The following is a 144,179-nucleotide window of genomic DNA, read 5'->3' on the forward strand; positions in this document are numbered from 1 at the left end:
ATGTTCTAGAAGAGGCCTTGGCCTGCAGTCCCCACCAAGAAGCTCCACTTTGGGTTTTCTTTGCAGGACTAGAGATCTTTATGTGGCTGCTTTGATGTGGCCATTTTGAAGCTGAGGACGTTTTGACACACTGTTTTGGTGCTGTGGAAATTTTCTGACTTTAAAAAAAAGACTAGCCATTGAACTTTTAACTTTGGAGCAAATGGTCACACACCACAAAGTTGGGCAAAGCTACAAAGGTTGGTGTAGAGAGCATGAGGTCCTTGTGCTCATAGATAGATACCAGAGAAACAAGGAATGTTAGGCACAGATGCTTGTCCCTTTGAAGGAAGGAGATGTTTGCCTGTTTTCCACTAGGAAAGCTGGGGATAAATGTAATTTATAACCTGGTGGTCTTTGTGATATGTAGGGCCAGGCCTCACCCGAATTCCCCTATTACATTTGTTTATCCTAGACTGTTCCTTCCTAGACCTCGAGCATTGCTTCTTAGTCAATACAACCTATTCCTGTGGGAGAGAAACTTGTTCTTTATAAAAGCCTAGGTGATCTTTGTGTTATCTTAGGGACAGACTAGTCTGACGTCCACGGGTTATTAGTTTTTACATCTGTTATTCTTTCTAGACCCTTATCTTGAGCATTGTTTCTGAGTCAACAGAACCCACCTTATGGAAGACGCTATATGTACTTTATAAAGAGTTTTAATATACACATGCCTTAGTTTTATTGTATGTATAATATTAATTATCATCAGCAAACTTCCCCAAAATTGTGCTATGCTTAAATATGGGTAAAATAGACTGTTCATAGTCAGACTCTAGAAGTTTGAGCCAACACCAGCTAATTAACTCATATTGAATCAGATTTTCTTCTTGCCTTACACAGATTGTTTTTCTACCAGTACTGATGCTTGCAGATATCTCTACAGGTTGTCACCACGGACAAAAGTGGAGGCCGTGGTGTTGTAGATAAGGGGTGTGTAGTTTTTATTTATAGAAGTAAGTAAGTATCTAATGGTGTTACTCTTCATTTTTAAAAGCTCCTGAGTTTTAAAAGCCTGGCAAGTAATTTCAAGGTAAACTATAAGTAATAAAGGCGGTATGATGTTGGCAAAAGAACAGAAATGTAGATCCAGGGAACAGAAACAGAGAACTTGGACTTACCGAAATAGAGCCCACTTGTCTCTGACAAAGGATTAGAGGTGATACCTGAGAAAATAAGGTCTTTCAGCACTTGGTGCTAATTAATCAAATATTCATACCCACAGTGAGTCCAGAAATGGCAATTGGACATTTCTCAAAAGTTAAAATAGAGCATAAATATAAATGTAAAATGCAAAACCACAAAAGTCATTTGACAACACAGAAGCAAAGCCCATGGCCTTGTGACTGGGACGACCCTGTAGATAGAACACCAAAGGTACTGTGCAAGAGAGAAATCACTGAGAAATCAGATCTCATTAAAATAAAAAGAAACAGACACAGCTGGACAGTGGTGGTGCTTGCCTTTAATCCCAGCACTTAGGAGGCAGAGGCAGGATGATCTCGATGAGTTCGAGGCCATCCTGGTCTACACAGAGAAACCCTGTACTGAAAAACCAACCAATCAAACAAACAAACAAATTAAAAAAAAAAAACCCTGGGCATTACTGGGAACCTAAGCAGCTTTGTGAACTTCCCAAAGTTTGACAATGATCGAAGCTAAATTAAAATGGCGGAGGTGAAGGAATATATTTCACACAGCCAGCCAAACATCCTTCAAAGCTAAAAACAAGATAAAACTACTAATCTTAAGAAGATAATCGCTATGAGGAATGAAAAGTTAACAGAATAAACAAGGTTTTTGTAAATATGCAGAAGGAACTTGTAAACTTTTTCAAAAGGCTTTTCTTTTAAATCTGTGCAGAAAGAGCCACTACACCGTGAAAAATGAACTGGTTAATCCTGACCAAGCAGCAGGGCAGTTGGGTGGGAAGACTGTGCCTATGACAGGGAAAGACATGCCAGGATTTTCTGAGGCTTTGGCAAATCTTGTCTATGAACTAAAAATTATTAAAATAATTATTTACCACCCCAGATATCACTGCACCGTTAGCTTCCTCATTGTGAATGTTCCCAGCTTCCCTTGCAGGGAGAGGCAAGCCCCTGAATACACACATGCCTCCACGTAGTCCAGTGAAGGGACAGCTGCAGCCTCGGCTGCCAGTGGCATCCACGGTGATCTTGCCTTTGGGTAGCCACAAAGAGCTATAATTTACCTACTTGCTTCTAGTGTCTGCAGTGAAACCTGGGGGTTGTGTTTTTATTTTCTGTTGCTTCAGACACAGCTGCCAGTGATCTACTGAAAGTGGAACAAACTCAGTACTGGGTGTGGTGGGCCATACCAGTAATCCCTGGGAAGGCGGAGGAAAGAGAATAGTCAGTTTAAGGTCATCGTTTGCTGTATAGCGAGACCCTGTCTCAAAAATTGAAAGGAAAGAAGGAAGGAAATAAAGGGAAGACAAGAGAAGAAATACGATGATATCTGTTACATAATTCTCTTTGCCTTTCCACATAATTGGCTTTGAATAAGATCATATCCCAAGGTAGCCGATCTCATATCCTGAAGTAGTTTCTCTGGCTCTTTTCCCTCTCTGTACCCTATGTTGGTCTTTCTCATCCCTCTGTTGGGAGCAGTTACTTCATTTTTCGCATTGGTCAGAATTTCGTGTGATTGAGGTCTTAAAAATGTAACCTCTTTGGGAGTGGTTTAAATTTAAATGTGCTTGTGGCTACTGAGGTAGATCATATAGGTCTATCTGACCTGTTTGCAGACACTAATGTGCCCACCTTAGCAACAGTCTCAAAAAGGTTAGAGTGCCAGTCAACCATCGCTTTTCTCTCTGGGACAGAGAAGCTGAAGAGAGCTCCTCTTTCTCCCAAAATCAAAATCCCTTATCAAATAGCTAGTGTTCTGTGTTAGTAGTAGTATTCAGTCAGTTGAACTCTTAACCTTTCTGTGTCTGATGACTTACTAGACATTTCCAACACTCCCAGGGCTTCCAACACCTCAGCTAGGCCACATCCAATGCTGAGAGCACCACTGTCTGCTAACCAACTTCCCTTCATGCCCATGTCCCCTGTACTAAAGGTACTAAAGGTTGCAGCCTCCTAGCAATCTTGCTGTCTCTGATGAAGCACTTAACCATTCCCTGGGTCATTTAGCTACATGTTTCCAGTCCCTTCAGACTACAGATCCCACTGTTGATGTTCATGTGTATATGTGGTTACTGCCTCTGTCTTTGATCATTGCCTCCAGCCTGGCTTCCCAACAAGAGTCTAGGCAGAGTGGCTAAACACTCATTCTCTCTCTCTCTCTCTCTCTCTCTCTCTCTCTCTCTCTCTCTCTCTCTCTCTCTCTCTCTCCTGCTAACCAAATAGCATGAGGAATTTGAAGAGTCTGGGCATTCTAGGAATGCTTGCTGGTAGTGAAAGCCAGCCCTGGCTCTTTTTGGGGAAAGAGGGGCTCTCTTCAGTCTCTCTGTCCCAGAGAGAAAAGCCCTGGTTGGCTGGCACTTTAACCCTATTGAGGCTGTTGCTAAGGTGGGCACATTAGTGTCTGCAAGCAGATCAGATAGACCTATATGGTCTACCTAAGTGATCACATGCACATTTAAATTTAAACCAGCTGCGATTATATATTTTTAATTTTTAATTTATTTATATTTGGCTTTTCTAGACAGAGTTTCTCTGTATAGCCCTGGCAGTTCTGTAACTCTTTAACTCTGTAGATCAGGCTGACCTTCAACTCCGAGGTCTATCTGCCTCTGACTCCTGAGTGCGGGAATTATAGGCTTGCACTACCACACCTGGCTTAAAGAACTCTAGTTTCAGAGTTATTTCTTGCAACTCTATGAGGTTGCATGCTGGACAGTGTAGCTCAGGGATGTGTCTACTGCTGCCAACGCACTCATAGCTCTCTTCTCAATTCCTACGACTTGCACCTTGTTCCTTCTGTTTTCCCTAATATATACAGAAAATGCCTAAATTCCTGGCATGTAATTCTGGGGCACAACCATAGCCAAAGGTCTACCTGATCCCTGTCCACTATGACCAGTGGGGACTGACAGGTCTTTCACACTCCTAGCAGTTAGAACTTGGGACTCTGTGCTACACTGAGCACAGCTTTGCCACCAAAGTGCTGCAGTATAACTGCTTTTTACAGATCAGGCAAACACCTTAATCAGTGGAAGGGAGACAGACAACATTGTTCTTCCAAAGACCCCGTGTGCTTCTGTGGTATGGTTTTCCCAATATGTACAAATACTAAACAAGGAAGAGAGCCAGACTGTTGATGCACCCAGAGAGCAGAGAACTGAAGCGGAGTTTTCTTTTCTGCCAAAGACAATTCTAGAACATGGTTTATGAGATGGAGCAAAAGGGCATCAAATGAGTCCATTGGCTTCAGCAGCAAGGCCAGCATCAGTTTCTGTTATAGCTACTGGGACTTGTAGACTATAATTCTGGGTTCTAGTTATTCACTAGAGACCATCGGTTATTGGTACAACAGCTGGCCTGGTGTCTGAGGACAGTGTCCTGCTTTCTAGAGCCCATCTTAGGCAGGGTGAAAGGGAGATCACCAGCCTCCTACTGTCACCCAGTTCTGAATCCTAAAGGCCAATGCAGAAGTCCAGCAAAGATGGTGGAAGGATGGATCTTTTCTGGCAAGGGATGAACCAAACTTGACAACTAAAAAGGCATCTCAGTGTCCCTGGGCTCCTTTGAGAATCCAGAAGCTCTCTCTGGAACATCATTGCCTTTTCCTGATTACCCAGCCTCTTCAATACGCCCTAGGAGAGGATTCTTGTGAGTGAGACTAGGACCTTTTCAGATTTGCTTTCTCCTAGACCATGAGGCCCATGTGGAGGAAGGGATCTGACTGCAGGGATGACTTTTATTCCTCACTGTTTTCATCCTCTTCCTTCTTTGAACCAGTTCTTCTGGCTTTCTGATGCACTTGTACTGGTTCCTTGGAATACTCTAACTGGTAAAGAGACAGGTCTCAGAGAAGGAAGTTTAACAGTTCTAGTCTCTCCCTCCAGAAGACTTTCCAAGCACAAGGCAAATACAGAAAGTTCACTGCTATCTCTGCCTAAAGGTGGCCACCTGGAGCACGCTCTTCCTGCTGTTCCTTCCTTTCCTGTCAGTAATGGACACAGTGTTGGGCACTGTCAGAGCCTGGTAGTATCATTAGACACTACTTATGCACATGAATGACAGAAGGGAATTTCTTGGCTTACTCACGCCATGGTTCTCTGGAGGCTGGTGAATCAATTACATCTTTCATTCTTACTACTCACGTCTTTCAGCCTTTTGAATGTTTATTAGCCTTTTACCACTGAGATAGAATTTTAAACAAATCATGGATCCCTTTGTTCTGTACTAGGAGGGGGTGATTGCTGGACTGTATGTCTCGGAGTAACACTGCACTTAGTCCACAGGATGCTAAACACATCAAGAGGAAATTAGTCTTCTAGAGTGAGCTGTGATTTGTATATTTTAAATATAAAAGGGGAGTTTTAAAAAATGATGACAACAGGGAATCTTCACTATAACCATGGCCCTTTAAGAAAATATCACCTGTGAGTTTTATATAAAAAATATAACATTTGCATGTTGAGACCTTTCAAAACTTCATTGAAAAACCTGTGATTCATAAAGACACTTTAGCTGTCAATGTTAATGTATGTGTAAAACCTTCCTGCATTTAACGTGTCTCTGGTCCTTCATAATCTGTTCCAAGCTGCCTATCACACACACACAGCTTTCTGAGATAACAACATCTGCAGAGTGCTCTGCCATGTCATAGGCATCTGTACTATCCATTGTCTGTGGCAGCCATGGGTGCATGTGTCTAGTGTCACTGAGGAAGTGCTCCCCATTATGGTTTCCATTTCAGTGGGAACATTTGGCCAGCAGCTATAGAACTGGGCAACACAGGTCTCTCAAGGCCTCAAAGGACACATCTCGATGAACAGTATAGAGGTAGTACCTCACAGTCACCTGTTCTTATAAACGTGTGCCTCGGACCGGGACGCCCCATGTCTCATGCTCCTGTAAGTATCAGGGGTCTAGGAAGACAGTCTGCTCTTAGACTCTGTGCTCATTGTCCACACTGAAGATGGTTTCTCTGAATCCTGGTGGTCTTCAGCTTTGCGTTTCTGGCTGCAAATGATTGATGTGTGTTACTAGAATTTGCAGCAGGTGGCTCCCCACCCTTCTGGGGTTACTCCACCAGTGACAACACAGGCAGAGGTGGCCTGGCTTCCTTTTTGGTGTGTTTTGGCGGATAGCTGCCTGCTCAGAACCCACAGAAGCATACTCATTCCAGCAGCTGCAGTGGTCTTCTCCCCACAGACCCAGGCTCTGCACTTCCCCTCCTGGTGAGTAGACCCTTCCCCTCCTCTATTCTCTAGACGTCACCTGTGAACTTGACTATCTGCTGCCACCAAGGCATCTACATCCCATTGAGTGCACTCATCTGTTTAGATGTCCTGTGTACCGTGCCCTTTTCTAGAAAGTTCCAGTATGGCTCAGGTTTCTTATAAGGTGAGTGATGAGGCTCCCTCCCGACCCCCAGTGAAGGTCAGGTTCAAGGTCATCATTTGTAATTTTGTACCTTAAAGGGAGGAGAAACAGTGTTGGGACAGGTAGCAAGGGGGTTTCCAAAAGTCTGAGAGGGGTGACAACCTTGGGTCTGAGGTACTGCCCACGGAAAGGACTTACATAGCAGAGAAAACTTGGGAACCAAAAGCTTGACAGGAGTGTAGGAGACTATGGCTCCGTAGACAATGAAGTGCTCAGTTGTTTAACTCCATGTTATAACTCTTTGCTCAGTACATGATGAAGTGTAGCCCAGGAAAGACTGACTAAAACATACATATAAAATTATGTGTAGTGTGATTCCCATCCCACTGAGTGCCTGTTCACATGTGTGCTATTAAGAGAAAGTAAGAAGATATGGCTCAGAAATTTAACAATAGCTAAACTGGAAAGTGGTACTTGATTTTGCAGTTTTTCTTCATATAATATATATATATATATGTAATATATATATATATATATATATTGTGTGTGTGTGTGTGTTTGAGGTTTTGGATCATTTTGTGTATTGTGAAAATATTCCTTGTTGATCAGAAAAGAAGCCAAGTTATTTTAAATGACCTATCCAGAGAAAATTGGTGTGTCCTTTATTTTACAACATATCCACCTTCTTTCATTCTAAAAAATTTTTTTTAAAGATGTACTATACTTTCAATTATGCACATGCACATGTGAGATCAGGTGCTTGAAGTATTGGTGACTGGTTGTGAGCCTTCTATCGTAGCTGGAATTCATACTTAGGTTCTCTGCAAGACAAGTATTGAATCTGCTCTTAACTGCTGAGCCATCTCTCGACCTCCACCCTCTCATTCCTCAGTTCTTAATTAGTCTGCTCCACGGCCAGCCAGTAGGTCAGGGTAGCAGTTGCTGAGTTGGACCTGCAGGCAACTACTGTCAAGGGAATCTGTCTCTTTATTCTCTTTGCCAAACAATCCAAAATAATGGTCACTCCAGCACCTGGAGTTTCAGAGCCCTCTTCTTCCAATTTCTGTCCATTCTTGTCTCTACTCTAGGCTCATGCTCACAGGTCCCAGGGAAGTGAGCTCCTGACTATAGGTCCTATGGTAGATGACTCAGAGTCCCAGATCCAATGTAGAATGAAAAAAAAAAGCATAGCTGTACACACACACACACACACACACACACACACACACACACACACACACACACATGATTTCAACTCATGAGTAGCAAGTAGGACAAAGGTCAAGTATAGACCTGGGTTCACAGCTTCTGTTCACAGTGTGAGCTACTATGATTAGTAATAGCACTGACTGTGATGTGGGCAGTGGCAAGCCATCTTCACCTGATTTTTCTGTTAGTTCCTTAAGGGAGACAGAATAGGAAAATACTGGCAGAGGAAGGATAGTTTTAGACTGACCTACCTCATAGGCATTTTCCACTTCTGTAGAACCAGCACCTTTCCTCTGTCTCCTGGACACTATGCTTTCGGGTTTCATGTCTTAGCTGCTGTGGTTTTCCTACCACAGAGCAATGTTCCCTCATTTCATTCCATGATTCTATGCCCTTCAAGCCTCCAGGATCAGCAAGAATCACTTTCTCAGTGAAGCCCTCCTAGATATTTCCTGGTGCTAAAACCAGGATTCACTTTTCCTCATTCCCATAACCTCTCAGGACATTGCTTTTGTGTAATTTCCAACCCTAACCTCCCCGCTGAGCTTGCAAGCAGCTTCTTGAGGGTGTGAATTCTCACACATATTGCTTACACCCACTGGTATCCAGCACACCTGGCCACTGGCTACGAGATGAAGGCGATCTCAGCTCTCACAAAGCTATATTCTGAACAGAGCATTTGCATAGCCTGCTGCTTGATTATCCATCCAGCCCTGGGATCAAGAAGGATTGTCCTCATTTCCCACTTGAGAAATCCGGGCTCTGAGAGGAACGTCTCTTGTTGTCCAGCCTCACTGACAGATAGGATTAATCGAAGGCACAGGAGCTATGGTATCTGGTCCAGTGCTCTCCGGGTAGTTCAGTCCACCATGTAGATTCAGCTGTCAGGGTGTCCACAAAGAGGCCATAAGGAGAATGAAGAGGTCAGTGCTGAATTGAAGCCTGCTCGCTCCCAGGAGTTGCATGGTTCCTTCCCTCTCTGTGTGTTTTGTTGTATGTGGGCTTTTCTAGTTCTGCTTTTCTCCCCCTCCCCCGCCCCATTCCTCCTCAAGATAAGAAGAAAATGAAAGCCGGCTCTGTGACCGGCTGTGTATTAGAACATTAGACCAGCGTCCAGACAAAGATTAAAGAGGAATCAATGTAAAGTCCAAGGCTGCCTGTCATTCATGCACTACTTCAGGGAGGAGTGTGGTGTTTGTTTTCCCCCTTTGGTTCTCTCCAAATTTCCTGTGTGCAAGAAGTAAACTTACAATGGAAGACAGAGTCACGTTTTGAGAAGCTAGTGCTGACTTTCCACCACAGCTGGAGCAGGTTTTATAAGTAGATGTGTTGAACAGAAACTCTTGGCTGTTACCTCTTTTCCTTCTTTCTCTTTCCCTTTAAAAAAAACTGACGAGTTATTTTTATTATAACTCTTACAATTTCACACACTTGGTAAACATTCTGGTGCATTACAAAATTTTTAAGAAAAAGATCAAGCCTCATTTTTCACTGTTGATCATGGGTTAGGCTTTTTCCAGGACAGCTTCTGTTCCAAGAATGGTACAAGTTCTTATATATATTTTAAAGATCACAAAGCACAGTCTCGTACAATTTACATTTTAATCTAATTTTAGTGGCCTTGTTTTTGTGAGCTTGAAGCATCGCTTCCTTTTAGTTGGCTCTGTGTGTTTTGGAGTGGGCTTATTATAATGTGACTAGCGGCTGTATATTTAGGTTGTTTCTGCAAGAAAATGCTGCCGCATTGACAGAACAGAGCATCTGCTGAGCAGAGGTGTCCTGCTCTACAAAGTTTGGTACTGTTTTCACCCTCACAAAAGGCTAATAAGTACCAACAGCTACACTGTACTACGAAGGTTTCTTCATTCTTCTACCTGTTGCTGTCTTCACCCTAAAATTTGCTGTAACCAAAACCACCTTCCTTTTCTGGCTTCTTTCTTTTGAAAAAAAAAAAAGTATCAGGTGTCATGTGATCTTTGTTCAACCTCTTCATTCAAGGAAAAGTCAGGTGACAAAAGCCACCAGTACTAGAATTATATGGAATGATTCATGACTCATGTTTCCAGGTCAGTCTCTGATTCCCAAAGCCGTAGGCTTAGTTAGGGGTACTTTTCATTTTACTACATTTAGGAAAGCAATTTTTATCCTCAAAAGGTGGCTTTTTGTTGTTTTAAAAAAACAAAATCCCCAGCCATCTGATTTTACCAAATGAAGATTCAGGAGCCAGATGCTGTGCTCACTAGCTCAGAGGCAGAGAAAGCACCCAGCTGACCTTCCTACTCTACCGACTACTCAGAAGGAAAAAAATTGTTCTCCTCCCAGGCTGTCTTAAATACTGTTCAACTCGAAGACCCCCCTTTCTGTTTACTTATGTTCACTCCCTGTCAGCTGGTTGTTTGCCCACTCTTGACCTATGGTTAACTTTCTTTAGCTCTTGGATTAGATGGTGCCTGCCAGGACCACACCTCAAGCACTCGTTTACAGTAAACAGCTCTAGCAGCAAAGCCTCGGCCACAATTAGAGACAGATTCTTAGTTCACGATCTGGGGGTTCACAACGTATCAAATATCCTGCAACAGCTTTTCGTTTTGTAGATTGAATTCCTATCTTAAGATTGGCTTAGTGACATCTGAAATGTGGCTAAATAGCAATCTATCACCTCCAAAACAGCCAAGGACCCCAGAATAGGTTAGAAGTGCAACTCGGGGAGAATTTGTGATTCCCAAACTTAGGAAGAAAGGAGAGGAGTATAATTTTTTTTCTGAAAAAAATGCATGTCTCATTTCTATTCATCCAGAAGAATTTCAAAGTAATTATAAACAGAAATTGGAGCCATGATACCAGACACCCAGAAGGAATGTTTAAATGATACGGACCAGCTTTTTTTAGAGGCCATGCAGCCAGTTTATTTAGGTGGCAAAGAATACTTAATAAAACAAAATGCCATAATTTGATGAAAAGAAAAAGAAAAAACAGATGTGCATATATGTATAGAAACAAAGCTGGGAAGGAAAATAAGTTGATATCAGTTTATTGGAGACATAAATGTTTGGGTAGTTTGCTTTTTTTTCTCTCTCTCAACTTTTGTATATTTACCAAATATTTAAAAATTTAAAAGATTTATATTTTGGTGGGTTTGTATTTGTGTCTGTGTGGAAGGGTGTACACGTGTGCAGATTCCTATGGAATTCAGAGGTATTGGCCCCGCCTGAAGGGATGTAAGTTCTGGGACCCAAACTCAAGTCCTCTGTAAGAGTGGTATATACTCTTAACCACTAACTATTTCTCTAGTTCCATAGAAACATGTTTTTAAAAGAAAAGTAAAAAATAAAAACAATTGTTTAAATAAAATATAAAGATTTCCCCAGCTACCACCAAATATGGTAAAATCAATGAGGTTGTGGCCCAAGCTGAGCCCCACACTGGCTCAGATTCTGACCCACTCCAGGCTTTCCTCTGTCTTAGGGTCAATATCTAAGGCATTTTTTTTCTATGCTTTTTATAACTTTCATCCAGAAGACACAGAGCGCTCTCTCTCTCTCTCTCTCTCTCTCTCTCTCTCTCTCTCTCTCTCTCTCTCTCTCTCTGTTTATCTTCAGTATATATATCCATTTACCTATGTAATCGAATTTTCTTTTTAGACAGGGTTTTGCTATGTAGGCCAGCCTGCCCTGGAACTCCCAATCTAGTCCTTTCCCCAAGTGCTGGGATTACAGTGCTATATCACCACACCAGCCCTCTATTCTACTTTAAAACTGTGAATTGGTGTGGCGCCCCTCATTTCCAAAGCATAGCACAAGGCAGGCACTTAGGTGCTTGGGAGATCTGCTATAGGAAAGGCAGGAAAGGAAGTTCAGTCAGTTTGTTGTGGGCTTGCTGATAATGTGGATGATTGGTTGCTGGGCAGAACGGGGGTGGAGGAGAGAAACAGAAGGACAGAGAGAGGCAGAGAGCCACAGAGAGAGACAGAGACAGAGAAAGACAAAGAGAGAGAGAACCTTATTTTACTCTTTGGCAACTTCTTTAAGTCCTAGTAACAATAGCCACAAATATGCAGAATGAAAAATGTGTTCTTATACTCCTACCTATCCCTGTGAAACCATCACAACCATAGTCTCCTTCCTCCTACTCACACTTTCCCCCTCACACTTTCCCCTTCATCCTGACTGACATCTTGCTCTCCTCCACAGTCTCTTTCCATGAAATCTCTGATCTGCCTTTGCCACTGGAGGCTGGTCTGCATTATCTTGAGTTTATGTAAGTGAAAGCAAACAGTATATATACTTTTAGATTTGCCTCCCTTACTCAGCGTAAAACTATTTTGAGACCAATCTGAGCTCCTGTGTAAGGTGGTCATACGTTTCTTCTCCTGTCATGTGAATGTTCTGGCAACTTTTTCATTCATTACTAAATCTGCAGTTTGGCTGTCACCAAAAAGGCTGGTGAGAAGACTCATGTGCAAGTTGCTGTGCAATATATGGCTTCATTTTTTCTTAGGTAATTACTTGGGAATAGGATAGTTGGTTGTATGGTAAACCTGTTTGCCTTTTTTGGAAAACTGCTATACTGTTCTCCAGTGGGCTGGGAGATGTCTCAGTTGTTAAAGTACTTGCTGTGTAAGCATGAGGGCACATTTGGATCCCCAGCACCAATAGAAGCCAAATATAGTGGTGATGTCTATAACCCCAGCTCTGAAGAGGCAAACAAACAAACAAAAAACAAAAAAGCAAAGCAAAGAGAAAAGGTAGGGGCTGGAGACATGGCTCGGCAGTTAAACGTATAGGTGGTTGCTCTTTCAGAGGTCTGGGTTCAATTCCAAAACCAGGGGATCTGATGCCCTCTTCTGGCCTCTTCTGGCACTAGGCACATGTCTGGTGCAGTCCTACAAACAGGCCCCCATATGCATGAGAGAAGACACTTGCTGTTGATCTCTGGCCTTCCCAGGCACAGATGTTCACACACATACACACACACACACACACACACACACACACACACACACACGCACGCACACACACATGTGCAGGGGCCCAATCTGACAAACTGTTTTCTAGAATGGTTGTATTTCATGTGTGTCATGAAGTCCACAGTTCTTTGAGACAGGCAGAGTGGAGAGGAAAGCCACAGAAAAGGAAGCAGAAGAACATACTGGATTCATGGATCAAGTCTTCTAGCACTAAGATGTGTAGTGCTGACTGAGGGTTGGGGTGGACACACTGGCCAGGCACAGAGCCCTCCTCAAAGGAGTCCAACTCTGGGTTTCTCTCCCAAGCTGGGTGCCCTTCTTCAGGGAGCCCTGACTTAGTATTGCTAGCTTATGCTTAGGAAATAGGAAATATAATAAAGTGGGGGTTGAGAGAGAAGGAGACATTCTCAGATGTTGTAGAAGTTGAACCAGGAAGAAATGAACTACATAGTAAGGATGGGCTTAGAGGCCTGTGGTTCATTATTCACAGATGCAAGTTGTGTTAGATACTTAAGTTAAAAGAAATTAAGCACTAAATGCTGTGTCTATTATAGTAAAGAAGTAAGCAGTAACTCTGGAACTGTTACTTTCATCCTACATTCTCAATAATATTCTGATATGCTGTTATCGTCTGAAAAGGGACATGCATCCTAATGTTTTCTTGTGACTTTTATCCCAAACACAAAGTTTAATGTTGAATCTCCACCTTTGGTGTTTGGTTCCCAGAATGCATCTGTAAATCTTACTTCTTCCTGATTTTTGCCCTTTCTTTCTAGAAGCCGACTGGCGTCTGACCCACCATGACACCCACAGAATTCACAGTGAGTATAGCCATGACCGAAGGTGCCCCAGAACACGTACTCTCACTCCCTGGCCCTCCTTGCATGGGGATATGGGAAGGGATTTACTGTGGGGATGGATTTTCCCTGTGGTGCTTCAGGGTAAGAGCTTTGTCAGCAGTGCCCATCACTATACGGGATGTTTCTGGCTATATCCACTCTTTGTAAACAGTCAGCATTGGGAGAGGCACGCTGTGAAAACAGAAAATTTTAAAATTTAAGTTTTATTGATAGCAGAGGAGTTTTGTGCTCTTTGACTAGGATAGGTTTTGTCTCTGTTTTCTGACACTCACACAAAAGTGAGAACCCATTTGATTTGTTAATAAAAGCCCTGTGGTGGACAAATACTTGCCTTTCTCTCATAACCACACAGCTCTTTCAAAAGCTGATAGTGGCATTTTTCTGAGAGGCTAAGAACTGAATTAAGTTTTGCAGTTCAAATCATTGTCTGGATTCTTTTTTTATTTTAACACAAAATGTAATTTAGTGTAGGATGGATTAATTTTAGAAGCAAATCTAAGCACCTTACAATATTCATTTTGCTTCTATAAAAGGGAAAATATGTTTTATGTATAGATAATGGAAACTAAGTCACCTCAGAAGAGTGAACAGTTTTTCCCTCAAAGTACCTTGTAGGTTTCTAAGACCTACAGACTGTGGTAGCTAAATTAGATTGTCAATAAAATTATTTATGATGCTCTAATACGTCCTTAGCATTGTCTGGGAATATTTATATGGTTGTGCACACTATTAATTTGATTGTAGTAAGAGGAGGAGGCAACCTTGATTTTATCTGCAGTAGAATTTGACCCTTGGCCTCTGAGGCTGAGAGACCAATGCTGTGCAGTCTCCTTCTGAGATGTCTCATCTCTTGGTTTCTCATTTGTGATTTTGGAAAATAGCTAAACATGAAAAGGCAGCCTAAATAAAAGGTGTGCCTCCCAACAGTGATGACCTTCCATGGTCACAGAAGTCCTGATGGACCACAGAAGCCAGGTGGATCTCAGTGAGACAGGATTCCCACACTGAGTGTAAACTGGTTATGACATATCTGAACCTACCTCTCTGAGGACATTACCACTCAGGTGCTGCATATGCTGTTACTGACCAGCAAAGTGAGACTGGGAGAGGTGAAACAAATCAGAGAACAAATGAAGGATGTAGGTATTTTAATTATCAAACCATCTTTCCAGCAGACACTGGGGCCTGTAATCCTAGCCCAACAAAAAGCCTAAGTCTGTGTCTTCCTCTTCAGGCGTGCTGAGACCTAGGATGTTTGTCATTCCTCTTCGAATTCTAGCCTCCTGCAGAAGGCATTCAGCTTTCTCTGTGTTTGTGCAGGGACCCACCTTTCCTATCTTATTCAAACTCGTGGGTCCTCCAGGGCACCCACATGCTCCTCTTGCTTCTCACCAGAGACCAGACCACAGCTTGAACTGACCCTTCTCTTATGTACTTTTCCTCATCCTTCCTTCTTTCCCTTGACCCCTTACTCAAATTGCCATTAAAATCTGCTTCTGTCCTGGGATAACTGCATTTGTGAATGTGTGTACCCTGGAGAAATGTCCTCCCCCACGGCTTGTGTGGAGGACTTTGCTATTTGCTTCCAAGCCTTGGGATAATTTAAGAGTCCATTGAAGCTATTGTGAAAATACTAAAAACAAGCAAACAAAAAATAAGAAAACTAAAACAAATAAAACCCCCAAACCCCTGAATGACAAAACTCTCTACAAAGTTAAACTTCACCTCTATATAAACTGCTAATTATCTTTGCTCATCTTCATTGTTTAATTGACGTCCCTCCAAAATGCTATCTTCCCACCTGTATGTCTTCCGCCATCCTGGTTTTGGTCTAGGTGCTCTCATAGTCTAATTCCATCTACTTTCTCAAGTCTACTCAGGCCCCTCATCTGACCGCTTGGCTTTCCTAGGGAGCGGAGACTTTTCACCTGGCTCCATGTCCAGTGTTGACAGGACTTTGCTGGCACAAGAGATGGTTCCTTCTGATGCTGGGCTTTCAGATGATTGCATGGATAGAGAGGAGTCTTAAATTAAGAATTTGTATCTCAGACCTGGGGACCAATATATTTAAAACAGAGAGAGGAGCTTTGTTCAGCTTTTCACAATAATGATCTCTTAAGAGCCATCCCAGGATGCCCATGATGCCTCCTGCTATTTAAGTAGGTTGAATTTAGTGGTATGAGCTTCAGAATTATGGAGGCATTACCCTCCTACTATGCACTACTTTTTATCAGCTCATTCAGTATGTTCTGGTATCTATCTAATAAGAATCACACATACATGTGTGCATGTGTGTGCATGCACACATACAGAGATAATACTCTATACTCAAATAAAGGAAACATTGCTAAGGAAAAATTTAAAGGAAATTTCAAGAGCCTTTTATTGTGCCAATATGCAATTAAAATGAAAAAAGTTTTATGGAACACTTTCCAGAGATCAAACTGCTTGGGACTTGGGACTTTCAAAGATGAAAATGCAATATGCAGTTCTTCAGTATTTAACAACTGGAGGGTTTGGGAAAGGCTGGTTGGCCATCAGAAGCATATGGGAATTATATAGCACAGCTAACAAAAACTGGTGGAATTGTATTATTCAATACCAATATGTATGTACATAAACTAACCAATTACCCTTACATATTTACTAATATTAACTACTTAAAGCAAAACAAAACAAAACTCTCACAGAAAGTGTCTAGTTCAAATACAGACAGACAACTTGAAAAATTATTGCACTTGTCTCAAGGGGAAAAAATACTATTAGATTGTCCTCTCACAAAAGAAATGCAGAGAGTGTGCCTTAGGGTAAGACACCTGTGACTAAGAGTCTCTGTGAAATTATAAAGTCTAATGGAAGTCCCAAAGAGAAGATAGTAGGAGGTGAGCTCATGTTGGCATGGGATGGAGGCTTCAACAATGCCACAGTTACCTTGTTCTGGACCTGGCACCCTCCTACACCTGCTATCTACCTGTCCAGGTTTCATCTATCCCTTTCTCCTCTAGCAGTGGTAACCACAAGAAGTACAATAGCACATTGCCCACAAGAAGTACAGTGACATATTAGCATATATGTGTAGATATGGTTATGCATGTGTGTTTGTGTGCATGAGCGTGTAGATGAGCATGTGAGCAGGAGGGTGGGCATGCTTAGGCATATGAGAGTGTGTAATGCATGTGTGTCCTATGTATGTGACTGTAGGTCCCTGTCAGAACCAGTTCCCTGAGTGTGGGACAGTTGTGGTCACATGGGACTCACGTGTTTAAGAATGTTCATACTTAATGTTCACTGTCTTGAAAATTTTAATACTTTTTTCAACAAGGGTCCTTGGAAACTCTACAGCATACACATATTTATGCGTGCAATTGAGAGTGTCACCATGTTCATATGTAAATGTGTGTGCAGATGAGTATTTATACTTCTGGGGCTCCCAGGAAACTCAGAAGTGCTGTGACTCCAGTAGATTAAGGGGCTCCTGCTGACTTTTTATTTGTAGAAGTTGAGTAGTTGGGGGAGAGGACTGTCACATGTCACAGTCACTTGCACAGTTCAAGTAAATGCCCATTCTGAAGCTCTCTTTCCTATCATATCTGAGTATTTGTCATCCACACTATGAGTGTTGATTTGCTTCTTTGTATCCTTCATGAAAAAGTTAAATTCTGTGAAAGTAGAAACCAGACTTGATTACCTGGGATCTTTAGCAGATAGCATAGTAACCACTTACAGATGGTTAGTTAACATTTACTAAATAAACATTTCTTTCATTGATCAATTTCTATTGTTTTAACCAAACACCTTACTTTGGGTTATATATAAAAAAAACTTCTTCAGTTTACAGCTTGGGAGGCTGAAGATCTTAGATTAGGCAGCCTCATCTGGTCAACCTCTGGTTCAGATCTCCTGGCTATATCACAGTATGGCAGAAAACAAAGACAAAAAGAACAAGAAATATATTGTCATATGACAAGATAGGAAGTCAGAGATATTTGAGTGCCAGGGTCCCCCTCTTTTATGACAACATGCTATTGTAGGAATTGGGATCCCAAGAAAACTCATTAATGCCTTCCATGGTAGTGTACCATTACACAACCAACAGTAGGCCCCACCTCAAATCATGACACTGGGTGACCAGTATTTTATAAACTTTATATGATCAAGCCAAACTAAATCATAGCATAGCCCTCCTACCAACACATATGCTCCTCTCGCTTTATCATAGAGCTTTGGCATTGGGTCAGGTTATCATATTTACCATCAGACCTGATCACTCAAAAGCTATCCTTGATTGAATGCTATCCGTATTCCTTACAGAGCCTTATTCCTGGCATGTTTGATGACTACAGCTATGATTCCACTGCTTCCACAGACGACTACATGAATTTGAACTTCAGTAGCTTCTTCTGTAAGAAAAACAATGTAAGGCAGTTTGCGAGTCATTTCCTTCCACCTCTGTACTGGCTTGTGTTCGTTGTGGGTACCGTGGGCAACAGCCTGGTCATCCTTGTCTACTGGTACTGCACAAGAGTGAAGACCATGACTGACATGTTCCTTTTGAATTTGGCCATTGCTGATCTGCTCTTTCTCGCCACTCTTCCCTTCTGGGCCATTGCTGCTGCTGGTCAGTGGATGTTCCAGACCTTCATGTGCAAGGTTGTGAACAGCATGTACAAGATGAACTTCTACAGCTGTGTGCTACTCATCATGTGCATCAGTGTGGACAGATACATTGCCATTGTACAGGCCATGAAGGCTCAGGTCTGGAGGCAGAAAAGGCTGCTGTACAGCAAGATGGTCTGCATTACCATCTGGGTGATGGCAGCTGTACTCTGCACCCCAGAAATCCTGTACAGTCAAATCAGTGGGGAATCTGGCATTGCCATATGTACCATGGTCTACCCTAAGGATAAGAATGCCAAGCTAAAGTCTGCTGTTTTGATCCTGAAGGTCACCTTGGGGTTTTTCCTCCCCTTCATGGTCATGGCTTTCTGTTACACCATCATCATTCATACCTTGGTACAGGCCAAGAAGTCATCCAAGCACAAAGCCCTCAAGGTGACCATCACTGTTCTCACTGTCTTCATTATGTCTCAGTTCCCCTACAATTGCATTCTGGTAGTGCAGGCTGTTGATGCCTACACCATGTTCATCTCCAACTGCACTATTTCCACCAACATTGACATCTGCTTCCAGGTTACTCAGACTATTGCATTCTTCCACAGTTGCCTGAACCCAGTTCTCTATGTTTTTGTGGGTGAGAGATTCCGCAGGGATCTGGTAAAGACCCTGAAGAACCTGGGATGCATTAGCCAGGCCCAGTGGGTTTCATTCACAAGGAGAGAGGGTAGCTTGAAGCTTTCTTCTATGCTACTGGAGACAACTTCTGGAGCTCTCTCCCTGTGAGAGAACTTCTCACTGGGCATATGGTCCTTTTTGGAAATAATGAGATATATAGACACAGCATAATCTAAAGAGACAGCAAACAGAAAGAAAACGGGGGGCTGGGGGAGGCAGGAAAAAACGAAACAAACAACTGGAATGAACCTAAACAACTTTATCAAGTTCAGTTAGAATCTACCAAAAGTTTCCAAAACTGACCACCCCAGAACGGCACCAGCTGGTTTTTGGTCATAGTAACTGTAGTTCTGGGGAGGATACTTGAGCAGCAGTGAGGACACTCCAGCTTTGCACAGGCTGATAATCAGTGCAGCTAGGTTTTGGAGGCATTGAGTTTCTTCAGTGCTCCAAGTTTCTGTTACTTCAGATCTGGTGCTACTCCTCTCCAGAGGTGACAGAGCACTGGCTGCCACCATACCCCCTCCCCCTCACCAAAAGCTTAGTGACATCCACCTCAGGATCTTTTCTTTATAGTCCTACTGGTGGAAAGACTGTGTTTGTATGTCTCATTACCTATAGTTTTGTTTTTGTTTTTGTTTTTGTTTTTTTTAAATCTAGAACACACTGAAACATTCTGAGGCTGAATGCCATTCTGATCTCCTTGGTCTCTTCTGAGCCAGGGAGAATCACTGTTCCTCGTTTGAAGCCATCTGTAAGGTTGGTCAGCCCATGTATAGCTGACCACATCACATTACCTGGATTCTTGCTCCCAGTCCACTTCTGTGTCAGGCAGAAGATGCCATGTCCAAACCTCACTGCAAGCACAAACTAGGAAAGGATCTAGCCTGTTCCTGGGTGTGGTGAAAGTGGCCCTCACAGAATTAAGCCGGAGAATATGTTGGGATGGTGGGGACCTAGCCTTTGGGACTTCCTCAGGGAAGAGGCACTTGCTGCCGGTTTTCCCATCTTTTTCCTACCAGTGACCTTCTGAGGCTCCCAGAAGGGTGTCTGCCTCCCTGCTGCCTCCCCTTTCCTTACTTTGTAGTCTCAACAGTTTACAACCTTTTAATGTTAGATTAAGAAGAATGGGTGGGTTGGGCATGATAGTGTACACCTTTTATCCCAGCAGAGGCAGGGTGATCTCTGTGAGTTGGAGGCCAGCCTGGTCTACAGATGGAGTCCAGGAGATTCAGGGCTGCTTACGCAGAGAAATCTCATCATGAAAAACAAACAAACAAAAAGTAAAAAAAGGGTCGAAAAGATGGCTCAATGGTTAAGAGCACTGACTGCTCTTCCCGAGGTCCAGGGTTCAATTCCCAACACCTACATGGCAGCTCACAACTGTCTGTAACTTCAGTTGCAGAGGATCTGATACTCTCACACAGACACACATGCAGGCAAAGCACCAATGCACATGAAATAAAAATAAAAAAGAAAAATATGTAATATAATTTACTTTCCACCTATGTTTTTAATTACGTGATAATGTTCTCACATTGGAAAAATTATTGCATATCTTTAAAATGTGTTTTATGATGTATATTTACAAATGTTCGTCACTTGCTATTTGGTTTCCCATTTCTTAATATTGTAGTTGTGAACAATTAAAGATTAGATACAGAAATACAGTAATTGTATAAAGGTAAGACTGGTAAACCTTTACCCTACCAAGTCAATCAAGTTTTCTTTTTTTCTCCCTCTGTCTTTATTCATCTTTCACATACATATTAAGAGACAAAGTGAGCATTTCTGGGAAGGTCAGCAGGAAGTGATAAGTGATACCCAAATATGATAGGCACTGCTTCCAAAACCAAGGTCAGTATAAGGTCAGAGCCATCTATGTCATTGACTGTCATTTCTAGGAGATCCAGATATCTGCCCTTTTGAGGAACTCGGACGAATGAGCAAGAAGTATAAGCTATACTGTCTTAGTTACTGCTCTATTATTGTGAAGAGAACCACGACCAGGACAACTTATAGGAAAAAGCATTTAACTGGGGGAGTTACTTGCAGTTTCAGAGAGTTAGTTCATGATCATCATTGTGGGGGGGAATGGAGGTAGGCAAGGATGGTGCTGGAGCAGAAGCTGAGAGCTTATGTGTGATCTACAGGTAAGCAGTAGAGTGAGACTGGACCTGGTGTGGGCCTCGAAACGTCAAAGCCCACCCTCAGTGACACACTTCCTCTATCAAGGCCACACCCCTTAATTGTTCCTAAGCAGTCCACCCACTGCAGACCAAGCATTTAAATATATGACCCTGTGGGGGGCCATTCTCATTCAGACCAAATACCCATATAGCCACAGCCTTTCATTACACATTCAGTCTACAACACATACCTACAGTCGCAGCATCACACATTCGGACTACAGCATACACCTATGCAGCCACAGCACTACACAGGTGGCATTTTGTTTGCTCTTGAGTGCTCATTTGATGTTGTAGTTCTAATGTTTTGTCCTGGAATCATAACGGCGCTGAAGGGGAGGGACAGAGAGAGAGAAGCAGAGTGAACCTTCAATGTACTTGCTTAATCTGTACGCTTGGCCAAGAGCTACTTACATAAAGGACCCTATGACAGAGACTTAGTGAGTGGTGAAGTAAGTGCACATTAATTAGAAAACAATTCCAAGCTTTCCCCCTGTGGTTTGTGATGAGGAGTTTGGGAACACTACAGGAAACACAGGCTATCTAATGCAATAATCACACTTAGTTTTAAGACGTTCTTGGTGGTCTGGGGAGATGGCTTAGCTCTGGATTCAGTGAGAGAACCTGTTTCAAAAAGTAAGGTAAAGGACCTGAGGCATGGGATACTCAAGGGATGGGGTCCTTGGTCATCTCAGGAGTTAAGCTACTGAGCATCAATTTAGGGACAGTGTGGGAGTGAACAGCTCTAAGTCTCTGGACCTGTCTCCAGTCTCCTTGCTGCTGAACAAATGTGGCAGGAGTGCTGTTCTCTTTCTCGGCAAAGCATCAGTGCCCTGTGCTTGTCAACAATGAGCTTGAGCCATGTGGGGCCTTTTCTTTTATTTTACACTTTATTATTTTGGCAGTTTGAAAAGTTTGTTCTTTGAGCACTCTGATGCCATGAGAAAGGAGGTCTGGAGCCATATGAATGGCAGAGGATGGATGGTAGGTGGAAGGAATCACAGGTTTGGGCAGGTCTCAATACCTCAGAGTACCAGGAAGTTTGACAGCACTTACCCGTCACACTCTTATCTGCAGGGTCCCCATGAGATGTCCTGCTTCCTGCTGGGTAGCTCTGTTGCTCATTTTACAACTTAACTTTTGTCAGAGGAATAAAAGACAGTGCTACTTCAAATGCCACAGTGTTTGCTTTATTTAAAACCTGAGGTTAAAAACATTTCCAAATGGCATAGCACACACTATTAAAGAAGTACACTCAGAGATACCAAAGTCTCATCCCTTTGTGCAGATGAAGTGCTGGTGTTTGATGTGTTTCTGTGTAACTCTTTGGCAGGTAAGAATAAAATGGGTTCCCTGACCCATTATCTTATAAGGCCACATAAAGCGAGGATTAATGAATTAAAGTGCACTCTAACTGTTAAGCCTACCCATGGAGGCTCAGTGTCACTGCAGTCACCAAGAGTAGAACACTGAGATTAAACACACATCAAAAGGCTCTAAAAAATGCCCCTTGATCAGAGAGGTCTCCTGAAATTTAAAAAGTGCTTGAGAGGAAAAAGGAAATTATGAATTAACGTTCCTGTTTCCTTAGAAGAAATTAAGTAACATGAGGAAATTGTGCTAAGGTTCTACCAAGTAGTGTCTGTGTCTGTGAATGTAAGCAGCAGTCTTTGTATTGCACTCCTGGTTCTGAGGAGTCAAAGATGACTCTCCTCTCTGCCTCCTTCTCCAGAACCTGTGAGCCAAGAATGTTTGCTCTCTGTTTAAAGAATTCTCACAGACTGAACCAAGTCTGAGTTTAAGAACAAAACTATGAACATCAAACCATATCTATAAGAAGAGTTCCTTCTTTTTGGGCCAGGAGGTGCTTGATTACCTGGGGAACAATTGAAATTGTTCAGAAATAACATCTTTATTTATGTATGGCTCTTCATTCCCACTTCCAAAAAGATATGGAGATTTCCAGTTCCAGATTCCTGTTTGGGAATTCCTTTGCCTGCTATTGCTTTAGGACTAGCTAGAATCCTGGGTGCTTCTGTCAGCAATACTCTTAAAGTCCATTTAGACACGGAGGGCCACTGTGTCTGAGTGGCTAGTTCATTCCTTGGGTGAAGTCTAGTAGTGCTTCAGTGGCACTGGTGAACAGGCAGCTGGCAACACTACTAACACGACTGTTATGAAGAGGCCGAGACATTAGAGGAGGGACTGCCCTTAGGAAAAGGATCACCCAGGATCTCAAGGATGTTTCCTTATGGTCTTTAGTGTAATTACTTCCAGCTGGGTCAACCATCTTCCTTAGTGATTCTTCAGTTGTCACTGCATTTTTCAAAAACTTACTCCAATGACTGAACCTCAGTAAAATTGGGAACGACTTAAAGCAAAGCTATGCATGAAAGGCACTTACACAGGGCCGAACGTTCTCTAGTAAGCTAGTGCTCAGCAAACTGGAACACGGACAGTACAAAGCCCATTTAGCCAAAAGTATACTATTAAAAACAGAGTCGGTTTGTGCCCAGTGGAGTTCTACGCAGTCAGCACTGGGGCCTCTCACCTCAGGTCTGAGCTTCACAAGAACCACATGGACCTCCTGATGAGTGACAGAGTTCAGGGTGAACTCAAATGTAAGGTCTCAGGCCCCTCCCAGACCACCAACACAGCAGCAACTCAGTGAATGATGGCTCTTGATGAAGATGGTGGCAGTGACACCAGCAGAAAGCCATGAGTTTGGCCAGTGTCTCCAGTATACCCTGGAAAAGCCAAGCAATAAAGATGAGATCCTCTTTGGTGTTGGGTGCTGTTGGCCTGGCGAACAAGCTGGCTTCAACATTCCATTTGCAAGAGGGTATAGGGTTCAAAGGTAAGATGATTTGGCCTTCAGCAATCTCAGGCCGCATACAGACCTACAAGGACCCAGGACAGTTTTTGAAGGCTCAGCTGCACATGCTGGCCTCACACTGAACAAAGTCGCCATCAAGGGTGAATTTTTGTTGGTAGGAGTAAAAAAGGGCCACAGAGAACAACAGGAAGCTATCTATTTGCCTGTCCTAGAAAAGGAAACAGTAAACTGTCTGCAGTGTCAGATGTGAGCTGACTAGAAGGAAGCAGACAGATGGGGAGGGAGGGACTGGGAGGTGGAGGGCAAACTGAAGTTACGTCCCATTCTTCCACTACATTGTTTCTTAAGTTACCAAAGACTTTTTAATAGAAAGGTTCCAGGTATTGAAAGTAGTTCTTACACCAGCTCTGCTCATCAGTAAACAACTGTCTGCAGCTGAGGCAGACAGTCTAGTTTATAATCAAAGATGGGCATAGGCAACACATGAGCTTCGGTGCCAACTTGAGTTCCACGGTAGGGAACTTAGCCGTATTTGCACTCCCACCGTCCATATGCAGAGCTGAATCCTTCATGTGGGAGTTGCTTTTTCCTAAAACTCTGGTTGGTTCCTGAGTGTCTGTGAGTTGGGGTGGGGGGTGAAGGGAGGTTATTTAGATCTAATGATCTTGCTGAGCAAAGGCCCCGAGCAGACAAAGGCTCAGAAGAACAGCATAACTCAGGCCTCCCCAAGATTGCTGAGCGGAAGAAGCAGCCCCCACTTATGGGGAAATTAAGGGACAGGGGCATCTCTGACATGATGGCCCTGTAGTGTTTTTCTCCCAGAACTACCCAAGGCTTCACAACGTGGCCAGTGCAGTGGCCCTTGGCCTGTAATTCTGGCTGTTAAGAGTAGATATGCTATCAAAACCACTTCTGGCCTGAAAAATATCACACAGTAGATTGTTACCGACTGTGATCCCAGGTGAGGCTAATGGTGTGCCTTTGGGTGAGAAGACAGTTGAGTCTTGTATCTTGTTCTTAGGAGCTCTGGGACTTGAGAGTAATGGCTGCTTGGAGCCATGCACATTGTGGAGCCCAAGGCTTCTGTCAGAGCTGCAGAACTGCTGAGCTGGGGCACAGCTGATTTTCTTTCCTTTGCTTCTAATTTTTTAACATTTAAAATTTTGTGGATGAGAGTGTGTGTGTGTACATGTTTAATGAGATAGGTGAGGAGTAGTAGTGTTTCCTGTGGATGATGAAGAGCTAATTAAAGTTCAGGTACTGATGCTATGGGAAATCGCTTCCATCGTAGATCACAGGCCGGTCAACAGTCAGGTGGTAAAATACTTTTTTGGAGATAAATCTGAAGAAACAAAAATGGAGAATGAAGGTGTTACTTTTAGTTGCAGCTTCTTTTGGGGCCTCATGTCACTGATTGGGCTTGGCTGGGTGTAGGAGCCAAAGTCTCTAAGGAACCAGCCCTTGGGGACTGGACAACTCATGGACCACTTTAGCGTTCCTTGTTTCTCTAACCCTTTCATCTGCCCATATAGTCTAGTACAGTTCTCTCTCTTCAGAAGGTCCAAGTACTCCCACTATGGGCTTCTTGGGGCTTGAGTGAAGAGTGGGGCTGCAAGTCTCTGTCCTCACTTGTCCAGCTGCTCTGAGGTGGCAGTGGTCAGGATTGCATGGGGAGATGAAGTAGGTGCCATGGGATGTCTCAGTAGACGCCAGAATGTACAGGATGTTTGTGTCAGGTCTAATCTTCATGTGCCATGGGCAGAGTTCATTCTCCAGCACATCATTACATCACCCAGGTTTCCCAGGAGCCTGTGGGAACTGCACACTGCCCTTGTCACTTCTCTCTACACCCAGAGCCAGGCTCAGTGAGGCGCTGACAAATGGCTAACTAGAGCTGCAGCAGGAAAAACAGGACTACATGGACCCACTGACCCTTTTGTAACCCTGCCTCTCACTGCTAAATGACTCCAGACAGCTCCCTGGAAAGGCTGGCCATATTCCATCAAGTCCTACATACTCAGGCAGAGAGTTCTAGTACCCAGAGAAACACAGGACAAGTGGGAAGGTCACTTCCAGCCTCGTGGGTAGTAGACAACCCTGTCCACAGGCCTGAGAGTTCAAGGCCTAAGGAGCTGAGGTAGGGCCTGGGAACAACGTTTGCCTAGAGAATCCTACTGAGTTACTCTGCTAAAAGCCAAATGCCTGTGAGGGAGGGAGCTAGTCACAGGCAAGACAGGTCTGTTTCAAGAGGCAGCCCTAGTGAAGAAGCTATCTGGAAACCAGAAGCCCTCCCTAGGGACAAATGTCCCAACTTGTATATATGACAGATGCTGTTTATATGGGCGCTCTGTCTTGTTCCCTTTTCTAGCCACCTGCCTAACATTTCCTTTTAGTTTCATGCTGACCACTCCTGAGATCATAGCCCTTGAGCCTGCAACTGAGCCTCAGTGCTGCCTGAAGCAACTGTGGAGCTCAGGATGGCAAAGGTGGCTCCTGTGACATACAACATGGCCTAGAGGGTTTGTCTGTATTTGTCTCATTTCTTTCTTTTTTATTCAGGTGCCCTTGGCTTTTTCTGGATTTCTCAAAGTCCTTCTATGGCGTGATATAGGAATCAACCTGAGGGAGGTGAGCACAGCTAGGATGAGGTTTGTTCATGTCTGGCACCTCCATTAGCCATGTGACCTAGAGCATCACTGTGCTGCCAGCCAGTCCTTGGCTCTCTAGAAGAGGAGGAGACTGTATGGCAGAAGTGAGTGACTGGTATATGGTAAGACCCTGTAAGTGTTGGCATACGACTGGAAATGAATGAAAACTGTCCCTTATAGGCTCACATCTGAACACTTGGTGCCTGGCTGGTAGTGATGTTTGGGGAGGTTATGGAGCTTTTAGGAGGGGAAGCTTTGCTGAAAGAAGTATGTCACTGGGGGTGAGCTTTGAGAATTTATAACCTTGCCCCATTTCCAGTTTGCTCTCTTTGTTTCCTGCATTTGAATAAAGACATCATCTGTCTGATTCCTGCCCTAGTTGCCTGCTGCTATTAGGGACTCTCCCTCCGAAACTAAAATTCCTTCTTCCTTTAGTTGCCTTTAATTGTGGTGTTTTATCACAGCAACATAAATGTAACTGACAGACTTGCCTTATAAAATACACCATGAGCAGTGAACAGAGCAGGGGGGTCTAAATTACAGAAAACCACTAACAAAACACTTTGACAATGAAGTCTTGACTCCAAGTGTCTACCTCAGTGCTAGAGAACAGTGGCAATGACGCATAGGCAGGTAGACACCTGGGACGCCATGACTGACTGAGCTACGCACCTGGAAAAGGTGTTGTCAAAGATGAGCAAGTAGATGCCAGGGGTTCGGACCTTCAGCTGGCCCCGGATGCTCTCCTTGTGGGAATTGCAGCGGGTGGTGGGAATGAGGACCTGGCAGGAAGAGCAATAAGAAGTTATCACAGAAGCTGAGGGCCTATTAGTCATGTAGGCAGGCTAGCACTCTGATGAGGTCATAGCTGTATAGGGCTGGGACTAGAAGTTGGCCCCAGCAAGGGTGGGCTGTCACCTACTCCACTCCCTGTAGAGGGATGGTGGGTCTGAGTTTCTACTAGATTCATGAACCAGTCCCCAACATCCCTGACTGTGTTTGTGTCAAGCTGCTCCATAACCATGCTTCAGGAAGCCAGGGCTAATTCTAAATGTCCATTTGACCAGATGCCTCAGGTAGGCCCTAGTGCTGTCCTTGGTACTTATAGAACAGAGTCCTGCTTTCATATCGACATCCAGGGTCTCAACTCATAAAGCTCCTGGGTTCATTTTCATCTGTGAAAGTCAGCCATGGCTCTACCCAAGGCCTCTCACATGGCATCACCACAGGCTCTTCTCTTGTCTGGTCCTGACTGGTCCACACAATTTCTAACTTTCCAAGTCTGATTCTTAGCTTCCTATTTATTCTCTCAGATTCACAAATTTGTCCTCTGAGGGCAAATCTGCAGATACAGTGTGTGGAATAGAGCTAATTCTTGGATGGTCAACCTTATCCCCATTGGGACAGGTCTTCCTCCTGATTATCAGCTAAGCACAGGCCTAATCTTAGAACTGAAGTTATATGGGTTAGCAAAGTGGATCAGCAGGTAAAAGAGCTTGTCTTACAGGTCTGACAACTTGGAAACCATTTACAAAGGTGAAAGGAGGGAACTGATTCTATAAAGTTATCCTCTGGTCTCCAAATCGTGCCATGAATGTATCCCTTTTCCCCCAATAAATAAAGAGAAACAAATAAAACCGAAGCTGTGACAGGAGGAGATAACTCTATTTTAATTTGATAGACCATCAAAGTTCATTTTCTCCCCCCCCCAGCTCCCTTGAACTCCTAATATAGCAAATGACATCAGAAGTGACTATTTTTATCCAATCCCCTTAACTTGCAATGAGACAGTCTTAGTCACTGTGGCCTTCACTGTAGGCTCAGCGGTTTCCCCTGCCCTGATCAGTACTCTCTTCCAGGTGTACCTATAATGCTTACCTACCCATATTGTGATTTCTACCTGGAATCACAGGTGTTGATTGTTTCAGGTCTCTCTCTTTCTCTGTTTATATTTAGAATGCTTCAAGAATAGATTTGGGTGTTACCCTGTATTTCTCTGTCCCCAGTAGACTCTACAGAATCTGGGATACAGTAAGAGCTCAACTATTAGTTGTCCAAGGACCCAACAAAGTTCCTATATGTTATTATGAGACCTGTGTACAGCCATCTATTTTTGAAAGGCCTAGGCTGTTCAAGGGCATGTGAGAAGTCCCCCAAATAGGCACTAAAGATGTGAATCAGGAAATCGGCTATGTAGGCTCATGACTTTTCAGAGGACCCCAAACAGTGAAAACAGTATCTTCTGTAGCTGACTGGTGGACTGGGCCTGGAAGGGCAGAGGAACAGCTTTCTATGCCCCCTTGTGTTCACTGTGGAAGAGGACAGCGGTGGCCATTAAACTCAGGAAGGACATCTTGGAAGTCTGAGACAAGGCTGGCTGAACCAATTCCCTAAGATCTGCCATGATGATTGGTGGGTAGATAATAGGGCAAGGGAGAAGCCCATAACTCAGAGACACTTATAGAGCTAAGGGCCTGGCACCTGGGACCCGCAGGAGCCCAGAAGAGAGTTTCTATGACAGAGAGAGTTTCACTTGCTGCTGCTTTATCTGGCCTACTGCTGCCAAACACAGAGAAATGAAAGTTGCTGAAAGTCAGCACTGAAGAGCCTCTTGCGTACTCATAGTTGATTTCTAACCAAAAAAAACCCTGCCAGTTGATTACACTGGACATCAACTGCCTATAACTCACTGTCCTCAATGTGTCTGATAGGTTTTACTATTTTTACCTCAGGATTCAAATTCAACTTGCATTCTACTCTTCATTATTTCTCTCTGCCTTACAAACACAGGAACTCAAGATGCTTGGCAAGGAAATCCTTTTTCCTCAACCCACAGTGAGCCAGCACCCTCTAAGCTCCAGTCAGTCCTTGTCCTTGATATGCCTTGTATTCTATCAAGCCCTTTGTGCCTCTGAACTACTCAATTTGGGCTGCTCAGAGAAGTTGCTGAAGGTTGCCTGGATACCCTGATTTAGTAGATTGAGCTTTGGGCTACGGATTAGGGTTTACAGGCTCTCCGTGGGTTTCTAGTGTATAGCCACGTGTTAAGAAATGCAGTCCTGCACTGCCAACATTTTACACCTAGAATAGTCTGGGTTTTTATCAAGCTCAACTGCCCAAGTCATAGTGGGGCTTCCTTTGCTGTTGTCCGTGTAGGTGACATATGGAACATTCGATATAACTGGAGATGAAGCTCATACCTTCCCAAGTATCCCAATCCTGCTCCTTAGAGCTCTGTGAGAAAGTTATCATTAAACAGAATCCTATTTCTTACCTGTCTCTGAGATTTACCTACAGCTCTATCCCAAGGTCAGATGGAACAGAAGGCACAGAAGTAACCTTCAGCCGTGTGAAGACAGCTCTTCAGAACTCGACTTCTGCGTCATCTTTTCCCCAGGGCAATCAAGCTTTAGGTGCTTTGGCCGCTCTGGGGAAGGTCTGCTCAGCACCTGGAGTGTATGCTCAGGACCCTGGTAGGGAGCCTGGCCTACCTTGCACTGGTCGAGTGGCGTGTCTTCTGTCTCTTGGAAGACCACACTGAAGGAGATGCTCTTGGGATCAGAAGAGAAGACCCAGCTGATGGTAAGGCCGGGCTCAGCCACGGTGATGGGGATCAGGCTGTAGGTACTGGACCTCACAAACAGTTCCCTGTTTCCCTCCCCAAAGCTGGCGATCTCCTCTACTGTGAGGGGTAATTTGATCCTAAAATAAAAGTTCAAAGGCAGATCTAGTTTAATGGACGACCTGAGGTAACCTGAGATTTGAGACTCTTGGTAGGTTAAGCCTGGGCACTCCTTACCATATAGTTGGTACAGTTCCTGACACTTCATCATGGCTATGAGAGATAAAGGACAGCCTTGCCCACCTGGAGCTGAAAACTCATGAAAACTGGGGAGGTGGAGGGGCGGCGCAGGGCAGCCTGATTCGCTCTGAGTCCCTTATGGGCAGGGTTTGAGCTTGATTTAATCCTATTACACCTGTGAGGTGGCCCCACAGCTCAGCCACCCTCTTTCCTTTAAGTCCTGCCTCTTCCTTTCGCCTAATTAGACAAAGCTCCCCCAGTCTCTCTCTGCAGATTGATGTGCAAGGGATTCAAAGGTCGAACCTGAGAAGAGTGTGGGTCAGATTTCACAACTGTCTTGAATTTTATTTTCCAAGTCTCTAGAATGGGAACAACCATGTTTTCCTCACATGGCCATTGCAGTAACACTGACTTCAGTGCTCCTGACTTCTGAGTCATCTCTTCAGAATTCTTATGATATCTTCCCCTCAAAAACAGGCCTCCCTGTTTCTGCCCTTGGCTGCCCCATGTCTTCTTTATACAACAACCAACCAACATAATCAAGTGACTCTTTAGCTCTGAATATGATTTTTGGATTCTTGTTCCCCTCATATTAAAACCCAAGTCTTTACAATGGCTAATAAGGCCCCACTGATATGAACTTCTGTTCCTTTTGGATCCTGTCTTCCTTATCCTCTGCGTCAACCTAACACTGTTTCCTTTTCATACTCTTGTTAAGAAATATCAAATATGAGTCTTTTCATATACTATAAAACTTGTATTTAGGACATTACCTTCAAGTCTTTTTATCTCCTCCATCTTGTTAAGACTTTATGCAAATTTTACTTACCTTCTCCTAATAATACTTTCTATTTATTTACACAAAGGCCTGCTGTTATATTCCAGAAATTTGATGGCCAGGAACAGTGACCCTTTTCTCTTTGAACAGGGACCTCTTTCTCTTTCCTCCTTTATTTGCTGTGTAAGACCAGCCAATTGAATTAAGCCAATGGGGAAAATCACAGTCTCCAACTGTATAATAATAAATACCAAACACACCTCCTGTCTCTTGTGTGTCTGCTCTTCCAAGTACTCCCTCTTCGTCAAGAATAAGTTTGCCTTGTCTAGACACTTCATTTTGTGTGGTGGTCTTTTTCTCTTTCTTTGCATCCCAAAACTTATTTCTGAACACCTTTAACTTAGTAGGCAATATTTTTTTTTAAAAAAGGTTTTGTCATGGCTGTTCCTTCTGCCTGAAATACTATTCCCTCAGGTGGCTATCTTGCAACTTCTTACCTCCTCCAAGTCATACCATTGTAATGTAGTCTACACGAAACTGCAAATCCCTCTCTCCTCTAAGCCTACTCTTCAGTTATGTTCTTCTATTTCAAACACCATGCTGTATTTTGTTTGCTTATTTTCCTTGCTCATTGTCATTACTCATCACAATATAAAATCTGTCCCCAGGAAGGGGTCTTTTGTCTTCTTTGTGTCCTAATATGCTTGACATAGTAATGTATACATGTTAGCAGAAGAGTGAATGGTTCTTTTCAACAACGACAGTACAGCCCCTGGAACTATCACCAGAAAAACCAACTGTCTGGTGCCAAGCTATGGTGAAGCTACAAAACCTTGAAAGCTTTTAAGTGCTATAACCCACTTTTGGATGCAGAGGCAGTAGAATGAGTAGTTAAAGGTCACTTCAGGCTACATAGTAAGTTTTAGGCCTGAGCTACATAAGATCCTGTCTTAACAAAAACTAAAATAAAAGAAACAAATAACAGTAACATAAGCAAAAACTTAGAAAATCCAAAAGACTACCAGTATCCATGTCTATAAAAGAGACAGATGGCCATGCTGAAAGCAGTGAGAATAAAGAGTCATTTTCAGTGCTGTGCCCCTCCCCCAAACCTCTTCTGTCCTAAAGTGCCCCATCTTATAAGTAGAGGGTGGGGTCTAATTCTGATTCTTGGAGAGACTCCCACCCCTTGCAGGTTTTTCTCCCTCAAATAATAAAAAGCCAAAACAAAACATTGGAGTCACTTTTAGCCAAAACTTATTTTGAAAAGCAGCAGGTTGTAAAGGAGGAAATCTTATTATTATGATGCCTGTTCACAAGAGCTAGCATGGAAGTCTTCTGAACTACAAACTTTCACAAAGGCCCTGCAATTGCACATAACAGAACTTATCTCTGCAAGGCTGTGTGTCCAACGGTTGACTGATGCCACCCTTGTTCTGGAGCATTGTAGCTAAGGATTCAAAACAGCAGTCTTCCTCCTTTTTCTCTAACAACATTCCTTTGTCACACAGATTACTAGGTATTGATTCCCATTACAGTGTTCCTCCCAAATAAAGACTGTTTCTTTTTGGTATTTAGGTAGATCAAAATAGTTTGATTATTTCTATTTCCTACAAAAAAAATTCATTGCTATTACAATAAAAACAACAACAACCAAACAACAAAACGGGAATGGAGAGGCTGCTCAGCAGGATTCTGTCCCCAGCATCGACATGGTAGCTCACAACTGCCTAATTTTTTTTTTTTTTTTTTTTTTTTTTTTTGGTTCTTTTTTCCGAGCTGGGGCCCGAACCCAGGGCCTTTGTGCTTCCTAGGCAAGCGCCTACCACTGAGCTAAATCCCCAACCCCAACTGCCTAATTTTAATCCCAGGGGATCTGAAGATGCTTTCTTCTGGTCTCTGTGGGCACCAGTCAGGTTTGCACAAATAAGCATGTAGGTAAAACACCTGTGTGTGTGTGTGTGTGTGTGTGTGTGTGTGTGTGTGTGTGTGTGTAACCAAAGAGCAACAACTGACAACACAAAAAGTAATGTTAAAAAAAAGGATAGGGAAGTTCCGGTCGCAGACGAGACAGTGCCGCAGTTGCCGCCAGCTCGGGAATTTCTGGCTCTTTTCTCTTTGCCTTAAATTTGGATGTCTTTTATAAATAATCAAAAGCAGCAAAAACCAACGCTATCAGGCCAGCGTTTTAAAACCAGAAAAAGAGTGCAGAAACTAGTGGCTAAGATAAAAGCTGTGACTTTAAGCTCATAGTTTTAAGGAGAATTTGAACAAAGAAGGCTAAAAGAAAGGGGGACACTGCTAAAATCACTAATTTCACCTAGACTTTGTGGAGATGAAAAAGAGAGGCTTGACCCTACTCAGTTTCAAGACTGTATTATTCAAGGCTTAACTGAAACTGTACTGATTTGGAAGCAGTAGCTAAGTTTCTTGATGCTTCTGGAGTAAAACTTGACTACCGCCGCTATGCAGAAACACTCTTTGACATCCTGGTGGCTGGCGGAATGCTGGCCCCAGGTGGTACACTGGCAGATGACATGATGCGCACACATGTCTGTGTGTTTGCAGCACAAGAAGACCTAGAGACCATGCAAGCATTCGCTCAGGTTTTTAATAAGTTAATCAGGCACTATAAATACCTGGAGAAAGGGTTTTGAAGATGAAGTTAAAAAGTTACTGCTCTTCCTGAAGGGATTTTCAGAGTCGGAGAGGAACAAGCTCGCCATGTTGACTGGGGTCCTTTTGGCTAATGGAACCCTCAATGCATTCATTCTTTTTTTTTTTTTTTTTTTTTTTTTTTTTCTTTTTTTTTTTTCGGAGCTGGGGACCAACTCAGGGCCTTGCGCTTCCTAGGTAAGCGCTCTACCGCTGAGCTAAATCCCCAGCCCCAATGCATTCATTCTTAACAGTCTTTATAATGAGAATTTGGTTAAAGAAGAGGTTTCAGCAGCTTTTGCTGTAAAGCTCTTTAAATCATGAATAAATGAGAAAGACATCAATGCAGTTGCTGCAAGTCTTCGGAAAGTCAGCACGGACAACGGACTGATGGAGCTGTTCCCTGCCAACAAACGAAGAGTTGAGCACCTCACCAAGTACTTCACTGAGGCAGGCTTGAAAGAGCTTTCAGAACATGTCCGCAGCCAGCAGAGCATGGGGCTCAGAAGGAGCTCCAGAAGGAGCTTCAGGAGCAGATGTCCTGCGGTGACCCATTCAAGGACATAATTTTATATGTCAAGGAGGAGATGAAAAAAAATAACATCCCAGAACCAGTGGTCATTTGGGACAGTGTGGTCAAGTGTGATGAGCACCGTGGAGTGGAACAAAAAAGAGGAGCTTGAGCAGAACAAGCCACCAAGCACTTGAAGCAATACAGCCCTCCACTCGCTGCCTTCACTACTCAAGGTCAGTCTGAGCTGACTCTGTTACTGAAGATTCAGGAGTATTGCTATGACAACATTCACTTCATGAAAGCCTTCCAGAGAATAGTGGTGCTCTTTTATAAAGATGAGGTCCTGAGTGAGGAGCCCATTCTGGAGTGGTATAAAGACGCACATGTTGCAAAGGGGAAAAGCGTCTTCCTTGAGCAAATGAAGTTTATAGAATGGCTCAAAAATGCTGAGGAGGAATCTGAGTCGGAAGCTGAAGAAGGTGACTGAATTTTGAAACAACATCCTCAGTAAAGCAAACAGGAGTTGTAGATAAAATGTCATGTCTCATGTGTCCTGGTTCTTACACCTTCCTACCTCCCTATATCAAGCATGATATAAGGGCTTTCATGGCAATTTTTAACTGTTTTTATGGTTACTGGAAATGTTTGGTTTCTGAAACCGTGTGTAAGGAGCTGCAGGCGCCGTAGCATTGAATCTGATGTTGCATTGGTTTTCAGTTACCTTCTACCTCCTGTGTTTTCTACTGTGATAATGTGATGTAAGGCCCTCCACAATGAGCACTTTACTCCCTGGGTTTTCTATATAAACAGTTTTCAAGATACGATTTGGTTAAAAATAATTTGTTACAAAAAGATTCTGTTTGCAAATTAAACTGTAAAAGTATCCAAAGTCTCAAAAGGCAATGATTTGTGTGATAACTCAGTGTGTCCAGAGCCCTGTTCATCAGTGAAAATCCTGCAGATGACTGAATCCTTAACATGAATCCTGACGTTGGTTATATGTGAGCATTTTCTTATATTTTTAACTCCAGATATTGTTGGTTTCTGGGTTTCATCCTTAGTAAAGCCATGGAGAGCAAACTTGAGTTTGAGAACTACACATGGCAGAGGTAGGAAGAGGGAAGCTGAGCCCTTTTCCAGAACCTTCTAGGTTCATTTGCATCTTTCCAGGTAGAACAAGTAGATACTCCTCATACAAACGTTCTACCCCAGGATACAGCCAGACTCCTAGGAAAGCGTTCCCACAAGGAGCGAGTCAAGGAAATGTCTTGTCACTAACCCATAAGATTGTTGGGAGTGTTTTGGGTGAGCATGTTCTAACAGGATCTTGACACGACTCCATTTCCTTTTGTGAAGGTGAAGGACAGTCATTAGCGGTTCACCATTCAGTTGTCTGGGCCTGGCCTCATTCTGCTATATACAAGCACCTATTAACTCACCCTAGTTGCCATTTTTTTAATTGCCGTGAGCCAAATACTTCAATTGATTAATCTGTTTTAATGGCGGCCTTCATTGCTTTTGTTTTTGCTATCCATTTATAGTTAGTTGGTAGGGGAAAATGTAGCCACTTTTTTGGCAAAGGCTGAAAGTGAACATTTTGAACTTTTTTAAATTGATCCAAGAAAATAGTAAGAATACTGCCACCAGAGACTTGAGTGGAAATTGCTCATTTTGAAGGTGCCATTCTTAGAAGCCAAGAATTTGGTATTTAAAGTCTATCTTGAGAATAACATGTAATATAATTTGAAATAAAGGTATAGTAACCTTAAGAGCATTATAGCGAAAACATTGGTGGGTGGGGTGAATTTGTAAAAGGAATGACTTTGATAAAGTTTTATGCACAGGCAAATGTATTCATTAGATTCTGTGTAGTGATCTGCTTCCTTTGTAATTTGTAGTCCTAACAAGATTTTTTTAAAAAAATAAAGTCCATCCTTACATTTAGGTTTTATAGATCAGTCTTTTTATTCCCCTCATAAACCCCATTGGTCCTTAATGGGGTGCTGTATGTTGTGCTTTCAGATGTCAACTGTATAAGGATTAGTAACAATTTGTCCTTAGAACTCACAGATTCCAATGTAGCTAGCTAAAACTACACTGCCATTTCTACAACCTTATCCTTGCATGTTACCGCCGTTTGAAACGCACTCTTTATTATATACTGTGTATAGTCAGAGTGTGGAGTCTTCCAGAACTACATTATGATCTTTGATAATTGATCTTTTTCCCCCTTTATACACAGTAGTGTTTACTTAATATAATAGCACATGGGTAAGGCCCCTGTTAGTACAGTGTAAAGAACGAGATTTATGAAATTATTCTCATTTTAAGTTTAAATGCCAACCTATGGCCTCCAATATGTAATTCCTAATAGAGATGTTAAAATTGTACTCTGAGTCATGATTGGGAAACTGTTGATTGAATTCCTAACTTGATGTCAGTTTCTAAGGCCTTTAGTGTCTTAGATACTGTACTGTGTGTATTTAGAATTGATAAGTGTCACCTTACTCTGGGATTATTGTCCTAGAAATATTCTGCTCTTATAAAATTTGCAGATACCAAAATGCCACATATTTTGCTCAGCATAACGATTGGTGGTGAGGGGAAATGCATGTGACCAAGTGTTCAAGCTTTTTCCATTATCCAACCCCCCAGAAACCTTTTCCCCTAATGGCACCCCAACAAATTTAAATATAGATAAAAAAAAAAAAAGGATAGGGGCAGTGAAGGAAGATTATAAAGAAGCACAGGGAACGTTTCTGTGACAGACTAATTTCTTAGTCATGTTTTTTATGATGCTACATTATTTATTAATAATCCAACCATTATACTCTTTAAAGGACAAGCTTAATGTATATAAACTATGCTTTAAAAATAAAAAGTACAAACTGAAGCCTCTGATGCAGTTAAAAGAGATATCAGGGCTCAGGCCTAAAATACCTAGGAAGGAGAAAACAAGAGCTTACAGCTGGCTATGAGATAGCCAAGCTGACCACATAAGAGGAAGGACGGGGCTCTGGGGGGAAAAGCCAGTGTCTGTATGATCTGGCTGGTTCCCACTTCCACAAAGGGATATGTATAAGGCACTAGCTGGTTCCTACTACACAACAGCCCTCCTGAAGGACATACACACGTCTCTGGCTTGCTCCCACTTCCACAAGGGCCCTAACAAGGCCCTGCTGCCCTTGCACACATTCTTGCTTCCAATAACTGCAACAGACTAAACTGTGGATCAGAGCAGCTCCTAACGTGAGTCTTCCATGTAGTAAGAAAGGAGACCACCCCACGGTACAGGAAGAAATCTCATCCGGCTCTGTAGACCAAGAGCTGGATATGAGGCAATACAGAAAAACCACAGCCACATCTTAGTAGGTGTGACAGCAGTTGGTGTTAGCTCCCCACAAACAAGTGTAAGAGTCCATGGTAAAACTACAAGCCAGCAGGGTTGGGATGTAGCTCGGTGTTAGAACACTCATCTTATGAGCCTGAGTTCAATTCCAAGTACTGCCTAAATCAAAACAACAAAATGAAATAAGCCACAAACAAATACAAACAAAGGGAGGAGTTTAATGAACTACTAATTGACTCCATCAAATCCTGAGACCAGCACACCTATAAAATCAATAGCTAGAGAGCTAGTGGCCGGCAGACAGCCAAGACCAACAGCTGGAAAAACTAGTCAGAGATAAGCAGGAAGCCTCAAACTGTGATAAGCAGCAAGTGAAGAACACACAATTATCTCCCCAGCTGGGTGAAGAAGGTATGCAAGATGTGCGAATCTTCAATTTGCTTGGCTTGTGATGTGCTCAGAGAATTAGCCCAGATCAACAGAAGTCACCTCAGTCTTTGCCTCACCCTGCCACAAGTTCTGCCTCCAGAAAACAGCTCAATGTTTTTTCCTGTCTTACTCTTTAAATTTCCTCACTTTTTCTTAACTTTTCTTAATAAAACCTGCTTTTGTTTTATTTATTCCCATATGTATCTGTGTCTTTAATCACTACTCACTTGAGCTGATGTCTGTCCTTTGGTTATAACTGACTGTCTGGCATCTGAGTCTTTGAGTCACATACACCTAGGCTGAATAATGCCATTGTCCTCAAAGATCTGCATCATTCCACTGGGTCGGGCCAGCTCTGGCTCTGATCAGACAAGTGTCCCTTCTCTAGACTCCATTCCCTGGGACTCCTTCTCCCCAGAGCACAGGAGGGCCCCTCAGCAGTATGCCACTTACATCAGCTCTCCTGACTTCAGCAAGCAGATTTCAGCATCCTGCCCCAGGGGCACGTCTTCAGTGTCTTCAGGGGTTAATGAGTTTGATGTGGTGTCCCTGAAACAGCACAAAGGAGAACAGGCTCTTAGTTATCAGCACATAAAGTCCTATAGCCTGAGGTCTGGACCGGAGGTCTACAGTGAAGCAAGGACTTCAGTGGGGACAGCAGAGTGAAGGCAGCAGGGCTGTAGGAGATTGTCCTGGAAGGAGTGTAAGTGCACATAGACACCAATGGGTCACTCTCCCCCCAACACCAGTAAATCCTCTAGGTGGGAAGGCAGGGGTGACAACAGTGCTACTGCCTCCTTCCTTTTAGTATTGGCCTTGGGGTAAATAACTGGAGTTCTTGCAGAGTTGGTTCCAGAATCAGATACCATGACTATAGCTCAGTCAGTAAAAGAATAAGTCTAGGCAGAGATGGGACAGAGCCATATATGAAAGAGGGCAGAATGAATACTACCTCCTCTTTCCTTCCTAATGCACTATCAGGAGTACAGAAGGAGCTGCCTTGGCACTGGGGCTGTCCCAGTTTCCAAAGTGTATTTTGTGGACCACCAACACCCAAGGAGCAAGTGTTGCATACATCTCCCTCTTAGAAAGTTAGTTATTTTAGGCAGTTGTCTAGCTGTCTCTTCATTCAAACATTCCCTTTTGAATAGAGGAAGGCACTCTTAAGACTCAGTAAGCTAAAGACAGAAGTGCATTACAGGACTCAGTTTGCCTGATGTGGTGGTACATGCCTTTAGCACTTGGGAAGCTGAGGAAGGTGGATCTCTATAAGTCCCAGACCAGCCTGGTTGACTTAAGAATATTCCAGGACATTCAGAGCAAGCTACATACATAGACCCTGTCTCAAAGAAAGAAAAAGGAAGAAAGGAGAAAGGAGAAAGGGAGAAAGGAGAAAGAAAGGAAGGGAGGGAGGGAGGAGGGAGGGGAGGAGGAGGGAGGGAGGAAGGAACAAGACTCAAAGTCCTATCCCCTGATCCCTCCACCCCAGTTTTAAAAGCAGCAAACGATTGCTGGGGAGAGGAGACTATTCATGGAACAATCTGAAAGTTGTACAGAGAACTTTCTTCTCTCATTAAACCTCTCCACGTGGAACCATGTTGGCTTGGTGTGTTCTGTCAGGGTACGATACGAGACTTCTAGCCCAACATTGGTCCTAACTCCAGAGATACAGTTTTTACTGGTTCTCACCTATTCTAGTGTGTGCTTCTTGTGAGGCAGCACCCTATGTTACCTATATTCCTGTAAGTAAAACCACGTCCTCACTGATTCATCAAGCTAGATTTGGATAAAAGTTTCTTTGGCTATTAATGCCCTATCTTGTATATTCTTGGATTATTCTTGTATTTATCTGACCATGGAACATTGTGAACATCTGCAAAATTACTGAACTTCAAAATACATTGGCAGATAAAAGTTCCTGGATGGGGACATGAGCCACAGCTGTTTCTCCAAGGCAGGGCTGGTGCCATAGTCAGATACCCTGACTGCAGCTCAGTATGTTCCCACCTAGGACTCTTCTCCCAGTCTGGCTAGTAGCTCTCAGGAGTCTTATAATCCAACAACTTCAGTTGATAACGATGCCCAGAAAGGCATAAGCCCAAAAGAAAATGGTCTGCTCCCACGTGAAGGTCTTAGTTAGAAGGTCTCCTGCCCAGTATGACTTCTCCGGATGTTATAACCCTTCTCAAGGGTTGTAGAGGATTCTTTCAAAACGCTCCAGGGGTACGGTCAGTGTATCTCAAACCTTCCTCTCACCAAAGGCTCTTGCCTGCCTGTATACCAGGCACATGCACTCCATCTTCACATGCTGGTTTGCAGCATTTTTTGGGAACTTTGGCCTTTCCTAGGTAGTCATATAAATGCATTATGGGATAAAACAAGTTTGAGAATGGCAGGAAACACAAGCAGGACCACTAAAGGACACCCTATCTCCTTCTACAGCTATGTTCTTTCTTTCCTATTGACATGGTTTTTCTCAGCCCAGAAAAATCAGTGTTCTCAAGTGACCTTTTTCCTTTCCTTGCTGCAGAAGTAGGGCCTTTTGGTATTGTCTAAGCTCCACCCCCACAGCTACCTGGCAACAGCCTGGGGCTGCTTGGCCCCTCCTCGCTCTCTCTTGTTCTTAGTCTTCTCTTCTCTGTTCTCCTGCCCTCTTTGTCCCTGACCCTTCTCTCCCCATCCTCCCTGCCCCCTTCTGTCCACATGCTCATGGCCAGCCTTTACTTCTCTCTTCTTCTACTCTTCTCTCATTAAACCTCTCCTCGTGGAACCATGTTGGTTTGGTGTGTTCTGTCTGGACGAGAGCTGAGATTTAAACCCTAAAAGAGCCTATCATTACCTTCTCTGGCTTCTTAGGGTGAAATGCCCACCAGTCTTTTGCTGTGCTCTTCTCTATAGGGCAGTGGTTCTCAACCTTCTTAATGCTACAACCCTTTAATACAGTTCTTCACATTGTGCTGACCCCCAACCATAGAATTACTTCACTGTTACTTCATAACTGTAATTTTGCTACTGTTAGGAATTTTAATGTAAATATCTGATGTGATCGCCAAAGGGGTTGGGACCCACAGGCTGAGAACCACTGCTCTAAAGTAATGATCCCAGTGTTCCCAGGAATCCCATTGCACATATAGTCTATGGTTAACAAATGTCTGCATTATTAGGCTCAGTGTAAGGTCTTTTCTATCCCAAATGCCCATGTAATCAATACTCCAATTTACTTAAGAATAAAGAACGGCTCAGAGGTTAGGTGTACTTGCTATTCACCCAGAGGACCCAACTTCAGTTTCCAGCACCCATATTAGGCTCCCAACTGCTTGCAACTCCAGTTCCAAGAGATCTAATACCCTGCCCTCTTTTGGGCTATTCAGGCATGAGCAGTCACATGCACATTCATACACAGATAGTAACTAAACAAAAAATAAATCATAGATAGTAACTAAACAAAAAATAAATCTCTGAAGCTGGAGAGATGGCTCAGCAAGAGCACTTGCTGCTCTCCCAGAGGATGCAGGTTTGGATCCCAGTGCCCACATGGTGATTTACAACTGTCTATAACTCCAGTTTCACTTTCTTCTGTCCCCCACAGGACTGCATACATATGATGCACATATAAATATGCAGGCAAAATACTGCACAGATAAAAGTCTTAAGGGAAAAAAAAAAGAATAAGGAGTTACAGAAACAAGGCAGAGGCTAAGGGCCCTAACCCTAAGGTCATCTGAAGCTTACACCTCTCTGTCAGGAGTCACCTGTACTTCAGTTAGGCCTCTGGCATTCCTCTGTCACAGTTCCAAATATTGTTACTTGTTTTTCATTTTATTAGTAGACAACAATTTTCTAGAATTCTACTAGAACAGAAGCTCTAGCTGAGAAATGCCAGCAGCCTGTGATGTCTTGCTTATGGTCTTCCTCAGAGGTTTCTCTCCATTTTGTCACTTGTTCTACTGACTCCCAGGTTCCAGAAGAAGCCTGGGAGAATCTTTAGTTCAGATTGCACTGCCCAAAAGTGATCTCTAGCCACAAGTTCCCATGTAAACTTACATTAATCAGGATCAAATAAACTAAGAATTCAGCTCCTAGTTTGCACTAGCTATACTTCAAGGCTTTAGTCACCACGTAGACTGGTGTTACACAGAATGGTATAGAACACATTCACTGTGGTAACTGACATCCTTTCTGTGTAACAGCCAAGCAAAAAGCAGCCCTTCTAAGACCTTGGCTTTTATGGTCTGATCAGAAAACACAAACCTGCAGGTACCAATTAGCAAGCCATTTCTGGCTCACTTGCAAATGGCTGACTATTCCCTCAGGGATATTCAGCCACTTGAATTTGTCCTCCACAATTCTGCCACTGATCAATGCTCTGTGCTAACCTCTCCTCCCCAAAGCAGTAGAAAATGTAAAAAAACAAAAACAAAACAAGACTTCCAAGATAAGATTGAAGCAATAGTGCCTACCACAGTCAATCTGTTCTCAATTCTATTTTAGATATTCAAGTATTTCTGAGGAAATGCAAGACACAGGCAACTCTTGAGAAGTTTAGATCTTTGAGTCAAAGAAACTTAAGGACCTTGGAGCAATGAACACTACAGATATGAATAGTAAAAGGCTATTTGTTTATGTAAAGTAGTCTCAAATGGACTAGTTCCTCGAATTTACTTGCAAATCTTTTTTTTTTTACATAGAACATTTCATTGTACCATAGCTAAAACAAAAGTACCATACACTTTCAAATCTCTTCACAGAGAGCCACACATGTACCTTAGATATTCATGCACAAACAATCACAGAACATTGAGATGGGGCTCTGTTCTCCTTGAGGAACACAAATGATTTTGAGATGGGCACAGCAATGCTTGACAAAGCTCAGGCCATTCTAGTACCATCCTATACATGCAGTAAACAGAGCTCAGGCCATTCTAGTACTATCCTATACATGCAGTAAACGGATCCCTCTGAACTTACATTCCCCAGGGTAGGTGGTTTTGTCTAAAGGGCTGTCTTGTCCTAAAAGGTGTCTTTAAGATATTTTAGACTTTAGATTTTATGTGTATGAATGTTTTGCTCACAGACATGAACTGAAGTTATGCATGGTTGTATGCTGCCATCTAGGTGCTGGTAATCAAATCTGTCTTTTGCAAGAACAGGAAGTACTCTTAACTGCTGAGCCATCTTTCTAGCACTCAAAGAGTTCTTTTTGAAGAAGAGGTGTTGTTGTAAAAATGTAAAAAATAAAAAAAGTAAGGTTGTCTTTTATCCCCACTAGGTCTGGCATCGCAGTGCCCCCAGATTTCTGCTGGGTATCTTGCCAGAAGCACAAATTCCATTACACAAACTCCATTACGCTTAAATCTACACATGAAAGAACACACAACACAATAACCTTTGACGCAATTGGTAAGATATAATTGTCCACCTAAACATACAAAGCTCAGTACCACCCATCCCTTAAGAACATTAATAAACAACCTGTAAATTACAGCAGTGGAATCTTTTTATTTTTTTTTTTTTTTATTTTTTATTAACTTGAGTATTTCTTATATACATTTCGAGTGTTATTCCCTTTCCCGGTTTCTGGGCAAACATCCCCCTCCCCCCTCCCCTTCCTTATGGGTGTTCCCCTCCCAACCCTCCCCCCCTTGCTGCCCTCTCCCCCACAGTCTAGTTCACTAGGGGTTCAGGCTCTTACAGGACCCAGGGCTTCCCCTTCCACTGGTGATCTTACTAGGATATTCATTGCTACCTATGAGGTCAGAGTCCAGGGTCAGTCCATGTATAGTCTTTAGGTAGTGGCTTAGTCTCTGGAAGCTCTGGTTGCTTGGCATTGTTGTACATATGGGGTCTCGAGCCCCTTCAACACAGAGCGGAATCTTAATGTCACCTGCCATGGCTTCTCTCTCTCCCTCCTGTCTCTTCCTTTCCATTCTAGTCTCCTTCTCTTCCTTCAAACTTCTCTCTCGCCCATCCATCCATCTCATCCAATGACCGGTCCCCTTCTATCCTGTACCTGCCCCTCACCTGTATTTTACAAATTCACTGGGGAGAAGGTTCTGGTGAAGTCACCTGAGTCCTGAGTAGGCAGCAGTCCTTGGGACAGTGAAATTAGCATCAAAATACAGATAACTCTAGGGCAAACCATAACAGAAGTGTTTCAACTATCTTCCTCTCAGTATTTGATGCAGCCTATGCATCTTTTCTTGTGTTCATTGTTTACTGCATCCATGAGGAGGTGAATAAAACCCAACAGTTGTACATGGAAGCCTCCATATAATACCTGTCTTACAGAAAAATCAAATACTAGTTTCTAGATTCTAGTCCTACTCCCAGTTCTTGACTTCCAGGGTAATTTTCCACAGAAGTCAGCAATGCTAGCTCACGGAAACTAATAACCAGACTGCATCAAGATCATAGTGTGTACTAGATGGGGGAAGGTCCAGGAGGGTAACCTCAGGCAGTTCTAGCCAAGACAAGCATGGTAGGTGAGTGCTGCCTGCCAGAGGCCTGTGGGGCCAACGTGTAGGGCTACAGCAGGCCCTCGAGCACAACCAATCACCTAGAAGCAAGAGGGTCAAATGATCAGAAACCTGAGCTTGTAGCTCTGAATTCACCAGTTATTTTGGTTCTGGTTCCTATGTTTTCATCTGTAAATGGAGATAATACCTGGCCCTCAGGAATACTTTGAGATATCTGTAGTAAATACTGGATCTACATTCACAGAGCCTAATCCATAGCATGGACTTTGTGTTGGCCTACACCCAAAATGTTCCAAAGATATGTGTGATCAGTAAACTTAGTGATTTTAACACACAAAGTCCACCATCTTAAGTGGACTGACAAAAGTCAAATCTACTTACTGCTCCCTTTTAGTTAACAAATGGAAATCCTATTAGGTTTTAACAGTAGAATATGTGCCAAGTCAAGAAAAAGGGAGCATGAAGCATCAGAATCATGCTTCATCTTTGACTCTCAAATTAAGTGGGCAGGTTTGTCAAGCTCGTCATGTGGATTCTGCCTATGGGATAGAGAGAGGGGCAGGTCTCTAGCTGAAGGCTCTTAAGTAGTTGACGGAAACACAGACCACATCACAGAGAACCAGAGGCAGATCTTTAGCAAGCACACTTCACTCTGGAACAAAGCTACTGGGGCTTCTCTTCTGGTGAGTCATTTGCTTTCTTTCGTTGGATCTCTCAGATTCCTGCTTGCAGCATGGCCCGTGTACATGGTGCAAGCTACTGAACTCAGCTACTCATGATTCTCAGCCCTCACTGCCATGGCTGCTGTAAGGGTTAGAGAAATATGAAGACTACTTTAGTGGTTCTGGAATATAGCAAGTGGTTATAAAAGGATGGGAAAGGTAGTAATGGCATAACCAGACCCACCGAGGAATATAGAGCAGTCTAGTCACTGGTCTATTTTCAATCAATAACTTTTCTATTTTTAGTTCTTTTGTATCTTAAAAAACAAGCTATAATCCACAATCACTATTTACTTTTTTTCAGAATAAATAATGCACAACTGCAGGCATTGTAGACTATAAACAAATAAACAGACAGACAGACAGACAAACAAAGAAAGCAGGTAAAATAAGTAATTTGTAATTTTGCCAAAGGCCAGTGCTGACAGAGTTTGGTCCTTTAAGACTAGAGTCAAAATTATAAATGTTATCAAAGGGTCTCTAAACAAGAGCCTATAGAATATGTGGTTCAGGAAGCCTTAGAATTATAGGTGCATGTACATTATTTCTCAGAGAAGCTTTAATGAGAGTCTCAAAGGTTTGTGACCACAAAAGGTTAAGTGCCAGGTACGGCAGCAATCCCAGCACTTTGGAGGTGGAAGCCGGAAGATCAGAAGTGTCTTCTATTTGTTGTAACAGTAATAGCCCATGGTGGGTTTTTTGTTTGTTTTTTCTTGTGTGTGTGTGTTTTTTTCTCATATTTATTATGTTTTCAGCAATTTAAGTATACTGAAACTTCCAAAATAATTAGAAGTACTTCTGAAATATCTGGGTTACATTTTATGTTTTATACACAATTATAATTTACTGTCAGGCTTATTTTTTATATCATATCAAAAGTTTCATTACTTTTTCATTTCCCTACATCAACATTTTGATTATAAAGAAATGTTAACTTTTTGAATAAGGTGCTAATGGTTGTAAAGCAAGTATTCTACTGAGAGCTACCTCTCCAAGTCTAGTGATTTTTCAATATTTTATTTGTACAGTATAGTCCCTACCTACCAACATAATACTGATTTGTACATTTTCTGAAGAGTCATGCTAAGGTTGGATTCAGAAAAGAATAGGACAACAAGAAAGCAAATACAAGTGAGGTAACAACAGAGAACCGGAGGTAACTCTTAGGAGAGCAAAGTTGCTCATTTCATATTTTAAATGGTGAAAAATAAATTGTCCCCATGTGAGTCAGTAAGATACACACAAATATGTGACACCATTTTAGCACCTCAGAAAGCTATGGGGCGGGATGCCTACTACCAGCTTATCAAGACCAGAGATCTAGCCTGAGGTCTAGGTGTAGGGACTCTTCACTGAGTAGTCTAGTTTTAAAGGCAAGGTCCTTCCTTGATGGTGAGGTTGGTAGGGAAAGTAGAGGTTGCAGAAGCATCAGGATGGACACTGTTTCCTGACCACATGGATTAAAAGGGGAGGATGTCTTCAACTTTTACATGTCCTCATCTGACCATGGAATATTCTGTCTTGGTAAATCTTACAGAAGTTCTGCCCAAACATTTCTTTAAGGCATCTTCTAGAACCCACCCAGGCAGGAAATGAATCTAGGACACTGGCAAGGTTGGCCTGGTACTCTCGGGCCAAATACTGTCACAGTTGCCTCTACAATCAGGCCACAGGTTACATTACCCTATGTCCTACTTGTGGTCCTTGGCAGTCATAGGGGAGAGCAGGGTCAGGAACACGACAACCATGGAGGATCAAGTCCTGGGCAAGAAAGACAGTTATGTGTCCTTTGCTGCAAAGCTATTCAGCAGCTACCCTACTCATGTACTAGTCTAACTGGCTTTCCATTTCAAAGAGACCTTTAGGTCCTGAATGGCTAATCAAGGAAGTTAAAGCCATGCCTCTTCATGGGGACATATACCTTCCTAGAGATTCCCAAAAGTAAAGGGATCTCCAGGATCTGAGGCTCCAGCATAGATGTCAGAAACTGTTAGAGATGATAAATGGAAAAGTTTAGTTTGGGGAGTCAGGACAGTACCTTAACTCCCTGGCAACAAAGTCAGCTCTGTCAAAGTTCTGGGCACCTGGTTTTCCCGTTTCTAAGTCAAGTGCTCTTTATATAGCTGAGGAAGGGTGAATAGGAAGTACTCCCCAGTCAGACACTGTCTTTATATTCGTCCAAGCTCCCAAGGATAACAGTAAGGACGCCTCCTAGAAGAGGCACGGGGCTATTTTTGTTCGGGTTTCTAATGTGATAAAACATCATGACCAAAAGCAACATTTCACATGTCCTGATCACAGATTATTAGGGGCAGGAGCTGAGAGTAGGAACTGAAGCAGAGACCATGGAATAGTGTCGCTTACTTGGCTTGTTCCTTTCTAGCTTGAGTATCCTGTTTTATTATAGCCCAGAGGTATCCCCACCCAAAATGGGCTGAGCCATTGCACATCACTTGCTCACTAAGAAAACCACTACAGACCTGCCTACAGGCCAATCATATGGAGACATTCTGTCAAGTGGGAGCCCTTCTTAAATGACTCTAGCTTATGCCAAGTTGACATAAAACTGACTAGCATAGGACAGAGAGTGGTGGGCACCTGCTATGAGTCCCCAGGTAGATGGAGACAGGCCTTCATGATAGACAGCAGTCCTGTGTTTCCAAACAGTTGTTGTGGGCCTGGAGAGATGGCTCAGCAGTTAAGTGCACCAGACAAGTTCTCCAGAGATTCCCAACATTGCACAGTAGCTCACAACCATATGTAACTCCAGTCCCAGTCAGTCCAATGCCTTTTTCTGGCCTTGGTGAGCACTGCTCACACAATTCATAGACATCCATGCAGGTAAAACATCCATATACATAAAAACATAAAATACCAAACAAAAATAAAACAAACACAAAGAAAGCCAAAGGGCTACTGTGTCTACTTGACTACATGGTGTCTTTAAAAACAAAACAAAACAGAAAAAAAAAATTGAGCATTTTATGGGACAAACATGGGAGGAACCTGTTTTTTAGGGTTATTGAAGAATCCCTCACACTGGCTGAGCAGTTTCCACTGAGAAATGGCCATCTTCAGCCAACTGCTCTTACTGAGCATAATACCAAACACAGTTAGAGATAATTTGCTTCCTAAGTGGAGTTAATAGGGACAGTGGGAAGAAAGAAGGTCACTTGGACAGACCCAAATATAACTTTTAGGTTTTGACTCACAGATGTTTGCCATGGATGATGGGCATCAAGAGAAAGATCTGGACAATGACGTCTACGGGGAAGATCCCTGGCTCTTCAACAATTCCAGTGGTAACAGCCAGGAACACAAACGCTTCCTAAAGTTCAAGGAGGTTTTTCTGCCCTCCATGTATCTGGGAGTGTTTGTCCTTGGACTGCTAGGGAACTCCCTGGTTCTGATTATATACATTTTCTACCAGAGGCTGAGGAGTCTGACAGATGTGTTCCTGCTGAACTTGCCCCTGGCTGACCTGGTGTTTGTCTGTACTCTGCCCTTTTGGGCCTACGCAGGCACCTATGAGTGGGTCTTTGGCACAGCCATGTGCAAAACTCTTCGAAGCATGTATGCAATGAACTTCTACGGGTCCATGCTCACTCTCACCTGCATCACGGTGGATCGTTTTGTTGTAGTGGTCCAGGCTACCAAGGCCTTCAACAGGCAGGCTAAGTGGAAGATCTGGGGCCAAGTCACTTGCTTGCTCATCTGGGTAGTCTCCCTGCTGGTTTCTTTGCCACAGATCATCTACAGCAGAGTCGGACATATTGACAGGCTTATTTGTCAGTTCCACAACGAGGCGATATCGATTGTGGTTCTTGTTCTACAGATGACTCTGGGGTTCTTCCTGCCATTGCTCACTATGATTCTGTGCTACTCAGGCATTATCAAGACCTTGCTTCATGCTCGAAACTTCCAGAAGCACAAATCTCTAAAGATCATCTTCCTTGTAGTGGCTACGTTCCTGCTGACCCAGACACCCTTCAACATTGCCATGTTAATCCAGTGGATAAGCTGGGAATACAGTACCATAACCAGCTTTCAGTATGTCATCTTAGTGACAGAGGCGATAGCATACCTTCGGGCCTGCCTTAACCCTGTACTCTATGCCTTTGTTGGCTTAAAGTTCCGGAAGAACCTCTGGAAACTTATGAAGGACATCAGCTGCCTCTCTCGTCTGGGAGTCTCAAGTCAGTGGAAGTCTTCTGAGGACAATTCCAAGACTTGTTCTGCCTCCCACAATGCAGAGACCACCAGTATGTTCCAATTGTAGTATGACTTGCCACACTTGGAGAAGCTAGTGTCAGAATTCTTAGGAGCATGGCTATATCCTTTGGACGCAACAAGAAAAGTTCTGCTTATAGCATGTGGAGTATTATGTAGAAGTCACTGAACACTGGCTGGTATACAAAGCTTCTCAGATATAAATATAACGTGTTCTTAAATCTAAGCCTAATGCTCAAAGGAGAATGTCTCGAGATTTTGAAGCACTTTCTCTCTTTCATCCCTAAGACTCACGTTCTCTTTTACCAAGTTTGAGGCTAAACGTTGAAGCAGAGCTGCATCAACAAAGACGTTGACAGCAGGTGATGATGTGCAGGGCTCCAGAGTTCAGAAGAGTCTTAATGGGCAAGCAGTTGAGAGTTGAGAAGCCCCCCACACAAATACTGCTCCAATGAGACTCAGCTCTGACTCATCCACGGGTCTGTCTGACTTTTGTATGGGTGGATGCTTATGTTTTATTGGAATTGTCTTGGGAAGAGCAGCAATAAGTGGCTGAAAATAGGCCAGAATAAATTAGCTGAATTTCAGTGGTCCATGTAATGCTAGCAAAATGTATAAAACAGAGCTTAAGACCATAACAAATATAAGAGGACTCTGGTGGCTTTGCTCATCTGAAAAGAAAAAAAAAAGGAATTTTCCCATGCCTGTGAGACATAATATGTACATGCAAGTATATCAAGTATTTTAAGTTTCATGGCTAAGAAATAAAGCCTTTTAAAAGTTTTCAAACTGCTTTCATCTCTAGGTACATTCTACTTTAATTTGGTATGCCTGAGACACAAAACAAAATAAACCTTCACAAATTGCACAAAAACAACCCAGTTAACTTCTAGGCCCAGAATAAAGGAAATAAGTTAAAACTAAACTTGGGGGGCAGTGATCTATGAAGGAAATGGATTATACCAATGAAGGAAATGGATTATACCAATAGTAACAATCTTGCTTTCATAGTGGTTTCCTGCTTCTGCCCAAGATGTGGGGTGCATTTGTTCAACCTCTGTAGACTGCTCCAGGATGAGGTGATTTTACATGCCAGACTAGATTGATGCTGACTAGATCCTGATAACCAGATGAATAGGACTACAGGTACTTGTTGGGTATTTGTACCTCCAAATCATTCACCTAAATAAGAACATGTACCTAGAAAGGCTGAGAAAATGAACAGGAGGCTGGATAACCCTGGGCTCAGGGCCTAGAGAGAGCAGCCTAGTGCTGCCTCCCTGCTCTTCACTAGGTACAACCTCAATGAAACAAATCAACCTCAACCTCTCAGCAAGCTTGCACCCATGGCTCTAACTCCTTCCCTTTCTCTCTCCTTCCTTCCTTACTATACAGCCATGACCAGTATGGAACTTGCTTTGTAGACCAGCTTGGTCTTGAACTCACAGAGATCCACTTGCCTCTGATCAAGTGTGGAGTTAAAGACATATGCTAGCACACTTAACCTGAACAAATCTCTTAACCTTTCGCCATTTCTTTTTAGTGAGAAAGCACAGATCTCTCAGTTGATTTGAGGAGAACTTGAGATAATACATACCAAACACCTAGCACTGGCTGAGGTGGTCGCTCAGTTGGTGGATACTTGCCCAGGGTTTGAACCCCAGCACTAGGTATAACACACCTATTATCCCAGTATTTGGGAGGTGAAGGAAGGAGGATCAAAAGTTTAAGGTTATTCTCAGCTTGAGAAAGTTTGAGGACAACTTAGGCTACACAGGATCTGTCTTAAAACAAACCAAATAAAAAAAACAACACAATCTAATTTGTGGGTGAAAGATCTTCAAACTGGCAGAAGTTATTTCTTAGAAGATATAGTAGAGGTTCCTTATGCTATCTCTAATGGTGGGTATAGTGACACAGGTTGTTGTGAGTCTTTTTTCTAGACATGCAAGGATGCCACATGAATTCTGGCTCAAAAAAAATCATGACACCTTGGAGTACAGTCATGGTCCATGGTCCCATGCACCATTTTATCAAACACACATGTAAGAGCTGTGGTAAGCTTCCTTGCTATGTACAAGTGACATGCAACACCAAGTGCTTACTCAAAACAACTAGGCTGCCTTATGCAGGGTTGATAAGCTTAACCTTCAGTGCATTCATCTCTATTTGTAACATTGCTGACGGAGAGGGGCTGAGAGCCCTTCCTTTATATCTGACTTCTCTAATATCCCAGCTCAGGATATGTAGGCTCTCAATGAGAAGGAAGATGAGTCAGGTGATAGGGCCCTGTAGCAATCTACACAGGTATTCTAGAGGTATGGCTGGATACTCAGCACTCAGAGATAGTGCCACCATAGGCAATCCAATAAAGCGTTTTGCTCATCAATTCACACTGCTAAGTGGCAATGCTCTCTGGGTTATGTCTGACCGGCTGTCCATCCAGTGAAGAAGTGAAGATGAGATGGGAAAACTTGCTGGATCATGCCCTCCTTCAGGGTCCCCACAGGAATGTCATGCTGGCCTTTTGCGTTTAGAAAAGTTTGCTTGTCTGTTGCCAAGAAAACACAGCAACAGAACCTTCCTTCTCTCTGCCTCCTCAGTCACTATTTACCCCATTCTCTGGGTGCCTTACAATACCTGAGGCAGATTACCATCTCCTCCTGTATTTACACCATCATTAGCAATAAATATCCGTACATACCAAACCAAACCAAACCCCCAAAACCCAGCATGTTGGTTAGAGGGTGTGTGTCTGGCCTGCAGGCTCTATTTCCTCAGAGGTATTAGAGGTCTCAAGCCCTCACCATTTCTTCCCCCCACCTTTGGCTCTCCTTGCTCACAGCAGGGGATTATATCAAAGGCTGGGCTGCTATGTGGAGTGGGGGTTGGAGCCAGATAAACATGGACCCTGCTTGAAGTCAGACGTCCTAGATGTGTTTCAGAGCCTGAGAACAAAGACTATTCCCCTCCCACTGGGCTCCTCATTACTGAGGATGGTAAAGTGCTTATGGGTTCTGGCTCCAGTCAGACACATGAAGGTCAGACATGCCTCTTTTCAGAGAGGCGAATGCATGGTGACTCGCTTCTAGGGACCCATCTCATTACCCAGAAATTCTTGGTGTCTTGGATGAGGAGAGAGTGCCACAAGGCAGAAAAGGGAGCACAGAATACAGCAGCTGTGAGTCATCCCACCTTCCACGGGGCTTTCAAAGTAGCCTCTTGCACAGGCGCCCAGTGTTTCAGGCCCACAGTCACTAGTGCTGCTTCACAGGCAGCTTGGGACTGTCATTTCCACTTTCAGAGGAGAACTGAGTGAGGGGTGGACCTTGTTGGCAGCTGCTCTGCTCCTAAACACTGGCCACAGAGCTTTCAGATAGGTGTTATACCACACAAAGGGCCTGACAGCTCTGTACTCTTCTGTAGTCACAGGTTTTGGGTTAACACAGGCACGGAGTGGCTTTTGAACTTTAACCATGATCACCATATCCTGTTCTTGTTTTGCTTCTAAGATAGCAGGCATCAGATCTCTTGGCTGGTGACCACAGTTCTGTTAAGCACTCTAGCCGCAAAGCCCTGGTTCTGAAGTGATTGGCAAGCAGGCTCTGAGGGAAGGTTTCAGGTCATTTAGTGTAATTTGGGTGCCTGAGGAAGGTTTTTTTTTTAAAGGATGATGAGGCTATAAGTTGAAAATATTGAGAAGCATGTGTACACAGTAGATATGCACAGCACAGGCTGACATCAAAATTCAGCATCAACATCAGGAAAATCACATCTGTCCGCAGGAGGTTTCTGGTTCAGGTGCTGGCTCTGATTGCCTTAAGGGAGAGTAAGGTATTTTAGCATCCCTTGCACAACTTATAGGATCTGTATTCAGAGGCTGCATTTACCACGGCCATAGGGCCTGAAGGCTTGTTTGGGTCTGGAGTTTATGCTATTCACTCTGACTGGCCTATATATATCTGGCACCCTGAGAGCAGGCCATGTCTGGGAGGCTTTGGCTGGGGGTGAGCTGGGCAGAGACCAAGGGAACCAACTACCTATCACCTCAGCTCTGAGAACTGGGAATCTGGGTAGTGGCGTCTAGGAAACTGAAGGAGAGGGTATAGACATCTATCTGCTGCAGGTGAGGGCTGTACTCCTACTAAGTGTCACCATTCAAGATAAACCAGAATGGCGAAAGAAGGGTAGCTGTCAACAGGAGATCCTGTTAGGTTTCTCTGGGAGGGTGGATTTGGAGACTTTTTCTTGTTCTATCATTTCCAGGAAGAGCCAAAGCTTAATTCCTTTAACATTACATTGTTCCTCAGATTGTTTACCTTTTTGTTTTTTCAAAAGATTTATTTATTTATATATAAGTACACTGTAGCTGTCTTCAGACACACCAGAAGAGGGCATCAGATCTCATTACAGATGGTTGTGAGCCACCATGTGGTTGCTGGGATTTGAACCCTGGACCTCTGGAAGAGCAGTCAGTGCTCTTAACCACTGAGCCATCTCTCCAGCCAAGATTGTTTACCTTTACCTCTAAGTTTCCTGTGAGGAATGGTGGTGCAAGCCTAGGACTCTCCTTCTCATACTTTCTTAGACTCTTGATGTCTTTGACTGAAGTTTAAACAGGGGAAGAAAAGGAAGGCTAAGGAAAAGCTCCCATACATGCTAACATACAATCTAGAGTGTAGGAAGGTGGTTCTTTGCTCGCAAAGGTGAGATTCAAGGACTACAGGTTCCTATCAGTCAATCCCAGATCTGTGTTGGCCAGGCCAGAGTACTGGCAGTTTTCTTTCTCCAGAAAAGTTCCTGATTTCCCAAGACCAAAAACTATACATACTGGTCAGCAGTCTGGGAGCTTTCTGTTTCTGTTCCTACTAGGAAAGAGGAAGGTGAAAGATGGGGGAGGAAGCTAGAGAAGTCACCTCATACAGTTACAGGTGTCTGTGAGAAGACACTTTAAAACCAATGGCATCCTCTTGGCACTCCTAGCTCTAAGTCTACTCACACATCTACTCATGCATCTTGCCAGGGACCAACAGCAGAATGTAGTTAACTGCTAAGAGGAAGAGAATAAATCCTGGGACCACTGGGTTACGGGGGTCAGGGTGAATGCTGATGACTACTGACCAAGTATATGTCAAAGAAGTGTTTCAGAAAGAAAAGAATTGGTCCAAAGTCACGGAAGCAACAGTAAACAGGAGCTATCTTGTGTTTGGTAATGAAAAGCTTTGTCCATGAGTGAATTCAGTGCTACAGTCGGAGGACACACAAGTGTTGTAATACGCAAGCCTAAAATCTAGGCTAATACCCTCGTGAAGATTAAGTGCAGCTTCTCCCATGTGGCAAAAATCGACATGATAAAGGTGACAGGTGACTCCTGGTCCTATTTTGGATTCTGGGCAGGTCAGAGATCTCCCTGTGAGTCATCATGAACCTCCCAGAAGTCTTTCACCACAAGAAGAGTTGGGCTTTTGAGACTGTATTTGCTACTTCTCTCATTGCTGTTATAAAATATCTGATGGAAGCAACTTACGGATTTATTTTGGCTCAGAGAGTATCAGTCCCTCAGCAGGGACATGGCATCTTAACAGTCATCTAGACTTATTTACACAGCATTGGCCTTGGAAGCAGAGAACTCATGCTGGAACCAGGGGTAGGTGAAATTCTTGCCTATCGCACATACAGGCTCTCTATTGGATTGGTTCTACTAGGTGCATGTTGCTTTCCTTGGTAGATGTTCTACATTCCTGGTATCTCCAGTATACTGGGGTCTCCACTGCAATTTAGGCTTTACCCTCCCATTTTCATGTACAGTCCACTCATACACTGCCAGAGACTCTGACCTTGTTATCTACTGCCTGGCTGTCCAGGGTTTTCTCTAGAACCTTAGTGCACACCGCCATTACCTGCCACTCCTGCATTCTACAACGCTCACAAAGCCAGCACCATGTGGATAATGTCAAGTTCTGCTGCCAGCTTGATATGTACCTGGGTCTTCTTGGACCACAGATGAAGTAGCAGAGTGTCTGTGTAGCTATACCTGGAAAAAACACTTCCTAGATGATAATTTTAGAGAAGATCACTCCTGAATCTTTCCAGACATTCACCTTTAACAGAATAGTCAAATACAGTTCCATCTTTATACGCTGAAGCCTTCAGTGAGGGGCCCCTTAGGCCCCTTTCCTTCCTACTGTCCCAGTGCAAAGCAGCTCTCTCCTTTTAATGACATTAGCCTCTAACGGTTTTAGTTACTTCATCCCCACTTTCTTTGTCCACATCTTTAAATATAATTGTATTTCTTTCCTTGCCAAGCTAAATACTTTTATGTCATACTGCTCTGCTCCCACCCTCCCCTCAATGCTTGTAAACTGGGCTAAAATTAGAGAGTAGTAACCATGCTACAGATGAATGTCATGCTTGGCAGGAGTGTGAAGTGAGAGGTCAATGCTTGTTCATATGGCATGGATCAGGAAGCAAAGAGTGCAGGGCAGAATATAAATAAAACTAATTTGTTTTCTTAATGTATGTGTGTGTAGACTACATGAGGTCATATGTATCATGTGTGTGCAGGTTGCCATGGTAGCCAGAGGATATCATACTCTGGAACTAGAGTTACAGATGGTTATCTAGTGTCTGGTGAGTGCTGGAAACCTGGGTCCTTTGCAAGAGCAGTCAGTCCTTTCAACTGCTGAGCCGCCTCTCCAGTCCCTCGCCTATTACTTTTAAGTTCCATCACTCAAGGTTTCAGGACACAAGTAGCACATGGCTAAGTTTTTCCTGATAGAGTCCCTGTTTTCAACCAAAACTTTACGGCACAGTCTATACTGTACACATTTCTAGTGGCGTTCTGGCCTTGAGAATAACCATGAAAACAGCTCATTAAGCTCTGCTTACAGCCGGCTTTCCATGTTCTTTCTCAAAGGCCTTAAACCACAGTCAGACTTAATCACAACAACTCCGATTTTCCATGACAGCTACTGTTTTCATCGCAAAATACTTGGAAGGAGTAATTTAAGGGAGGAAAGGTTTATTCTGGCTCATGGATTCACAGAGAATCAGTACATCACAGTCTACTGCTCAAGGAAGAGAAGATCCTTGGGTCACGGGGGTCAGCACGAACACTGAAGAAGTGTTTCAGAAAGGAGAGAATTGGTCCAAAGTCACAGAAGCAACGTGAATAGGAGCTATCTTAGGTGTGGCAATGAGACGCTTTGGTTTTAATTTATTTAAATTAAGTTATTAGATTTGTTTAAATTAAATCACACCTATGATTTTCATTTTAATAGGGTTGATTTTAATTGCAACAGCCTTTAAGGTGATTAAATTAAAAATGTACCCGTGCCTTGGCATGAAATGGAGATTAAGGGACACAGAAGAACACACCCATGATGGTCACATAAAGATGCTGCCAGAAGGTAGCCATCTGCAAACCAAGGGAGAAGAAGCCATCTCTGCCTGGTCTGTGATCTTTGACATCCAGTCTTCAGAATGGCCGTAAGTTACACGTCCATAGCTTAAGTCATTCGACCTGTGGTCTCTTGCTGTGCAGCTGAGCTGACTAACACAGCTGCCCAATCCAAAGGCTGGCCTAAGTTAAGACGCTGAATCAAGGCACCACACGCGCTTCCCAGGAACGTTCTGATACAGCACCTCCTGACTGTTTCCTGCGCACTGTCACTTTTCAAGAGCCATCCCACTGTGAACACTGCTCTGAGGCACCTTCCCTGAGCAGAGATAGACAACCCTGGTTCTAATATCTTGTTTTCCTGCTTCTTTGACAAGACAGCACAAGGGATAGGCACTTAATGACTACTTCAGAAATGGAGGTGACATCTACTCACTGTTCAGCCATATTTGGGTCCATCGAATCAGGTTCGGTGGGTGTTTCAGGCAAGGAGGAGCCAGATTCTTGGATCTGGCACAGTTCCTCATCGGTGATGATGTCAAACACAGCATCATCTGGTGGTTTGCAGGCTGGGTTTATTCCTGCATGGGGAGGCAAAGCAGGAGAGAAAAAGACATATGTACTCATTATGCATTGGACCAGGATAACATAGGAAGTGAGGGGTGCGGCTATGGAGAACAAGCTGATCGAATAAATTGTAAATGGTCTCTTAACTGACTGCTATTCTATGTAGGTATGAAAGAAAGACTACTAGGACATTACAGGAAAACAGAGGGACTACAGAAGAATTTGAATATATAGCCTCAAGACCTCTCTTAAACTCAGGGTAGAAGTTTTAACTACTTCTACATCCTCTAGGACCCTATTTAGAAGGAAAAAAAATCTATCAAAACTATATCAGGAAAGAAACAAATAAAGAAAATATCCTAATCCAACAAGACTTTGCTCAGTAAGACCCAGGTAGAAATAATTTAAAGCAGATTACCTGACTTCCATCCCCTCCCCCTTCCAGGCAACTATTGGGTGGAACAGAACCTCTCTCTATCCAAGGAACTGCAGGAGGCATTAGGTCTTGTGTTTGACCCTGACCACTCAATAGGCAGGCCACCATGCCATTCACCTACCTATAAACATGTATCACAGAAATGTAAGGGTTAAGTCTGAGGTCACAGCGGTGGCAGTAGCTACAGTGGAGGAGGAAGGAAGGAGGAAGGAAGAAGGAAGAGTAGGAGGAATGGTTTTAAAAGCAATTTTCCTGAAATACCCATTCTCTCTATCCTCTTCTCTTCCTCCTAGATAAGCAGCATATCTTATTACCTGGAACACCCCCCTGCCCCGTGTGTGTGTGTGTGTGTGTGGGGGGGGGGCTGGAGATTCAATCTAGTGCTTTGTGTGTGCTAAGCAATCACTCTACTATTAAGCCACACCTCCAGCCCCTTAGAAAGGCAATTCTGAAGTGAAAAAAATAGACTTTAAGTAATGGTGTTGGAACCTTTGGCCAAAAAGCTAAAAATCCAAAACTACCCAACACTCAATGTATATATTATCACCATATCTCAAATGAACTCAACCTGTTACACACACACACACACACACACACACACACACACACACACACACACAAACTAGAAGAATCCAGGTGTGGTGGCACACACCTTTAATCTTAACAATCAGATTGCAGAGGCAGGCAGATTTCTGAGTGTGAGTCTAGTCCAGTCTACACAAAATTTCAGGACAGCTGAGCTACGAAGTGAGCCCCTATCACAAACAAACTACCCACCCAATCACCCAACCAACCCAAAAACTCTAAACCCAAAACTTTTAGATGAAAAAAAAAATTTTGAACACAGGGTTAAGCAAAGTTGGATACATTAAAAAAAAAAACAAAAAAACAAAAAAACCCTGATACATAAAACATGATATAAATTTTACTTTATCAAACTTCAACTTCTCTTAAAAAAAGAAAATTAAAAGACAAGTTGTAAATTAGGAGAAAACATTTACAAAACAGATCTGATAAACTCATATCCATAATATGTAGAGGACTTGCAAAGTTCAGTGTTTAAAAGACTGAGAAAAGATCTGACACTCCAATGCTATGTGTGGAAAAACACAATTTCCATCCCAGAGTGGTAAGGCCTATTGATCTGCTTAAACAAGAGAGAAAAAGGATTCTGAAGGCTTCTTAGCTTGCATCCAGGCTATCAAAGGAGAGTCACAAGGACCATATGCAGCTGGCAGCGATGTCTGAACAGAGAAAAGCCCCATCTCTGCCATTTCAGCTCTGCCTCCTTAAGGTCCAGGGCCCAGCAGACAGCCTGGGTCACCTTTTAAGGTGATCTGAATGCAGGAGTAGCAGGACTCAAACTCTGAGTCTGTTTCTTGGCTGAGTTGGAGGTCACAAACAATGTATTCTTCTTGGCCATTAAGAGAAAGGGTAAAAGTATTGACTACTAAATGCACAATTGCAGGTCTTAGGTTACCACAGAACAGATAATGAATATCATGAAAGAGTCCCTGGAGGAAAGGAGACTCCTCAATGTACGGGGTGTATTCCACTGGTAATATATATGTACACACACACACACACACACACACACACACACACTCTTCGTATTAAATCACACTTAATCATGGCAGGAAAAAGTTACTCCCTTATCAACCCTAGTAATCTAAGAAAGTTTTAGGTTGTTGGTGGTATATATTTAGCATCTCTTAGACACCTAAGTTTGGGAAACACTGAATAATGCATGCTTGAGCTAATTGGCCATAGTAAGTGACATCTGTAAAATCAGGAGGCAGGGGCCTGACCTTGGCTTCCTATGGACTGGGGAGCTGCTTCAGCTGGTGACACCATGGGGCTGGGCTCTCCCTGGCTAGTGCCCGAACCACTGCTGTCAGGGGATCCAGAGCCTTCACCAAACTTCTGGAAGCAGGCTCGGCAGCACCGTTCCTTCTTGCCACTGGGCTTAGTCACAACATAGTTGTTACAGCAGTAGTAACAGAATATTCGGCCACATAACCTGGGAATGAAACAAACACGGGTGGTGGGAATGGTGCACAATGGATTGCTTGAGATCTGCTAAGCACCAGAATAGGTCTCTGTTGGGTTCCTGTCAGCCCACTACTCTTTAGACCTAGTTCTGCCTCCAGTGTAAAATGTGCTGAAAGCCATTTCACAAGATTCCAACATAACTATCGTGGTGAGCATAGTAGAGAATAGTCTACTTCCTTAGGTCCTGAAGGCAGGGAGAAAAGGTATGACTGACATCAGGCTACAGGTGTGTATTCCACATTTATTATGGGGAGGGTTAAGACTCTAAAAAATCTGTCCTTTCTCTTTACCTATCCTTCCTAGACCCTGAAGGATCTGTGTTCTCTGGCACCATCTGTATTGGCTCAAGAATAGCTAAAGAGCTGGTAGCCTCCAAGTCTGCCACATACCTGTGAGTTCTCCTAACTCCACCCACATTTCCTTTCGGGGGGGAGGGGCTGAGTGTCCTCCCAGGATCCCACCTAATACGTACTCTTCTCCTGCTTCTCTTGGTAAACAAGCAAAGTGCTTTTCCTAGATAGACAGTTATGGTGCCCACACGTATCTGATCCCTCACCCAGAGCCATCTGTCCTGATTCCAGTCTGGTGAGCTGCCTCCTGCTAACCTGCAGTGGTGCCGCCGCACTATCCAGCTGAACTCCCGCTTGCAGTCATGGCAGTGGTTGGCCTCCATGTCCCCAAGACATTTCTCTTCAGCACTGAGCTTCTGCTGGAATTCCAGTGCATCGGACTTTTGCCAGAGAGCATCTTTGTCCCTGTAATAATCCCATATTTTAAGAATCCACAAGAAGCAAAAAATAACCTGTTTCACTTCAGAAAGCTGATATTAAATGTTCTAAGCCATGGAAGCTAAATAACTTTCCTTGTAAACACTCTCTTCCCAACTTGAGGCTTCCAAAACACAGGCTCTCTGATGTGGCCTCTAAAGGCACCCCCAATACATTGATTCTTTGATCCCATGTAGGTGAGAGCATGTAAGAGACATATGAGATATACAGAAAGCTAGTCAACCACAGTGAACGATTAGCACTGATACATCACTTGGGTATTTAATGCTAAAACATGCTACCAAGTTGATAACAGACTTTGAGTGTGCAGGCAATAAGCAATTTACCTGCACGTACGTCTGTGTGTTATATATGTGTGGAAGTGTTTATGTATGCCTGTGAAGTGTGAAGAGGGCATCAGATCCCCTAGGATTGTAGTTAAAAATAGTTGAGAACTGGATATGGGTGCTGAAAATTGAACCCAGGTCCCTTAGAAGAGGCTAAGGGTAAGGGTTAGGAACACAGAGATAGCTAGCTTTTTCAAGGACATAGAAGACAGGCAGACTCCTCCTCTGGACCAGCCTGTTCTTCCAGCTGGTCCACAGCACCTGGCCTCTGTGTTTCTGGGAAGTCAGATACTCATATCCTAGAATGTGAGAACTATTTGGTTTCTCTACCACATTCCTCAAGAAGACACCTGGAATTCTAATGAGTAAGTAGATGTAGGCACAGCACATCCATGACTGCTCCACCATAAATGGAAGTGAGTCAGATCCTTTCTGCTTCAGGTTTTATCAAGTGTCTCTTTACACATTCAGTTTTCAAGGGGCAGTTGTATAAGAGCTATTGTCTTGAAAGCTGGGTGTGATAGCATACTTAATTCCAGCACTTGCAAGGCAGAGGCAGGTAGATCTCTGTGAGTTTGAGGCCAGCCTCATCTACATAGGGTCTCAGGTCAGTCAGAAGTATATAGTAAGACCCTGTCTCATAATAAACACAGCAAAACAAAGCAAAAGATTTTTTTTTGTCTTGGAAAGTTTGCTATGGAGTGTTCACAGATAAAACTTTGAGTTTGAAATAACTCCTCATGTGTTTGATCTCTTGGCCCTCCAAAACTAGTGGTGCTATTTGAGGAGGCTACGGAACTTTTGGGATGGAAGGCATGGCTGGTGAAGGTGGGTCACTGGGAGTCTCTGTTTCTTCATCTGCTAAGACATGGAGAATTACTACCACTTTAAGTTTCTACTGCCATAAACTGAACCAATCCCATTTTTATGTCTTACCTGTCAGGACTACCTAAAACTATCTGAACACTGAGCGAAATCAAATCTTTCTTCCATTAAGTTGCTTTTGCCAAGTATTTGTCACAGAAAAAGAAAGGAAAAAAGGAAGGAGGGAGGGAGGGATAGAGAGAGGGAAGGTGAGTGGGAAGGACAGATGGAGGGAGGGAGGGATAGAGGAAAGGAAGAAATAGCTACAGTATTTTATCTTGTAGATTTGATTTCTTTTAGAAAAAGTTAAAATTTGTGAATGATTTGCAACCATTTAACAATCAGGACAGTTCATAGAAATTACAGCTTCCCACATCTCTCTTGGAAAGTAAGCACCATACCATGGCTAATCTTGAGTGGCAAGAGTGGAACATGCTGGGTCCCTCAGAGCCCTTTCTAGTTTGGTTTCCACATGGACACGGCAGCTGGGTCCCTATAGGGAGCCCTAATCAAAGGAAAGGGGAACAGCAAGAGAGGAGAAGGCTCACTGGAAACAGGCAAGAGATAAGGAAATGACCAAAGTTACTAAATGCCATTTTATTCTCATTTTTAGCCAGGCACCCAGAGTTTGAACATAATCCTGCATCCAAACAAGCAGCCAAACTGAATGAACTGGAGTGATCAGGGAGATGCAGCCTTGAAGACTGCCAGAGTCTGTGGGGTCCTGCAGACATATGGCTCCCTAGCAGTCCACCACTGGGCAGAACTTGAGGACAAGGGCCCATTCTCACTGAACTGTCATTTCCATAAGTTTTTAAAAAGAAAAGCCAATCCTGGACAGGGTCCCCAACTGCCCCCACTCACCTGAGCAGCTCTATCAGCCGCTCCTCAAGGTATTTCTTGGTTCTGTTCAGGTCATCTAGGTCTGCAAGCATCTTCTGGTCATTCCTTTCCCTGTTTGTCACCTCCTGGCAGAGTTTGTTGTAATATTCTTGGAATTTTGATGTAGCCTTTTCAAGTTCCTTCTGTGTTCTGGGAGGGGAGAAATAAGTTTTCCTGGTTAGCTCTGATATTCAGCTTCCTGGAATTTCTGGGCTCTCTTGGCAATCAAGGAAAGGTCCAGCTTTCCCCTCTTAGCTTTCTCCTCTCATGGTGAGGCATGATCTGCTTATCATGGTTATACACTACCCCAAAATCTGAGACTCTCTCTACCTCCCCCTCAAACATGAAGGGACGGCAGAGACACTCTGAGATACTAACACTAATAAGTGAGTGGGACATGAAATTTCTGTAAGGATTCCTAGACAGGATCTTTGGGATATTGGGAAAAGCCAGATGGAAAAGAGAATTATGGAGTAGTGACGGAGGACAAGCAGGAGAGAAGTGTCAGGACATAAAGGATAGGTGTGGTCTCTCAGAGGTGGTTACAAAAAGGGACCTTGCCCTCAGGTGTCTTTGGGACGTTCTGCCTTGGGGAGGGTGCTGGGCGCCTTAGTAGGTCTTCTACCTGGTAAGTCTTCCAATCTCTGTAACTGGGCAGGGAGGCCTGGTGGAGCTAATGAGTAGCTGAGGGACTGCCCCAGAAACAGGGTAGCAGCCTGATACTATACAGATGTCTCTATGTCTATTATTGGACCCCAAGCCGGAGTCCCAAAAGCTCCTGCAATAAGGTGTGCCTTGCAGAAGGTAAAAAGCTGAACCAGATGAAAAGCACCCTGCCTCCTGTGGACTGCTGCAGAAGTTATCCAGCTTTTCTGTGACAAGCTTCTGGCCCGTGCTTTCTGGTGACATGACTTGCAGGACTTCCTCATCTAATACAAGTGGCTGATTTTCTAAAATGAGTAAACCTACCCACTCCCTGAAACCACCAGCAGCTGTATGGGTGTCCCAGTGACTGACCTTTCTAGGTTGATTTGAAGCATAGCGCTTTCTTCATCTTTGCGTAGCAAAGTGGCCTGGCACTCTGCAAGGTGGCTACCAGTGCAATTCAGCTTCTCCTCCATGGTCGCCTTGGTGATCTAGTATAGGACATCAGGGGGAAGACACAAAGCTTAAAGCTTACCCTCTATGGAAGAAGAGATTGGTATGTTATTCACACTGCCTGGTAAGGCCACTTCTACGGTGAAGGTTTTGTGCTGAAGTTTATGAGGCGAGGAACCTTTGCTCTATATTTGTGAGGCATGACCTCCTCTTCGGTGGGATGCTAGAGTGCAGGTGGCACGAAGTGCAGTTACTGGTGGGACAAGTGCCACTTAGAATGCCAACGGAGGTGACTAAGAACAATTTCCTTTTAGCCCAAAGTCCAGGGAATGGAAGGAATTTATGGCACAGACTTGTGATATTGTCTGAACCGATGACTGTCTTAGTTTGTCACCAACTGACAGTACTGTGAGAAACATCTTTCGACAATCTGGTAAAAGCAGACCAGATCCCCGTTCCTTGATAGCACACCTGCTGGGCTCACCTTCAGTTCCTGCACAGCCTCCTTAGTCATTTGCAGCTCCTGGCCTTGTTCTTCTAGCTGGGCCCTGAGGCTCCCACACTCTTCATTGGCTGTCTGGAGAGAATAAGGAAGCCATCGTAAGAGAGAGGTTCTTGCTCTGAAACTCCTTCACTTTTATCACCCAAATGGTTTCTAAAAATAAGACTGCTTTGTTTCTTGAAGTGGCTCAGCAAGTTTCTTCTCTACTGGTAACGAAATACTTGCAAGTTTACTAGGAAAGGAGGCTCAGCTTGTTCCTTAAACAATTTCTGCAAGTGCAATTTCTACAAGCCCATGAGTCTCATGGGGTAGGGAGGGCACTTTTAGAAATGCATAGGAGAGGGTATAGAGTAGTCTGAGAGCAGAGGCCTGACCTACTAGTGATACACACTAGAAATCAAAGTAGTGTGGCTACCTGTTTATATTCTCATTTATCATCCTTTAGCCCCTTTTCTTCATAAAGTATCAAAGACTCATGGTTTACTGGGGCCTCACAGCTTTGTCTGCTGTAAGGGTCTTGCTTTTCTAAACAGAGCCAGTTCCCTACACCCTGCCAGTCATCAGGATAGTACTCAGAGAAGCTGATTATTACAGAAAGAACTAGGGCCAGGATTCAAGAGCTGCCACACACTGGTGACCCTATGGAGGGTGGGGCTCCAAAAGATAAGGCAGAGCTAAAGGCTGAAACTTATTTGTGGAATGTCTATACACAAACACACAAAAGGGGAAGAAGTAGAAGATTGTGTGCACTCCTACTCTGCCTTGTGGAGATTTGGAAATGGGCTCTTAGATCTCCTGAGAATTCAAAAAGAAACCACAAAACTGAATTTGTGTACATCCTGCTCTGTCAATATTGACTTCTAATTTTAAAAAGTACTGTGCAGGCCAATATATGCCACAGACGAAGTGGAGGCTCCATGTGAAGCTACTGCTCCCCATGCTCTGCCTCATGTATTTATGTAAAGAAGCGTGAGCTACTACAATAGAATGGAACTAGAACATTCTTTGGTTTTCACCTTTTCCTTGCTGCGGGGCCATCTAATTATGTTGCCACAAGGTGTACCTTGAGAGATGGCTAAAGCTGAGTTTACCTTTAGTCTGTTCTGGTGGTCCATAATCTCAGCACTTAGCTGGAACTTAAGGGCATCTTGTTCCTGGTGTGCAGTCTCTTGGAGGCTCTGGGCCAGCTGCTCAGCCTGGGCCAGCTGTGCCTGAAGAACAGAGAATGAACTGGCTGCCTCCTCAGCTGCCTTCAGCTTTTCCTGCAAGCTCTCCTTCTCTTGCTGAAGTTGCATCACTTGGAGCTCTAAGCCCTTTCGTTCCTGTAGTGCTGCTTCTTTGGAGTCCTGGAGCTCCTGGGCTAGGCTGGCCAGGGCCCCCTCCATCCGATCCTTCTCAGCTGTCAGTGCACAGACCTGTATGCCTAGCTCAGCTGTGTCTGTGTTGGCTCGGTGCAGCTGGTCCTGTAGCTCTGCATGCTCCAGGTGGGCTCCCTCAGAGCTGCACCTCACCTGTGACAGCTCTGCCTGCAGGGCTCGTAGCTCTTGCTCCTGCTTCTGGGCCTTGTAGATGCTCTCCTCCTGCAGTATCCCCTCTCTCTCTGAGCACTGCAGCAGCTCCTGAATATGGGCCCTGTTGAGAGCTTCATTCTGTTCTTTCAGTTGTTGCACCAGGGTCTTGTGCTCCCCGAGAACTGCCTCAGCCACACCCAGTTGGCTCTGTAACTTGTCTCGATCACCTAGGGCCACCTGGAGCTTGGCCTGGAGGTCCACCACCTCATTCTGTAACCGCTGGGCTTCCCCCTGGTGAATTTCCAGCTGTGCTTGAGACAGGGCCAGTTGGGCTGTGTTGACCTGGGGTAGGCTGAGTCCCTGTTGGCCTTTTTCTGCAGAGAGGACCTCAATCAGCTGAATCTGCTGCTGGCACTGGTTCTCAAGAGCTCTGAGCTCCTGGGCCTGGGCCTCTGTCCGAAGCCGGCACTGCTCTGCCTCTTCCTGCAGCTGCCGGCACTCGCCCTCCTTACTCTGCAGGGCAGCCTCCTTCTCTGCCACCTGGGCCTTCATAGTCTCTTTGGCTTTCCTCACAGCCAGGAGGCTTGCTTCCATCTGGTTTCCCAGCTGCCGGATGCTGGCCTGCTCAGCTTCCAGGGAGGCTAAAGAGCCCTGGATTGCTGCCTCTCGCTGCTGCAGTGCCTTGTAATCAGTTTGCAAGGCCTGCAGTTTGCCTTCTAGGAGCTGGTTGCGCACAGCCATGTTCTGCAGCTCCTTCTGTAGCTCCTGGTTGACCTTTTGTAACGCCTCCTGGTCTGCCCCTGGCACTGTGGCATTGTTTGCCTGTTCTTCCTGGAGGCAGTGCTGCCCCTTTTCTGGCATCTCCCCAGCCTGTGGTGGGACGGCCTCTTTACTCTTACTTGCCCCATGGGCCTCAGCTAGCTGCTCTAGTGTTCCTACTTTCTGGCTGAGATGGTCTTTGTCCTGCATGAGTTGCTTCTTCTGCTCCTCCAGGTCACTCACAAGCTGACTCACCTGTCCTAGTTGGGTCTCTAGGAGCTGCAGCTGCCATGTCAGAGACTTGGCCTCCTGCTCTAGTAGCTGTTTTTCTTCTCGATGCTGCTTTTCCTGCTGCCTGGCTTCAGCCAGCTCCTCCTCCACAGAGCTCAAGTGGGCCAGGGATTCCTGAAGCTGCCGTCGGAGCTGAGCTGACTCTTGCTTCTTTCCAGATAGCTCTTCCTGAAGTGGGACCGCATCCTTCACTAAGTGTTCCAGGCTAGCTTGGGCTTCCTCCTTCAGCTGCAGCTCCTTGGCCAGCTGCTCTAGCTTGAGACTTTGCTGCCTGTTTAGCTCCTGGGCCTTGGTGTTCTCTCCTTCTAGGGTTTGAAGTTTTCCCTTCAGCTCCTGGAACTTCAGGGCCAGGTCAGTAGGAACTGGCTCTTGATGAAGCTTTGTGTCCAGAGATGGATGTTCCCTTTTTTCAGCCCTAGTGAGGCATTCAGAAAGGCTGGCTAGAAGCTGGTTCTTCCTACCCAAGGAGTCTCTCACAGCGCCAAGCGCCTGTGCCACGTTCTCAAGCTGCAAGGCTGAGTGGCTGGTCTCTTTCTGGTCTACAGCTAACTCCAGAGCCTGTAGACATGTCTGTAGCTTCCTCACTGTGGCCTGGGTGACCTCCCCCTGCTTCTGGAGCTCTGCCACCAGGCTCACGAGGTCAATGCTATCCTCGACGGCAAGGTACCCCGTTTCCTTCTCTACCTGAAGTTGCCCCCCTTGCTTGCTGATCGTCATTCGAAGTGCTTGGTTTTCCCTGTTTAGCTGCTGCACGTGCTCTTGTAGCTGTTTCTCCTGAACCTCCAACTGGTCCAGCTCCAGCCGCATCTCATCAAAGCTTTCTAGTGCTTCATTGTTTAGAGAACTATTCAGGTCAAGACTGGAGGCCATCTCCTGAGTCTACAAGAAAGTAAAAGACAGGAGCTTTGGAATGAAGCGGTCCAGCTATTTGGATAAGTTTTTGTATTCAATGAAAGTAGAATAAAAACAAAGGAATTACCTAAAGGTAATTTACCTAAGGTAAATTTCTAGAGCTAGTCCAAGGACTAGAAACCTTACGTTCCTAGCACCTGCCCTGAGGTCAGAGCACATTCAAGGTCGTACAAACCCCACTGATAAGCAGAATCACTTTTCTACCAGCCTCCATCAGCTTTATAAGTTTAAAGGATATTGTTTCTTATAGAATCTAAACTCAGTCACACTGATATTCAGGTTAACCCACTGTATTATACCCACAGCACCACGGCATGATAAAAATCACAAAATGAGGCCAAAGAGTAGTCTTTTTCATTTTTAATATTCTTTATACATAATGAGTATTTTTGTACTGCAAATAAATTGCTATTATATAGTTATGATAGGTTCACATTTCTGAAAAAGTTAGGACTTCCTGATCCATTGTTCTTAAATACTCTTTCACTTGTTCCTCCACTTAGGACCAGAAAGATTTTATTAATCCCTCTTACAGAAGAAAGAGCTGAAGCTACAAGTTAAGTAATTTTCCCTTAGTTGGATACAGAAGGTGATAGCGTCAATTCTAACCTCAGTGCTAAATTATATCTTCTAAGATTCGTTAAATATTTTAAGAGTTCAGTTTTAAAAGGTTCTAAATTTTATCTGGCTGTAAAAATCTAAATTCCAGGGCATAAAGAATATAGTTTGAGGGGTTATATTACTCTGCTTAGAATAAGTATTTGAGATTACCCTGGTCACCCTAACAGCCTACTAATCCCAGCCTTCCTGACATTACCTGCAAGTAGTTGCTCACTAAACTACTCATGCTGGAGCTTCGGCTGGGGGGTTTCCACATGTAAGAAGGGCTGGTGGCTAGCGTCCTCCTGTGGGGCCACAGAACAGACACACTTGTATTCAGATAAACAAACTCAGGTACATGCATATATGCAAACATACACACAGGCAGTGGTGTTGATAGTTACTAGGTGTACTGGCTGTTTTGTGTGTCAAGTTGACACAAGCTAGAGTCATGAGAAAGAAAAGAATCTCAGTTGAAGAATTGCCTCCACCAGATCCATCTGTAAGGCATTTTCTCAACTAGTGATCAATAATAGCTTCCTCATGACACATTAAATTTTGAAAATATATACTATAAAGAACATTACATTATCATACAATATTTATGGATTCATGTACATATAGTGAAAAAAACTTGCTATTAATATGCCTCAACTGTGGGTGCTGTGTTTACCTCTGGAAAGAAAAGAGAAAGATAACAGTAGAGTGGGGCCTTAGTTATATCTACAATATTTTATTTCTTAAAAAATAGAATGTATCGGGGTTGGGGATTTAGCTCAGTGGTAGAGTGCTTGCCTAGTAAGCACAAGGCCCTGGGTTGGTCCCCAGCTCCAAAAAAAAAAGAAAAAAAAAATAGAATATATCAGGCAGAAGAAAGAAACTCCACAAGTATCAGCCTGAAAGGTCTCCCATTGGACAAATATGGGTCAATTAAGATCCCAAATAATGACAGAATGCAAGCCCCCTAAACAAAAACAAACAAAACCCACCACCACCCAAAAAGCCCCTGAGTCAATACTGATATAAATGAATGAATAAAAGGGAAGGCAGGAAAAAATAGTCATGAAGCTATGTATAATTTACTGAGCAAGCAAAATGGCTAGGCAGATGTCTTCAAAATGCTAAGCATCCCTTTCCTCAACTCTTAGAAAGCAATTCCGCAAAGCACCTGGCAAATGTTGGCCAGGCGGCATCCAAGTCGTAGCCTCTTGATGCTAGATCAAACTGAACCTCAGTCAGCTCATACAGCTGGCCCACAATGTCAGAGCTCAGCTTTGGCTTCAGAAAGGGGCTTCTTGCATAATACCAGTCACTGCAGAAAACAAAACACTGTGAGAATTGAATAGTGAGACGGATAAACAAAGAATGAATCTACTGAAGACCGTCCTGTGTAGTTCTGCTTCATCAAATCCAGTGATTCACGTTACTAAATCAAAAACCAAGCAAATCATTTTATCTTTTACTGCCAGACCATGGGTTCTCAATAAATGTTCTTTACTTCAAAGAAAACGGTTACAACAAACTGGATGCTTACTTACTACATATATAGTATCTGTGTTCTTACAAAGACTTTGAGATATTAAAATCTCAGTGATTTGCCAGGAAAGGGCAACTGTAGGAGACAGGACACTTGCTTTTGGGAAGATAACTTCAGCTTTTATTCCTTTCACATAATGCACTATGACACACTGGGCTCATTTCTAATTTCTATTCAGTCATCAAATTAAAAGCCAAAGAACAAATGTCTATCTAGAAATGTATGCACATTTATTCATTTAACATGAAGCAATAAGAAGTTAAAAAGATAGTCCTGATGAGTCTAAAGAACTACCTGGCTGATATCTGAGGTCTGTGTTACTGAACTATTTATGGCAATCTCTACCAATACCTAAAACAATATACTTTTCAAATCAAATGCACAAATGTTTTTGTAACTCACAAGCCTGTCTTTTGTATAAGAACTATTCCTTTATGTATATCAACCTTAAAGGTGACAAAATAAAGTTAAAGATTTTGCCTGTTATTTTTTTAACTCAAAAGTGCTTTCTTTCATTAACTGTGATGTCTAGGGAGAAGCAGCGTAGAACTAGAAATGGAATGCTGGGCAAGACAAAGATGTCTGGCCTTGTGGCCCCAGATCTACATCTTCATCTGACGCTCCCTTACCTTCATCCATTTAGGCTCACCTCTCTCCTTCCCTTACTGTTTCCTGGTGAGGCTGTCCCACTTAAGAGGTACAAAGACTGACATGTGGGAAACCTAGACTCACAGCAGTTGCTCTTCAGTCTCCAAGGAGCCCTGACATGCTGATGGGTACTGACTCTGTGGTAGGTGGGGGCTTCAGCTAAGTGAAGGAAAACCCAACAGGTAATCTTCTAGGAGGCAAAGGAACACTGGCCCCAGTGTGAAAGACATATGGCATCAGGAGTTAAAAGATCTGGCTCTAAGTTCTAGTGTCATAGTTGAGCACATGTGAGAACTAGAAAAAGGTAGCCTTTTCCCCTTCCCTACTTTCACATACATGCTCAAAGACTGGTAAGAAGTACAAAGAATATGGATGTAGAAAGAAACTAGAGGCACCTGCCACTAATATTCTGGCTGACACAATTTCTGTTTATCAGTGCTACACAGTTAAGTCCAGCATAGACTCACAATTACCTGGTCACTTTGGTGTTCATGAAGCACTGCTGCAAGGTGTCTGCCAACCTCTGGTGCACCAAAGAGTAGCGAATGAAGGCTCTCCCTTTTCCTAGAGATGTTCGGAGCTGAAAACACAGATTATATAGAGATTAAACACCTGCCTCATAGAGGATTAGCAAAGGCCACATACAGGACAGAACATGCTATTCAAGTCTATTCTGACAATAGCAGCCCTCATATCCCTCAAAAGACACCAAACATCTGGCACTGTCACCCTTGAGTGAGGCCTGAAGAAGGGCTACTTATCCTAGGCCATCTGAAAATGCTCTATAAACAATGAAGAAAGATCTATCAATGCAACTCAAACATCTGAGCATTCGATGGAGTCACTGTTGCTCCTCTTTCCATCAGAATCTCCAAGTCAGACAGGAAACCCCTTGATTTAATCTGGAGTAAGAAGTGATATCATATCTGGAGGTAGCTGAATGGCTTCTCACATAGAAGCTACAGGAGGCAAGAATGTTAAGATTTTCTTGTGCTGGTCTTAATGTACTGGGGTTGGGGGATGTCAGGCTCAGGGACAGAGGCCTTAAGAGGTCTGGTTGGAACATGTAGAAAGGGGAAGAACAGAAAGAAAGTGGAGCTGTATAAGGGGAGCTTTGCAAAGGTATTGCCAGACAAATAATGGCCTCTTTTTGTCTCCATTATGAAAATAAAATCATCAATCCCCCCCATGTATCTATCCATATTTTCCTAGTTGGGCTTGTTTCTTTTCAGATAAGCCAACTCATTGCCCATAGTCAGTGTGCTACAGATGAGAATAGTTCTTTCCATGAAGTCTTGTCACCTATGAGTAGATGTCATAGAAAAGCCCAAGAGTCCAGAACTCTACAACAAACCATGTAAAGGCATAAAGGGATCCATCTAAGGTTTAGTCACTTATAACAAGTTATGTTGGGCAGACACCGCAATGAGGCTGCAATGCAGGGCCCTACCAGCTATGGGCACATGGCAGACAAGACAAGTGGATTAAACGGAACTGCCATAGAAGACACGTGAGACAGGTTTGCAAATTAATCAGTCCTAGAAGCAGTCAGGGATTCAAAATACTTGGACCTACCACAGGTATCTGTCGATACAAGCTCTGGATCTAAGTAGAGAAAGAAGGGCCAACATTCTCTTATCCCTTTAAAGGTCAAATGTGGTAGGAGAGGAATGACAGTAGTTTGGTCACAAAAGGGTCTTACAATCCTCTATCAAGATATCCTGGATTCAGACAGGAAGTATGTAGCATACCACTAAGGCACCAATGATGCTGTAAACATCCCAGTAGCAGTTAACACCTTTAACTCAGAAGTATTTATCTTCTTATTGATAACTCAAGGAAATGATTTAATATGAAGTGGTTCTAAAAGACACAAAACCTTATGAACTACAGAAAGCAGAAGACATTTCTCTGTGTCCATACTGCACGTAGTCGTAATGGCTGAAGTGGAAGTAGGTGGACAGCAGACCGACTTGATATAAAGCACTATGGTGTGCTTCTAAATAGTTATCTCAAAAGATGCTTAGAGGACAACCTTGAGGTCACACCCATGTACAAACACTTTCTCCTCTGATGAGTGAGTTGGGAACAAAGTGTTCAATGGGAACATCTGAGCAGCCAAGAACAGTTAGGCAAGGTGCACATCCACATACTCAGAAACTGGAGTAGTGGTGGAATTTAATGAGACCTCTGCCCACAAAACCACTCTGTCTGCAAGCTCCCAGAGCAGGAGTAAGTCACTATTCCTCTTATTCAACAGTAAAACTTCTTATATGATAATATTTGAGCTCATTAGTTGAAGAGATGATTATATAAAGGGAGCTAGCTACTTACTTAAAGGTATCTTTAAATGTCCTTTGGGAAAAAAGAGTATTTCCTGTGTACTGCAAATGAAAATAACTACATATCCCTTAAAATTGTTTTAGATCTTGAGTTAGCACTGAAAAGACACACAACAGCAGCACAGGCCAGAGGACGTTCAAGAACCATGAGCTGTGTCTGTAGACCATTGTGCTATGCACCTGGAGCAGAGCTGGCCTCCACTACTTCTGGGAAACACAATCTTGGAAGATCCCATTTTGAGCCTCCAGAAGAACAGTCACATATGTTAGTCCAAATGGTTATCTCCTGCTCAAAAGGTGCTGAGGAGTCCAATAAATACTTCTGACCTGTTAAATTCACGTTACATTTGAAGATCCAAAGGATACCTGAGTACTAAGGTACTGAATATACAGCAGTTGCCCCACCTTGTGATATTCCAAGACAGAGAACAGCTTTCATACATAATTAAATGGGGTCACACAGGAAATTGCCATTAAAACTTGTATGAGCAGCTAGAAGTCAGCACACAGCTTCCTTAACTTCTTTAATATTTGTCTGCATGGCCTCAAAAGGTCTGAATGCTTTATGAGGAGAGGAAGAAAACAGCTGAAAAGTAGACTCTTTTAGTAATCACTTCATGATCCTAGGAATGAAAACTAACTGACTGTTAAAAGTTCATCTGTCCAAAGTCACACACTTATGGCTTCAGTGCCAATGCAATGTGTGAAGAATAGGAGACAAGAGTGAGGTGTGTGTGTGTGTGTGTGTGTGTGTGTGTGTGTGTGTGTGTGTATAGAGATGGCTCAGAGGTTAAGAGCACTGACTGCTCTTCCAGAGGTTCTGAGTTCAATTCCCAGCAACCACATGGTGGCTCACAACCATTTGTAATGGGATCCAATGTCCTCTTCTGGTGTGCGATGAAGTACAGCTACAGCATACCCATATACACAAAATAAATAAATAAATTTTAGATTAAAAAAAAAGTGAAGATGGAATGTCTCCAAATTTCTGATAACATTAAACATTGCTCTACATCATAGACTTGAGTTTCTCACCAACTTCACAATATCAACCCACATCACACTGACATTAAAGATAATGCAGATAAACATTAACACTGACATTAAACATTAACATTAACACTGACATTAAAGATACATGCAGATAAACTTTCAGAGCTGCCATCTTTCCTCGATTGCCCAGAGTTCGAGGGTGCAGCTGGCAAAATACGTTGAGCCTTTGATGTCAGTGTGCTTAATATTGTTCCTATCTATAAGAAGAAACACCCTAGCTCTAGTTGGTATACCTTGGAGTGTTAATGCTAGAACATCCAACACTCTAACACTGTGGCTTCTGAGGCCAGGCAAAGAGCCTATGTGCTGATTTTAAAGTAATTCCATACTTGTCAGAGATGCTGACAAGACAAAATGCACAAACTTTTCCAACTTCTTTCCCAAAATTTCAGGGTTCACTTGCTTCCCATATATGTGTACTTCACATATAGGTTGACTGGGATGATGTGAGAGGAAGGGAGTCATTGGTAATGGGGATGGGAGTGGGCTTGGGAGACAGGAATAAAGGAGATCATCTGAGGTCTAGTTACTCACAATATGGTATGGTGAGCAGACTCTGTTATGGGATTCAACACAGGGCCTTCTAGGTTCTGGTACAAGGCAGTCAAGACAAATGAATTAAAGAAACTGCCACAGAGATCTTGAGACAAGATTGCAAATTAGGATCCACAAATGAAGAAGGGTATATAATGTGGTGTGGTTTTTTTTATTATTTATTAATTTTGTAGTTAAGACAAAGCCAGGGCATTTAGCCCTTCCTCAAGGGCCCAACTGGATACTGAAAGTTACTTAGCAGCCCTGCATGATACAAAATATCTTTGAAATTCTACCTTATCCTCCTCACCTCAAATCTAAGTTTCCTAAGCAAACTGTCAGCAAGACAGCCTAGCAACTTAAAAAAAATTTGTTATTCATTCATTCATTTTGCATGTGTATGTATGTGTATGTGTGCATGCCAGGCCATGTATGTGTCATGGCACATGAGGGAAGGTCTGTTCTTTCTACCATGTGAGTTCTAGAGATGAAACTTAGGTCATCAGGCTTGTTGGCCAGTGCCTTTACCTAGTGAGTTGTCTGGCTTACCAACTCTAAAGAAAAAATAATTTTTTTGAAAAAGGAAGTGGTGCTGCACACTTCCAAAGGGTTCCATGAACAGAGACTTCCAGTGTGAACAGCCCAGATAGGAAGTGAAATTTAGGGCCTGGCTCATTTCTGCTTAGTCTAAATTCAGATAGTTTCCACGAGCTTGAACCATGTAACGGGTATCCAGTATGCCTGGCCTAGATTTCTTGGCTTCTTAATCACCCACAGAGTTCATGGTATACCTAGCTATGTGTAGAAGAGGTATCCACAAAGAAGCTTTAGGCAGGCCAGTGGAAGACAGGTGGTCCTTCTCTTCATGGTATGTCTTACCTCAGAGATGGACCTGACAAATCGAATCCCATCATTGGCTCCTTTCACCTTGGCTAGGCACGCACAGAAGTAATCCCAGTAGTCCTTCTTGCTACCCAGGAGGCTAGCCTTCTCCTTCTGATCAAACTGTGCAGAGAAAGGAACAGACAGGAAGCCTGAGACTACTGTTGCACATGCCTTCCTAATGTGATAAACACTGCTAGCTTCCTAGGGACAAGCACTGGAGAAGGCCTCTTGATGTTCTTATTTTTATTTATTGGCAACTCAGACTATGCAAATCTCAAAACAAGAGTGTTTTAATGCAGAAACCGTAGATGTGGGAGAGGCTACTAAACACCAGCTCAAGGTTATATGATTAACAAGATTTAGAAATAATAGTTATCCCAAAAGATTTTTCTATTGGTACTTTTCTAGCATATAGAAAACCTAAATTGTAGCTCCAGTGTAGCAAGCTAGATAGATGACTGACTGATTAATAAAGAAAAAAAGAAAGGAAGGAAGGTAGGAAAGGAGGGGGAAAGGCAAGAAGGAGAAAAGGAAAGTAATGAAAGGGGCGAGAGAGAGAGAGAGAGAGAGAGAGAGAGAGAGAGAGAGAGAGAGATTGATTGAGATTGATTTATCCTCTTAAGGGTTACCACCAGAGTTTGGTGGGAAACCTCCAATGTGATAAGGAGATTCAATTGAAGAGTCTTATGTTAACATTAAAGGTGTTGACTGTACAGTAACTCAGAGAACCCAGGCAATGGTTTCTTATCCATTCTTCAACTCTCAATAGTCAACACTGTTTTAAAGTACATGAAAAACCAAAATGAATGTGAGTGCTGAGTACTTTCAAATTCAACACTAAAATGGGCTTATCTGGGAAAGAGGAACAAACGAAGCAAACCTTCATAATCAGTGTCAACAAAGAACCAGTCGGAGGCATAAGGTGAGTACTTCCATGCCTGTCATTCCTTCTAGCAGCTCCCTCCCAATGTTCTTTGGTGGCATATGACACTGTAAAGTACGGTAGGTATCTCTATACCATTTATGGCCTTTCCCCCTGGTTATGGACGCATGATTCATGTTTGCTATTATCAAACCTAGATAACACAAAACAAACCCCAGAAATACCTCATATAATTTTGGTAAAATGATTGCAGATCCATTTCTTTCCTGCCTATTTCAAAAGCATGTGCTTCCCAAATCAACAGAGTTGTCTAGGTCAAACTAACCAGACACAAAATTTACACCATAAAAATGTTAAAATGCTTGACTAACCCTGATTCAGCAATAACCAGCCCCATGGTAACCATATTTGAGGAAAAAGACTCTTGAGTCTGCAGTCTTGGAAACTGCCTTTATATTTGGCTTTATACATATATTGTGTCTGGAGGGGGAAACACCACACAGTTCTCAAAGGGTGTAAATAACTACATTACACTTACGAGCTTTGCTGGAAAGGCCTGCGACATGCCTTAAGATGGCTTAAACCTCAGAAGAATGCTTTCAGTTCCCAGAACATCCTGACTCACTCACATGGGAGGACTGAGCTCTTGGGCCTGCTTTGACTCTTAGTTTTACCACAAGGGACTAACTGCTCCATTGTGCTTTCTGAACCACATCCTGGAAACTGATAACAGTCACTTAAATGGGGAAGGAGAGACAACTCTGACAAAACCAATACGTGACAGGGGCCACTTACTTGCAGAAGATACTCAAGTTTGTAAGAAAACTTGTGCAAGCTGGTGCTGTCATCTGTGATTGGTTCTCCGCCTTCCTTAAATTCATTGCTTAGTTCTGTCACTGCATCTTTAAGACAACAAACAGGAACATGTAACTAGAGAGACACATTTGTCTACCTCACATTTTAACAGCCCCCAAATTGGCATGCATTTTAAATATACTGAAAGGTCTGAGAAAGGAGCAGAAATAATGTCAAGAAGCACAAGGATACATGGTTAGTAGTGGTCACCTTGGAAGCACACAGGAAATGTAACTATTCAGGTGATACAACTTCAGGTAGGAGAATCCAGTGTACTGAGTCCCCCCAGAGATACCGCAACAGCTTGCTGACTGGGCACGGGTGGGTTCTTTTGTTTGGTTTTATTTTACTTTTTATAATTCATCCATGTCTACCACCAAGCGCTCTCTCTCTCTCTCTCTCTCTCTCTCTCTATATATATATATATATATATATATATATATATATATATAGCAAGTCAACAAATGGTTGGTATGTGGATTAATCAACTGTAGAATCACAAACCAAAACAGACAGAGGACAGTGAAAGGAAAAAAAAAGCCAGGATACTCTATGGCCATGACCTAATCACTGGTCGTCAATAGGCTCTGAAAGGTCCCGTTTCTCTTTAACAGTGGGAGCCAAGCCTTTAGCACAGACCACAGCATTCGCTACACTCTATCAGCACAAGTTAATTACGGGTTTTAGAGCACTCATCGAGTACAGATAACAGTAACAATGAGAACAATATCTGTTTAAGGATCAGACCTTTGCACGTACTTTTCATCAATGGAGTATCTGCCTTATTTCAATAAGCCTGAGATGTTATATAATATATATTCTACTTCTTTTTTTTTTTTTTTTTTTTTTTTGGTTCTTTTTTCGGAGCTGGGGACCGAACCCAGGGCCTTGCGCTTCCTAGGCAAGCGCTCTACCACTGAGCTAAATCCTCAACCCATATATTCCACTTCTAGCACTGAGAAAAGATGAAAAAAATTAAATACAACATGGAAGCTAGGAAATCTCTCTCTTTTTTTTTTTTTTTTCTGGAGCTGGGGACTGAACCCAGGGCCTTGCGCTTCCTAGGCAAGCGCTCTACCACTGAGCTAAATCCCCAACCCAGGAAATCTCTTATTATCAACTCCCTCTCCTCCATTTTACAGATAAGGGACATGGGTCAGAGACTCAGCTTAAGATTCTGTTGGCAAACACCAGAGCTCTAAGCAGACCTTGGTCCTTTACCTCTCAGTGTGCAGTTTGCTCCCCTCATTTGTTAGTTGGTTTGAAGATGGGATGAATGTTTCAAGACTACTGAATCACCTCTGAGATTTCTGTGACATCAGCTAATATGGTACATAAGGCTGTCTTTGGAAACTACCCACTGTGACACAGAAAAGACTACTTTGTGGTAAAACTTTTAAAACCCAATGATAAACATAGATTTGCCCAAATTGCCATTATTTTTCTCTGTATATCTGTAAAAATTAAAACAAAACAAAAAAACACGAAACATTTTAGCTGCAAGCTTTGTTCCGTACTGGTTCTGTTATAGTAAGTAAGTCACATACACCACTGTGCCTATTTCCTTCACTGCAAAATGGTAGCAGCAATAGCGCCTGCCTCACAGGATCAAACAAGATTCCATAGGTTACTACAGAATGTCATATGCACATGAAACAAAATAAATTCAAAAGTCTTGCATTTTAGAGTTTTAAATAAGAGATGTTCAGCCAGCAAAATATTATAAAATTGCAAAATATTCAAAAATATTATAAAATCAAACGAAATCTAAATCTGGAACACCTTTGGTCTGCCTTTGAGAAAATGGACACTTAACATGCAACAGAGGCACCAAAGCACTGTAAATAGCAAATCTGAGAAAGTGGGATGGACCTTGTTGGCTTTGGATCTCCGATGCAGACTGTGGACTGCACTGAGGCTATCCCAGACCAATAGCCTTTACTATAAGATTTCTAGTGTTTGTTCAGCCCAAGCAGTCAGGAGCCCAGATTCTAGGTTGTCAGGGAAGTGTCACTGAGACAGTTGTTGGCACAGCTCTGTGGCAAATGTGTTGGAGCTCCAGAGGCTTATAAAACCAAGCCTTGCAGTAGTAGTAGGGATGAGAGACCTACTAAAATCTGGTCCTTGGGAAGTCATTTAGAAGACTAAAACTTGGACTCCCACAGTCCACAGAAATGCTATTTTGTCAAAGTATAGCTGCAGTTTTGACTATTATATCCCTTCCCTTGCCTTTCTTCAATGGTTACAGATCCAAGTGGTTCCCTCAGGAAGCCATGAGGTAAGCAGGCCTAGGACTAAAATGCATGGGGAAATGGTCATCAATGGCTGGGGGCTGGTGTGGGGAGATGTAACATGAAATCTCCAAGTTTCTCATCTTCCCGTTTAAAGAGAGGAGAATGTTTCTGCCCTTAAAACCCAAGCTTACCAAAGCCCAGCAAGGTGTGGGATAGTGGTGATTCCATAAAAGGCACCTAGGCAGCTTAAAGCACATATGCCAACTGAAACCAGCCCCAGTCCTCTTAGTAGTATTTGATTTTGTTCACAAACTATCTATGTTGCTCTGAGAGGAATGTGAGTCTTCCCTGTTTCACAGAGACTGGATATCTGAAAACCAAATATTTCAATATGATGTGTCCTGTGTGTGAATAACAAGGGGAGGGCTGAATTCTACAAACATCCAGGGCACAAGCCCAAGTTCCACAAAACTAGCCTCAACCAGACCTTGTAGATCACGGATGATCCTCTGGAGCTGCGTCTCAGTGCTGCTAGAAGCCATAGTTTTCCTCTTTCTTACACGTGTAGATCCAAGCAGGTTATCACTTCAGTGCTGTGTGGCTGCCAGTCAGCAATGGTCACACTCCATGGTGGCACCTGTACAGGGAAGAGGCCATAGTTTAAAGAGTGTAGAGGACCTTCACTTTGGGTATAAGGACTCATCAGGTATCTTTTCTTGAGGAGATGGCTTGATCCTTCTGTGTGAATCCTGTTAGCAGGTACTCTCAGGTTTGCTTCTGATATACTTATATTCTGACATCATGACTTGATTCTAGACTGCTCTGTGTTTTTTGTTTCTTTGTTTTTGTCAACTTGACACAGGCTAGAAATATTAAAGAAGGAACTACGAGTGAGGAAATGCCCTTTAGACTGGCCTGTAGACAAGCTTCTGGGGCATTTTTGAAATTAGTTATTGATGTAGGAAGGCTCATCCCATTGTGGTTAGTGCTACCTCTGTGCAGGTGTCCTGGATGGTATAAGACAGCAGGCTGAGCAAGTCATGAGGAGCGAGGCAGTCAGCAGCACTCTTCCCTGGCTTCTGTTCTGGTTCTTGCTTCCAGGTTCCTGCCTGGCTTCCCTCAGTGACAAAGGATGACTGGACAGTTTTAAGATAAAATAAACTCTTTCTTCACCAAGTTGCTTTTGGTCACAGTCTTTATCACAGTAACAGAAACACTAACTAAAGCATGTTTAAAAAGAAGCAAGATCAACTTAGAAGCAAAGCTTGTTCTTTCCGAGCTGTTCTTCCTATCTCTTGAGACAAAACTGCCTCCTCATACTTAATCCTCAGAAAAGTTTCCCATGGATCCTTCATCTTTTCCCACCTGCTTATCTCAGATTCTGACATCTCTAAACTTCATGTAGCCAGATCTGCTCAGAGCTATTTTTCTCATATTTCTTTCTAAGGAACAGCAGGAAGTACCAGGCAGGGTTTGGGGGTCCAAGAGGCAGGGGTATACATAGCCTACGGCTTCTGACAGGAACAGCCTGGCATACCTAGTAAAAGGTGGCTCTTCTATTATCAGAGGTTTGAACCTCTTCTTCCTCATGTTTGGCTAAGCCTGAGAGTGAAAATATTGCTTGACATACCACCCTCGGGCCTACATAGCCCTCCCATCAGACCAGAGACAAGGTACTATTTTAAGCTCAGTCATGGTTTTCTCCAGCTGGAGAGTCTACAGCTGGCACTTCTTGGGCAGCTGTTTAATGTCATTTAAGGTCACAGTATGTTTGAAGACCAACAAAAAGAGACGTGAGTACCTACCTGGAAGAGTTCTGACCACACAATTGGACATCAAGGCCTTCAGGAAGCTTTAATTTGCCCTTTAAGTATTCTGTGCAAAGGCACAATGTCTGCTGTAAGGACAGTAGCAGCCATATTACTGAGAGCCTTCCCAGGGCTCTGGTACATATTTTACACTGCACTTTTCACAGTCATCATGGTAGGGTAAACACCTTTCCTACCTGATGCTCTGTAACCTAAGGCATAGGGCAAATGAGTAGACTTGGCTTGATTTCTCTTCTATGTGATTTCAAATCTGGGGTTTTCTCAGTAAATCCCGCTGAACCAGTAAGACAGCACAATTATCACTACAGAAAATGACAAAAGTTCTACTGGCTCTACTGGCTCCTAGGAACTATCCTGAACTTCAGCATTTCACAATAACATGTTACCTTGAATCTGTCTAACATGTGCCAGCTCTCACTCACTCAGTACTATGGCCCCCTTCTGGTTTCAGGAGGTGGGGCAAGGAAGCCCTGGAAAGGAAATGGCAACTAACCCATAAACAACTCCACATATTTATAAGCATTAGAGTGATTGGTCAGGTCAGCACAGGCTTGTCACTAAACAGATGCCTAGGGTCTATTTTTAACTCACAAGCCAGCACAGTTGTGACTCAGTGAAAACACAGAGAGCTTCTCAGGCCCAGAAAGAAAGAGTCAGGCACTAAGCTAGATCACAGTAAAGGCCCCTAACAAGCACTGGTACCATTCATCGAGGATAATAGACTAGACATAGGAGCAGTTTATGAGAAGTCTGTTTCTTGTCCCAGTGTTTCTCCAGGTAGAGAGGCTCACAAGGCACAGTTCAGTTTTGCTTAAGCTGAGCTATTGTACTTGCTAGTTTATGTCAATTTGACACAAGTTAGAGTCATCTGAGAAGAGGGCTCTCAATTGAAAAAATGTTTACATAAGATTAGGCTGTAGGCAAGCCTATTCCATTTTCTTAATTAGTGACTTATATGAGATGGCCCAGCCCACTATGGGGCCCTCTGGAGGAGCCCAGCAGATGGTGAGTGGGTTTCAGACCTTGGTCACTGAGGTATGCATAGAATGGAGTTTGGCTATGCTTGACCTTGGTCACTGAGGTGTGTATACAATGGAGCTTGGCTATGCTTGTTCAGATTTTGACTGTGCCCTGGCTCTTCTCTCTTGAAGTAAGAAAGTATTTAACTTATTTTTGATTTTACACGAACCTACTAGTTGGCAGACCAGTTTTTTTTAAGAGATTGAACTTTTAAAGTATTAGAATTTATAAGACTGTTAGACTTTTAAGTCTGTAAAATATTTTATATTGTGAAGTTGATATTAATGTGTAATATTGCAGCTAAAAAAAGAAAGGAAAGGTGTAGCTTAGCGGTGATGTGTTTGTGTGTCAAGTTGGCAAGGTATCAACTGTGCTGGCCAGCTCTGTGTCAACCTGACAGGCTACAGTCATCTGAGAGGAGGGAACCTCAACTGAGAAAACGCCCCCATAAGATGGAACTGTAGGCAAGCCTGTAGGGCACTTTCTTAATTAGTGATTAATGTGGGAGGGCTCCAGCCATGGAAGATGGGGCTACCCTTGGACTGGGGTCCTGCGGTCTAGAAGAAAGCAGGCTGAGCAAGTCATGAGAAACAAGCAAGTCAATAAGCACTTTCCTGCTATGGCCTATGCATCAGCTCCTGTCTCTAGCTTCCTGCCCCATTTGAGTTCCTGCCATGACTTCCTTCAGTAATGGACTATGTTATTTCATCATAGCAATAGTAACCGATTTAAGAAGTTTTCTACCAAGAAGAATAAGAGAAAACCATCTGGTATCCAGATAGAGTACAACTGGCCCATGCAGGTCTATAGATAACAGCTCCTGAGTACTTGGCAGTAAAGAGGAATAAATCATAGAAATATTCAACCAGGCATTGAGCTTCAAAGTGTTGTCCAGAGTTAAAGAAACTCCTGGAAAGGCTATATACTTTATGCTTATGTTAAAACAACGTTTTTGAAAAGGTAAAACATTGGAAGAGAAATCAGAATACTTGATATATGAAATGGGGAAACAGAAGAACTCTATCTCAAAACAAAAAAAGGGACACGGATGTAACGCTACTGGTAGTGCTTACCTAGGATGATCAAACTCATGGATTCAAACCCCAGTATTGAAAAACAAAAAAACAAAAAAACCTAAACAAACAAATGAAAAACAGAAAAAAAAAACAACTCAACACAAACCTCAACAGTAATAAACAGAAACTCATCTAACTAAATTGTATCTCCTCTCAAAGCAGTAGTACTGTGATAATGTTTTAAAACATGAAGGGTGCTCAAAAAGGGACAATTTACTTATGTATGCCAAAAGGAGAGACTGATAGATTCTCTGTGATGACCACTGAGCTTCCAGAATATCCCTGAAGAGAGGCAGGTAGGCATGAGGCCAGATGGAGGTACAGTGATGGTGAACGCTACAGTTTTCCTGCATGACTCATTCCACTACTGCCAACCCAGGTCATGTGGCTTCCAGATGTAATCATCAAAGGAGATGGTGCACACTTAATCCATGAAGCCCAGGGCTGTATATGCACAGGCAATATGAGGGCTACAAAGAAGGGTGGTACATGTTTTTGGGGTAGGGAACTTGGGAACTGGGTAAGAACAACTGACTGTGGCTAACATCCAGGCTGGGGATGGGACCATGTGTGTATCATATAACCCACTAGATTTCCTGGATTCTAGCTATCTGGAGTCTGGTCTTAAGGAAAAGATGTATGCCAATCAAACAAGGTATGGCACAGACAAAATGGGTTCCTTTAAGACTTCTGTGGCTGAGCTGTGTGTGGTAGTGAACACCTTTAGTCCCAGCATTCAAGAGGTATATTTCTGTGAGTTAACAGTCTAAACTGGTCTACATAGCAATTTCTGGGCCAGCCAGGATTACATAGTGAGACCGTTTTAAACAAACAAACAAACAAACAAACAATAACAACAACAAAACTTTGTGGTGCTTGGGAACTAATGCCTATTTTTTATGGCATAACAGCACGTCCATGCCACTCTCTCTGAGACCTGACTTTGGTTATACTTGGCTGGTATCAAGTTCCCAGGTCACTGATTCCACATGCTGATTTTTCCAGAGTCTATGACAGTGCTTCCTAATTCTGTGACCATTTAATACCATTGGTCTTCAACCTTCCTAATGATGCAACCCTTTAATATAGTTCTTCATGTTTGATAACCCCCAACCATAAAATTATTTTTGTTGCTAATTCATAACTGTAATTTTGCTAGTTATGAATCATAATGTAAATATATGTTTTCTGACAGTCTTAGGTGATCCCTGTAAAAGGGTCAGTTGACCCCACAAGGGGATGCAACCCATAGGTTAAGTAAGAACCATTGTTTTTTTTTTTTTTTTTTTTTTTTTTTTTTTTTTTTTTTAACTTGAGTATTTCTTATGTACATTTCAAGTGTTATTCCCTTTCCGGTTTCGGGCAAACATCCTTCCCTCCCCCTTCCTTATGGGTGTTCCCCTCCCCACCCCCCCCATTGCCGCCCTCCCCGACAGTCTAGTTCACTGGGAAGAACCATTGTTTAATACAGTTCTTGTTGTAGTGAACCAAACCATGAAATTATTTCACTGCTACTTCATAACTGTAATTTGGCTATTTTAACAGGCTACACTTTGGGCAGTCACCTCAGAGGAAGAACACCAAAGTTCCCTGGGGGGAACATGGCCATCTGGAAGATACTGCTCCTGTGGACTCTGAGTTCTATAACCTTGACCTGGGGCCTTATGAACAAGGAAAGACACAGAAAGGGGCACGTTTACTCTTCATACCATGGTCAACTTCCTTTTTATGTTGCTATATAACTTCTAGAATGATGAAGTCTTCCCTGACAGCTACTCTTGAGCAGATTACTCCCCTAATTCAGAAAACACTGGAGGTTCCATACATGTAGCTATAGTCTTTCTTGCCAACGACTCAGTCTTATATTTAAGCCTATCCAAATGCTTTAAGCTATCCAACTTCCTGGCAAAGAAGAAAAGAGATTATACACATTGTTTTATAAAAGTATTACTTTTATCTAGGATGAAATGCTGAGTACCTAGTCATATTCTCCTATGGCTCTTAGACATTTTATATTACTGTACTTTAATTATTGTTTTTCCTACTTATTCTGTAATCCATTACTGTTCCTATTTCCCCAGCACCTAGTACAGTTCAGGTATATGAAGAATCCTCAGTAAGTTACTTGCCAAAAGAATGAGACAGAATATAGATCCCCAGTACATAAACCAAACAACCTTGAGGAATTAAAATATGCCAAAAGGTAAATAATAAAAATCTTTCAAATAGTGGAAACATGGGTAAACTTTCAGCAATCTAAACAATTTGTCCTTATACTTAGCGATAAGAGTAGTCTTTTTTTTTTTTTTTTTTTTCTTTTTTTTTTTTTTCGGAGCTGGGGACCGAACCCAGGGCCTTGCGCTTCCTAGGCAAACGCTCTACCACTTAGCTAAATCCCCAACCCCGATAAGAGTAGTCTTAACCCCTCATCAAGGAAACTTTTCTTTCTAATAGATGGAGACCACTACAGAAAACCACAACCAACCAAAAGGCAGTCTCAGTCTCAATGGATACATCAACAAAACAACTCCTGAATGTAAGGCTCAGAGTACATGGCAGAAGAGGGGGTGGAAAGATTCTAGGAGGCAGGGGATCCAGGAGTTTGCTGTGAGACTGTCTCCTAGTGAAGTAGAAGTGACAACGATAGCTTTATCAACATGTCTGCCTAACTATGAGCTGAACAAGAACAACAAAAAACATGTCAAAGTGGACATGCTAAAGTCCATGAAGCCTCAACTCTACACAAAGAACTACAGGCAACTAGAGAATGCTGAGTGGAAAAAATAGTCTTCCCCAGGGAACAGCACACCAATTTGTCCTTCAATATCAAATGGTCAGCCCTGAAAACATTCATGAGTAACATTCACACTGAGCAGGTAATATTTAGGAACATATATTTGATGTAACACTTAGTGAAAAAAGAGGTCATGAAGTTGAAAGAGAGCAAAGAGGAGTATAGGAAAAGGTTTGGGGGGAGGAAAGGGGGAGAAATATTGTAATTATATTATATTATAGTCTCAAAACTAAAATATAAAATTGGAAAAAGTTCTATTTCTTCGATTTAAAAATGTTTCTTCATTGAGCACAAACTATGTGCATTAAAAATGTAACTGTGAAGATTGTCTTTACTGTCAGACTCTTACAGAGGTACAATTCCAAGAGTGAGTGGAATAACATAATTCAGTGATGAATGATGAATATGTCCTCTACCTTAGACTGTATAGACAGAGCTGTGTTTTTAGTGCTGAGGGGATTTCTATAAGACCTGTCGTTCACATCTTAGTCTGTTACATAAGGTCCCATTTCTGGGGTGACAGGATTTTCCATTAATCCTTTCTTAGTTGTGTTGGTATGGACTACCTTGGAATAGCCCTTTATCAAGACCAAGATCTGTGTCATGCTCCCTGAACCTTGCCCTAATTCCTCTAGTCTTTCTGGTCTTATTTTAGACAGAAAGAAGTGTGTATCACAGTTTGTTCTCTAGGGAAGTCTTCCTCATAAATCTTCATTTGATCCATAACAATAATCAGTACACTAGACCACTAGCCTTCTGTAACCAAACCTTTTGGTTAGGAGCAGTGTTATGACTACCTCCTGGTCTTAGGTTGAAGCCTTACCTCCAGACCTCAAAAACTGGTTATATTTGAAGACAGATCTTTAGTAGAAAGATATCTGAGATTAAATGAAGTTTTGATGATAGGTTCTGATCCAATCTGATTTGTGTTTCTGTAAGGGGAACTATGAAGACACAAAACACTATGGATATGTAAATACAGTGAGAAAGCATCCAGATGCAGGTCAGCTGAGGCCTCAGGACCAGTCAAGCCTTTATCTAGGACTTTAGAACTGTTGCTTAAGCTTAATTTGTGGCATTTTGTTGTGGTAGCCTAACAGGTAACACATTTCCCCAGAGTCATTTTCCATTCCCTGATGTGTGGATCTGACAATATCAACCAGGCAAACTGAGATAGGGTGGTATCTAGAGTCAGGTTTCTGGTATGTGCCCAGGGAGAAGCATGATAGAAACAGAATAAGCTCAAGACCCAGGGTGGTTGAAGCTTGAGCTAGGAGGAATGGACAAGACACTTTCCCTTACTAGTACCCTGTTCAGGCTTTTAGACTGCTATATGTACTTTATTATTCAACAAATAATGTGATAAGGATCATGGCATGACTAGATGAGACTCCATGTACATTTAGTTCACTTCAGGTTATCTGACCACTTTCCATCTTGTTTTTTAGGTACAGTGTTGGGGAGGTGAACCTCTATCTTCTTTCACATGAAGATTAAGAACTGTGGTTGAAAAAAGGAGGAAGGGAAAAATAGATAGTCTCAATGGCTAAAATAGCTAAGAAAGGATCTTCTATGTGTTCTTGACTAAATCTTTGGTTGTCCAGGGATATAGCTTCAGCAAATCCATTACAGCTTCATTTCACTTGACCATCTCTGGTTCAACTGTCCAGATTTATACTGAATCTTTCTGGGAACTTGTTCTTGGTCTAGCTCCAAGCATACAAAAAGTTTGCTTGGATGGTTCTTTTGGGCCAAGTTCTTTGGATGCTAAGAAATCCCAAATGTGATGTCCTGCCTCAGGCCAAAGGTTCAGTACCTCAGGCTACTGGTTGGCTAGGTCAGCCCACAGATACTGAAACCAATCACCAGGCCACAGTACAGTATTCACACCACAGATTCTTCTACACCTTTCCTCTAAACCACAATGTGCAAATACCCTCTTCTTGACACTGCAACTTGGACCAAAGGAAAATGGGCCTTCAGTGCTGTTCCAATGACAGAGAGTCTTATGAACAAAAAGGACCATTGGTGGCCACTATAACCACCAGGCTAACTAAATGGCTCCAATGTTAGAAAGTGGATGATAATATTCCTCTTGTCCAACTGAGCATGGCCAGAACCATGCTCCTAGGAGAGTACAGACACTTCAGTTAATTCTAGTGATCCATCAAAAAGTAACTAGAAAGTAGACAGTGTTTTTCCATGTGTAAACTCACAGTAACACCCCAATTTCTACCCCACAATAACTGTTCAAATTGAGGTTCAAATGTTGCTTGGGAGAAGCAGAATACAACAGCCACTTAGGTGACCAGATGTCAACATAGCCACAGACAACTGGCCTCTGCTTACAGGTACTTCTGGGGTTACAAACCCTAGTTATGACCCTTTCTGCTGCCTGGGGGATGCTTGTAGTGAATGTGGCCCTTAACTCTTGAGTTCCCAGTGGCTCCCGGCATGAGATCATAGATAGTCAACACGCTTCCTCTAGCTCATACTGCTACAACCATCTTGAGTTTTATCTTGTTTTTGAAATCTCCAGAAATCAGAGGTGACCTGTCAGCCAACCCTTCCCTGTAAAGGGAAGCTAGGAATAAGGACTGACATTTCTTGAGTATTCTGTGTTCTGGAGGCAGCAGGCCTCCAGGCTCAAAGACTAACAGAAGTCAAGGTCACCAGATGTTATTGATGATTTTGCTATTACAAGTGGTGTCTTTTATCCTCCTCCAAAGGACTGGGCTAAACACCTGCTGGCTAAGGGGCAAAGGAACCTGAGACCATTTCCAAGTTACAAAACCAATTACAAAAAAAAAAAAAAAAAAAAAATTAAGAACACACACAGTACTGCAAGGCTCTGTATATGTTATCTATTTTCTTAATAAACAATTTTCAAGAAGTGGTACACAAAGATGAACACTAAACAAACAATAGCAGATAAATTCTGTCTCCTAAAGCTATAGTTTTTTTCAGATCCTTTTAGTGAAAGGAGGATGACAGTCAGCACTCTGCAGATTTCCACGATAACAATCCTGGCCCATAATCAGTATTTTGCATTTCAACACAGTAGAACTGGTTGTCATAGACAGAGAGGGCAGCCAGAAGGTTGCAAAACTAAAAGCAGAAACCTATAGCTCCCTTCCCCCCATCCAGCAACAGCAGCAAGCAGATGGCAGAGGAATTAACCTGCTTCAGACCACCATTGCAGAGAGAGGCTGTAAGTAGATTAAGTCCTGATCCTCTGCTCCTAAAAGCCCCTGACCCATTTCTGTCTAGAAAGGAAACCACCTGTGGTAAGTCAAACAAGCACAGGGACAGAAAGAAACAAGTGCTGTTTTTCTGCAGGAGACAGCAGTGGGGACACTGAAGAGTGGCACAAAGAATCATAGCATTACTAGGAAGCTACCTTGGCTGAAGTGTCAACCACATGTTCTCTTCTTTTATGAAAATAGGATGTCGCCCCCGCCCCGTCCCCCATCCGTAGCCCAAGCCTGGGTGCCAAGAGGTCAAACTACCACACCAGATACACTAAGCTGTCTTACAAGTGTTTCCAGAAACTTCACCGCAGAGCTACCTTGAACTATCTGAGCACAAGGGCAGTGGGTAAAGTCAGCGAAGACACAAAAAGGCACAGACTGTGTTCCCTGGATCGAAGGGGCGTAAGGAATCAGGCAGAGAGGAGGTTTTGGCTTTCTAAGGATTAAGCCCCACTGCCCGCGAGAACTTTAGGGTTTGGCTCCTGTGCTAGGGTTTCAGGAGAACTGCCGAAGCTCCGCCTCACAGGGCGGCTTCATCGTGAGGTTCCACAGGGTGACCCCCCTCGGCCGGCTCAGATCTTGGGACAGTATTGAGGGTCTTTCTACGGCCCCACAGACAGCCTAGGTATTGGAGCCAACCCCGCGGCGGCAGGCGCCCTGTGTGGGAGGGGACAGCCTCAGCAACAGGTGACAACCCACGCCCCCTCGAAGCCTCAGCGTCGGCGTCCAGAACGGCCCCAGTGTCCCCGATGTCTGTCTGGGCGCCCGCGGCACTTACACGCTCGTGGGTCCACCGCTGGGCAGAAACGAAACTTTCTAGGGCCGAGCGGAAGAGTAGCCAAGCGCAGTGCCGGCGGCCATGAAGCGCCCAGTACACCCAGAGCGCGCGCGGACTACGACTCCCGGTATGCTTCACAGGTGGCCTACAACTCCCATAGGGTGCAACTGGCCGATGGACAATAACTACGACTCCCGGCATGCTTCACGACGTGACGCCACTTCCTGGAAACCTACTAGGCTTTGCATACGCGGAAGTCGTGTTTGGAAACCTGATCTAGTGTTGTTGTCTACAGTTATTAAGTACTTGCAATGTGGCTGATTAGCTTTGGACTGTGCATGAGTTATAAATATAAAATAATGTGCTTGATTCATAAATCCTCCAATGTGAAAATATTCTCATTAGTATCTTTGTGTTGTTAATTTTTATTTATCTAACTAAAAAACTGAACTTAGTGTGTATTGCTGGACCTAAGTTCTCAGTTTTTGATTCCCCTCATTAACAAAGAATTAAAAATCAGTGTTTGAAAATATGTGCTAATGAACTACTTATCATGTTTAGCTTCCTCAGCCCTGTGTTTCCTTGTTGCTGAGTTGCAAAGCACCCTAAAGCTAGATGAAAGAACACTGCATTCCGAGTCCAGTATCGATGAACATGCTAAAGAAATGGGACAGTACGTAGGAATGTCAGCCCGTGATTAGGTTCTGCTCCTTAACTCTGACTGGCCTCTCACTCTGCCTTACTTTTTGCCATTTTAGCTAGAAATGCCTGTGTACTTTTGCAAAATAGTGGCATCTGCCAGACTAAAGCATTCCAGGTTTTCAGGATATATTCATACAGGAAGGAAAAATAAATCTTTTTAGTTAATTTCATATTTTATACTAGAGGTATACGAGACAACATTAACTTGATGGAGTTGGCAGTTTGTAGATGGGGATAAAAAGGAACCTCGTGAACAGAAATGATTCCCTTTTCTGTTAACAAAGGAAAACAAAAAAGGGGAGAAGTGGGAGGAAGTGACATCAGAAATGAAGATTGATCAATATAGTGAACTAAGAAAAACTTGCTCTTACCACAGTCTGAACAGCTTTGGGGTGTTTAAGGATGAGAGTGTGGGGGATGTGGAAGACAACCTTGTGAAGAAAAAATGTGGGATGGAGAGCACACAGCGCCACAGGCTCCTGTGACAACTTGAAGAGTCCTGATCTACCGTACATAGCATTAGATCTAAGATGGCTCCAGAACACCAGTAAGAAAGCAAAAAGGAACTAAGGCCAGGACAGTGCGGTTGCTTCTGAGTGTTCATGGACGTCCCAATAGGTGATGATGCTTCCCCCAACCCCTCTCTGAGTTACCTCCTCAATCTCAGCTTTTATTGGAGCTGAGATGTGGTGAGCTATGACTGGCCAAGGATTTAGAGGCTTGGGATTGCTCAAACACTCTCTATAAGCTAATGTGCTGGGCAATAAACTCAGATCTACACCCTGATGCTGGTCTCCAGAGTCTGATTTACCAGGATTAGTCACATGACTCTGTTGTCTCTGAACCCTCATCCTCAGTCCTGTTCCTATAAGAAAGATTTCAAATACCCTTGTTGAAACCTAGACCCCAAATAAGTTTACAGAAAAGAGGAAGACAGGCCTCCAACAATCATGAGTTATTTAAGGATAATGATGCATTTTTGAGAATTTCTTAGACAATTCATCTGGGGTATAGTTAGACAAATTAAGATGACTATGACATCACTAGATGATTTAGTCTTAAGGGACCACAGTCATATGTGATCCAACTTTGACCAAAATATTGTGCAGTAGATGGTTGTATATATTTAAAACCTAGTATGTCACACCCTAACCAAAACCAAAAACCTATAGAGCATCACGTTTAAAACTCAACACAGGTCTGTGCTATAGAGATTTCTGCTCTTCAAAGATGAGATTGAGTCTTGGAGACATAAAGGAATTCCAAGTTCACCTGGCTAATGGACAGGATATAAGGTAGGATGAAGTAGAAGGTTCCTGAGGCATCTCTAACCAGCACATTGTCAGATATATGAAATGTTCATCTTTGTTTACAAAGGAAAGGAGGCCAGAAGAGGGCAATGGATTCCCGTGGAACTGGAGTTAAAAATGGTTGTGAGCTACCATGTGGGCTTAGGGAACTGAACTTAGGCCCTCTGGAGGAATAGCAGTGCTCTTAACTGCTGAGCCATCTCTCTATCCACTTGAAAGTTACTTCTTCTGGGTAAACCATAGCTGTTTTATGGCTTTTAACTTTTTCATTAATTCTTCAAAATCTACTGTTATATGTTTTTATTTATTTTTGGTTGAAAGAACAGGATTTGAGTTCTGTCTCTGGCCCTGGATGCAGACATAACAGTCTAAACTTCCCAAAGGTAATAATGTTATCTGAAATTCTGGAGCATCCTGATGGAGTCACCTTATATTACCAGGGAAATCTGGGTCCTCTTTTTGGGTTATTAGTTTCATTAATAAAAGAATTTAAGAAGTAACTCAGAAAGAAGCTTGAGGACAATTTATTAAAGCTTCAAAGAAAAACTCCAGACAGAGAAGCTGTAAATAAAAGAAAAATCTCAGGCATGCAGCTTCCTGGAGAAGGAACAGAGGAAAAAAAGAAGCAAAAGGAAGACACTGTGGAATAGAGAGCATTGTAGAGGTGAAGTCACGGGTATGTGATCATGAGAATAAGCTGGAGAGATCCTGGAAACGCAGCATCCACAGGACCTGGCTCTGTGAACTTAGGGAAAGGGAATGCAGTACTTGGTTAAAAGGGGGAAGCTGGTACTATTATCCAGATGGAAGGAAATAATCTTTCTCAATTTGGAAGAGATGAAATGACAGAGGAATATTCAACTTGAATGCCTCTGTTAAGTAGACTTTTTTATCTGGATCTTCTTGGATGGATTGGTGTCAACTGGAAGTTAGCAACAATATCTTATTCTTCTTTGTATTGTCCAAATAATTACTTAGTGTAGACAGTAACACATTTTGCATTCATTCCTTCAGTTATGAGATAAATGTTTAAAAGCCAGTTTATGTGTTAGCAGCTGTTGCCGGAATACAGTACTATCTTCATTTTAGTGGGATTTTATGGTCTAGACTTCATTGTGACTGTACTTATTTGAAGATGTGATTATTCTTGTCCTGAAGAGACTGTTTTCTTCAGTAGCTGCTAAGAACCACAGAGTCAGCAATCACCAAGGTGGAAAAAAAATAGTTTGGGACAACCCTATGTGCCAGCAACCTGACTTCAAAGTTAGCACATACTATTAACTTCAAGTCCAGAAATCCTTCCATTTAGGATCTTTTGACCAATCACTGATAAGCAATCTATGTCTGAGTAAAAGAATGAATGATGAAGTGTTGCTTCATCAGGAAGTGTTGCTTTGAATTGCCCAGCTGGAAGCCACTTTCCCAGAGCTATCATGTCTTTCCTCCACACCTCTGTAGTCAATGCTGGTATCTCCACTGTTATATTTTCCTTCCTGATTCACTTCTTCTTGTCTTCCTTCAGCTCACCTAGTCATCTCCATGTGCCCATCCTCTCTTCTCAGTAGAAAGAGGGGCCCTCATATGTAAAGGTACCAGGGGAGTAGGAGAATGGAACAGGATTGGATGTCTTTGGGCACAGCCAGACCTGCTGGAGGAGACGTTTTAGGTGTCTGCGGAACTTGACCCCAACAAAGACATAAAGCACTGGATTGAAGCAGCAGTGGGAGAAGGCCAAATTGCGACAGATGATCATAGCAAAGTCCAGCTGCTGCCTTCCCTCACAGCTCAGCTGGATGACTTCAGTTTTCAGGAAGAGAACGATGTTGTAAGGAGCCCAGCTGAGGAAGTATGCTACCACGATGGTGAAGATGAGCCTGACCGTTCGGTGTCTCTGTCTGGATCTTGAGCGAAACAAGGTCCTGAGAATCTGTACATAGCAGAACAGGATTATCCCCATGGAGAGGAGGAAGAGGATGTTGTGCTGGTAGACTGAGGCCAACAACCCATGACGTTCAGAAAAGTCACATTTTAAGGAAATCACTTTGTGGAAGACAGTATCAGGGATGGAGAACAGGATACTGGCTGCCCACACAGATGTGGTCACCAGCATGCGGCAGCGGAGGGTATAGATGCCCAGAGAGGAGATAGGGCTCACTACAGACATGTATCGGTGGATTGTCATGATGGTAAGGAAGAAGATGCTGCTGTAGAGGCTGATGCAGAAGATCATGTTGATGAACTTGCAGAAGAAGTCACCTAGAAACCACCCCCATTGTGCTGAGATCAACACGGGCAGTAGGCAGGAGAACATGAGGTCTGAGAGACACAGGTTGAGGATGAAGACATTGGTGAGTGACTCTAGATTCTCATACTTCACCAAGACCCACAAAACCAGGCTGTTACCCACAAGGCTGAGGAGAAATACCAGAGAGTACAGGACAATGGTGAAGATGATGGAAAAGAAGATGACATTGTTGTCACATAGAAGATTCGATTTATCATAATCAAAGACTGTAGAGGACTCCATCTGGACCCAGGAGGCAGGTGTACTGAGAGCATCTGAAATGATAGACACGTTGGGTTTAAATCCACATGGCTGGAATACAGATCATAATGATGATCCATGCTGCAAAAAAGTAAAGTCCATGGGCCATATTCCACTGGTGAGCGATTTATAACAAGATTGAGAATTGGGCCACTACATAAAGTCATTAAGGAACTTTTTCCCCCTGTAGATAGACTTTCTCGACCAAGGACACACAGCATTGATTTACATCAGTCACAAAAAAGCTTCTGCATAGCAAATGAAGCAATCAGATGAAGAGATGGTCTATAGAATGGGAGGAAAATCTTTGCTAAGTTTGCATTTGACAGAAGGTTAATAATAGAATATATAAAGAATTTTAAAAACTAAATTTTAAAACTCAAACAACTCCATCAATAAATAGTCTAATATGAAATGAAAGACAATTCTCAAAAGATGAAGTGCAAATGACCAAAGCCATAAAGGGTATTTAGCATCTTTAGGGATGAGAGTAATGAAAATTAAAACCATACGGATATTTTATCCCTCAAGTCAAGAGTGCCTGTTATTGTGAAAACAACAAATGGTGGTGAGGATGTGGGAAAAGAGGAACCATTATTGCTGCTAGGAGGATGTAAAGTGGTTTAACACCATGGAAATCATTATAGATGTTCTTTCACCACATGATCCACTCCTGGGTATATACCCAAAGGTCTCTAAGTCTATATGACGCAGAGATACCTGAACATCTATGTTTCTTATGACACTATTCAGAATAAGCCAAAGGTTATCTCTCAACTGATGAAATGATAAAGAAAAAAAGTGGCTTGTATACTCTGGTGGTTTGAATGAGAATGGCCCTATAGGGTCACATAGTTGAATGCTCAGACACCAGTTAGTGGAAGAGTTTCAAAGAATTAGGAGGTATGGTTTTATTGGAGTTGATGTGTCACTGGGAGTAGGGTTTGAGTTTTTGAAAGCACAAGTTAGGCCCAGCCTCTCATTCTTCCTGTCTCTCTGTCTCTCTGTTTCTGTCCTCTGTCTCTGTTCCTCTCTGTCTCTGTTTGTCCTCCCTTTCTCTGAGTGCTGTCTGTAAGTCAGAATGTAAAACTCTCAGCTATAACTCCAATATCATGCCTGTCTACTTCCACCATGATGGACTAACTCTCTAAACTGTCAAGTAAGTCCCTAGTTAAATGCTTTGCAATGGAGTTTTACTCATAAAGAAAATTAAGTCATTTGCTGGAAAATGAATGCAATTTGAGATCATTGTGTTAAATGAAATAAGCTAGACAGATAGTGAATTGTTTTTCTGTTTTGAAGAACCAGATAACCAGATTTAGGGCAACTAAAACTACTAGAAAGTGAGAGGTGTAAATAACAGAAGGGAAAAAAGAAAGTTCCAGATTTTGCCCATATATCTTGCTCAAATGATTATCTTTGAACCATAAATGTGCTAGTGATATCTGAAAGAACTGAATTGATATTTGAAGTGCTGCCTCATGAAAGGGAGGCATAGCTTAGTGTTAGGAATTTTTTCAAATGTTTGAGGAAAAAAAATAACACCAATCTTATATAAATATTCCCTTCAACTTGCTTTATAAGGCGAGTATACCCACGATTCCCAAATCAGATGAAAAATTTACAATAAACAAAAACTGCAGCCTAATATTCTTCATGAATACAGCCACAAAAATTCTCTTTCTATTTTTTGAAACAGGTTGGTCTCAAACTCATTATAAGCCAAGGCTCTTGACTTCTGATCCTCCTGGTTCTACTTTGAAACTGCCAAGATTCAAGACCTGTGTCACCACAGCCTTAGTCACTGCTGGGGACTAAATCCAGAACTTTGTCCACTTTAGATAAATGCTCCACCAACTGACATACAGCTTTACCTCAACACAAATATTCTTTCCAAACTATTTATTTGAGTTTATGAGTATACGCATCACCTATTTGCCATGGTATGCATTTGGGGGTCAAAGGACAGCCTGCGAAACTGTTTTTCTCCTTGGGATAGAACTCAGGCCACGAGGCTTGGTAGCAAGCAACTTTGTCTCCTGGCCATGTCTCTGGCCCCAGTAATATATTTTAGAACATATTATAACATGACTAAATAAGTTTGTCCTAGAAGCATAAAGTTGCATAAATATTCTAATGTTAAACAATTTAGGTCACCATATTGACAGAACAAAAATAAAGCCTACATTATCTTTTTTTGTTAAATGCACAAAAGTATTTGTCAATGTTTAACATCCTTTCTCAATACAAGCTTTCAACAAGTTAGAAGCAAAAATGGTATTGGATATTCACAAAACCATTCCATTTTCATGGAAAATTTGGAGGTAATCCTGTTTTGTGCTAGGAAAACTTGGGATTCCAAGGAGACAGGTGGCAAATTCTAGTTCCCTAAATAGTGAACTGAAGTTTTCTGTATATTAGAGCCTTAAGACTCTTCGTCCTTGCCTTACTAGGGTTTTGTGATTGTGGAGAGACAGAATGGTGCAAATAAAAAAGTTATCTGTTGTGTTGTAATAGCCATTTTCTATTAGCATCCATCTGTATTTGATATAATAGCTCAACCATGGGTTGAGCATGTATGTTATGTTGAGAAGGCCACACCATCTCAAACAGATGTGTATAGGAAATCTCTATGTCCTTCTGTAGCTGCCTTCCTAAGGATACAGTCATATATTTAGTCAAGACCTTAGTTTATGACGCTCTTGTTCTGTGACTATAAAGGTTCATGTAAAAGCTTGCTGTATTTGCGTTTTCCAGGAGAATCAAGAGTTCAAGGCCATCCTCAGTAACACAGTGAATTTGAGGTCAATCTGGATTATGTGAGACTTTGTCTCAAAAAGTAAAACATCATGTATCTTTGTCCCCAGTACATCAGGTCTTTCATGATAACTTTACTCCACACACTGGGTCATGGTCACTCATACTTGGCACAGAGAAAATTGCTTGTATTCCTTAAAATGAAGTTGTTATTTTTATGTTAACATATAATAGGGATTTGGCTTCCATTTTTCCATTGCCCTCCGTCCTCACCATCCCCATGATTTATCTCAATTCTAGGGGAGTGAATTTAGTTTTAGAGATAATTTAGGTTGAGAGCCACAGTTTTAAATTATTCAGCCATCAAAAATAATAACTTGCATAGCAACTTGGAGTCAACCCCCTCCATTTCTTTCAGCAAGGAAAACATATACCTGTTCTATTCAAGGAAAGGTACATAGATTGCCTTCTCTAGAAGTACAGATTCGTGGGAAAGCCCAGATAAAAGGAATCTGAATCTCAGAGTCAAGCCTCAGAACTCTTAGGGTTTGTTAGCTCGTTAAGTGGTTCTGGTGCTCACCAAAGCTTCAGAACCCTGATGCTGGCTATTAAAAGAAGAAGAAAGTGTAAGTTTGCAACGTATGCAAAGGAACTCACCTGAGTCTGAGTCCATGTCACGTTTTCAAGTCTGTATGTTTTGTGCTTCCTTTGTTCTCCCCTTCTAGTGCTAGAGCTTCATATGGGCAACAACCCTCTGATTGATTCAGGTTCTATTAAGTTGTCTAGGCTGGCCTCAAACTTCCTCTTCATTAAGGATGGAGTTTTGGAGCTAAAGTTTTTTTTTTAAGTGTTTCCTTATGTTTGGTTTCAGTATGAACTGCTCTCTAGTCCAAACTTTAAAGCTCTAAAATACTCTTTAGTCGTGGATTGGGGATCTTTTGGTCCAACCAACTTCAACAGGATGCATGGCTCTGAATGAGCTGCAATCCCATGTAAAATGAGACCTGATGTGGTCACATTGTCACATCAAAGGCAGTGCTGCTTTCTAGGTGTGGCGGTTCATTCCTAATCTCAGAATTTAGGAGATAGAGGTAAGAGGATCAGAATTTAAGGCAAACCTATCTGTACAGTAGGCTGAAGGCCAGACTGGGCCACAGTGAGACCCTGTCTAAACATCCAAAACAAATAACCCCCAAATCAAAGGTACTGCTGCTGTGTTGGGAGCTCTAGGGATGGTATTTAGGCCCAACTTTGTGGTGAATTCACAGGGGTCTCTGGTTTCAGATTGAATCTGCATGATACACAGGAACGTACCAAAACGTGTCAACTCAAGTACTACAACTTCTGTTTGGGCTCTACCAAAGGACAACTGTAAGAGAAACTGAAGCATTGCACCAGGTTGTTCATTCTTTGTGAAACAATCTTGGATACCCAGACTGTCAGCTGTGTTGCTTGAGTTTAAACCTCCAAGTTTTGCTTAAGAGATGGTTTAGCAGTTAAGAGCTCTGGTTGCCCTCCAGAGGACCTGGTTCCATTTCCAGTACCACATGACAGCTCACAACTAGCGGTAACTCCAGTTCCAGGGGATCTGGCACCCTCCCACAGACACTCAAGCAAGCCAAAACACCAATGTACATAAAAGTAAATAAATCTTAAAAATCCCCAAACGCTCCAGATTTCAATCTGTACTCATTGAATTTGCTGCTTGATTTAAGAAAGTCTTAGCTCTTGGTGTCCAGGATCAGGGATAGTTAGGTAAAGGACTTTCACGGTGACTTCTATACAGCATAATATGCAGTGCAAACATACTATTTCCCACTTTTTATTGCAAAAGGAGGAAAGGGTTTCCAGCTTCTTTTCACTTCCCTCTGGACATCCTCACTTTTTTTTTCTCTAAAGATTCCTCCCCCCTCCCCTGCAGCTTCTTGCCAACTTTTATTGCTGAGACTGCCTGCCTTCCTGATCTCTAACTCAAATAGCATGGTGTTCTGTCTCCCTGGAAACTACAATGCTGCTGCCCTGCTGTCTTTTTTCTCTCAAACCCTAAAACTGTTCTCAAGTTTTCTTAAGCTCCTTTATCTATGAGGCTAAGAACTAGCAAAAGGGACCTTCATTCTCTGCTAGCACCGCCTCTCTCTCCTACATGCTGGTAGTACAGGTAATGCCACTGTCTTAGCGCTATCATTGCTGTGATAAGCATCATTACCAAAAGCAAGTAGGGGAATAAATAGTTTATTTGAATTACACTGTCACTGGATAGTCCATCATTGAAGGAAGTCAGGGCAGGAACCTGGAGGCAGGAGCTCCAGGTCCAGGTCTCTGCTAATGCAGAAGACATTCAGGGGTGCTGCTTACTGGCTTGATTCCTCTGACTTGCTCAGCCTGTTTTCTTATAGAACCCAGGACCCCAGCCCAGGAATGGCACCAACCACAATGGGTTGGGCCTTTTCCCATCCATCAATAATTAAGAAAATGTCCTGCAGGAATGTCTACAGCTAGATTTCATAGAGGCATTTTTCTCAGCTGAGGTTCCATCGTCTCTGATGTTCATAGCTTGTATCAAGTTGACATAAAACTAGACAGCAAAGCCACCTGCTGGGTTTATGGCAAAGCTTGTATATGAATTATAGCCAACACTTTTTGATTTCTAATCATATGCCAGGTAGAGTGTAACTATTTTAGACTATACTTTCTATGAGATCCTGTTCATGAAGTTGTTTTCCTCATCCCCCCTCTCTCTCTCTGTGTGTGTGTGTGTGTGTGTGTGTGTGTGTGTGTGTGTGTGTGTGTGTGTGTGTGTGAATTCTATGTTATAAGAAGCCTTACAGTTTCTATCTGGATTCCCTGGAACATTATCTCTTGGTGCTCTAAGCTATCACTTATGAATTCACTTATTTGATGCCACTATGTTTGTGAGGACAGTGTTGACAAAAAGCCCAGCCCTCACTTGAAAGAGAATGAAAAGTATTTTATTCTGGAGATTAATATGAGTGACTGTGGACTGGGAACATAGATATCAGGTTCCCCCAAATACTAGTGTGACAACAGTGTCATGAAATTTCTATAATAAGAGAAAAAAGAATATCAAGTTAATTGGTGAAAACAACAAAGTAGAGAAATCTCCGCTGTGGGTTTCAGCTGCTCTCCGCTTGCTTTTCTTAGTCTTTGAGTTGCCAGAGGCTGTCAGTACATTTCTAAAAGGTTTATCTAATAGTCATAAGGATAGCTGTTAGGACAAACACAATGGAAGGCAATGAGTGACTCTTAAGAGGAACAAAGTAGCTCAAGATAATTTAGACCCGAGACTTGTAATTTTTCTCTCCAATCACAGATGTTCTAATCAATCAATCAATCAATCAATCAACCAACCAACCAACCCACCAGTCAGTCAGTCTTGAGGAATCTTTACACAGGTATGGCTTTCCCCACCCCAAGCCCCCTCCTGCCCCAGAACTTCAGTTTGCACTGCTATGCTGGTAAAGCCATGCACGAGACTGGTTGAGAGTCTGAGTCCAGATTGCTAGCCTTCTCTGCTGAATCAGACATAAGAAGGAAGTTGTTTGGACTACTTCATTTTCTATCTCAATAGAACTGAGGAACTTCTGATGGAAAATATTACCATCACGTAATAGATAAAACAAGAAATGTCAACTAGGGGAATATCCCCAAACTGTGTGTCTACCCTCCCCTACACTGCATCTGAGCTACTCACAGAGGATTGCCTCCTACAAGACTTGCTGACTCCAGAAACTTGCATTTGGTGTGGCTGTAAGAGAGGTGAATTTTCTTCGATTGGCTTCCATTAGGTTAAGCTACCTGCTTTGTAGCTAAGGTCTGGAAATGTAGGGTCATCCATCAGAGCTCGAAAGGCACCCCCTCAATCTTGGTTGCCAGCAAAATTTCTCTCTTTTTCTCTACCTCTCCCTCTCCCCCTCTTTTATTGACTAAGTTATTTATTTACTTTGCATCCCAAACACAGCTTCCCCTCCCTCCATCCTTGGCATATCAAGACTAGGCACATCCTCTTCTACTGAGGGTAAAGGCAGGCGATGTAGTCACAGACAGTCCCTGCTCCCACTTCTCCCACTTTAGGAGTCCCACGTGGAGATTCAGCTGCACAACTGCTACATAAATGCAGAGGTCCCAGGTCTGTCCCATTCATGTTCTCAGGTTGGCAGTTCAGTCTCCATATGCCTCCATGGACCCAGTTGACTCTGTCAGTTTTCTTGTGGTATTCTTGACTTCTCTAGCTCCCACAGGGTTTCCCTGAGTTCTATTCAATGTTTGGCTGTGGGTCATCAGCTCTTCCAACAGTTGCTGGGTGAAGCCCCTCTGATGACATTTACACTAGGCAAATATAGCAGAATACCATCAATTGTGTCAGTAGTGAGGTCCCTCTTATAGTATGGGTCTCAAGCTAAGGCCAGTCATTGGTTGGCTTGTCCCTTAAATTCTGCTCCACCCCTGCACGTCCTGTAGGCAGGACAAATTGTGTGTCTCAGGTTTGTGGCTGGGTTGGTGTTCCAATCCCTCCACCATTGGAAGTCTTGCCCGGTTACAGTGATGGCTGGGTCAGGCCCCATACCCCCATTGCTATGAGTCTTAGCTGGGGTTACTCTCCTAGATTCCTTGGACTCTTCATTGTCCTGGGTTTCTAGCTCATCTGTTGCATGGTATAATTTTTGTGGCATTTCTTGCCAAGATACTCTTTTGCTGTAAAACCCTCTTGGAATTCACTAAGCCCTGTGGGTGCTCTGGATAGAGCCTTTATGTTTTATGATAGCCGCAAAACTAAGCAGACATTTGAGGAGCAGAGGGCCTCAATTGTTGCAGAACTCTAGAAGAAATAATATAAACATCTGCTAAAATTGTCCTGAGAGGATGGTCCAGTGGCAGTAGCTCACCCCTTTTGCTGCCATCGCTCCTCAAGCACATATGGATGGATGGATGGAGGAAAAATGGCAACAGGATTCCTGGCAGAGGAGTAGTGAATTGGAGTCAAGTATAGGGCATGTCTGTGATACAAAGGGGGCAATTGAGATAGAAAATGGAGAGCTACACCCACACTTGGATCATCTTGTGATGTAGCCATCGCCTGTCACTACATGAGGCCAATCCAGATCCAAGAGAAGAGGAACTTGGTGTGGGAGAAGGAGGCCAAACAAAACAGAGTTAATGTCACACCTCAAGAGTTAATTCTCAAGGTTTAAGCATAGACTCTAGGACTCTGTGCTTATGTATTTTTGGCAATTCAGTTTGTCTGAACTAAAGGTAAAGACAGCACCAATCTCACTGAGTTCTGAAGATTAAATGAATCAATACTTCAGTGAGTTGGAAAACTGCCTAGTGAGTGCACAGCCCTATTAGCACCACATGTGCCGATGAATATGGTAGAAACAAACCAGGAAGCTGTGGGTGGAAAGTAGGACAAAGATTGAGGTCAAAATTAGCATGCCAAAACCAAGAAGGCAGAGAGAGGAAGACTAAGTGCTCCCCGATAAAGCTGACACATGGCAGCATGCCTAGAAAAATTTATATTATGTGAACGACCCAAAAACCAATGATATTGAGTGTGCCAGTCCTTTGGACAGCAATTGCCACTGGGCCTCTATCCTTTTCCCCAGCTCTGGCACACTTTAGTCCTTGGAAGTTCCCTTTTTCTTAATAAATGGACTCTTCGTCTACCACTATCCATGTCTCCTTGGTTTAATTACTTGTTCTGGCATACAAAAGCCTGGAAATCCCAATAGCGGCCACTGGCCTCTGACGATCACCCATACAAAGCTGTGTACCTCTGGTACCTGTGTTGGGTGGAAGCCGAGAGTTTTGCCATTGGACGGTGTGCCGTAAAACTCCTCCTCCCATCTGAGCCTGGCATTACTCTATGCCATGGTGATTCAAAAATGATAAAACATGGGTCTCTTCCTTATGATACTCACGGGCTCACAGGTGAGGAAGTAGAAAGTTCAGGGCCAGTGTGTTAAGTGCTATAAGAGGCCTTGGAGAAGCAGGGTAGGGGTGGGGGCTAATTTAAAGGACCACCGAAAAACAAATGAAAGTTACCCAGGAAGAGGGGCTAAATGACAGGTATGGAGGTCACTCTTGTGGGAAGGCTTGCTCTGGGCCACAAAGTGGTTCTGAGTGGATGTAGCGTGGGGTATAAGAGGCACAGGCACTAGGGTTGTGGCTGGAAAAATCAGAAGCATCTGCTGACTTAGGAGAGTTGGGCTGGTTCAGACCTGTTCTGTTCAGTTTATGACTGCATTGGTTCAGAATAGTACAACAGTTGTGAACTGCTTTGATAACCAGAAGTATGACATGTCACATAGGCCCACATTCCTAATTAAAGAGTGCATGATCTCTCTTGATGGAGTGTTTTCCAGTTTGGGTACTTCCACATAGACACTCAGAGAACACTTACTGGAAGTGATGGCATGAACTGTATTGAAAGGCAGGTAGTTGGAACCAAAAGGAAGAGGAGGAAGAATTGAGGGAATCAACAAATGGAAAAAGTCAAGGCTATTCCAAAGGGCTCGGTAAAACTGGAAACATGACAAAATCACCAAAACAACAACATTCCTGGGTTGAGGAATCTTGATCTAAACTGATCTAAATGGGAAGTGACGTTGCCTCCTCTATATTTTTGGAGCACAAAGATCTAGAATTCTACTTCAGCTAATGCTAAGTGATATTAGACATAAGCAGGTATGTGCATCTTTTAACAAAGCTACGGTCCTGCGATGTTTCAGATTATTATGATGGTTAACTTTGATTGTCAACTTGTCTGGTTTTGGAATCACTTTGCAGACTCTGTGAAGCTGTTTCCAGAGAGGTACACTGGGGAGAGAAGATCAAATCTGAATGTAGGTGGGGATATTCCACTAAGTGCGGTCTTGGACTGAATAAAAACAAGAAAGTAAACTGAGTCCCAGCATTCCTCTTTCTGGTCCTTCACCATGGATACAGTGTTACCAGTTGTCTCAAGCTCATGCAGGAATGCCTTCCCTTCCTTGGTGTATTGCATCCCTTTTTAAGCCAGGAGACCAAATAAAGCCCGCCTTTCCTAAGTAACCAACACATAGCTAGATAAAAATCAAACAAAAAAACAAAGCCTAAACTAGAAATCCCAGAAGATTTTATGAATTAACAGATGAAAGAGGAAAGATTGTAAGAGTTTATAAGTCGGTTCCTCCAGCGGAGTCGTTCTGACAGAGGGCCTCGGGGGTCGGGGAGCAGCTGCCGGTTCTGCACGTGGACCCCGTGGACAGAAAGGGTCCTAAGGAGGGGCTCCTGATGTGGCCTCCGCCCTTGCCAGAGCCAAACGGGGTGACTATGATGTTGCCACCTCGGTGGTCAAGGCGGCCCCTGTCCCTACCCCTAGCTCCACCATCAACATCAACAACTTCACCTCCAATTTCCTAATGAATGTTATAGCAATTGAAGATTATAAGAGCACATACTGGCCAAAATTAGATGGTGCCATAGATCAGCTTTTAACCCCGAGTCCTGGTGACTATATGCTTATATCCTGTGAACAGATTTACAGTTGTGTGTATAAGTGTGCGTGCCAGAAGCACTCAGAACATATGTACAGTGATCTGATTAAAAAACATAACCAGCCACTTAGAGCGAATCTCCAAGGAGCTGCAGGCCGACCCTCCAGACCTCTATACAGAAAGATTTAATATAGCCCCAGGACAGTATATGGGAGCATTGCAGAGCATCATGCCTCTTTTCATATATATGAATAAGTTTTACATAGAAACTACGCTTAACAGAGACTTTAAAAATGATCTTGTAAAACTGTTTATGGAACACGTTGTAGAGAAGCACATTTATAGCCTAATGCCCTTTACTTTTAGAAGCCCAGTCAACACCATTTTAGGTCACACCTTCAACTGTGGCAAATGTTGTGAGGCCTGTACGCTCTGAGACCAGAATGGGTTCAGAGGGCTCCGACATCATTTTCTAAGGTTACTCCAAACATTCTGCCCCCAGCTATGGAATCTGAACTTTCTGAGTACCCTGCCCAAGATCAAAAGCTTCAAAGAGAACTTACACAGAGGTGACCAGTCCCAGAAGAGAGCCGGAGATGACTGGTTTATAACAGTCCATCTGACTGTGCAAGTTCCAGAGGGTATAGATAGTGACTGTTGAACTACGTTTCTCCCGAGAGAAGACACACTGGAGCTACAGAAACTGTTCCAAGCACGGTGGGGCCTGCACCACTCAGGAGCTCTGTCAGAGGCTGTTCTCAGAGAGGATGCATGACTTCTTTATTTGATTTTCAGTTTTTAAAAACAAGAACTAACAAAAACAATCGCTGCTAGACTGGGCGGTGATTTGAAGTGGGACAATCTTTTAATCTACAGAGCAAGTGTCTTGGAGAGCGGCCATTGCTAAAGCGGAGCTCAACATTTGAATCAGCTTCCTCCAGAAATACAAGAACGAAAGAATAATTTTTTAAAAAAACCCTCATCTTGTTCATGTGTGATCTTGGAACATGGTGTCTCATGTCAAGATATCTTTGCTTTAAAACCAAGCAGATATTACAATACAGTGTTTTCACCCATGCCCCAAACAATCTGTTTTAAATTCAGATTGGTCTGTGTTTAGCAATTAGTCTTGTGGAGGAAAATGCTAACTGCTTTCACTATCACTTTCCCTGTCAATTCCCGTTTTCAACTGCGTGCCTTGAGCTCTGTGCACTTTGCAGCTCTGTGACCATGTCATTAATCTCATGATGCTTCCAACTGGCCCACCAAAGCCTCTGTATGACTTTGTGTTAGTAGCAGAACCTGATTGAGAAAATGGAAGCACTAGAGGCTGGTCAGAATTCACCCTGCTGTCCCAACTCTCATGGGGACCAACTCTTACTGAGTGGTTTCCATTCTACTATCCCCTCCCCTGATCTCAGCCTCCAGTGGGGTGGAGCCCTGGTTTAGAGCTCTGATACTGTAGAGACTGCCCAATAGAGGGCACTGCTCCCTGGGTCCCTCTCAGGACGAAGGGTTTTAAAGTCACCTATGGTCCATTTCATTTTAATGGGTGAATTTAATATGTATAAAAGGTCAGCTCCACCCTGCATCTCGTAAACATCATGTTTGATATTTGTGTGCAAAACAGGAAGGGTTTGCACTGTTGTTTGAAGGCTCCTTTCAGCTGTGGTAAAGCCATTTCCTACACCAACAGTGCTCTTTAGTTCTTCACAAATGCCTGAAGCTTTTCTAGTTGTTTTTCAATAATAAACAAAACTAGACATGGCAAGGAAAAAGTATTTTTCTTCTCAATTTTGCTTGAATGTGAAGTGAGCATTGGCTTTGTGCTACCAGGCTCCATCTGACGGTGATGCTGACCAATCAGAGACTGTCCCCCAAGCTACTGCTACCAACTCATGGGCAGCAGAGTTAGAAATGGAACACCAGGGACAAGAACATTACCCAGTAGCAGTCCTGTGTTTGTAAACAATGTTCCAGGGGAGGAATAGTTAAGAGTTGACAATTTGATTCTTTCTGGTACTTGTCTGCAGTTGGTAGAGTTTGTGGGGGGTTTAATTGACTCATTCCATTTGGGTTACATTGAAGACCCTGAGTAGGGACAAGTGGGCTCTTATTATGGCCTGTATAGCTTCTTTGGCTCTAATGTCAAGGGAAAAAAATTCATTTTATCAAAAAGCCCAGTTTACTTTTCCGATGGAATGCTCACCACAAAGTTGTAAATATCCTTTGGAATTTGTTTCTTCTACCCAGCTTTAATATTTTTGACAATAGTAAAGTTGGAGAATTTCTTGAAACGTAATAGGTTAGTGTTTCCATGTCTTAATTATGCCCTCCTCCTCCCCCGGGAGAGAGTGTTCTTTTTTCTTTCCAAAAGAACTTTCCCTAGAGAAGCATTATATTAAATAAATTGGCATTAAAGTGGGTGCTTTTGTGTTAGTGACTGAATGGAGAAATAGTCATACTCATTCTGCATTAGCACAAAATAGGCAGAGGAAAGCCTGTGAAATTCTCATTCTCTGAGTCTAAGCCTGGCACCACTTTGCTGGTACTGAAAGGCATGGGGGAAATGAGTGTGCTCCTGAGGGCTGTGTGCTGGTGGCTTAGCAAGGCTTTACAGTTTGTAAACTTCAGGTGAAATTGACACTTCTTGTTAATTAAAGTCTTTACAGAAGTCTTAATCTCCAACTATGAGGAAATAAAATCTGCTCTGTCTCAAAAAAAAAAAAGAAAGAGTTTATATGTCTATATATGTTGAATGTATCATCTGAGAAGGCAATGCTATTATCAGCTACCAAATTACTACGTAACATCCAGTTTTCTTTCTTAATTTTTCCCCTCATCCTCACCTTTTTTTCTTTTTTCTTTTTTTCGTTTTATTTCTTCACCTTGGCTTCAGAAGTGTGTGCTTCATCTGACAGTCACTTTCAGATAGACAAGTAATGAATCAAGAGAATAGTTCCACCTCTGACTCATGGGGAACCTGGTACAGTCATTTGACTCATCGATTTCTTTCAATTAGGAAATGTCACTGTACATGTACCATAAAGTGCTTATGAGATGCTGGGATCCACAGAGAAAAGGTGACAGCTGCAAGATTAAAATCTCATTTAACATACATTTTTATTTCATTTCAGACCACAGAAACTACACCTCCCTTCCAAATCACACATGTCTCTTAGGTCTTTTTAGGTTTTTTTATCCATTTTTCTTTTATGCTGCTGGGAACAGAACCCAGTCAGGCACTTCAGCAGGGGGAGCACATGCCTGACCGCTGAGAATACCACCAGCTGTTTCTTTTTTTTTTTTTTTATTGTTGTTGTTTGTTTTGTTTTTGATGAAATAATTTACTAAAAAGTTTTGTAGTAGCTGTTTGTTTCCAGTCACAATGCTAAATAAAATAAGTAAAAAGAAACATCCAATATTGGATTTAACTTAGCAGATTTTTTCCCAGTTAAATTTAAAAACATAATACCCAGAAAATACAACAAATTAAATTAATTAGAAAGTTGATTACTCTACTTTGGTTAAGCATAGTAAACCTGTCTACACCTTTGATTTTCTAAGATTAATGTTATCATTCTAAACTATTCTGAGTAAATGGAAAGTCTGACATGAGGTGTAAAGAACGGGCTTTGTCTGAGTAGCTAAAAACATGCAGAAAGTTTTTATAAAAAAGGTTTCAGATTTAGTTAAAGAAAACTTGAGTTGACTGTTTGTAGTTCCCATATACTTCATGTGATCTACTTGTTGAATTATTGAACCATATTGATACATTATTAAATAAGTATCCTAGTTTTACCCAATGTCCTAACTTTTGTCCCAGTATTCTGCTAAAAAGCTTACCACAATTGGTTATTGTGACTTTCTGGGCGCTGATTAGCTATGACTTTCGTTTTTCATAAATTTCTTTGATTTTGAGGAATACAGGTCAAGCAGTTTATAAAATGTCCCTCAGCTGAAATTTGTCTGAGCTCCAATCCAGCCACTACCTCCACACGGTCAAATTGAAATACAAATGAAGGTTTTGGAAAAGGAATACAGAAGCAGGCTCCACGTGTATTGCCATTCAGCACAGTGCTTATTGGGCTTCTCCACTGAGAACGCATCATTTTCCCTTCCTTCCTATTCTGTACTCTTTAGAAAGAAGTCACTATGTATGGGTCATATAAGGTAAATACTCCCCTTGGGGATAAGATGTTTACACAACCTGTTTGAAATTCTGTTGCATACAAAATTTTTCTTTTTGCCCTAATTTGTTTATTGAATGATTTGATTCTGTCAGTACAGATTTGTTGATTTTTATTTTATTTTTAAGATTTCTTTATATGTATAAATGTTTTGCCTCTGTGTGTGTTTTGTGTGTGTGTGTGTGTGTGTGTGTGTGTGTGTGTGTGTGTGTGTGTGTGTGTGTACCACATACATGCCTGTTGTCTGCATAGGTCAGAAGAGGGCACTGGATCTGCAGTTACAGATGGAGAGGCTTGTGAGTGCTGGGAACTGAACTTGGTTCCTCTGAAAGAGTAACAAGTGTTCTTAATTATTGAGATATCTCTCCAGCCTGGTTTTTATTTTACATATTTATTGATAGCCCAATATCGCTTCTTTTTAAGGTCTGAAATAGTTCAGCTTTGGTCACCGGGAGTTTTACCACTTGCTCCCAATGCCCCTTTGAAACACCTGAATTACTGATTGTTGTGCATTTGATGTTATTTAATTATTGATGTTTTAGCATTTCTTTATAATACTGTACAATTTTCCAGGCTCATTTTAGCATGGCTGACAAACTTTTAAACAAACTGGTTTCTGGCAATTAGAGGAATTTTGTTTGTTTTGTTTGTTTTTGTTGTTCAAGACAGGGTTTTGGGCTGTCCTGCAACTCACCCTGTACCTCTTTTTTTTTATTAATACACCATTTGTTCCTGGACTTTTCATTTTACTCTGATATTAAATGTGGGGTCTTTTTTCCTTTTCAGACTTTAAAAGTAGGATTAGTTTGATTAACTTTGTTAAGGTGAAGTGGTAGCGGTGGGAAGTGGTTTCAAGATAGGCTTAGAAGGTAAATGCCGTCAACTTAAATTCAGTGTATTTGCCAACCAGACTCTGACATACTGTCTCTGATATTTCCGCTACAAGTTTTGGTTTGGCCTAATTCTTCTAAAGATTAAAAACACTTGGTGTTTCCCCCAACCCTAAAACAGCTTCCTTTTCCTGTTTCTCATTTAGCATAGTGTTTGTACCAGCTTTGTGTTTGAAAAGTGAACATCTGAGCTCTGCTGGTTGGGCTTGAATACTATGGGTGAAGGGACTCTAGCCAGCCCATGGAAAACATGGTTCTTACAGGCCTTGCCCTCCTCTACTCTCTCTGCCTCGACAACAACCATTAGATTATATCCCTAAAGCTAGCCACCAAGATCTATTCCATTATGTGGATACTTTCTCCTCCTGAGGCTGGTTACCAAGGTCCAGCCATCAAGTATTCAAGTCCAGCAATCAAAAGCCCATTTTGCTTGTCTAATTAACATGCCTAATTAAAATTAAATGCCCCATCATAACACAGGGCTTTTCTTTCGCCTTTATAAATCTCCATTTGCCTATGGGCCAAGTCTATCTTCTATCTATCCAGAGGCAGTCCTCCGTTGTTGTCCTCCAACCCCACTGGACAATCTTCCTTTACCATGTTCTCTTCCCCTTCTTCCTCTTTCTCTATCCCCTATGTTGTCTTTTATTCTCTGCCCTTTGTCCCTCTGGGGCAAATACATCTTCTTTGTACTGAGAACTTGGTCTTAGGGTGTCTTGTGCAGACTCTGAGGTTCCCTACAATGGGCATATATGTGGCTATGTATGGGCATATGTATGTACTGGAGTGTGTAGACATGGATGTTAACATGCTTTCATGTTAACACAAGTTAACTAACAATGCTCTAGTCTCCTTAAGTAACAAAGGTATGGTTCTCCTTCTAGCATATAAAATGATCAGAAAAGAATATATATTCTTATATATGTGTGCCTCTATCTATCTATCTATCTATCTATCTATCTATCTATCTATCTATGTATCTATCTATCATCTATCTATCTCTATACTATTCTATATCTATATCATCTCTCTATCTCTATCTATCTATCTATCTATCTATCTATCTATCTATCTATCTATCTATAATTTAATGTTCTTGAAGATATACATCAAGTCTTACTGGTGAGCATGCCTGTATAGCATCCAAGACTATGGGAGTCTTAAAGAGGGGGTGGTGGATTAAAAAGGACAGTAGATGGAACAAACATGCAGCACATCAAGTTCTGTGGGACATAGGTGAGTTATGTGGATAGAGAAATTACTGCACTTAAAGGCTTATATGAGAAAAGTGAAAGTGTTTTACTTGTAATCAAAGTCCTATCTGAAGCATCTAGAAAAAGAAGAGCAAAATAAAGTAAGCAAAGTAGAAGAAAGAAAAAAAGAGAAAGGGCTGACCAACCCAGCTCAGTCAGTCAACAGGGTCTTGAGGGAGAGAGAGAGGATTAAAGAAAAGACAATTAGACAATATTATAGTATGATCCCAGGAAGGGATCATAGCCCAGGAAGGGCTAAGGCGGGTTTAATTCATCCTAGTCTGCTTTTATATCATTCTAGGTATATACAAAGAACATAGGGGCTGGAGAGATGGCTCAGTGGTTAAGAGCACTGACTGCTCTTCCAGAGGTCCTGAGTTCAATTCCCAGCAACCACATGGTGGCTCACAATATTGTGAACAACAATATTTGATATATAAAACCCCAACAACTTAGAAAAGACCAACGAATTCCTAAAATAATTAAATACTTCAACTTACCTGGTGTGAGTCAGAGCATTTGAATAGACCTATACCATTAAGGAAATTGAATTAATAATTGAAGTCTCCCAAGAAAGACATTTCCAGACCAGCATAGCTCAGCTAACAGGTTATTTCAAATATTTAAATAGATGATACGAATTTTACATGTTCCTTCCAGACAATATTTGAACACTTTCACACATTTAAAAATGAGATTGTATTATATTAGTGCCCAAATTAGACAAAGATAGTGCAAAAAGGTTAATAAATACATATAAAAGACAATTTTCTTGACGACTAAAGATGAAAAGTTTGTAATAAAATTTCAATAAATAGAACCAGTGACATAAGGTTGGTTTGATAATCGAGGTCAGTCAACATAGTATACTAATCTAAAGAAGAAAAAAAAATCACATGATCATAGCACCCGGTAAAGAAAAGATATTTAATAAAACCATATTCATGAAAAAAAGCCAACTAAGAAAAGTGAAGATATGTAGGAACCTTCTCAGTCTTATATTTATAAAAGTCATAACAATTTTACAACTGTCACTGTAAGACAGCAAAGTGAGAGGCAAGTATTGCTTTTTCTACTCTTGTTCATTATTTACTGGAAATCCTAGCCAGCACAATAAGGAGAGAAAAGGCAATTAAGGGCACATAGATTAGAAAAGAAGTGATAAAACTACTTGTTTGCAGATGACATGGTGATCTACACAGAAAACGCCAAGGAATCTCCAAAAACAGCAAAGATGGAACAACCCTTATAATAAATAACTGTGGCAAAGTTTCAGAATACAAGTTCAACAGATGAAAATTAGCTCTATGTTTGAAATTAGTACGTGCTAATTACATTAAATATACCATTTATAATATCTCAAAAAAGAAATACTTAGGTATCTGTTTTCAAACTACATATACATCATGTATACTGCCACTTACAAAATGCTGAATGAAACCAGAGAAAATAGAAATGAATAATGAGATGTCATCATCATGGGTTGTAAGATCGCCATATTAAAAATGTCAGTTTTCTCACAAACAAGATGCTAGCTTCTATCAGTATCTTTAAAATCTTTTTTACAGATATAGATAAGCTTGTTCTAAAATTATATGCAAAGGCAAAAGAGCAAGGATCACTAAAGTGCTTTGAGAAAGAAGAGCGGAGAGGAAAGCATCAAGCTGGTGGAAGGATAGACAGAGACTAATGGAAAAGACTAGAAAACCCAGATGTCACTCACATAGGATGATAGGCAACTGAGGTTGCTATGCTAGGGCCTTTAGTTGTGACCTAAAGTGTAGATAAACAATTTTAGAAATTGGTGGTTTTGTACTTAGTGCAATACAATTCAACTTTCTTGTTAAAGAAGAATCAAGTTAGACATTAATAGTTTCAAAGACACTAAATTATGTGTACTTGGTATGTCCTATGCAATGCCATTGCTTTTAAAAATGTCACTTGCAGTATGTTGATAATAACGAAATAAATTTGATTTTATATTAGAAGTGGTTCTAGAAGCCCAGGCAGTGTTGGAACTTGACTTTAATCCAACACTTGGAAGGCAGAGGCAGGTAGATCTCTGAGTTTGAGGCCAGCCTCTTCTACAGAGTGAGTTCCAGAACAGCCAGAGTCGGATAGAAAAACTCTTGTCTCGAAAAACAAACAAGCAAGCAAGCAAAAATGGTGGCAGAGCAATTGCATATTCATAGGCTAAAGACCACAAATAAAAACCTCAGCCTAGACCTCTGATCCCACAAAGTATTCACTCAAAATGGATGATAGAATACAAATGCAGCACATAAAGCTATCAGAACTTCCCTGAGATAACTTTGGACTGAAATCCTGAAGAGTTCTTAAAGACAACACCAAAAAATAAAATATTGGAAATAAAGAACAGATGAATGATTACTAATCAAAGTGAAAAACTTTTGCTTTGCAAAGACACTGTTAAGATGGCCCTAACCTTCAGCAAATTAGATAGTGTCCATGTTGGGTGAGGGCCAAACTTCCTCCGTCGGTCTGCTGACTTAAATCCTCTTCAGAAAATCCTTCTACACATTCAGAAACAATGCCTGACTAGCCATTTCATCTACACCTAAAATGAAAATGCCTATCACACAAATCTAGGAATCATGCCCTAGGACAACAGTTTTCAACCTGTGAATTGCCTTTGGGGGTCAAGTAATCCTTTCAGAAGGGTCACCTCAAACCATCAGGAAGCACAGATATTTATATTATGATTCATAACAGTAGCAAAGTTATAGTTATGAACTAGCAGCAAAAATAATTTTATGATTGGGATCACCACAGCATGAGGAACTCTATTAAAGGATTGCATCATTAAGGTTGAGAATCATTGTCTTAGGACACTGATACCAGGGAAATAGGATCTTAGTCTTAAACACACACTTATTGTAGCAGATTTATTCTTAGTGGCCTTGAGATAGAAACAACAAAGCCATCTCTAAACAGATGAAAAATCAAATGAGATATTGCTTAGAAATAATAAAACTTGAAATTTTCCAACATAAATTTTTTTATTGATTCTTTGGAAATTATATGTCATGAACCCTAGTCACGCTCACTTCCTAGTCTTCCCATGTCCTCTTTCCCTCCCTTGTGACCTCCCTGCCAAAAAGGAAAGGAAGAGGGAAGAGGAAAAACAAACAAGCAGCAACAACAATAAAAACCAAGTCTCTTTTGTGTTGTCTCAGTGTCTAGTCCCCTGCACCCCCAAGAAAATCTGAGTCCTTCTCTACTTGCATCCCAACCAGAAGCCATTAATAGTGGAAAGGTACACGTTAACATCCCTATCGCAATTTTATTTTATTTTCTTAAAAGATTTTATTTTATTTATGAGTACACTGTAGCTGTCTTCATGCATACCAGAAGAGGGCATCAGACCTCAATACAGATGGTCATGAGCTACCATGTGGTTGCTGGGAATTGAACTCAGAACCTCTGGAAGAGCAGTCAGTGCTCTTAACCATTGAGCCATCTCTCCAGCCCCCTATCACAATTTTAAAGAGTTCTCTTTAATGGCTTCCTTTTGAGGCTGTTACTTGTTGGGGGTTGGGGGTTGGGGGTTGGGAGTTGGGGTGGAGGTAGGTGTTGCCACAGAAGCCTTCTATGTTCCTCTTCCTCAACTGCGGGTCTGTACCACTGAAAGCAAGAGTACCCTCACCGTTTTTTTGTTTTTTTGTTTTTTTTTTGTTTGTTTGTTTTTTCTTTCTTTTTTTTTTGGAGCTGGGGACCGAACCCAGGGCCTTGCGCTTGCTAGGCAAGTGCTCTACCACTGAGTTAAATCCCCAACCCCCACCCTCACCGTTTTTTGCAGTCAGGAGCATGGATCCTGGGCTTCTACATGGTTTCTGGCAACAGCACAGATTAAGAGATCCACATGGTCTCCCCCATCATCAGGTGCTAAGAACTCTGCATGGTCTCTGGTAGTAATATCATCTGCAGACATCAACATGGCCCTCTGCTGAACCATGGACCAGCATGGCCTCTGGCAGAATTATGGACCATGAAGTTCTTTCAAGGAGGTCCAATTTAGTAAATGGATCATTCTTCATCTTGAACATTCCATTGCTGTTCAGAGCCAGGGTGATCTTGTGACTGGGCAGCTTGTTCAGAGGCTGAGTATGTGGGAGAATGCACATTTTGAATGAAACTTGGAGAAATCTTGGAAAGATGAACTTACAGCAATAGATATTATTGAAAAGGCCCATATAGTATATTCTAATAACAGGTGTTTCAGTCATTGATTGCTTGAGTAGGCCATTATCTTAGAGTGAGTAATTATAAGGGGGCTTTGGGGATGATGAATGGATTTTTAATCTAGATGTGGTCTTTACACTGATCTGTACTCACGTGTCTTGAAAAAAAATGTCTTCCCCTTCCCCAAGTGATGCTTTATACAGACAAGATTGAGAGCTTGGATTTTGTATGTAGAAGAATGGGAAATTTGAGCCACCATGTGGTTGCTGGGATTTGAACTCAGAACCTCTGGAAGAGCAGTCAGTGCTCTTAACCACTGAGCCATCTCTCCAGCCCAAGAATGGGAAATTTGAAAGACACTTGGGTCTCATTTTTCTCAATTGCAGAACAGAAATGGTGTTCATCTCTCATTGGGGAGAGATTAGGGGTGATGCTAGGTAACCATTGCAGCTTGTAAGAGTGAAAAATGGTAGCCATTGTCTTATGAAAAAAAAAAAAAGAAGATCGTGGAGAGGTGGGCAGCAGAGTTACAAGCTAGAACTGTGAGTCCTGATCAAAAGAATGACTTATTCCCATGGGAAGGAAGTAAAACAAGGAGCAGGACTTCTCAGTCCCAAACTGTCTCTAAAGTCATCCAGACAGTTCTGATTGGAAGGTGCTAGAGAACTGTGGTGTTGGTTACTAATCTCTATTGAAATTACATCGCCACTTTTGAAGAGAGAATAGCAACTCAGATTGTTCTTGCACTTGAACTCTGAGGAAAAGCTGACCTCTTGTGAGCACTAACAGAAAATGCTGCTTTCTCAAGAGATTCCTGTGGTAGTGTATAAGAGCTGGGCTTCTCACTGTCCCAAGTATGTGGCATTTTACTGTTAAAGAACAACTAACCTTCACCACAATAACACATTACACTGCACATGCAAGGAACAAGGGCTATTAAGATCTTTGCATTACTGGTGAGGAAACTGAAGCACAATAAAGCTAGGTGCTTGACTAAGTCACATAGCCAGCAAGTGACAAAATGAGATGCAGGGTCCTAACCAGCCCAGCACATATCATATGTTTCCTTCCTTGTGATCAAGACAATCATTCTACAGCCTGTATTATTGTCCGAGTATTTTATTTTTTCCATTGGGATAATTTCAACAATGCTAAGGACTCTCTCTCTCTCTCTCTCTCTCTCTCTCTCTCTCTCTCTCTCTCTCTCTCTCACACACACACACACACACACACACACACACATACACCTCTCCCCCCAAACTCTGACCTGTGTGCTCTCCCTTCACACTGAAGGAATTATTGAAGGGTGGTACCCACTCACTCTCCTCATGATAGGGAATCAGCCAATTTTTTCTGTTCTGATCCTCTCATGCGTCTGTGTGCTCCCCTGATACCCACACTCTTTTCATGGTTTCTAAACACGTTGTGCTTGCAAGGAGAAGAAACCCAATGTGGCAACAGTGGCTGTGGTGATGGTGGCAGCAGCAGGATGTGGAGTAGGAAAAGTATTTACCATGCCAGAAATGACAAAAGCTTCAATAAAGTATAAACACTGTGGACAGAAACACAGTAGGAGAATGATCAGATAAAATTCTATCTCCAAGGAGAAATGAGGTTCTTTTACAACCAGTTAAGGGAAGTTATGGTAAGTTTCCTGGGCTATTCATGTGGCATTGAATTTGAATAGATAAGAGGCAGGCCATTCATTATCTTGTTAGGTAGTAAATTTTATAACATTTCCTCTTTCTGGGACTGGTCATTGGGGTGAGGTACTTGTGGTCATTAAATGTTGGGCTATGGGCTGGAGAGATGGCTCAGTGGTTAAGAGCACTGACTGCTCTTCCAGAGGTCCTGAGTTCAAGTCCCAGCAACCACATGGTAGCTCACAACCATCTGTAATGCTGTAATGAGATCTGAGGCCCTCTTCTGGTGTGTCTAAGACAGCTACAGTGTACTCATATACATTAAATAAGTAAAATAAATAACTTAAAAAAAAAGTTGGGCTATTTGGTAACCATGACTAGGGAGGTCATAGGCCCTTGAGGAAAATCTACTAATATTAGTTTGTTAAATGGAAATAGCATCAAAATGCCTTCTAAATAATAACCTTTACACCCATAGATTAGCATATCTCTTGACTTCATCAGAGAAACGTCTTTTGACAGTTGACAGCAGTTAATATAGCGAGTCGCAACTAATCAAAGTAGAGAAAATAAGTGATTATGGAGTGCTCATCCCTACACACACACACACACACACACACACACACACACACACACACACACACACACACCACACCACACCCCACCAGCTCAGGGAACACTGTGGGAAGGGTAGGGGATAGAAAGATTGTAAAAACCAGACTTTGTGGAAGAGTGCTTCAAAATATTATTTTCTGAAGAGGACAGGATCATTGCAGTCATGAGTGCACAGTACAAGTTACTCTCACAAGATCAAGCTAGCGCGTTACCTAGCATGAATGGAGAGGGGTACATGAGGCCCCTTCCCAAGGGGAAGAGCTATTGGTAGTTGATGACTGCTGGGGAATTGCCGCATGTGTGTGTGTGTGTGTGTGTGTGTGTGTGTGTGTCCCTTGGTAAATTTTCCATACCAATGCATATACAGATATCACTGGACTCAGTAAGTTATTAAAAATAAAAGAATATGAGATTGTAAGGAGTATATGAGAAAGTCTAGGAGAAGCTGGAGGATAGAAGGGAAGTGAATATAATCAAAGTATTTTGTATAGGTTTATGAAATTGTCAAAGAATAAAATAAAAATTAGGTTCTGGTTTTAAATGTCTTTAAGATTTACTTTTACTCATGCATATAAGCTTGGTAGGCTTCTCTGCCTTCCAGCATTTTGCTCTTTGAAGTCCTTTGTTTCTTCCTGCACTTTCTGTTTTGCCCACCAGGGGGAGACAATCTCCTTTTAAAGGACAATTCCTTCCCTTTAGCTCCCTACAATAGCTCTGAGCCAAATTATTGTACTTTGTAAGTTTGCTGATCTTAACTACAATGTGTTTAAGTACAAGCTACACACCAGGTTTTGAAGATAGTACAATAAAAATTCAGACTGTCTTTTTACTATATATAATAAACTAATTACATGTTAAAATATTTTAGGTATGTTAAATATAGCATTAATTTAATTTATTCCCCACATCTACTCCCTTCCCCTGTCTTTCAGAGATTGAACCTAGGGCCTTGCACATACTAGACAAATACTCTACCACTGAGTTACGTCCTTTATCTATTTTAGATTTTTAACAATAGTGTGGCTATAAAAGGATTTAAAAGTACATATGGGACTTATATTTCTATTAGACAGTGGTTCTTCCCAGTGTCAAATCCCAAAGTAACTCTGAAGAACATCAAGGATCTGAAGAACCAGTCTGAAAAGGAGCAGGTTGAGGAGACTGGGATGGACACTGGCTAGCAACAGAACCCTACTTAACCCACAATAGGCTCTAGAGCTTACCTCACAACCAGGTGTCTTATACCTTGCTTGTTATTTCTTCCTCTTCTGTGCTGGAATTCTTGAATTCCACAGAAAAATCTAGGCTTATATTACTTTATTCTACATTATCAGCAAGGTTCACTATCCCAGGTCTATCTTGACTAGAGACCTTGAAGATTGGCAGAGGGCTGTTCAGAACTTTTGGCCTCCTTGTCTAAAACCCTTTGACTTGTTCAATTCACTTGTGCCTAGGGGTCATGGAGTGTGTTCAAGGATGAAAAGACAGAACCAGCAGGACTCGCTGGTTCTTACGCAGTGGCCATCACATCCTGCTTCCTCCTGAGAGCTCTAGTCGCCCACAGCCCTGCCTATAGGGGATGGGGGGTTGGGATTCACATGACCAGTGAGTGACCTGATGTCCTGTGTATTTCAAAAGTTGCCCTAGTAACTATTCAAGAGCGACCCTCTGAATCAACAATGGGGTAGTTGGGAAGCAAGGTCAGAGTGGTAGGTGGTGATCCTAGGTGCAAGCCCTGCCCCACAGTCCTTCTTGAACACAGTTGGCACAGCTATAGCTATGAGAGTCAGTGGTCGTTCCAGGTTTGGCACCAGTGGAGGTCCAGAGGCACAGGTATTTGAGTCAATTGTTTTTGTCTAGGTGGAAAGAACTCTTTGTAATGGAGGAACCAAACAAGGGACATCTGTGTCACCTTCTGTTACCTGGGATTGCCAGTCAGAGGAGTTGAGCTGGTGGCTCATCTTGCTGGGGAATGGATTCAGTGTACCCCCAGCTTTACCCCTCATCTGCAGCCAACTGAAGGGCTGATGACCATAGAATTTTGAGAGATCCCAAACCCACGTGCTTTGGGATTATGGGATAAGGTGATCTCTATTGTGCAGCCTCGGTTGCTGTCTCCGAACTCCCTTTTCATTTGTATGAAGAGCGTATTACATATAGATAGTAAAAATTACCATAGGACACCAAGATTTCAACAAGAAGCATTTATCGTATAAGACAGTTTTGTGTGTTGGGGATTTGAGACAGCTTTGTGGGATAGTTTTACTACAGTCTTTCTTGGTTGAGGAAGAATGTCTGTCTACTCTGTCACTAGATTTGGCCGGAGGTGGAACTTAACTGCTTTCAGGTGTTCATTCCTCTGGCTGCTAGCAGAGACCTCACTTCCTTATCTCACGAGCCTTTCCAGCGACTGCTTCAGAGTCCTGTGACATGGCCGCAAGCAACAACAATGTAAGACAGCTAGACAGAAAACTTCTTTCTACATTCTGTTACAAAGGTCAGCCCAATTCGAGAAAATGGCTACCAGGAAGTCTAAGCTACCATGGGCCACCATGAATGCTGTGAACACAGTGGAGTAATATCAGTTCTACTTATTTAATTTCAGTGCTTTTTGTTTGTTTTGAGACAGGGTACCACAGGCTGGCTTTAAACTTCCTACATAGCCAAGGATGACCTTGAACTCCTGATTTTTTTTTTTTTTTTTGCTACTACTTCCCAAGTGCTGGAATTACACTATGCTCGGTTTATGCAGTGCTAAGGACGGAACTCAGGGCTTTGTGGGTGGTAGACAAACACTCTACCAACTGAAGTACATCAACAGACCCATTGTGAGACTTTGTATATATACTCAGTGTTAGACTCCCCTCCTCCCTACCCCCCTCCCGCTATGACAAATAGTGAAATTTGTTCTGAGAGGAACAAATTAAAGAGAGAATTTATTTTGGTTCATAGTTTTAGATGCTTAGTCCCTGACCCTTTGCTGTGGTGTTTCTAGATCTTTAGTGAGGCGGAACACCATGGTGGCAGGAGTATGTGTCAGCTACCGTTCACCCCATAGTGGCGAGAAGTCAAAGAAGGAGACAGGAAGGACACAAAGGGGAAGGGGTAAAAGATACAACCTTCAGGGACACACCCTAAATGAACTGCTTCCCCATCTGGGTCCCACTTCCTTTTTTGGCTGTCTCCTGATAATGCTATCATATTATGAATCTACCAAGAGATGAATCCATTAATTAGGCCAGAATCTGAAGGATACAATTACTTCTCAAATGCCTGTTGACTTGACACACCTAAGATTCTGTGGTGTCTGTTTGTGGAAGACATTTCATATTCAAACTTTAAAGCCACTGCAAAGAAAACCCACAATCAGGGTGCAATTGCTAAAAAAAAAAAAAAAAAAAAAAACAACTGCTAAGGGGACTGCTGGAGCTGGGCTCTGAAACAACAGAGGAAGTACCACAAAGGGTTCAGGGACAGACAACTAAGAAGTTTCGAGGCTTAGGGTCTTCTAGCAGTCCTTTCTCTTTTTGTGTGAACAAACTAGGATGATTTAGGACATCTTTCCATCACATTTTCATGCTCATCAAGGGCTCGTTTTGATAATTCATTAATGTTCTCTCTAAATTTCAGGCATTTTAGAAGGTCTGGCCTAAGATGGAGATTGACTTATGTCAGAGCTAGCTCTTTGAGACTCAAAAGGGATTGAGTGCCCTTTGTGAATATCAACAGGTTTCCTTGTCAAGACTTTGCAAGACTCCATGTAATTTCCTAAATCTTCATTGATTCCTTAAAATAGTCACGCAAATGAAGTTTTATGCATTTTTTTATGTTTTTGTAATGATAAAGTACTTTTTACAACAGTGTTTCTTTTTTATAGCCCTGGACATCCTAGAACTTACTATGTATACCAGGCTAAAATATGTCTTACAGTTGATTGAGTCTTTCCTGGTAAAATTTTGCATACTCTTCTATATAAATATATTGATCATCTCAGCTGTGTAATAAATCACTCCATGTCATAGATATGATAGCAACCATTCCATTCTAATTAAGGTTTTAAAGAATAGGATTCAGGAAAGCTCAACTGGGCTGTTCAACTGTGGAATTTCCCCTTGCTTCCTGTCCTGTCCTTTCCCTTCCATCCCCTTTCCTTTTCTTCTCTCTCTCTCTCTCTCTCTCTCTCTCTCTCTCTCTCTCTCTCTCTCTCTCTCTCTCTCTCTGTCTGGCAAGGTATCATTATGTAACCCAGGTTGGCATGAAACTTTTTCATGTAGCTCAGGTTGGCCCTGAACTTGTTATCTTCCTGTTTCAACCTCCCTGCACAAGTATGTGTCTGCCAAGTTCATCCATCTGTGGGTTTTCTTACATGGTCACAGTATGATGTCAACTGAATCTTCATTATCTGCCAGTCAGAGTCCAAATTGGCATACTTCCATGTTATCAGGGACCTTTGCCAGGATGGCTATCATTAAGAAAACATATAACAACATATGCTGGTGAAGAGGTAGGGAAAGGGAATTTGTGTACACTTTTAGTGAGAGTGTTATCATTAAGAAAACAACAGATAACCCAGAGGCTCACCTACCATGAGCCACTATGATATACTAGTACGTGGTGTAAAGATGGGAAAGAAAGAAATGTGGAATGGTTTGAAGACCATGAAGAGAGGCAGATTAGGAGATGTGAGGGTGAAGAGGAATAACCTAATGTGTATAACTTGTCTTGCTACCTGAGGCCATGGTCAATCCCTGCCCCCTGCTGCTGCTGCTACTGAGAACCATGTCTAGGCCCATGGCCATGCAGCAGCAGGGGTCAGTGTTGATTTTTGTGGCTCATATTATAACCAAAGGCCATGTGGACATCCCTGATCTGGCCTGCTGCCTTGGATCATGTTGATGCCCAAGGGCTATGCAGAGATGGCCTCACCCCTCATGTGTTGCAGCATTTGGGAGAGCAGGACCTGAACCATGCCTAGGCAGCACAGTAGAACTGGCCCTGGTAGCAGAATCTTGGATGAGCTGTGCCAAGAGTCTGTGGGCACAGGAGAGATGCTTCCACCTCTGGCAGGTTGAAGAGCTGGCCCTGGTGTCATGACAGTGGGAGAGTTGGCCCTACCCCTCACCAGCTACAGCACTCAGGAGAGTGGGCTTTGTACCTCCCCTGGGCAGTATAGTAGAGTTGGCTCTAGTGTCATGGGTAATAGCATAAGAGCAGGAGAGCTGGCCCTGTCCCTTGTCAGTTGTGGCATTGGGTGATCTAGCTAGGGCTGTGCTGGAGAGCTTGCTCTGGTGTTGTTGGTTTGGGAGAGCTAGAGGGATGACCAACTCAGCTACTACCCAGATCCAGGGCTTTGGGTTGGCCCATCCCAACATCTACTCCACTAACTGCTGGAAAGCATAAAGGGACCAGTTGTACAGATCCAAAGCTGCAGGATCTCCATGACACAGGGCAACTAGAAGATATCTGAGAGGGAGTCCTGGTAAAGGTCCAGTATTGATGGTGCATAGAAGTCCTCAAACCAGCCCAACGACTCACTGGATTGAACATTTCCAAGTAAATATGTATGAACAAAAGAGTATACTGTGAAACACACTGTGACACACCACAGCTTCCATGATGAGATTTGTTTTTTTATTTTCTTTTGGGGGGAGGTTGCAAGGGCAGATACGAAGGGACAAGAAGATGAGTGGGTTGGGGTGCATGATGTGAAATTTACAAAGAATCAATAAAAAGTGTTAAAAAATAAACAAGAAGAAGAAGAAGAAAAAGAAGAAGAAGAAAGAAGAAGAAAGAAGAAGAAGAAGAAGAAGAAGAAGAAGAAGAAGAAGAAGAAGAAGAAGAAGAAGAAGAAATGGGGAAAAGGGACCCCTTATACATTGTTAGTGGGAGTGTAAATTAGTTCAGACACTACAAAAATCAGCATGACATTTCCCCAGAAAGCCAAAAACAGAACTACTACATGACCCAGCTATTTCATTTCGGGGAATATTTTCAAAAGATTCTGAGTAAAACATGACACAGAAAATGTGTACATCTGTGTTTACTACAGTACTATTCACAATAGCCACTTTTAGGAAGCAGTCTGGTGCCTGCCAACAGACGAATATATAAATAAAATGAAATGTATACATAACAGTCTTTTATTCAGTTGTAAATATGAGTGAAATTAAGTCATTTGAAGGAAAATGGATGCAACCAGATAGATCTTCATAATGTCACATTTTCTCTCATCACTCTATCATGAGGCTAGAAGCATGACTTGGAGAATGAAGGGAACTAGAGGAAGAAGGTAGAAAGCAAAGGGCAAAGAACAAATATAATCAATGACCTTACTGTTTACCATGAACATATACCAATAAAGTTTTTTTTTTTTTTTTAAAAAAGATGACCTTGTTCAAATATTCATTGTGGCTAATGCACTCAGGGACCCTGATGTGCAGCCATTTCTACATCTAAGCTCAGCACAGTGAGAGCCATTTGCTATCAGCCTACAGATGACTTCTTCCCTCAGCCATACTGAGTGAGGCAGAGTCAGAGCCATGACTGAATAGTAGAGCTGGGGCAACTGGATGAAGCTAACCAAGGCTTACTCTGTTGAACTCCCATTTTGTGACTCAATAATTCCTTTACTGTTTAAGCCACTTGAAGTTAGTTCTCTGAAAATTCTGATGGAAATGCTCCTACTTCTGGGATTAATTCTGACTTTGAGAGGGAGCATTTAAGGAGGTTAGCTTAATATTCTAGGCCTAATCTTCAGATACTACATATGTGTCCCTGACTTGAGTCTGGTTTCTCACACCTAGGATTTCTCTCAGTCTCTATTATTTTTGGGAGTGACTGAGTCTCCCCAGAACATGCTGCTTTTATCCATGTCATCCGCAATAGTTACTGATGGCTGGAGTCTTAATCTTTTTCAAAGTGTCACCTCAGTGGTTATAGCCCCACCACGTGCTATGTCTCAGATGACTTCTCACCTGTTACCCATCTTCCTGGCTTTTGGGAGATTGGATGCTTTACTAGGAACCCCGACTAATTATTTCACTTTTCATCCATGGCTAGGTAGATCTCAGTGCCTGCTCATCTGGTTTTGGCCTGTTGTTGTACAATGATGATTCCAAACACCTGGTCCTGTATACTGGACTATTATCTTTCTGTTGCTTGCAGCTGGATGGATGAACTCTGCCTCACTCATAATTACCCCTGTTCTTCCTCCTTGAAGAACATCTTGGTGTGGAGCTTCCTGGTTAAAACCTTACACACCTTATATAGAAATGTTTGACTTAGGAGACACAAAATGTACCTCCATTTGTAATGTTCATGCTTTCACCTCTAGTGTTCCTTACTGCATATGTCTCAGTATGCACTCAGGGGTCAGACTTTTGTGTGAGTAGATTACATAGGGATTTTGAAAGTAAAAATAGTAGACCCCACTTCCTCTAAGTATCCAACTGTAATTCTGGTTGTGTATGAATAAATATGTTTAAATCAGTTATGTCAGTTACCACTAGCATGTGTTCACACCTTTGCTTAGGGGGTCTTTTAAGTCCTCCCTACCCCACTGTCTCCTAGTGCTTTAAGGCATTGTCTGCTTGCTAACAACTATCTGTATTTGGGGCAGGATTCATTCTGAGACTTGTGTTTGAGGTGACCTAAAGTACAGCTACAGGATGATAGGTGGACTTGAACTTTTTAACTACCTGCAACTTTTGATATTTACTGAAAGGAACTACAGCATTCTATATCCCCTGAGTGGTTCAGGGTAGCAGGAAGTTCTCAGGTAGCAGGAAGTGAGCAAATCCAAGTGAACAGTGCAAGTTTTCTAAAGATTTTAGCAAGGTGACCCAGGGAAAACAATTCTTGTGTATATGAGTCCCAGAAACTCCTTGAGATATTTCTGACTACAGCAGGATCTCTTGTGGCCTTTTACATGCAACACTGGCTCTGCCCACTCTGATGCAGTGAAAATAAAATGTTCCTTTCTTCAGCAGAAAATCTGAGAGCAGAACAAAGCCCAGTCTGGTAGCATCATTCAGGCAGTGGATTTCCCGAGGACCTTTCAAAGATGTTTTTTCCATAGGCTTGTAATAACCTTGAAATGCTGATTGTTTTAAGAGAGCAATGATACCTCAGGGTTTTTTTTTTTTTTTTTAATTAAGGCCAGATACCCCAAGTTTTAAACTCTCAGCGTTTCCTCACACTGGCTCTGTGTGCTGCTTGCTGGGAGGGTTGGAAGGCTGTTGGGCTTGGTTGGCTTCCTGTTCCTGTGACCTCCTTATCACTGCAGTGAATGCTGTTTTCACGGTGAGGGTTACATAGATGGAAGTCCCTGTCAGCTTCTGCTCCAGATTATGTTCCTCTGTTTCTAACACCCTGTCTTTCCTCCTGGACTCCTTCTTTCTGTCCCTCTTAGAAACTGCTGATTCCCAGCACTCTGTAAGAATGGGCTCTTCCTTGAACTTTAAACCATTTTGTCTCACACTCTGTCCCAGTCACTGGGACACTGAGTTCCAGCAGCTGACAGGACCTTTTGATAAAAGCTGCTGATACTGTAGACTTTCAAGGCTACTTCCTACTTCTCAGTTAAGTCAATGTGAGAGGCCCTTTGTGTTAATGCTAGCAGATGCCATTAGTCACAGAAGGGCAAGGCCAGCTTTCATTAGTGGCTTCACTCTAGCTATCACAACGGCTAGATCAGACTGAGTTTTTCCTATAGGCTAGACATTGATGAGCCATCAGGCACAAATCTGCACCCATTGCAAGGTGGGAAGAGGATCCTTACCATGAACCAAACTTGCCACCCCTTTCCCTGATTCTGGAGCTTTGGGAAATCAATGTCTGCGGTGGAGGCCACCAAGTCTATGGCACATTGGTATACAAGCTTGAGCTGATGAAGGTGTAGGTATGCAGAGAAAGTCCTGAATATATTTGAATCTCTAAATTTAGTTGTCTCCGAGTCCAGCTGCATCTTTAAATTCTTTGTGGTTTGATTATATAACCCACAAATTCCCTTTTTCTAAATCAAGCTGGTTAGAGTTGAGTTTCTGATAAGTTTGTTTATTATCAGTAATGGTTTTACAGGGCTGACTTTTCAGTCATTGCTGAAGCCCTGTTCTGTTGTTACTTTAGTCAAGAGCCACAGTAATCCCCTCCCTGTCCTCTGTTCTCCTGATGCTGCCTGTCATGTTTAATCTTACCTGAGGGCCATCTAGGATCATTAGTGTTCTGGTACAATCTGCTTCTGGCCTGGAAGATGCCCATTCTTATGTTTAATGGAGTGTCTATATCTCTGATCTTGCTTAGTATTGACTTATGCATATTGCAAATCTGATAAGGTCTGTTAAGTGATTTTGGATTTTTATTTTCAAAAGGGCTCTTGATTTAGACAACTAATTATTGCTGGCCAAGGAGTCTTGTTACTCATGTCCTTCAGAAACCATTTTTGCCTCTTGAGAGGATTTTCTCTCAGCAACCTGAGTTCATGTGTCAGGTCCTGGCTTCAATCCCTAGATTATTCCACAGTGTGACTTTCTATTTGGCTATGAACTTCAACAGTCCTCTAATGCAGGGAGCCTCAGTGAAGCTGTATAACTGGCCATGCTGTATAAAATGAAAAACCTTGCCCCTGTAGCTCATCTACTGATGTATTATTATGTCCCACACATCCTGAGCTTGTGGTCTTAGTCAGAGGACCCCCCTGATCTCTATCTGCACCTTCTACATAGAGGAAGCGAGATAACATCTCTCACTGATAGTTCGTTTCTATTCCACTAAGCAAGGACCAAAACCAACAGATTCTGATGTAATTTTTCTTCTTTAATTGATTAAGGCCAAAGGCCAGAAGATAGGTGTGAAAGCAGTTAAGATTCAGTTTCCCCATCTATAGAAGGCACCACTGCCCAGAGATTTTTTGGGTATTATGGCCTCTAAGATTGAGATCAGGGGTTTTCTGTCAGGATGCCCACTGGTAAGAGCAGTGGTGTTTGGTTTCACAGGATGTTGGGGCCTGTTTATGGTCTCCTTCCTACTAAACCTGCTGCTGTAGTAGTTTTTGTATGACACCCATCTTTTTTTTTTCCTCAAGAAGACCAAAGTCTAATTTCTCCAGAAAAAAACTAGAAATGCTCTCTGTCATTTTCTCCCTCTCAGAGTAACAAAACTCTGATTTTGTCACATGGCTTCCTAGAACAGGATTAACACTTCCGTGTTGTTACTTCTCACTTCTTGTATTGGTCAATGGAATTTGACTGACAGCTATCCATGCAACTTCCAGGTGATACTTTTAGAGGGTAAAAACTTGTCCGTATCATTATTCCTACTTGTTGCAATATGGATATGTTGAGATACCCTTGACAGTGTAGATCAGGACAGCACTGAAATTGTCATTGCAAGAGGCAAATAACCTGAGATTAAGGCACTTTTGTAGAATGGAGCTGTCATTCTAGCTTAGATTTTACATGAGAAAAAAAGTGAGCATATTTGTTCCTAGAGGTTTGATTATGGTAGTTGAAATCATTGTGGCATTTAGGAAATCATTATTGCCTTCAAGACAGCAGCCTAAATTGAAAATATTATGACTGAGCTCCTTTGGGTTGATGCTCACATTGGCCTGATCAATGTTACCTTTGTACAGAACGCAGGATGACACTTCTTTCCTAGGTTAGGACTTTCCTATGTTAGTCAGGAATGGATAAGTAACACAGCAGGCACCAAATAAGCACCTTGCATCAACCAATCACACACATTATGGAATGCCACACATTGGTTCATGGCATGAATGGGAAAGAATATCTATGTTATTTTCTGATTATTGTAGGGAGCTAGGAAAGCCACAGAAGGAGTTTGGGGGAATTGGGTATAAAGGCATATGCCTATATAGTACTCAAAGAGCTGAGGCATGAGTTTGAGGCCACTCTGGACATATAAGAGGATGCTGTCTCAGTGGGAAAAAGGAGTTTGTGACACTATTGATCTACTTCATTGTGGGTTTACAATATGTGTCTCTTTTTAAACTATGTTCTTAACAAGCAAATGTTTCCCTGTGACTTCTTGCCACACTCTATAATGAGGGACCCCAGTTATCTTAATGTGTTAATCTGTTTATCTTGCTATAAAAATATCCAAGATTTGATACTTCATAAAGAAAAGAAATGTATTTAAGTTATTGTTCTGAAGGCTGTTGGTGTTGCTCTCTGGTGAGGCTCCTTGGGTGGTCAACATAAAAGGAGAGATCACCTGGAGAGATAGGAAATGGGGCTTGCTCTTTTCTAACAACCTTATTTCAAGAATAAACCAGAGCTCCAAGAAAATTACACCAGTTCCTTCCAGAGATTAATGGCCACTTTCTATTGACCTAATTACTTAGAGCTACCTCTTAAATGTCTTGTTCTCTTCCACATCATCGCATAATAGACCAAGCCTCTAACACATGAATCTCTTAAACCATATCTAAACCATAGCACTTAGTTGATGCTGCCATCTGGGTTGGGCAACTTCTTTTGTGCTAGTGGCTTATAGTAGATCATTCCTTGTCACATCAATGATTTTTCCCCAAAGTTATCCCAGAACTTCCTAGGTGGGAAGGCAGAGGACTGTAATTCAGACAGATTTAGCTAAAACAGACATTAAACACAGGAGAAAATGACCTGAAGCATCAAGGAATGTACACCAGACTTTGCTAGTGGTTCAGCCTTAGCATTCTCAAGATTCTATTGGAAGTAGAAGGGAATCAGAGATTCATGAAGAAAAGTGTATAGAGGTTTTAGCTGGAGTAAGCATAGTCATTATCAAGTCTTTGAGTTGGGGAGGAGGAGCAGGCAGTCTAACCAGAATATTGCAGAAGATGATTCCCAAAAGAAGTTCCCAGGCTCAGGGGAAAAGACCTACTTTTTGAAGTATAAGATGGGTCTCAGATCTTAGAAGCAAGACTAAGACTAGTTTTTAAAGCAAGGACCAAAGTCTTAGAGTTTGTCTGGTTCTAACAGAAGAGGCCACCCTCTTCTCTGTTCACTGTCAGCAATTTTTCACCTACTTTCATTCTGACTCAAGGCTGTAGCTCTTGGGTGATGTAGATGATGACAGCAGAGCCCAGAGCTTTCCTTCTCAAAACAACATTAGGAGAGAAGCTGCTGAAGCCACACTCCCTCTGGTAGGTGGCACCAATCTGAAGCAGCAAGATATAAGGATGAAGTTGACATTTTAACTTTACAGTTTTAAAGCTGAGCACATTGGTTTCTGAGAAAACTTAACTTTCTTAGTCTCTCCAATCTTCCTTGGTGGGCAAATGATGGAGTAGCAGTAACCTTTGAAAGAGCTGCTATGGTTTGTAGAATATTATCTTCCCCTCTTGTGTTGCCTCTTTCTGTTGTTTGGAGCATGGGGGGGTCTGACTTTCAAGGAGCCATCTTAATTCACAAGATGATCTTAAGTATGGGAGTCACAGAATGAAGATGGGGAAGAAGTCAGAGTTCCCATCTTTAATTTCATTTACCATGACATAATCTCCATGTTTCCAACAGGATCAGACTTTAGGGTTCTTGCACCTAAGCAAGGAATAAACATGTGTCTTGATTAAGCCTTCCTTCAATGTGCAGTGTGCTGAGAACTAGCAACATGGGCTTTGGTGGGACCTTGTTAGAGATTTCAAACCTCAGAGCCAACCCAGATCTTTAGAATCAGACTACTAATTTTGTTAAGATCTTTAGTTATTTTGATGCAGATATGATGACTTGAGAAGACTTTTCTGTTTTAGTGCCTATTTGTTGAGTCAGGATCTCATGTATCCAAGGCCTGTCTCAAGCTTATTTTATACTCAAAGATGACAGTGAACTTCCAGTCTTCTGCCTCCCGAGTGTTGGAAGTACAGGATCTCACCATTATGCTCAGTTTCTTTGGTTCTTGGGATCAAATCCAGGACTTTGTACCCTCTAGGTAAACACTCTACCAACTGAGCTTTACTATCAGTCTGCTGAACCTGAACCTATTTATTGTAGATAGAATATGTGATAGGCATGTGGGGTTCCTGAAAACATAGGGCTAGAGGAGGGATTGCTGAGAAGCTCACTACTGGATCTTTCCATATCTCGTTTCCCTGCAAATATGCAAGACTTTCTAGTAAGGTTTCTGAGTATGGTGATGCTTAGCTTAGAGGAGGCAAATGAGGGGGCTTCCTAGTCATTCTGAAACTCAACTCTTTCCAGTTGCCACAGCTTCTGTTTTAAAACAGGCGTTTCTAGACTAGACTCTGGGACTGTCACATCTACCCCACCTGTGACTCATACTTGATTGCTTCAGTGGCTCACATGTTCTGTTACAAAACCCCAGGAAGTGACCCTTCCACCCTTCCAACACACCTACACCCACCCAGAGGAGTCATGCAAGAAAGGGGCAAAGAAGTGTCTCTTTCTTACAGATGACATTCTGAAAAATGTTCTTGACATGCTTCCAATTGCTTTTGATTAGTCAAATGAAACTTCCTATCCCTGAGAGGCAGCTGACCATAACAGACAAAAGCATGAATAGAAGATTTAAGGTCTGTTTTCAAGACCTTGACATTGATCTTAAAAATAGTTATTATCTGTGAAGTGTATATGTGTGTACATGTATGTGAATACACTTATACATATGTAGAGATCAGAGGACAGCTTTTGGCAATTAGTTATCTCATCCCACTGTGTTATTCACGGTTGGAACTCAGGTTATTAGTGTTGTGGGGTAAGTGCTTTTGTTCCCAAAATCATCTTGCTGACCTGACCTTGAACTTTTGATCTTGAAGCTTAAGTTTTCACAATGTGTTCTTGACCTTTAAACAATCAGTCTTTCTGACATTAAACTAGGTCTTCTCAGATGAATGCCTGGAATCACATCTTCCTGAGGACTTTTTTCTAGGCTCAAGTATGACAGTAGTTTGGACTGTGAACAAATATGCTGGGTCCCCAGGTCCTCCACACTGTTGCCTCTGAGACATCAGTTTTCTGATGTATCTCTTGGAGGCTTTGAGAATAGGGTGATGCTAAGTCTGCTGGGATAAAAGCTTTTTCATGATGTTTCTAATGTGGCTTGGAGGCCCCTTCCCCACATAGTTGACCTGTGGACTCCTGAAACAACTTACGGGTACTGTGTAGTTTTTAACCCCTTATCTTCACACTTTGATCTAACACTTTAGACAATGAACTACCATTTACTATACTGTCTCACTACAGTGCATCTCATATTTGTAGATGTGAGGTGTGGGGCTTCTTTGCCTTTTTTCTGTAATAACTTGCTACACACAGAACTTCATTTTGGATTATCAGTAGTTCTCAAACTTCCTAATGCTGCAATCCTTTAATAGTACAGTTCTTCATGTTGAAGTGACCCACAACCATTAAATTATTTTGTTGCTACTTAATAACTGTAATTTTGCTACTGTTATGAATTGTAATTTTTTTTAGGCTTCATCCCTGAGATACAGGGATGGCTTAATATATGAAAATTCATCAGCATCATAAACTATAAAACAAACTTAAGGGGAAAAGACACATGGTCATCTCACTAGATGCAGTAAAACCTTTGACAAAATACAACGCTCCTTCGTTTTAAATATATTAAATATCTTGGAGAGATCAGGAGTTATTGGCATAATAAACATAATAAAAGCCATAAACAGCAAATCAACAGCCAAAATTAGTTAAATGGAGAGAAAGTAGAAGCAATCCTAAAAATATAGGACAAGACAAGGTTGCATACTCTCTCCTTATCTATGAATTGTAATGTTGATATGCAACTCCTATGGGGTCATAACCTACAGGTTAAGAACTACTGGGTTAGATGATTACATTCTGGCCAACGTATTTAGATATCTAACTCTATAGGCTGTGAGATTTGGTTCTGAGTCCTTGATGATAAGTGCTATCCCCACATTTACAGGACATTTCTCAGCCTGATGTGGTAGTTTTGCTGTGGTTATGACTTTCAACATATTTCCTGCTTTGCTTGCAAAACATTGACTGCTTACCTCTTTGTGGGAAGCCATAGCCCCAAAGCTTAAAGTTTCTTAAAGGTGCATCACTGTCCCTCAGTTTGTTGGGTTTATGTAGGTATATTTCAGAGTAACTGATTACAATGCTGCTAGAGAAGCAGGAGGTGTGCAGCACCTAACAGCCTTGACTTTTCACCCTCTCAACAAATGAAAAGTAGGACTTAGGTATTCTTATAGCCACAGTGTTCTGGGTCACATTATCTTAGTGGTAATACTCATACTTGACAGAAATGCAGATTCAAATTTGTAAGCTGTTAGAACTGAACAGGGCCCTAGAACTCTAAAACTCATTCAGATATACACACACCTATACACAGAGAGGTACACATAGAAGCATGGACATGTATGTTTATATCTTATGGCTTTGGGGAACCTTTTGATTAAAAAATTTATAATAGAAGAACATATCTTTATAACATTACAAATACCTTTCTGTCTTGAATTGTATAATTTATTAAGACTCAACTCAACAATGTGCTAAGCTATGCTGAGGTTGATTGTCCACCTGTACTGCTATTTCTTTTTTATGCCTTTCTAGTCTGGTTAATTTTTTCTCTTTTAATAATTTTTTTGGTATAATATATTTTGCTCAGATTCTTTCCTCTTTCCTAAATCCTCCCAGATCTGCCTCACCTCTCTTCCCATCCAACTCCACGTGTTTTAAAAACAAACCCAAAACAAACAAAAACCAGTAAGACAAAAATTACCAAACTAACCAAGCAAACAGAAAACAAAAAGTGCACAAAAAATATGCAGTCCATTTTTGTGTTAACTGACTACTTCTGGGCTTGGGACCTGCCCTGGAGTGTGGTTGATATACCTTGTGATAGTCCTTTGGAGAAAACTAATTTTCCCTTTCCCAGCAACTATGATTTTCAAATAGTTTCTTAGTTGGGAATGGGACTATATATCTATTTCTCTTTCTTGGTGGGATTTTTTTTCTGGTTTGACTTTGTGCATGTCTTGTGTATGGAGTCATAATTTCTGTGTTCATATATGTATTAACCCTGTGTGTCCTTTTAAGTTTGCATATCTACTTCACTTAGGGGTAGTATACTAATGAAATTTTTTATTTTCAGAAAGAAGTGAAAGGGAATTGATTCACTGCATTTTTTTTGTGTGTGCCAGATAAGTCTTTTTTTTTTCTTCCATTTTGGACTAATAGCTAGGTATGACATCCTTTTGTGAAAGTGAAGGCTCACTGATCATCAAGACTTGGGTATACCAATAAGGGTTTCTCTGTGTAGCCCTCACCATTTATCTACCTACTATCTGTCTGTCTGTCTGTCTATCTATCTATCTATCTATCTATCTATCTATCTATCATCATCATCATCATCATCATCATCATCTACCTGTCTATCTATCTTCTATTTATCTATCAATCAATCATCAATAAATCATCTATATCATCTATCTACCTACCATCTATCTCTTTATCTCTATTTTCATCATCTCTATCTACTTAGACCTTGTTGGTGTAGCCTCTCACATTCCTAAGAGACATCATCTTACAGTAAAATCATTGTTCCTCTGGTTCTTTCTGATCTCTCTTCTCCAATGATCTCTGAGCCTTGGGCTTAGGAGTTGTACTGTAGATGTATAAGTTTGGGCTCCACAACTCCACATTTTTATTGGTGGTTGATTTCTGTAATGATCTTTTGTTGCATAGAGAAGTTTCCTTTGTGAGAGGTAAGGACTATACTTACTTGTGTGTAGAATATTTATAATATAGTGAGGGATTGTGCTAGTTTAGTAAAGTTGCAGTTGTAGGTTTTTCTTTGAGTTCCACGACTTCAACGCCCTGGGTACTTGGCTAGTTTTTCAGTACAAATTATGACTTCTTTCCTTTTTAAAGAGCTATTGATTATTGCCAAGGTATGTGGGCTAAATTTTCTATTTTTAATGTGTGCTCTTTTTGAGTGTGTGTATGCTTCTGAGGTGGTGTGTGTGTGTGTGTGTGTGTGTGTGTGTGTGTGTGTGTGCGCGCGCGCGCGCGCGCGCGCGCGCGCGCTTAGGTCAGAGAATAACTGGCAAGAGTAGGTTCTCAGGCTTAATGGCTGTGAGGAAACCCTGTTGCTAAGGTTGAAGTCTGATGTTACCGGAAAGCCCCAGGCTTGGTGCAAGATGACACTCCCTTTGTCATTGGGGCTTCCTCTTCTCTACCTGGGAGATTCCGGACCATCCCCTGAGATTCCTGGAATGCTTCAGTAGCCTTGCCTTCAGCCAATGACATTTGCCCACTTTAGACATTCTCATCCCCTTCCCTAAAACTTTATAACCCTTGGATCACCCTGAATAAAGTATATATGTGCAAGCTGAAATTGTCTCAGAGAGAAGTTTCATTGAAGATCCTCAGAGAAGTCCCCTGCCCCCAATTGATTCCCAGCTGGATGGAGATCCTGTTTATTCCAGACTCCACTTCATCCTTTCAGCTTTGTGTGCAGCAGCAGCTGGATACCCTGAGAGGAAGGGAGCAGAGGAAATGAAGGACAAATTGAGGTCAAAGTTTATCAAGACTGGAGAGCTCATCTGAGCTTGGTGCAAAATGGAGGACTTCCTTTACCAGCAGGGCTTCCCCTTCTCTGACCTTATCTGGGGGTCCTCACAGCCTCTACCTGGGAAGGTTGAGTAGTCCTTGGCAGACTTACAAACTCCCCAGATCCCATAAGAACCTGCCAAGCAAGTACCTGGGATTCCTGGAATGCTTCTCCATACAAATGAGGCATTCACAGAACCTTAAACTCTAGTCAATGATTTTTATTTACCCTGTAAAATGTTTTCCCTATCTCCAAAGTTCATATATAACCCCCTGGTTCACCCCCCAAAAAAAGCCTATGTGTACAAGTTCGCCCCAAATAAAGGTATGCACACAAGAGCTGTTTTATTGAAGAGCATTAGAGAAGGCCTTTGTCTAAAAGGGCTGTAACTCTTAAGATCCTAGAAGAACCACCTCCCCCTGCATGCCAACCCCCTCACTTGCAGCCTGGTTTGCAGCAGAGTCTGGACACCCTGAGAAGGAGGAAGTGGAGGATACAGAACCACAGCTGGACCCTGAAACACACAGTGAAGATGGCAAAGTGCCACACTTTTCGGAATCTGTTCCCTCAGTTTCCTGTCCACATTTTTCATCCCCTCCCAGTTGTCATCTACAGTGCCTGGGGAAAGCAGCTGATGATGCTAGTAACTCTCTAGTTCTGCTTTTGGCTGCACTCTAAAGCAAGACGTGGTGCTTTTTTGGTCCTTGGTTTGAGCTTCTGGAAGAATGTTGCCTTCCTTTCCCTCCCCTGCCCTCTCACTTTCTCTTCTCTCTTTCTTTCATTAAACTTTTTCTTTGGAGACAAGGGCTCAACTACAAGTAGCTCAGGCTGAACTTGAGCTAACTATGTAGCTGGGATGACCTTGCACTTCTAATCCTGCTTTTGCCTCTGGAGTGCTTTATGACTGCCTCTGCCTTCCTAATATGGTGATTACAGGCCTGTGATACCAAATTTAGTGATTTAAAAAAATTGGGTTGTCTTCTACATCATCTTTAAATCTTCACTTTTAAAAATGTTGTCTTATACTAAAATATAAATTGTTAATGACAATCTCTGCTGCTTCTGGGCATTTTTTTTCCTGAACACTTTGTGTTTTTCTTTAAGCCTCTGCTGCCAACATGCCCCTCCCTCTTGGTTGGTGTTTCCTAAGCTGTCTATCCTTAGATATGTTTCCTTGGTTCAGGTCACTCTTACCTCAGAGATGTTTATAATTTGAAGTGGGAAAGGGGATGTCATTGCCATCCTCTGTGGTTTGCAGAAGGTTACTGAAAATGTTTGCAGGTTTTCTGTTACCGGAAGTAAATGCTTTACTATGGCCTAGGTATCAAGAAGGGCCTCCAGTAAGGGGATTCTGAGCCCATGAGAAAAGATCCCAAAGCTTGGCTAGTGTGGGTTTCACATATGGCAAAGCATTTCTCATGCTTGAGTTCCCATCTAGAGTGCTTCAGACTACCTGTCCAGAGATGTTGCCAACGTGTACTTGGAACATTCCAGAACCGCCCACCTCCTGCCTTTCTGAGAAAAATGGTCCTTAAGACAGCAGCCCTTCGGGTTGGGGATTTAGCTCAGTGGTAGAGCGCTTGCCTAGCAAGCGCAAGGCCCTGGGTTGGGTCCCCAGCTCTGAAAAAAAGAAAAGGAAAAAAAAAAAAAGACAGCAGCCCTTCATCTCATCTCCTGAAGATTAGTGTCTTGCCTGATCTCAGGTGATTCCTTCTGGAATCTGAATGGTGTGAATTTCCTACAGACTCAGGACACAGAAGACTCATACCTTACTCACTGCTTTTATCTCATCATCATGTGCTAGGGTAAATTTAAGACAGTAAATTTTCCAGTGTACAAATGGAAAAAAAAGGCATCTTCCCCTTTTCTTACTTGGAACATTCCCCTGGGAGTTCAGGAATTCTTGTTACTCCATTGACTTGTCCTTAAATATTTGTGTAAGCTAAAGAGGCATTTTGCCATCTGGAATGCTTTCAGGGTTTGGGAGTCATTATCTTTGAAAGGTAAGCACTAAAGAAGATAGGTCTGAATCACCCTGTGACCATGGGAATTTAGCCTGGGTCTCTTGCTCCCAAGCTGTCAAAAATGGAAATGATACTGTGCTGGCACTGAATACAGAGACACCATGCCTCTATTCTCTTGGAATCTAACAGCCACCTTGTTGATGAGGTCAAATGAACATATAGAATGGTAACTAAGATGTCTATCATGCCACTAATAGTCAGCCTCACTTAACCTGAGACTAGATGGTGTTACATGAATGGGTTCAGTGAAGACCACAAAACTGCCTGCCAAGTTAAGCTTATCTCAAATAGTGAACTTTATCACCATTAGTGATAATAATTAATTGTGCTTTAAATCATTAGCTTTATGTTGGTTTATTTTGCGATGGTTTAAAGTTATGTCTTGTTAAAGATCATCTTTCTTGCCTTGCGATCACAAAGGGTCATCTATATTCTCAAACTTTCTCCACTATGCCTTCACATTTAGATATATAGTCAATCTGAAAGTAATGTTTATTACAAATGTGGACCTAGTAGATACCTGTTAATATTCCCTGTAGTTTTAAATGTGTGAAATATTGTATAATTACCATTAAAATTATTTTTATATAATTAATATAGGAAAGTTGGAGAAATGCAGTAAAATGGAATTTCATCCTTTATAACTCAGTAGGAACCACTTATATTGTGAGGTATTTCTGGTCTTTTTTGGTAATAACAGAAATGAAGTTGTGTGTTCTTCATTTTTATCACTTGGCATTGTATTGCATAAATTTCTTCACATTTTTCAACTCTCCAAAAATTTTTTGATGAAGATCCTAGTTCATATATCATAACTCATATATACTTGCTGTCAGGCAGTGTCTCTGTCTCCAATGTTCAAGATGAATGTTGACAGAACATTGAATATTCTTGTACAGATGATATCTCTGACTAAAGCTTCAGAATTATTTCTAGAAGAGATGCTCTTGGTTAAAGGAGTGAATAAGTTTAAGATTTAGAGTAAATAGAGAATATTCTTCAGGCAATATGCTGATTTCCTCCCACCTCTCCCAAGAGCAAGGAGATGGTCACTCCCACCATCTTTTTTGCCCCCCTGATACTATTTATTTATTTGCTTATTGATTGGTTTAGAAAGGGCCTTTTGTGTCTTAGATTGACCTTACACCTTTCTATGTAGATTTGAAGACACCCCTAAACTTTTGATCTTTCTTTCCACCCCCTGAATGCTGAGATAATAAGCTTATGCTATTGTACACCAGTTTGTGCTGGTTTTTTATGTTAGGCAAGGGCACTATCAATTGAGCTACTTCTTCCACAGCCCTAACTTAGACACTTTTGCTGAAATAAGTGAATAATTCAATCTTAGCTGATTTCATTGGATCAGCACAAGATTGCATGCAGATGAGCATACACATACAGCAAGAAGAAAGTTCTGGCCAGGTGCACACCTTTAGTCCCAGCTTGGGAGGCAGAGGCCAGTGGATCTTAGAGTTCAGCCTGGCCTACAGAGTGAGCTCCAGGATAGCCAAGGATACACAAATAAACAACATCTCAAAAACAAAACAAAGAAAAAGAAAAGGAGAAGGAGGAGAGTGGGAAGAAGAGAGGGAGGAGGAAGAGGAGAAGGAGGAAGGAGGGGAGGAGGAGGAGGGGGAGGAGGGGGAGGAGGAGGAGGAGGAGGAAGGAGGAGAAGGAGGAGAAGGAGGAGGAGGAGAAGAAGAAGAAGAAGAAGAAGAAGAAGAAGAAGAAGAAGAAGAAGAAGAAGAAGAAAGATCTGCCAACAAACTCAGAGTTAGGCAGAGAAGTTGGAAACATCAGAGCTCTGACTGTGGTGATACTCAGGGTAAAAGAATATTCTGGAGCATTTGCCTCTGCTTGGGGGAGACCAGAGAAGCCCACATTTCTCTCAGCCCAACTCTCAGTGTTTGACCTTAACTACTCTATGCTCTGGGAGCTGGGAACACAAAAAGACCAACCTAAAGAAAATGTTAATTCAGAGAACCAGGGCACTCTCGAGAACATAGGTGGGATGATCCTGTAGCCTGAGGCTTCAGAGACACCCCTAACCCTGTCCAGGGTATGTTTAGTAGGAAGGCCTGGGCAGGCAGAGAGAAGCTGTGGTTGAGAGCAACATGAAGAGACCTGAGAAAGAATTTGTAAGCAAGAACTCTAGTAAGAAAGGCCAAATTGTGAAAATCTTTGCATGCAGTTCATATCCATTATAAGAACCAAGTGTTGTCACATCCCCATAATCAATACTTCTTTTACCACACTGGTTTCCTTGCTATTCTTCAAATGCTTTTCCACCTTAGGACCTTTGTACTAGTCCTTCTCTCTAATCACATTGGCCTCCCTCCAGGCATATGCATGGCCCTGTTTTTCTTTTTCTCAGGTCTCTAACTGATTTTCACTAAGGTAGGGGTTCTCTGCATGAGCTGGTATTTTTAGGTTATTACATTTTGTTTAAATAATTGAAAACATTTACACAGATAGTGCAAGTGATTTTATTCAGAAACAAAGTACAGAGTCCATACACTGCAAGGAAGCTATTGGCTCTAAGGAAGCATTCAGCTCAAGAGTGCTTGGTTACTACTTAGATTTTTCTTTAAAGGTCTACAAGAAGGAAGAGTTCATCACCAAGGATTGAGTGTGAGTGATTTTCTGTTTAAACTGACAGGCTTGGACTATGTAAGTGTTTGTTTACTATACATGTCATTTCCCATACTGCATCTCATCCCCCCCCACCACTGTATCTCATTTTAATCATAGGTATGCTCTATTATGCATAAGCGTAAGACGGTATATAGGGGTTATCTAAAAAAGTTCACTTAGTAGATACAGTTCGTCTTTTTTTTTTTTGCATATAATCAAAATTAGTCTAGGGTAGACTGATTCATTATCCTTACCTCTTTGATATATTCCAGGATGTGTTTGGCCATAAATGGGTGTTATTAAAGTTTCTTAGGGGTTTAAAGGTTAGCATGAGCTGTTACTTCATTTGGAGAGGAACATGAACGCAGCTCAGTATAGGTGGGACCCTTGGCTGTTAAGCAATCTCAGCGCTTTCCTGTTTCAAAACATTGTTAGTCAGTCTTTTGTCATTGGGATGAATACAAGCAAAACAATCTAAAAAGGAGGAGAGACTTGTTTTGACTCATGGTTTTAGAAGATTTAGTCCATGGTTACTGGCCTGTTGTTTTTGGCCAAGAGAACATCATGGTGGAAGGGGCTGGTATGAAGCATTGTTCACCTCATAATAGCCAGGAAGTAGAGCGACAGAAAGAAAAGGGCCAGGTACAACATATACCTTTTAAACATACACTTTCAGTGACTAGTTTCTGTTAACTGATGTCTCATTTATCTATGTACTCATTATGAATTAATCCATTGATTATGTCAGCGTCCATATAATTCAGTCACTTATCAGTGCTAATAGCTAGAAGCAATCTTTCAACATGAGTTTTTGGGGCAATATTTCATATCTAAATTATAAAAGGTATCATCTGACAAATTTGGACAACATAACCAGGCTGTGGCATAGGCCTGTAATCTCAGTTTTGGGGAAGGCTAATACAGAAGGATTGTGAGCTACCATCTTGGATAACTTAGTTAGACTTGCATCAAAATAAAAAGTAAGAAGGTGGCTGAGAATCTATCTTAGTGGTAGAATGCCTGCCAAGCATGTGTGAGGACCTGGATTCAACTTCTAATACCTGAAAAGGAAGGAAGGAAGGAAGGAAGGAAGGAAGGAAGGAAGGAAGGAAGGAAGAAACCCTTGCTAAATATAGTCTGCTATTTTGCCACTTCTCTGCTGTTCTCTGTCTTTTAATTTTGTCTTAAATTTCTTCTAGCACTTATTTTCTATCTCTTATCTTGATATCTAGTAAAACATAAGCCCTAAGAAGTGCAAGATACTGCTTTTTTGTTGTTCTAACAGGTACAATCGGTCTAGCAGTTCATTTATCACATGTAGAATAGCTTCTGAGACAGTAAGTACTTGATAAAATTTTGTGAAATAACAATAGAATTTAGTCAAATTGGAAGGAATTTTGGATTAGAGGGGGACAGTCAGATTTTTATTTTAGACAGTTCTGTTTGGCTGTTGAGTAGAAGATTAGGGCAACAGACTTGACAAGGAAGGCCCCAAAGCCATGTATCTAGGCTAATGTAGCAGAGTGCTGAGAAGGGTAGAACAGAGAAGGAGCTCCAGAGGCTTTAAAAAGGAGGTGCAGTTTCCTGATCTTAGCAGGTATTGGAAGTAAGGAGTATCTAGACTATTGATTTGGGGATCTGACTTCTGGAGCCCTGATCAGGGTGAGAGGATGCTGGGGAAGACTCAGTGCAAGAGAAATGACAATGACTTCAGATTAGTTTTAAAACATCTGAGTTTGAAGCTCATTGGCAGGAAATGGTAACATTGACACCATTGCAGTTCCTTGCATGGCTGAACTTACTAAGGGAAATATGTGGAATGAAGACACAGGAAAGCCAAGAGCAGAGGGCTCACCAGGATGTAGAAGAGGATGATGCAAAAGAGAAGAAGAGATGCAAAAAAAAAAAAAAAAGAAAGAAAGAAAGACAGGAGGGATGATGCTGTGATATGAGAAAAACAGGATCTGAGAAGTTTAAATGTGCATTGTAGCCTTCAAATCGCCATCAGAGTGCCTTGCGGAATATCCGTGGGCCATGGCATAGAGGTGGAGAGTTAACAACACTCTTTAAGGAACAAGAATGTGGAAAGAGACATAGAGGGAGGCAGCTGAGCAGGAGCTAAGGAGGGGGGTTTATCTGATTGCAAAGCTATTTTTCTTTCAAAAGAATTTTTTTTCTGAATTGTACCTTTAAGATTTTCAAGTAATGAATTGCAAGCATGTAGAACTCTCATAGCAGTTTGATATAACAAGATTAGTCTTTGGCACAGTATGTTTCTACAGTTCTTTATCGTTATCACATATAGATTCTAGTAATTAGCATAATCACGATGCAGGGTCACTCCAGCATCGCAGAGATCTCTTTATACCATGATAAACGCGCTAGCCTCCGTCCCTAACCCTGAAAGCCCCAGCCTGGTTCTACCTCTATACTTTGTCACGTGACAATGTTATGTAAATGAAACCACAGAATATATTTTGATATTGTCCCCCAACCCAACTCTGCCCTTCAGATGCACCCAAATTATAGTATATCTCAGTGGCCTATTCTTTATGACTGTTGGGTGCAACATTTTGGTTGGATATACAGTTTCTTTTCTTTTCTCTCCTTTTCTTCTTTTTCTTTTCTTTTTCAAGTACTGGTGTGTTTAATTCTTCATTCTTTATTCCTTGTATCAGTAGATTAAACAGATGGTATTTCCCCAAGTACTGATTTAGACATGTTAAGGAGCAGCAGTAGGTTTCACAGGAACATCCAGCAACCTCTTTAAATGCAATTTTAATCCTTATTATAAGCTAAGCAGAATAATAATTTAGTGCAGTAAGCGAACTACACACAAAGTCTGCGAATCCTGAACTATGAAAATGGTTTGCACACCCACATACAGGTTTAATCAACTATACATTCTCCCAATGAAAGTACTTATGTGTATGTCAATAGAACACAGCTCAAAATACCTGTCCTGGCATCAGCTTCATAAGCTGTGCCATTCCTACAACTGAAGGCATTTGTTGTTGGAAGCTTTATAGTCACCAAGGAAGACAACGAGGTTACTGACACTTAGCAAATATTACAAAATACTACAAAAGAGTGTTCTTTAGGAAAGAATATTAAAACAAATGGTCTATTAAGACATTCTGACATGAATTTAGTTTCTTAAACACACACACACACACACACACACACAAACCAGTTCATTATCTTTAATAACTTCTCCCACCACTGTCGTCTAAAAACTTGAGATACATAAAGCACAAGCCTCGCCATTCATAAAATCAAAAGGACATTTAGGTTGCATTTTATGCAGTGATGGTATTCAGCTTGGAATGCATACATCTACCTGAAGAATAAATCTACTTTCCCCCCTTCGAATGGAACTGCATGGTTTGCAATACTTTAAGGAAGGAGTTATTAAAGGCCAGTAAGTAATTCAAATTGGTCAGATAAAGTCAGGCATTGAAAGGCTCAAGTTATAAATCTAAAATCAAAGACCTCCTTCATTGCATGCCTAGCTATCATGATATTACTGTAGACAACAACTACAATATATGGTTTCCACAGAAAATATAAAAATCTCAGGAATGTCAAGACCCATGGCTGGTTTCATTGAAAGCTTTTCTAGCTCATTCCAACTCTTCATTCATAGTTAGTAAGTCTTTAATTCTAGCGAACTCCCTCAGATCCTTTTGAGTTAGGAAGACAATATCTTCAACTTGCACACGACCTTGTCTTTTAATCAACGTTGTCTTGTGAGTCATTTCGGTGATGAACTCTATGACCAGGTCTTCAAGAATATCCACTGACTCCGTGTAAGGATTCTGGTCATCCTTAAACCCATACATCACATAGCACAGTTCTTTAGAGAAAAGTCTCTTTCTCTTCCCCTGGCCACCTTCCACTCCTCCTCCAATTTCTTCATTTTCCTCCTTAAAGGTGGGATCTTCCTCCTCCTCTGCCATGCTAGCTGCCTACCCGCCTTCTGGGATATACAGTTTCTTATCCAAGAACATTAGGGCTGGCTTCTAGTTTGGGGCTATCACAAATAAAACTTCACACATTTTTATTGTGATCATACGTTTCTGTTCCTCTTGGACAAATGGCCAGGTTTTCAACTGTTGTGTCAACGGGTATTTGCAC

General features: G+C 42.2%; 5 protein-coding genes and 2 pseudogenes across 5 annotated transcripts; 4 read left to right on the forward strand and 3 right to left on the reverse strand.

The window, feature by feature from the left end:
• Positions 1-17,915: 17,915 nt before the first annotated feature.
• Positions 17,916-20,603, forward strand: Ccr9 (C-C motif chemokine receptor 9). Its single transcript, XM_032910023.1, has one exon. The coding sequence runs from the start codon at positions 17,925-17,927 to the stop codon at positions 18,996-18,998; it is 1,074 nt and encodes a 357-aa protein (XP_032765914.1). The 5' UTR covers positions 17,916-17,924; the 3' UTR covers positions 18,999-20,603.
• Positions 20,604-23,307: 2,704 nt separating this feature from the next.
• Fyco1 (FYVE and coiled-coil domain autophagy adaptor 1) lies at positions 23,308-90,326 on the reverse strand. Its single transcript, XM_032911300.1, has 18 exons — positions 90,225-90,326; positions 79,964-80,113; positions 77,183-77,289; positions 75,499-75,624; positions 71,164-71,270; positions 69,674-69,817; positions 68,723-68,810; positions 65,524-67,872; positions 64,415-64,507; positions 63,850-63,968; positions 62,815-62,982; positions 60,578-60,727; positions 59,729-59,940; positions 57,354-57,498; positions 38,544-38,639; positions 30,055-30,265; positions 27,236-27,345; positions 23,308-25,257 (listed from the first exon to the last, which is right to left on the reverse strand). The coding sequence occupies exons 2-18, from the start codon at positions 80,016-80,018 to the stop codon at positions 25,182-25,184; spliced, it is 4,356 nt and encodes a 1,451-aa protein (XP_032767191.1). The 5' UTR covers positions 80,019-80,113; positions 90,225-90,326; the 3' UTR covers positions 23,308-25,181.
• LOC116907171 lies at positions 33,274-34,847 on the forward strand (annotated as a pseudogene).
• On the forward strand, positions 45,090-50,307 carry Cxcr6 (C-X-C motif chemokine receptor 6). The gene is made up of 2 exons (XM_032911299.1): positions 45,090-45,249; positions 48,503-50,307. The coding sequence occupies exon 2, from the start codon at positions 48,503-48,505 to the stop codon at positions 49,565-49,567; it is 1,065 nt and encodes a 354-aa protein (XP_032767190.1). The 5' UTR covers positions 45,090-45,249; the 3' UTR covers positions 49,568-50,307.
• Positions 90,327-90,647: 321 nt separating the features above from the next.
• On the reverse strand, positions 90,648-98,287 carry Xcr1 (X-C motif chemokine receptor 1). Its single transcript, XM_032911543.1, has 2 exons — positions 98,196-98,287; positions 90,648-94,795 (listed from the first exon to the last, which is right to left on the reverse strand). The coding sequence occupies exons 1-2, from the start codon at positions 98,209-98,211 to the stop codon at positions 93,795-93,797; spliced, it is 1,017 nt and encodes a 338-aa protein (XP_032767434.1). The 5' UTR covers positions 98,212-98,287; the 3' UTR covers positions 90,648-93,794.
• Positions 98,288-103,451: 5,164 nt separating this feature from the next.
• LOC116908276 lies at positions 103,452-105,685 on the forward strand (annotated as a pseudogene).
• A 37,890-nt stretch (positions 105,686-143,575) lies between these two features.
• On the reverse strand, positions 143,576-144,001 carry LOC116906619 (transcription initiation factor TFIID subunit 13-like). The gene has a single exon (XM_032909376.1). The coding sequence runs from the start codon at positions 143,999-144,001 to the stop codon at positions 143,666-143,668; it is 336 nt and encodes a 111-aa protein (XP_032765267.1). The 3' UTR covers positions 143,576-143,665.
• Positions 144,002-144,179: the final 178 nt, after the last annotated feature.

Source organism: Rattus rattus, chromosome 8 (assembly GCF_011064425.1).
Source record: "Rattus rattus isolate New Zealand chromosome 8, Rrattus_CSIRO_v1, whole genome shotgun sequence".
Classification (NCBI taxonomy): domain Eukaryota; kingdom Metazoa; phylum Chordata; class Mammalia; order Rodentia; family Muridae; genus Rattus; species Rattus rattus.

Coding starts and splice junctions, on each gene's coding strand:
- Ccr9 (XM_032910023.1), top strand. CDS start 17,925: ATGTTTGATGACTACAGCTATGATTCCACTGCTTCCACAGACGACTAC.
- Cxcr6 (XM_032911299.1), top strand. CDS start 48,503: ATGTTTGCCATGGATGATGGGCATCAAGAGAAAGATCTGGACAATGAC.
- Fyco1 (XM_032911300.1), bottom strand. CDS start 80,018: ATGGCTTCTAGCAGCACTGAGACGCAGCTCCAGAGGATCATCCGTGAT. Junction 69,818..71,163: donor ATGAACACCAAAGTGACCAG/GTAATTGTGAGT, acceptor TGTTTTCTGCAG/TGACTGGTATTATGCAAGAA. Junction 63,969..64,414: donor AGGCTGTGCAGGAACTGAAG/GTGAGCCCAGCA, acceptor GTCCTATACTAG/ATCACCAAGGCGACCATGGA.
- LOC116906619 (XM_032909376.1), bottom strand. CDS start 144,001: ATGGCAGAGGAGGAGGAAGATCCCACCTTTAAGGAGGAAAATGAAGAA.